Here is a 118,050-nt window from a genome sequence, read left to right on the forward strand (position 1 = left end):
AACTTTCTGATCTATTTATAAATTAGAGAATCTCTTTTGATTATCAATTGATAGGTTAGAAGCATGAAACATAGAAAGGAACACCATACATGAAAGATTTCAATTTACGTTAATGAATGAGTTTACAACAAATCAAAGAATCAAGTTTCAACAATCTAAATACAAAAATAGAAACAACATGTACAAGGGATAAGGAATAAGAGATAAAACCCAGAAGAACGGCGAAGGATCCACGGTGGTAGAAGCTTTCCCAAGCTTTCCATCGCCTCCGAGAGGTTGTCACAGTCCTTCGGCGGTCGCCGCCACGCTCTGGAGCTTCAATCCATCAATCCTAGACCCAAGGACCCTTACCCCATGAAGCCCAGCCTCCTCTGAATGTTTTAGGGAGGAAAAATGGTGAAGAATGGAAGAGATACCGAAACAATGAAGGTTCTGGCCATTTATAGAGTTCTGGTCGTCTTAATTTCGCTTGAGCGAGGTTCTGTTCGCTCGAGCGAGTACCTTTCTTAACACTGAAGGATTCAGGGCCTCCTTACTCGCTCGAGCGAGTCATATTTCGCTTGAGCGAAAACCTTACTTCAGCATTAGGAAACCTATTTCGCTTGAGCGAACCAACACTCGCTTGGGAGAGTTCTCCTGATCAAGAAACTTTTGCTTTCTGTTTTTAGCTCGCCAAACCTTAGCTCAAGCGAAGTTCTTCTTCACTGGATTATCGAGAACTGGCATTACTTCGGTCGAGCGAAATTAAGGTTCGCTTGAGCGAAACCTTTCCTTCAAAAGTAGGTTTTGTTTTGTGATTCTTCATGAAATCTATACCTACATCAAAATAAGACATTAACCACTAAAAACATAATATTTATACTATTTTTATGCTAAAACTAAATATTTTTTAAATAAACTACTTTGGAGGTAAAATGATCAACAATGCAAGCATACAAGTCAAATAAGTGCCTACAATGATAATGAAAAACACATAGATTTGACACTTATTAGGTCTCGCCCAGTCCACAAGACACCAAACTTGAAGCATGCAAGCGTAGTGCCTCTTTAAGATGAATATCTCTCTAGGTGGAACCCTTGTGATAATGAGGGGTCTCGCCTAGTCCACAAACTCTCGTCGTGCCAACATGTCGCAAGCTAGTCGCCTTTGCTACCTTCCACCTGGTGTTGCGCTCTTCGGCTGGCGGATTTGACCAATCGTGCAAGAATATATTCCCAAGTTTCAGATTACAGTGGCTTTTCCACTTAACAGGCTCACCCTCCTCGCCGCTTCACCTACTCCTTTCATTGTCTTTTCTCTCGCCACATGGTTACGTTTCATTCAATCACTTTCAAATTCGAGCATTAATTCTGGTTGTAACTAATCCTTGATTCTTTTTTCATGCCAAAAAAAATTATGTAAGTAAAATTCAAATTGTTTCACGAGTTTGGACGTTTGATATACTTTTTCCAGCTACGCTTCCTATTTCTGGCCGAACTACGAGCCCTTTCCATGCATATTTTCAATCAATCATCATGCTCGCATCTTCCCGAGATGCCCATCATTAACATTAAAGACATCGCTTGGCTCGAGTGAGTGGGTGCGTGTGATCCTTACTCGTGCCCTTTTCCACCTTCTTCAAACGTCCCACTTTCTGCTTCCCCCCTCTTCAACCTTATTTTACCTCCTATTAATACTCCCATACTGCTCCGCTCATCACTTTTCTCCCATTCGCCATCAAGTCAATATACCAAACCGCCAGAGGTTTTTGCCAATTGGGACATGACGAACACCTTCGTGTCGCCGCTTGTGCTGACAATGAATTGGTATGTTTGTCGCAAAAACACATAAAGATCAAATGACATTACATTAGCAAAGCTAAAAATGAAGTAAAAGTTTTATTCAGCACTGTAGATCAGACAATCAATTGGATGACATAATAACTAAACCATTGCAAAAAATGAAGTTTTTATATGTAAGGAATAAGATGGGATTGTGTAGAAAGCCAAACAAGGAGGAGTGTTAGACTTATGGTTTACCTTTGCTATTGTCAAAATCTTGTTTTGGTTATCTCAGTTTCTGACAGTTTAGTTGAGATATTTTGAGCAATATATATATATTTTTTTTGTAAATGTGTGGTTTTCCATTTTTGTGGAGATTAAGTATTGTGTATGAAGATTATGTATTACTTTGATGTTATGCTCTTGTATAAGACTTTTAATCTTTATCTGAAGTTATGAATGAAGCAATACCTCTCTTCTCTGATTTTTGTTTTCGCTGGTTTTGTTTCTCTCTTTCAAAAACCTCTCCTTTAAGATTTTTCCGGTTCTATATTACGATAAGAAGTGGAATAGAAAAATAACATCATCAGATAAACAAAATTCAAGCCAAAGTATGTCGTTCATTGAGGGATATCATTGTTCTTCGTATACGCTATGCATATGAGGGCAGCGTCATCCTTCCAGGTGATATACAAGACAACTTCTAGATTACGCATCACTACATCACATTAGTGAGCCAGCACCAGCTTGGAGGAAGTGATATTGAGGATCCACATGCTCACATGGATCGATTCACTACTATGAGTCTTTGAAAAGGCGAGATGTCAGCTTTGATACAATCTGCATGATGCTTTTCTAAAATAGAGAAAATCCCTCACTTTTCAACCCAAATCTCTTCCAAAGAAAGACGCTGGAGAGGAAGGCCTTGGGTTTGCATTGTAGAGAGGCTCACGGAAAAGACAACGACACTGGCGAGATGGAGGTCGCGTTAGCTCAATACTAGATATGTGACACAGCTCCCGGTGGTTGGTGGAGGAGGTGGTGGGAAAGGAAAAAAGGGGAAGAAATCAGAACAAAAACAAGAAAAAACTCACTTATTTAGGTAATAGATCCACCTAATATGAAAGAGAACTTAATTGTGGGAGAAACTACCTGGCAAATTGGAAAGGAAACTCCCTAAAAGAGGAGGAACCCTCCAAAGGGGAGGAGCCCCCAGGGGGAAAGTGTCTCCCTTTGGTTGTAATCCTAGCAGAACTCTCTAATCGCCCGCTGAGTGAATTGGATAACTAGGAGCCTAGCTAGGATCATCTATTCCTCAATACTCTCATGACTTGGGTTTTCCTCGCATTACGAGTAATGATATATACACACCTCATTTTTTTAAACACTCCATTTCCACTTCTTTTTATTTCTATCTCTCTCATCTTATCATCTATCACATTTCATATTTTCTCTCTCTTACTTTTTCTTTTCTTCCTATCTCTCTCACAATTCCACCTCTCCACCTCAAAAGAGAGGTATGGAAATGGAGTGTTTTACAAAAATGAGGTGCGTATATATCATTACTCCATTAACCTATGATTTGGGTACTTAGCTTAATATAAACCACTTGCGTTTTCAACACCTCATAGATAATAAAACACAAACATAAAATCCATGTCTAAAGAAATTACGTTACACATTCTTAAAATTTACTCAATTATCAACTTTAGGTTATATACTTTGTCGTCATCCTCATTGCACAACTAGAGTTTGATGAATATATTCAAATTATAACTTAAATCAAGCACTAATGAGCGAAAACTCAACTTAATTTGTAAAATAGGGTGCTGAATTTGACAGCTTGACCCTACTCAATAAATTATGCATAACTAAAGCCACATAAATCAAAATAACATCCTACCAAATGCCAAATGTTTGCTCACATTTAGGTGAACATATCATATGAAGGAAAGTTTTTGTAATTCCAACATTATGACTTCTAAATTAATCCATTATGACTTTTGAGACTTTTTTACATTCCTGGTATAGTTTTTAAATTTATTTACCAATTTAGTGCAAGTTTTAAATTATTTACGAATTTAGTATAAATCGCCACTAGCATTGACGATTTCATTATTTTGTTTCTTATGAAATCGCCACCCCCATTGGCGATACATGAATTTTAATTTATTTTTCAATTTTTTCTATTAGTGTCGCTATTGATATTGGAGATTTCTATTTTTTATGCTGGTATCGTCACTACCATTGAAGATTTCAATTTTTTATTTTGTTTTTCATAAAATCTACAATGACATTGGCGATTTCAATGAATTAGTATATGGCCACATGGCAAAAGACGAAAAAGACAGAAAAAAATTGAGAGAGTGCAAAAGAAAATATATTGAAAACATGATTTAGTATTTTTAAATAAGGAAAGGAAGTTTCAAGAAAAAAAATGAAAGGAAGAAAATTTTAAAAAAGGAACAGGCGAAATGAATGGTGATAAGATGACAAAAAGAAAGGAAAGGTGAGAAAGATGAGAAAGGAAGAACATATGAAAAAAAACTTCAGAACATTTGAAATCTCCAATGCCATTGTAGATTTCATGAAAAAAAATTGAAATCTTCAATAGTAGTGGCGATACCAGTAATAAAAAAATGAAATAAAATAAAATCTCCAATGTTAATGGCGACACTAGTTAAAAAAATAAAAAATTCAAGTGTAGCCAATGACAGTGGCGATTTCATAAGAATCAATTTTATTTTTAAGAAAATCGCCAACGCCAGTGACGATTTATACTAGATCCGTAAATAATTCAAAACTTGCACTAGATTGGTAAATAAGTTTGAAAACTACACCAATAATGTAAAAAAGTCGACTTTTGAGACCGACAGGCTTCATCTGTTCCAGCTTTGGAAGAAGGAGGATCCTGGGGAGTCATACTTGGCTATAGTTGGTTGTTGGGTGTCATACTTGCTTCAGCATCGAGGCCTTCTTATTACAATATTTGGTTTATTTCAAAAAAAACTTAATCCATTAAAAACTAATTTATTAACTCATATGATTTTTTTTTGAAGGGTATTAATTCACATGGTTGCTTGACCTACATTCACTATATTATTCATAATTCGAGATATACATATTTGAATCTGATGGAACCACCACAAAAATTTCAATAACATCTAGGGTTACATTTCTTATGAAGAAAATATTTTCAAATCATGTGATTTTATATGGAACAAAATGCTACCATATGAGCCCTTGTTTTCCATTTTAGCCAAGAGCATCTTCATCCCTAATTTTAGAAGTAAGTTCTTAGTCTATGAATTAAGAACAAAGTTCTTAAGCATTGGAGAGTGCTATTATTGAGTTCATAGTTCTTAAATATAAGAACCAGCTCTTATATAATTAATTTTGCTTCATGAGTTCTTAGCATACATTTTTCTTTTCTCTCACACATATTGTTTTATTGCTTTATGAGTTTTGTTTTATGTTGTATGAAAATAAAAAGTATAAATAATATGGTGTTGTGAGACCAGATGAATGGTGCTAAGAACTCCAAGTTAAGAACTTTGATTTGAGCAAAATCTACATCAGTTACGTATGAGTTGCTTAGAGCCTATGTGACATTTAAGACCCATATGAATAGTGCTAAGAACAAAAAAAAATGAAATATTTGAGAATAGAAGGGGTATTCTCAATTAATACATTAATTGAAGACTACTTAGTAAATAATGAAATATTTGAAGAAAAAAAATACTTAATTAATTACACTCTGGATTTATTTGATTGGTACACATCATCTCATGTATCATAGCAATCACAAAAGTTAAAAGTTAGAGATGGAAATGCTCTAAGAACTCATAATTCATCGTTTCCCTTGTTCAAGAATAATAATTTAAATTGACTCAATTTTAATTCTAAGATTTAAAGGAACCTAACCAAAAACCCTAAATCTATCAGATTTTACGTCCCACAAAAATCTCAAAAACCAAAACCTAACTCAAATCTCAACTTCCCTGGAAGCCTCTAAATCTCTATATCTGAATCCTCAAAAACAATAAGTCTAGTTAGCTTTAGATAACAAAACTTCTTATCAATGTCTTTACAGAAATTCGGTAACAATGGTGTGCAACTTTCATAATTCACTTGTGTCACTGGATTATCTTCACCTGTAAGTTTCAGTCTTCAAATTGATCATCCTATGTAGCAATTCCTGATGCAAAGATAGAAGTTTGTCAGCCTTGGCAGACCAAAGAGTTAAGTTTGTACTCAAAAAAATTATTGAATAATCAATCAACATATTTCAAGTAAATTGCATCAGTCTCAAATTTACTTCTATGTTCATTATTTCTGTATAATAAGAAGATTTACAAAGGAACATACAACAGATATAATACTAGTAAATTATACCTAAAACAACATTTAACTATACACTAACAAAAATTGAAAAATCCTTGTCATCAGTTCTAAACCAAATATCTTGGCAAACTTCATTACTACTTGGGAACAGAGGTGACATAATCCAAGGATAGTACTGTGATTTCATGGAAGAAGTATGTCATGGACATTCTTGAAAAAACCAGTTTATTGAGAAGCTTATAGAAATAAGCTCAAACTAAGTTATACGTAGGTCAAAACAACTTATAAGCGCTTATTCATAAGCTAATGTAAGCAACATATTAAAGTAAGGTCAAAACAACTTATAAGTACGTCATAAGCTACTTACATAAGCTCTCTCAAACACTTGAGTAAGCATTTAAACTCTTTAAACTGTATTAAAAGAATGCTACAGTGTAAATGTATTCATCAAAGATCAACTAACTAGGGATCTAAGATCTAATCAATTAAGTAGGGATCTAATATCTACTCATTAGTCATGCATATGATTGTTAGAGAGAATCATGTCAAGTAATCCCATCCTTTTATTTCAAGTATATAGTTGCACTTATACTGCTCCTACTTATACACAGCAAAGTCAATCAAAAGTTCAATGGGGAACAGATGAAACTAACAAAAAATTTGGGATGAAATATGACAGAGTTTGTTCTTACCCTTATTTGGCTGCCTCTTGTTGACTGTATAACTTCCAACATAACCTGGAGAACATTTGGCAGAAACATCTGAAGCTACGACGCCAAGTCCATAACCAAAGGGATCAAATCCATCTGGCTCAAAATTCGAAGACCGATAAATGGGGTCATCATTAACTGAACTGCTACTGTAAAATTCAGAAAAAGGTCCATCAAAACCACCATTTGGCGCAGAGTAAGATGATGTTAGGGGTATATCAGCATCACTGCTTCTTCGATACCCTCCAATCCCCAAACCACTATTGTTGTTTTCACCTCTAAAGCCGAGGTTGCCATTACTGAGTGATAGTGATACACCAACTCCAGTGTTGCTAATTGTGTTTCCTCTAACTGTCCCACCCCCTAATCCAATGTATGCAGTGGAATTGGCAGAACTTGTTCCATAACTTAGGCCACCACTCCCATACAAATTTTGAGTCCCAGAGCTGAAGAAAGAATTGCTTCTGCCATTACCACCATCATATCCAATAGAACTTGCAAATCTCTTTGAACTGTCAAAATAGTCAGGATTTAATCCTCGGCTTACGCTAAGATCACTATAGAAATTTTCATTTCCCCGGAATTCATGGTTCAAAACAGGCTCAAAATTTGGACTCATTCCATAACCAGAACCGAATAGAGGAAATCCAATTCGACCTCTAGCAATAGGACTAACTGTACCATCAACGCAAAGTCCGTACCCTCCAACATTACTAGGACAATATCCTTGAGTGAAGCCATTTATGAAGCTATTGACTCCGCTGAGATCATAGTTATATACACTAAGTGGGCTGTGGTTTGGTCCTGGTGATAGCTCCTTAGGAACTGCGCGCTTGACCTCAACCATTTTTCCATTCAATTCATGGAAACTCCTGAGAAAGACTGAGTCAACAGCTTCCTCAGAATCATAAGTGATAAATCCAAACCCTCTTGGCCTCTGAGTGTTGGGGTCACACATCACAACCAGATCTTTTATCGTCCCAAATTGATCAAAGTACTTTTTGAAATCACTCTCTGTAACTGTTGATGCTAAACCTCCAACAAATATCTTTGTCGAGCGGTATGGACCTGGAGAACCATTCTTAGGTGCAGCTTTCTTAACATCGACCTAAAGAAAGATGAATTGTATTAAACAGAAATCGGATTAAGAAAATCAAATATGATATTAAGATTTATCAATCCTTCCTTCAGGTGTATATATGTAGCAGGAAATAACAATTAAAGAAAACAGAAATAACATTAGAGAATATAACATGTAGAGAAAAGTTTTTTACTCTATCTCCAATCTAAGTCTAGCTAAATAGATGCACTATGCTGACCCTGAATTCAGCAATTTGAACCACAATTCAAAATCTTGAATTGCTGATATGGAATGAAGTATTGTGACTTCAAGTAATACCATGCTCAGAAACCATTATACAATTGATTCTAAAGCTAAAAACAATTTTGGGGAAAAGATTATGTGAGTAGCTTCTGGGTGCCCGAATTGATTCCGAGAAAAAATAAGTTGATTCAAACAAGCAGTAAATCAAATGTAAGAACAAGACTTGAAACTTAAAGAGGAATACAACAAGAAATTACCATCTTTCCATCAATCTTGTGCTTCTTTTTCAACACTTCTTCAGCAACAGCTGGGTCTGAAAAGGCAACAAAGCCAAATCCACGGGCTCTACGTGTTGTCCGATCCTTTATGATCACTGATTCCATGACTTTCCCATAAGCACTAAAATATTGCCTGAGTCGCCTTTGATTTGTATCCCATGATATTCCACCAATAAATATTTTGCAATTATCTGCTTCCATTTATCTATAAGCAGAAAATACTTAATCCATTAAGCTCAAAAACTCACAAATGCAAGTGGCAGCATCTTCAGAACTGAAAAGTGCCAAGCTTCCTAGGACAAACCAAGCACCTAAAAGTTGTAGAACAAAGCAAATGACAGGTTGATGGCCGAGGAATTTTCTTTCACTGCTAGAGTAGTTTGGTTGTATAGTTGTTTATTTCTATTTTAAATTTTGTTTTAAACAAAAATTGAAAATGATTGGCAATATATGAGAGTGAAAGCTCTAAAGCTTCAGTACTACATGAGTAATGGAAATTAGCTTCATGGCCTGTACAAAATTCATTGCACAATCCTATAGCATAATTATAAAAAAGACCCATAAAAAACAATATATAAACTTAAAAGCATAGTCTAGTTTTATATTTTTAGTCTTTCACGGGCCCGCGTTCTTTGAGAACAAGACTAATCCCATTTGGAAAACTGTGGCAATCTCTCTGAGATTTCCCAGGATTCAAACTTGTGTCTTCATTCTCACTGGAGTCTAGCTTTCTTACTACTAACACAAAACCTTCTTGGTAAAGCATAGTATTACATCAGATGAAGTAACAGAACAAATACCTTAGAATTTGGACCCTCAAACTAGCAATCAAGAAATCCTGAAAAAAATAAAATATGAATTGTTAATCAATAAGAAAATTCATCAAAGATCAAAAGGGACACCGAATTAAACAAAGATCAAAACTTTCAAACCAGTTGCCAAATCTTACAGGAAACTATGATCTAAGGGGAGGCACAATAAGACTAAGAACACGATACTGTTAGGTTCATCGTCTTCCTATTGAATTAATATTTGATATTTCAAACGTAAATTCTTTTACCAAATCGGTAGGAAAGATACAATTGCAATGGTTTTAGTTTTAGTAATATATATAGAGACCGAAAATGGAAGAATATCAAAATCTTTTTCCTTCTTGCTATTATACCCTTTTTAGAGAAATCAAATAAAATAGATTGATTAAAAATAAAGGATAATGGAAAGGAAAATCAAATTAGATTTGAAAAGAGAAGAAAAAAGAAAGAATCAAATCAAATATGTTTTTTCTTCTGGTCTGAAAAATGTAAATGATGGAGTGGTTTGCTTCCAATTCCTTTTATACCTAATGCTCAATCTCAACGTACTCAATGTAAGGAGAAAAAAAACCGTTGTGTGTATGTAACGGTAGACAGCTTTTGACTGGACGCCCAAATATGGAGGGGCCCTAAGCATAGTGATCCATCACCCTCTTCCCCATTGATTTTCATATTGAAACTTGTACTTCAACTAATTTAATTTTTTTGAACAAGTTTTTCCTTGTGTGTATATTAAAGGCCTCAAAAAAAATTATAAGCTTTAATAATGACATTTTCTCGCTTACTACTTTTAAAAAAATTATACTTAATTAAATGATTTTACTAGTTAAGCATTTGGATAGTCTTTATATTTTAAATAATTCTTTTTGTTTTATAATAGAATTTTGAATTTTTTATTAAAAAAAATTAAATAGTGAAATTCATATTCTCCTTAGCTAAATTGCAGGCATGAGCATTTAGGTACCTAGAGAGTATGAGGACGGGTATTCAAGTTGCTACCTACTTGGGTATATAAGGACGGGTATTAGTACTTTTTGTAAATAAGGGTACGAGGATGAGTACTATAGTACCTTACCTAGAGACCCTACCCATTGTCATCCATATGAGTTAGTTGAGTTAGTTGACTATCTTTTACCAGCCCAACACATGAGTTGTCATGAGTAAAAGAGGTGTTGACGGTTGACCCTCAAATTCTGGGTTCTAAAATGTGTTAATAAACCTTTTGTAAGTTGAGGATCAAGAAAAAGAACCTCACATGTAAAAAAACATAATTTTTATCATTCTGTTTGTGATGATGGCATTGGCAATTCCCACTTATATGGTGCTAGGAGCTTGGTGCAGCATACTTGTGATCTCTTCTTGGACTAGTTTCTTCTTCTGCATTGCAATTTCATCTAAATCATCACTAGACCTTGAAGCACAAGCACTTCTAGAAAGTGAGTGGTGGAGTGATTACACTAACCATGTTCCTACCCGTTGTAAGTGGCCAGGCATTACATGCAATGATGCTGGAAGCATCACAAACATTTCTTTGCCTACTGAAATCCAATTGGGAGACAAATTTGGCAGATTCAACTTCTCTTCCTTCCCAAACCTTGTTCACCTTGATCTTGCAGCACATGGAATCACAGGGAACATCCCACATGAGCTAGGTACTCTTTCAAAACTTGCTCATCTTGACCTCTCTTCTAATGATATTCATGGAGACATTCCATTAAATACTTGGAGTCTAAGGAATCTGGTGACCCTGAACCTGGCTAGAAATAGAGTTAATGGTTCAATTTCCCCTTTTGTGGGTCAGTTGACTAAGCTGAAATCACTTTCTCTTGGTGCCAATCTGATAAGTGGCTATATTCCTCCTGAGTTAGGAAGGCTTAAATATCTGATTCATTTGGATCTGAATAATAATTGCTTTATTGGTCCAATACCTGTGGAGATTGGTAGGTTGAACAGTTTGCAATATCTTTCTCTGGGCATGAACAAGTTGAATGGTTCCATACCTTTAGAAATAGGGAATTTGAACAACATTCTATATTTGGATCTTAATACCAACAATCTCAATGGGGTACTTTCAGTTTTGCATAGACTAACCAGTTTGATTGAACTAAACCTGTCCAACAATGAGATATTTGGTGATGTCCCACTAGAGATTACCCAATTGACCCAATTGGAGTATCTGATTATTTCAAGTAACAAAATTTTGGGTTCAATACCTCATGATATTGGGAAACTTTCCAAACTCTTGGTTCTGGACTTGTCTAGAAACAATTTGATTGGAAAAATCCCAGCCAGTCTTTCAACTTGCTCTAATCTGCAGGTGTTGACTTTGAGCTATAACAATATAACTGGAAGCATTCCCTCCCATATTGGTGATCTTGTTACACTTGATTTAATTGATTTGAGTCATAACTTAATAAGTGGAGAAATACCCTCTGATCTTGGGAAAGTGAAATACACAAGGGTCTTGGATCTCAACCATAATCAACTCACAGGAACCATTCCAAGTTCCCTAGAATCATTGCAGAGTATTAACTTGTCCTACAATTCTCTAGAGGGTGAGATCCCAGTTAGTCTCCACTATACGCCTAATGCATTCATTGGCAATGAGTATTTATGCCGCGGTCAAACTCATTGTTACTCCTCTTCCAGAACAAGTAGTAGATTAAGGACCCATATGAAGATTTTCCTTCCTCTCATAGCTGTTCTTGCTCTTCTATGCTGTGCATATGTGCTCCTCCGCCGCCGGTGGAGTTGTTGCTACTCAGAAACAGATGCAATAAAGAATGGTGACCTGTTTTCAGTATGGAACTATGATGGTAAAATTGCATATGAAGACATAATTGAAGCAACAGAAGGTTTTGACATCAAATATTGCCTAGGAACTGGTGGTTATGGTAGTGTCTACAAAGCACAGCTACCTAGTAGTGGTAGAGTAGTGGCTTTGAAGAAACTCCACAGTTTAGAAGCCAATGAACCGGAAATCCGCAGGATTTTCAAGAATGAAGTGAGAATGTTGACAAAGATAAGGCATCGAAATATCGCGAAGCTTTACGGATTCTGCTTGCACAACAGATGCATGTTTCTGGTTTTGGAATACATGGAAAGGGGGAGCTTATATTGTGTCTTACACAATGACATTGAAGCTGTTGAGTTAGACTGGACCAAGAGGATTAACATTGTGAAAGGCATAGCACATAGCTTATCATACCTTCATTATGATTGCAACCCAGCAATTATTCACAGAGATGTAACAACCAAGAACATTCTCTTGAATTCAGAAATGGAGGCTTGTCTCTCTGACTTTGGGATAGCTAGACTCCGAAATTCCACTTCCTCCATTCGAACAGTGCTCGCTGGAACTTACGGATATATTGCACCAGGTAAGCTTTTGTTATCTATCAGCATTTTTTCCCTGTGAATCAATTCTGACACTCAGAAGCTATTAGAAAATCTTCTTCCCATAATTGATTTTGGCTTTAGAATCAATCGTACTGGAATTTCCGATTTCAATTATTCTCAAAAGGGTGTGAGGTTTTTTTACTTACTTGGTTCACATTTTTATGCAGAACTTGCATATACAGATTCTGTGACTGAGAAATGTGATGTGTACAGTTTTGGAGTGGTTGCTCTTGAAATTATCATGGGAAAGCATCCTGGAGAACTTGTTTCCTCATTAAGATCTGCATCCACTCGAAGCATTCTCCTTAAAGATATGTTAGACCCAAGACTTATATCTACCATCAATCAGCAATCTGCTCAGAGTTTAGCTCTTGTAGCAACACTAGCATTTGCATGTCTTCACTCTCAGCCAAGGTGTAGGCCAACAATGCAAGAAGTGGCTAAAAAACTTGTGACAAGAAATTTCCCATCAACTAAACCTTTTGAAGAAGTTTCAGTAAGGGAGATGGTAAATCAGGAATTGTGATTCGTAACTAATTTCAATGCTGTGAAAGAAGACTTTTTCTATCGGTGCACGTCATCATTCGGTTCATTCCATTCATATATGTATATGCTTCACGTGGAATAGATTCTGTTAGAAATCTGATTGTGATAATCCTGGATAATGTCAAGAATCGTGAGCGTCCACTTTCCGAACAAATTATTTCGACCCTATAATTGTCTGGGTTCACGAAATCTTTGTTGGGATAATACTTGACAATCAATCTGTTTCTTGGCACAAGAGAACAGATAAAGAAAGTAGAGAGATATGTTTTCCGTAATTCTGTTTTCTGTATTCTGGTTTCTGTTTTCTGTACCAATTCCTTAGGCTGCAAGTAACCTTATATAAGAGGTTGCACGAATGATCACAACTGTTCGAAAATAAGTCACAATTTTTCAAACAATTTCAAACTAGGGTCACAACCGTTCAGAAAAAATTTCGAGCGGGACCCCAGCCAGGGGCTCCGCCCCTTGGACCCCGGTTCGTATTCGCAGTCAATTATGTGTTGGCTCACCGAGCGTGCACTCCGCACTAACCTGACTCGATTCCGAGCCTAACGCGTAATTGCATCAGCCTATAGTGGATCACATTACTACTAAAATACATTGATGATTCTAAAATCACCAACAAATCCCCCCATTTTAGTGTAATCCTTGATCTACTCAATTTGTATAAGAAAATATATACAAATTTATAACACACAGATATAACGATCAAACAAATGCATAAATGAAAATATCTTGCTATTGAATTTCCACTTTAGTACAAATACACATTCCAAATACTCGAGAATCGGGGTGTCTTTAAAGATTGAACCCGTCAACCCATTTGAATATCTAAAGATATTGTACACATATGTTTCTACAACACTCTACTATTCATACTTGACACTTTACAAGCCATGTGTCCTTATCCATTAATAAGCATATAGGAAGCCAAGTCCAAGCTTCTTGAAGCGGCAAAACTTCATGCTTACATAGGTGATCCTTTTAATCTTGCACCTGCATTTACAATTTTCCAAAAGAACCATTAAGAAGATATACTTCAACCTAGCCATCACTAGCAGGTCTGAGCACATACCTTGGGAAGATAAACACAAGTGCTCCAATCTCTAACTATGATCTCTCCACATTGAATTCAGCTTCTAACGTTGTATTAGAAGGGAATTGGGTATAACATAGCTAGTAGATTTAAATGGACTTTAATCCCATTCCAATTACCGACTTCTTCACTAAGTCTCTAGCTAACCCCTTCGTCAAGTGGTCAGCTAAGTTTTGTTGCGACCGAACAAACTCAATGGATATCACCCCATTCAAGATTAATTCCCTAATCATACTATGTCTAACACCCAAGTGTCTAGACTTTCCATTGTACATTTGACTATAAGCCTTGGCCAATGTGGCAGCACTATCACAACGGATAGAAATTGGTGATATCGGTTTAGGCCATAATGGAATCTCATATACCAAGTTTCTTAGCCATTCCGCTTCTTTACCAGCAGCAGCTAATGCTACAAACTCTGATTCCATTGTAGAACTAGTTATACATGTTTGCTTCTTGGAAGCCCAAGAGATGGCACCTCCCCCAAGCAAGAACACCCAACCACTTGTAGAGGATGAGTCTTCAACATTATTTATCCAACTAGCATCCGAATAACCCTCTAATACCGAAGGAAATCCCACATATGACAATCCATAATTCATAGTACCCTTCAAGTACTTGAATACCCTAGTTATCGCATGCCAATGATGTCTACTAGGATTACTAGTAAATCTGCTCAACTTTCCAACCGCAAAAGCAATATCCGGTCTAGTACTAATCATAGCATACATCAAAGAGCCTATAGCTCTTGAATATTCGAGCTGATCTACAGATTTACCTGTATTTGGCATAAGTTTTTCACTTGGATCCATGGGAGTACTAACCGGAGAACAACTTTCATGATTAAACTTCTTGAGTATTTTCTCAATGTAATGAGATTGCGTAATTACAATCCCCTTATTCTCCCGTTTAATCTTAATACCAAGAATAACGTCCGCTTCTCCCATATCCTTCATGGAGAACTTTGATGACAAGAAATTCTTTGTTTTATCAACTTGATTTTGGTCCGTGCCAAAGATCAACATGTCATCCACATATAGACAAATAATAACTCCTTTACCGGATGTATCAAATTTGCTATATACACATTTGTCAGCTTGGTTTAGAATAAAACCACTAGACAAAACAACCTCATCAAATTTTTGATGTCATTGCTTCGGAGCTTGTTTCAGCCCATACAACGACTTAACTAGCTTACACACCTTATGCTCATTACCAGGCATTACAAATCCTTCAGGTTGCTTCATATACACTTCTTCTTCCAAATCACCATTCAGGAATGCTGTTTTGACATCCATTTGATGGATCACTAGATTGTGAATAGCCGCTAAAGCAATCAACAATCTAATAGTAGTGATACGAGCAACTGGAGCATAGGTATCGAAGTAATCAATCCCTTCCTTCTGTCTAAAGCCTTGGATTACCAATCTAGCTTTAAACTTGTCAATTGTACCATCGACTTTCATCTTCTTTTTGAAGATCCATTTGCAACCCAATGGTTTACAACCTGGTGGTAAATCAGATAATACCCAAGTATTATTTTCCATGATAGAACTCATCTCTTCATCAATTGCTTCTTTCCAAAAAGCAGAATCTCGAGATTTCACAGCTTCATCATACGTTCTTGGATCCTCCTCTATACTATAGCAATAATAGTATTGATTATCAATCTGATCCTTTGATCCCTCAACTAAATATAATTGAAAATCAGAACCATAAGATTTAGGTTTTCTATTTCTTTTGCTTTTCCGAGGTTCGAGTGTCTTACTTGGTACATCCAGTGTTTTAAGACTCGGCTCGGACCGGCCGGTCCGACCGGGACTCGGTGACCTGACCGGTCCGAGCCACACTTCAGACCGGTTAAGCAAGCCACTCGGCTGGAACCGCTTTAAACCGGCCGGTTTAATGATCAAACCGGTGACTCGGCCGGTTTTTTGATTGAACCGGCGAGTCACCTTTTTTTTTTTGTCAATGCCAGTCCCCTTTTCATGTTTTTTTAATTTTTTTTTAAGTTTGTTGACGTTGGGCCATTCAAATTGTTTTTTTGGAAGCCCGTTTACCTAATTATTTAATATATTGGGCCATTCAAATTGTTTTTTTTATCCAGTTGCAAACATTATGTATGTAGTAGACAAAAAACGCAATATTATGTTTAAAACTGCTGCCAAGAGGATTCGAACTCAAGCCATAGAGGAGATATGGAGGAACCTAACCACTGCACCATCACTTTGTTATTGATTAGATACGCGTTTTATTAAATATATTATATATATATATATATTGCATTGGAAATTTTTTATTATTTTTTAATATACACCGAGTCAAGCAATCGAACCAGTGACCCACTGGTCCGACCAGTGACTCAGTGACTCAGTACCCCGACCGAGTCGATGACCGAGCCGAGTTTTAAAACACTGGGTACATCAGTTGAATGATCATCCTTTATAGGTTCATCCGACTTAGATATAAGGTCCTTTGGTCTAGGTATAGAAGAGAAACAATTCTCATCAAATATGGCATCTCTTGATTCTATAATTGTGTTAATAGAAACCGAGTCATTAGGTTCTATAACATAGAACCTATAGGCTTTGGAATGTTCAGCATTGTTAAGTTCAAACGTGTTACAACGTGTTTCAATCTTATTTTGATCCTAACAATTTTTATAAATACCTTTCTATACTAAAATCTAATTCCAGATGTTAATGACATTTTTCAGGAAATATATATTATAAGGTCGCATGCTTCAACGAATATGTCTAAGCCTTATAAGGAAAAAGAAGTTTACACAAGATATGACCGCATCGTTCAGTAAACAAGGAAAGATAGAAAGCCAACTGTATCGTACTTTCATCCATTTGGATGCAAGTGTTACATTCTCAACACCAAGGACAACATCGGAAAATTTGACAATAAGTCTGATCAAGGAATTCTCCTTGGATATTCTTCTCACTCCAAAGCCTATAGAGTTTACAACTCAAGAACAAAAGTTGTTGAAGAATCTATCAATGTCAAGTTCGATGATAGTTCAATCAAGGCCGTTGATCGTTTAGAAAGAGATTTTCTCAATCTAGACCTATCAGATCATGATGAAGCAGATGACGACACAACGAGAGCTCAACCATCAGAATCAGTTCATGAAGATCAATCTCCGTCACCTCCTGGTACTATTCCTGAACAGTCTGACCAAGTCATGACTTCAAGCGGAATCTCACTTCCAAAGGAGTGGAAGTACAGAAGTGATCATCCACCAGAGCAAATCATTGGAAGTGTATCAGAAAGAGTAAAGACCAGATCAGCATTCAGAGAAGAATCAAACAGTGCATTCATCTCAGAGGTTGAACCAAAGAACGTTGAAGAGGCTCTACAAGATGAAGGATGGATTCTGGCTATGCAAGAAGAACTAAATCAATTTGAAAGAAGTCAAGTATGGACCCTAGTTCCAAGACCAACTGGAAAATCTATCATTGGTACTAAATGGGTCTTCAGAAACAAGATGGATGAAAATGGGAAAGTCACTAGAAACAAAGCGAGACTAGTAGCACAAGGTTACAACCAACAAGAAGGAATTGACTACACTGAAACGTTCGCACCAGTTGCAAGAATTGAAGCAATAAGGATACTCCTAGCTTTTGCATGTCAACATTCCATCAAGCTATATCAAATGGATGTCAAAAGCGCCTTTCTGAACGGAGTAATTGAAGAGGAAGTCTATGTGAAGCAACCTCCAGGCTTTGAAGAACCATCCACTCCAGACTACGTGTACAGGTTGAAGAAAGCTCTGTACGGTTTAAAACAAGCCCCAAGGGCTTGGTATGATCGTCTAAGCAACTTTCTCATGAAGAATGGTTTTTCAAGAGGAAAGATTGACAACAACCTCTTCAGGAAGCAATTGAAGGACGACTACATCCTTGTACAATTGTATGTTGATGATATCATCTTCGGTGCAACTAGCGATAAACTGTGTAAAGAATTTTCTACTCTCATGCAAAGTGAATTTGAAATGAGTATGATGGGAGAACTGAAATTCTTTCTGGGACTTCAAATCAAGCAAGAGAAAGACAAGATCTTCATACATCAGTCCAAGTACATAAAGGATATGCTCAAGAAATACAACATGCACAAGTCAAATGAGATGAGTACTCCTATGTATCTCAACACTGTTCTGGACAAAAGTGATGAAAGCTCACCAGTTGATCCAACATCGTACAGAGGGATGATTGGCTCACTTCTTTATTTAACGTCCAGCAGACCAGACATAATGTTTAGTGTTTGTCTATGTGCAAGGTTTCAGGTAAACCCACAGCAATCTCATCTTAGTGCTGTTAAGCGAATCTTTAGATATTTAATTGGTACTGCTAATCTTGGTCTTTTATATGAGAAAGGTGAAGATTTCAGGTTGAAAGGATTTTGTGATGCGGATTATGCTGGTGATCGAGTTGAACGGAAAAGCACTAGTGGAGGATGTCACTTTCTGGGAAACTGTTTAGTATCATGGACAAGTAAACGTCAAAGCACTATTTCCTTATCCACTGCTGAAGCTGAATATGTGGCAGCAAGCTCTTGTTGTACACAACTCCTATGGATAAAGCATCAACTTGAGGATTACAACATTCATGAAAACAAGATACCTCTTTTATGTGATAACACAAGTGCCATCAATATTGCCAAGAATCCAGTTCAGCATTCAAGAACAAAGCACATTGAGATCAAACATCATTTCATTAGAGACCTTGTGGCAAAGGGAAACATTGATATATCTCATATACACACAGAAGATCAACTTGCTGACATACTCACAAAACCTCTTCTAGAAGGCAGATTCTCAGATCTAAGAACAAGGATAAATATGCACTCTGCTCAATAAAAGGTATGGAAACAAATGGTTCTATTTTGCAGGTTTCGTTCTTCGAAGAACATCCGCACTGTTCTGTCTCCTCACTGTTCAACCAGTAGATCAAATCGTTCAACAACTCTCCGTTCAATGAAGTTGCTCTCAGGAAATTTATATCGTTTGGTTAACAGCTGGCAAAAACATTGTTTAGTTCAATGCATCATTACTCTTGCACGTGCTACAACAGTGAACTTTGAAAGGTCCCATCACATTAAATGCGAAGCAGTTATCTCTCTTACTTTCAACGCGCGTGGTCTCAACTGCTCAATTGTTTAATAGTTTCTCACTCATGAAAAGAAAACCGCCATCTGCACACCATCCAAAACTGCCATTCCTTATTCCAAATCAAATATATCCAAAAGATTTCCTTCTCTCTCTTTCACCTCACTTCATTTGACACTTACTCTCTCTCTCTTCCAAGTAAAGAAACCCTAAGCCTTCTCTGAAACTTCCTCTCATTCCCAAATGGCCGGAGTTCTTGCTACCTCTTCCAAAGCCCCTTCCAAATCTAAGGCCCAATCCAAGAAAGGTGGTAAAACACCTTACTCTGCTGAAGAAATGGAGATCATCCAGAGGAGATCAGAGAGGATCAACCGCCAACGCTCTGTTCAACTCAAGGAGGTTGGAGCCGTGAAAACTGAGAAACTGGGTGACAACTCTCTTGTGTCCCCAAGGTACTTTGATCTGAAGGTGTTCGCCTTCGTGAAGATGGCTGGGCTTGCAGACTTACTTCATCAGGACTGGGAGACCGTGTACACCATGGCTCAGCGCGAAGTGTATGTGCCTTTGGTAAAGGAATTTTATGACTGTGCCGTTGTGATAAATCACAGACAAGTCATTAAGTCCAAAGTAAATGACAAGATCATCTTTGTGACTCTCAACGACATGGCTGAAGCACTGAATGTGAAGTTGGAAGTTGGTGAAAAATATTCCCCAAATTGGTTTGCAAAAGTTGATGACTGGAAGTGCATTTGGAAGAACCAAGAGGAACCACTGACTGTGGAAGTGGGCAATCTCATTGATGATGTCAAGTTCAACAATGCTGTGATTAGCAAGGTTGTCTTACCAAAGGATGGTGCAAGAAATTATGTAAATGCGCACGCAAGGTACGCATTGTACAAGATCTTGAAAAGAGTGAAAATTAACCCTGCACACTTGATGTGGAACTACTTGATCAACTATCTGGAGAAAAGCCAAGGATACCTTCCTTTTGGCTCGCTGCTGACCGTTATTTTCGAAAAGAAAGGTGTTATCAAAGAGTTTCTGGAATCAGAGGATCGCTTGAATGAAGATGTGATCTTTCCTTCACCAATCAGACTGGGAGATGTGAGCAAAATGCACATTCCCTTTGATGCCTCTGAAGTTCCTGAAGAATACTTGCCCAGAACAAGGAAAAACACCAAAGGAAAAGAAAAGGTATCTGCTGAACAGACTGTCCAGACAAGGAAGAAAAATCTGACAGAACTGTCCGATGTGTCAAAGAAGGAACCGTCCAAGAGAACTGTTCCTGCATCTCTCCGCATCGCACCGTTCCCTGAGGACGAGGTAGAACAGTCTGTTCGAATCAAGATTGTGAAGAGTGGTGAACCATTGCAGTCTCAATCCAACCCCATCGCTTCAAGAACCAGATCAGGAAAAGGTTCTCCGCCTGTCAAGAAGGCTGAACCCAAAAAGCTAAAGATATTGAGGAAGCAATTTGAAGAATCTCAAGTTACTGTTGAACCACAACCTGCATATCAGAAAAGGAAGATTCTCTCTGCTGAACCTGAGGAGCCCTTCTTTGATGAGGACTTTGTCCTTCACACAAGGTTAGCAAACTCTCTCTTACCTTATCAAGAAATTCCTTCTGAAATGTCCAACAAAGAATTTCTGGACTCACTGTTTGTTGACAATACTCAAACACCACACTCCTCTCCAACACACTCACAACACCACACTGAACCATTGCCAAAACTCCCACCAAACACAAACCTCAATGAACCCTTGACTGAAACAACAAATGAACCACTCACATCTCAACCAAACCCTACCATGAACACTGCTTTCATCACTGACCAAACTGTCGTTGCACAAGAGAATGCCTCTGCATTCCAACTTGCTCAATCTTTGCCTAAATCATTGATTGCTGATGAGCATATGACTTCTACTTTCAAACCGTTCACGGAAGCAAGCACTAAGAAGGCAAGCAGATCCGGTACTGTTCTCTATTTTTCTCAAGCAAGAAAGAGGCGCCTTCAGACGCTAGTGTCCTCTGCTATCCAACGCAGACGCACCTTGAGGACTACCAAGGGATCGTTCAAAAGCTACCTGAACCTTCTGGCAAGAAAGATTGACAAGTCTTCAAGCAATCAGCTCACCGCCACGTGGAAACGACAAGAGGGTGACAACTACTTGTTCCAACTTCAAGCTTGCAAAGTTCCTGATCCAGAGTTCTGGAAATTGAGTGTCTCTGAGGGATATGTTGGTACTCTGCCATATTCTCTCATGAATCGGACCTCCGCGCTCTCACTGAAATTTGGAACTTGGGTGTTTGTACTCCTACCCACTCACATTCCTGAAGTTGTTTCTCATTCTGAGAAAGCCAACACTGACAAAGGAAAGGGGAAGATGCTTGAAGAGGCAGATGATACAGAGTCACAACTGAACAGTTCTGCTGATGAAGATGAATCTGAGGGACTTCAAGCTGATTTCAAGACTGAAGCTGGAAGCTCAAGTGCTCAAGTCTTGGCGACTCAATTTGTCACCAGAGAAGACTTTGAAGACCACCGTGACCACATCAACCAGCAGTTCATGACTCTTGCTCAGAAAATCGATCAGCTGCTGACACGCTTTGGCTAATGGCCAACTCTCTATCCTGAACAATTCGCTTTTACTTTTATGTTTTCAGACAATTGTTCACTGATTATGCATATTTTTATCGTACCATCATGCTTATCGTTTTATAACTAACGTTTGCCATGTTTACTATGCATATTATACCTTTCTACTAAATTCTTTTCCCTTTCTTTTTAATAATGCCAAAGGGGGAGAAAATAGGAATTAGGAATTATAGAAAAGTTTAAGATCAAGTTCAAGGTTGTTTCCTTAACCTAACACCAAAGTTTTATACAACTCAGGGGGAGTAATATGTTTTGAATAAGTTTTTTTTTACATTTATCTTACCCAATTTAGGGGGAGCATAAATTCTTTTTACTCTTGATCATTATCCTTTTCAATAAAAATTGTCATTATCAAAAAGGGGGAGATTGTTAAGTTCAAACGTGTTACAACGTGTTTCAATCTTATTTTGATCCTAACAATTTTTATAAATACCTTTCTATACTAAAATCTAATTCCAAATGTTAATGACATTTTTCAGGAAATATATATTATAAGGTCGCATGCTTCAACGAATATGTCTAAGCCTTATAAGGAAAAAGAAGTTTACACAAGATATGACCGCATCGTTCAGTAAACAAGGAAGACACTTATTCTGTATCGTTTCATGCCACGTCATACCTCAGAATTTCAGAAGATGCCTTTGAGCGGGAAAGTCAAAATTGTATCTCAACTATTTGCCCCATGCTTTAGTCAGAAGGAAACTAATCTGGTCACGTGCAAACTGATTTACCTTTGAAGAGAGAAGTCTCGATGACCAATGAAGAGGAAAAAGGACAACACGTCAACATCACTTTTCCAAAATGTCTCTCTTCTGCAAAGTAGCCCAAAGCTATCACCACCTACTAGCTGACAAAGTACACCTTTTTGGCTAAAGGATAGTTTTGAACAGCAGCATGCATTTAATGAAGCTACCAACCGGAGATTTGAATCAATGGTTAGATGACACTCACAAAGGCTACAAACAACGGCCAGATTTTGTGTCTCAACGGCTACACAACTAGCAAGATCATATATAAAGGACATATCTGAAGATTGAAGATGAGAAGAGAAAAATTTATTGCAAGAAAAGAAAGAACTCAGAGCAGTTAATCAAAACATTCTTAAAAGCATTAAAAGCTCACAGCAGATTTCCTAAGAGTCAAATCCGATCTCATACCTCTGCTAAATCAAGAGAGAATACCAAACCTTAAAAGAGTCAAACCTCTTCTCTTACTTCTCTCTTAGATTCTGAACTCCTGTGTGTTCCAACGTCCTTTCAGAACCCAAAACACTTGAGAGTTCCAGTGCCATAAATTGTCTACACCAACTCTTTTGAGAAGAGATTTCTTGTAGAGCCAAACAATCCTGTTGATTGTAGGAGGAGTCTTGTACAATACTTGGAGAAGTCCGTGATAATACTAGGAGGAGTCCTGTACAATACTTGGAGAAGTCCGTGATAATACTTGGAGAAGTCCTGTCTAATACTTGTATTGGAGAAGTCCTTGATACTTGCTAGTGAAAATCTTGGTGGTGGCCAAGTGCTGGACGTAGCCCAATCGTTTAGGGTGAACCAGTATAAATCCCTGTGTGCTGATCGTTCTGCTTTATTTACTTACTTCCGCTGCACTAAACAGTTTTTGAAAAGTCACCAGAACAATTTTCTTAAGAACTTATCTTCTTTTCATAAACTAAAGTTTTAACAAGTAATTTTTAAGAACACAATTCAAACCCCCCCTTTCTTGTGTTACTTATTTACATATCAAGCATATCCAACGAAGATGCAAGCTACACCCTTTTGACCCAAAGTTTTCCTTTTAGGATCCGGGAGTCTAACCACGGCTCTACAACCCCAAACACGTAGAAATGTTAAGTTGGGTCGTTTCTTATACCAAAGTTCATATGGGGTAGTCTTGTTCCTTTTATTAGGAACCCTATTTAACAAATAGCAAGCCGTTAACATGGCTTCTCCCCAAAACCCTTCACTCAAACCAGAATAGGATAACATGGCGTTCACCATTTCTTTAAGAACTCTATTCTTCCTTTCAGCCACACCATTTTGTTGAGGTGTATAAGGTGTCGTAGTCTCATGAATGATTCCTACGGATTGGAAGAATTCAGGATCATAATATTCACCACCTCTATCCGTACGTAATGTTTTAATCATCACATTCTGTTGCAATTCAACTTCAGTTTTATAAACTCTAAATTTATCTAAGGCTTCATCTTTAGAATGCAACAAATAAACATAACAGAATCTAGAAATCATCTATGAAAGTGACAAGATACTTTTTATGTCCTAATGATGGAGTAGCATGCAAATCACATAAATCACTATGTATCAATTCAAGTATGACAGATTTCCTTGTTATGCTTTTAAAAGGTTGCCTAGTGATCTTTGTTAACATGCAAGTTTTACACTTTTCTACATTTCCATCAAGAACAGGAATTAAATCATCTTTAGACATTTCAAGCATTCTTTTATAATGTACATGTCCTAGACGAGCATGCCATAAAGAAGATTTAATAACATTCGAATTGGACATAAATATAGAACCAGAATCATTAGGAACTCCATTCAAATTCATCATGAACATACCATTATTATAATATCCAAATCCTACAAACACACCAGACTTCGATAATACATATTTATCGGATTCATACACTTGCTTGTATCCAAGCTTATTCAATACAGGACCAGAAACTAAGTTCTTACGTAGTTTAGGAACATACAAAACATTAAACAAAGTAATAGTTTTTCCAGAACTGAATTCTAACACCACGCTTCCTTTGCCTTCAACAGGATCAAAGTGATGATCTCCCATGTAGAGGACAGATCCATCTTCCACTGGAACAAAAGTCTTGAACCAGAAACGATCCTTGCAAACATGTGTTGTGGCGCCAGAATCAATCCACCACGCAATAGCATCATCCTGCACATAAAATGCTTCAGAAATTAATGAAACTGAATGTTTAATCAAAATATTCAAGTTATGAATTGATTTCTGACCTTGTTCTTGGGATTGGTCCTTAGACCCCTTTCCCGAACCACTTGCATTCGCGTTATCATGCTTCTTTCCAGAACGGCAATCCTTCTTGAAGTGGCCTGTCTTACCACACTTCCAGCATTCTAGTTTCGGTTTCTTGTTAGAACCGAAACTTCCTTTGTTGTTCTTGAAAGCACGCTTCTTTCCTTTGTTTTTGTTGTTATTGTTCTTACTACCCTCCTTGATCATATTAACCGAGGGACCAGCAACTTCTTTTCCTTTTCCCTTGTCACTCTCCTGCGCTCTTAGAGATTCTTCTATGCGCAAGTGACTTCCAAGTTGGACCAAAGACAGTTCGTCTTTTCCATGCTTCAAATTGTGTTTGAAATCCTTCCATGAAGGGGGCAACTTGTCTATGATACTTGAGACAGATATTGTTTCATCCATCTTCAATCCGTGCAGTGTGAATTGTCCAAGAATTTGTAGAAGTTCATTGTATTGTTCCATGACAGACCTTGATTCAACCATTTTGTAATTGTTGAAATCAGTCACCAAGAACTTCTTACTGGATGAGTCCTCTGCCATGTACTTGGCTTCAAGACAATCCCACAATTCCTTTACAGATTCCACATTTTGATAAATATCGAATAAAGGATCAGACATACCGTTAAGAATGTGTCCTCTGCATATGTAGTCGTCATTCTCCCACTTTGATCTGCTTCTTATATTTTCAACAGTTTCTTCCTCCAGAAGTTCAGGAATCGGTGTAGACAGGACGTATACCACCTTCAACGTTGTCAACAAGAAATGCATCTTCTTCTGCCAACGCCTGAAGTCTTGTCCTTAAAACTTGTCCAATTTCCTAAACTTAGTAGTCATCTCCTTGACAACGCCTTCTCCAGCCATGATTATCAGTAAATAATTTGTTCGTTTGTTAGAAATCTGGTTGTGATAATCCTGGATAATGTCAAGAATCGTGAGCGTCCACTTTCCGAACAAATTATTTCGACCCTATAATTGTCTGGGTTCACGAAATCTTTGTTGGGATAATACTTGACAATCAATCTGTTTCTTGGCACAAGAGAACAGATAAAGAAAGTAGAGAGATATGTTTTCCGTAATTCTGTTTTCTGTATTCTGGTTTCTGTTTTCTGTACCAATTCCTTAGGCTGCAAGTAACCTTATATAAGAGGTTGCACGAATGATCACAACTGTTCGAAAATAAGTCACAATTTTTCAAACAATTTCAAACTAGGGTCACAACCGTTCAGAAAAAATTTCGAACGGGACCCCAGCCAGGGGCTCCGCCCCTTGGACCCCGGTTCGTATTCGCAGTCAATTATGCGTTGGCTCACCGAGCGTGCACTCCGCACTAACCTGACTCGATTCCGAGCCTAACGCGTAATTGCATCAGCCTATAATGGATCACATTACTACTAAAATACATTGATGATTCTAAAATCACCAACAGATTCTTCTTTATCTTGTTTCATTTTCTCTTTAGAGCTGATTCAATTTAAACAGGTTAGTAAATATTGTTGTATACAAAAGAATCAGGTTTCTGGAAAAGTTAAAACTACACTTACCTTTCTTTCACTGTCTGAATTAGCTTGGTTGTGCAAGAAGACTACTGCATCAGAAAACATAAACTTTGGTGCTTGTTGTCTTGGTGCTGTTCTCTGCATAAAATAGAACCAATAAGTTTCAGCAGCTATCCGTGCATTGATGTTTTTCTCTGAATAAAATAGAACATGTGGCTACTTTTAGACTATATATGGCTTTGGCATTCTCTACAAAAACAGAATCAATACTCACCTAGTTATTAAACATGCTCTACTAGGTAATATCCTTATGACTTTATTATAGTTTAGCATTAATCATAATCTGTATTAGTCTTGCTGCCAATTTTTTTTTCTCTAAATGGCTAAGCAATGAACAAAGAGAAATACTGAATATTATTGGAAGCTAGATCTAAGAACTACACCAACTCCCTGGTAATCGAGAGACCATAACTCTCCCCAATTTTCCAATTACAAATTCAACTATTCTCCTCTTCCACTTATTTATAGTCCCTTTTCACTCTCTATAAACTCTAACCACATGATTTCCCTTAAATGACCACCTAACCAAAGTACTAAGTGGTGGGCATACGGTGCATCATTATAGCCTAACCCTAGAATATTTGACATGTTGACTTGTTAATTGGCCTTTCAAAAAAATGTTGTCTTGTTGACTGGATTATTTGATTTTGAAGAAGCTATCGTATTTATGCCGTGTTGTCATGCTACTGTGTGATGTCATGTTTTCGTTGAGTTGACCATTGCTTGTGTGTTGTGTGGGTGCTTCATGCCATGAATGAAGGAAGTCGACGTTGAGATGAAGTGTTGCGCCTTTGGGGATTTCTTGTTCGTGATGGACCTTTTCTTTGGGAGCGTTGTTGGAGACGACTGAGGGTGCGTTCGAGGGACGAGTAGATGTGCTCCTTCTTCGGAGCTTTTTGAGTGTCTTTAATCTCTAGTTGGCCCTATGAGCTTGAGTCTGTATCCTTATCGCTTATATCATTAGAGTCATCAACATTCCAAAGTTCTTCCTGCGCGTTGACTCGATGGGGATGTCGTAGTTTCTTTTATTTTCCCTTGAACTTGGGATAATTGCCTTTTTGGATCCCTTTTAATGGAAGTTTTTATTTATCAAGTTTTTTCCGATGCTTATATTGTCTTAAATATTGTTTCAATATTACGATTCTAACCCTCAAGAAATCAGGGCGCGTTACATCATGCTTCTTCATGACAATATTTCAAAGGATGATATTTTGGGGGACATATATTAACCGCAAATTTTTCCAAGACTTGGAATTAAGTCGAAGGTGAAACGTGAATTACAATCTCAAAGGTTGACTAGAGAATTTGAAACCTAAAGCTTTACAACTCTTATAGAAAAGGTGACAAACTTATCAGAGGGTTAATTTTGGCTAAGTTAAAAAGTGGTCATTCTTTAACCTGAGTTGATTGTGGAAAGAAATTATGAGTCGAAATTTACTTCATAAGACTTAGCGAAATTTGAAGCGCTACCCCAAAATACATGTTGTTTGATTGAAGAATTAAGCTTCAAATCAAGAATAAAAGCAGACTTGCGGTTAGAGGAGGTTACAAGAAGTCTCGTAATAAATCATCTCAAAATTTTATTTTTAATTTAATATATACTATTTATCCATTTTGATTAAATTTTCTATCACTATATTTGAATTAAAAAAATTAAATAATAATAATAATTCTCTTACAAAAAATATGAGTCAAAAAATGATACTAAAGTTATTTATCATTTTCTATTATTGACATTTTTTTCTTATTTTTTTAAAGCATTCAAAAATTATAAAATGAAGGATATCCTCCTCATGTTTTCTTGGTCAAATCAATGAAACACCCCTTCCTCCTCATGTTTTCTCACTGCTATGGAGATGATTTTATTGTGTGGATCCCACTTGATTTAACATTTTTTTCACCCATTTTCTCTTATTTTTTTAATATGCGCCATTTTTAGAGTGGTACAATTTTGGACAATGTACTTCGACCGATTATAGCAGGTAACACATCAATTTTGTTTATAAAAAAATTATCAAAAATTTGTTATATGTTAATTTTTTAAAAAAAGTATGTGTTGATCAGCTATGACCGGTCAAAGTATATGGTGCAAATTTACATCACTCTAAAAGTGGCATATTAGGGAGACCCTTTTTCTCTTGAACCAAATAAGAGAAAATACCTTAAAAAATGTGTTTTCTCATATAGTGGCGGATCCAGGACCCGGGGTCAGGGGTTCAAATTTTTCAAATGAACACATCGGTAAAAATATAATTAAAAACAACTTTAATATGTTTATAATCAGATATTATACAAGTCATAATTATCCAAATAGGTGGGTCTTTGGTGCAAATAGTTGCAAAACTTAGTCTACTAGTATAATTTAAAATTTTCCGGAGGTTCAAAAATAAAATTATATAGAAAATTAAGTGCAATTTTTTTGTTCAGGAGATTCATCTGAACCCTCTGCCTTAAAACTAGATCCGCCCCTGCCTGCATATATTAAAAAGAAGAGGACACATAAATCATTACATCATGATGAATATGGAAAAATCACATTTGGTTTCCTCTAATCTAACCCTAAAACAGGTAGATAAAGACAATTTTACCAAAAAAATGAATTATATACATGTGTAAATAAAATTAACATTTTTGGTATATTAATTTACATTTACCAATCGTTCAATGAAATGTTGGAATAGGCGTGTCTAGCACGACACAACACAATAAGATTTTCATTTGATTTTGAGTTCCCTCCAAATCCCCTGTCTTCCAAAACACGCTCTTTCATTCCCTCCATATTTTTCAAATCAAAATCAAAATCAAAATCAAAATCAAAATCAAAATCAAAATCAAAATCACACCGATTCATACCCACTCCCTCTCTTCCTATATATATATCCCTCAATCTTGTTTCCGATCTTCATCCATCCACCACAATCGCCTCCCTTGCTCTCCAATTTCAATGGCTTCTTCCTCCTCCACCTTATCTCACTCCTCTGGCGAGATCCATCTTTTCGTCGGTCCCATGTTCGCCGGTAAAACCACTTCCCTTCTCCGTCGCATCAAGTCTGAGGTTGACACTGGCAGGTGGGTAATTCACAACCTGATTGATTATAACTCAATGTTGTGATCATTTATTTTTTATTTTTTATTTTATTGTGAAGGAATGTGGTCATGTTAAAATCAAGCAAGGATACAAGGTATGCAATTGACTCTGTTGTATCTCATGATGGTGTCAAGTTTCCTTGCTGGGCATTGCCAGATCTTATGTCTTTCAAAGAAAAGTATGGTCATGAGGCTTATCAAAAGGTAACAATGTTCATGTGTGTGTTTGAATTTCAATTCATTCTCAGTATATATGTTTTACTTATTAGTCATTGGCTATACATGTCTTAAATGGTATAAATTTTAGGTTTTGATTGAAGGGTGGTGCTTTAATTTTGTAATTTATAATGTAATGATAGCTTTTGTAATTCATAATTTGTGTTTGCTGAATGTGTTGATGTGTTTTGGATGCAGTTGGATGTGATTGGTATAGACGAGGCTCAGTTTTTCGAGGATCTATATGATTTTTGCTGCAAGGCTGCTGATGTTGATGGTAAAATTGTTGTTGTAGCAGGCCTAGATGGTGATTACTTGAGGTACTGTTTGGAGATAACTCAGAATCAATTTTCAAATTCTGAAATTAAATTTGATTCTGGCTTTAGAGTAGATTTCCAGAAATGCTTAATTTTCTGACTTTGTCTTCTGATTGTAAATGTTTTATGTATTCTTCAGGAGAAGCTTTGGCTCAGTGCTTCACATAATACCACTTGCTGATACAGTGACCAAGTTAACAGCTCGTTGTGAACTATGTGGGAAACGTGCTTTCTTTACTTTGAGGAAAAAGATAGAAGAGACACAGACTGAACTAATTGGTGGTGCTGATCTCTACATGCCAGTTTGCCGCAATCATTACAAGAACAGTCAAGTTGTCATGGAAGCTGCAAGGAGTGTCCTTGATCTCAAAAAGTTATAAGTGATTCACTTCTTGAGGCAGCAGCTCCAGTTGTTTAGTAAACTATAGGATTTGCCTTGTAAGATGTGTGTTCATGTTTCTTTGAGCCTGATCAGCCTATTGTGCTGTCAACCGGTTTGTTCAACAAGCCCTGTTGAATTGAGCTTAACATAATTTACTTGTTATAGGATTCGGATCCTCGCATGATTATGTGTGTAATATATATAATACTGGGGCTTCTTTATGCTCCTTTTTCTTTGTTATTCGTTAGTTTTGTTGAATCAAGAAAGAATTCCCCTATTCATGTTATGAAAAAATGGTTTCTGGTCACTTGGAAACAATTTTAGCGGTTCAATATCAGATTTATCTTCTATCTTGTTTTGAGGTATCCATCCACTTTTTCAAGTAAGGAAATTGATATTGTATCAAATTTGAAAATATTTCTAGCACAGAAAATATGTGAGTACAATATTCTCATGTAATAATGTTTGATATAGATTATGAATACTTTTTTTATACTTTGGAAAACTAATAACATAACAAAGAATAACTAAGGATCCACAAGAGAATCCTTCAATAGGAAGGTCTCAAGCTCAATAGAAGGCGTATCAAACATCATAAGACTAGATGTAGGTGAGTGAGCCCCCTCTTAACAAGCCAATCCGCAGAATCATTCCTTCTGATGAATCCAAGCAAGGCTAACCCTCTAGCTCCTGTCTAGCATGTCTCTAATGTCACGAAGAATCCAACTCCTACACATGGAACCTCATACTCTCACTATCCTCAAGGGCTGATTATGAATACTTATCAAATACATTTATACAAGAATATCCAAGATTCGTTTAATGGATACCACCTGTACATGGCCAGTAGATGTTCATTCTAGCATATTTCACGCTTCAAAAGAGATTTCAAAACAAATTTATTGCAAGTGCTGATAGTCAGGCACAAAATAACAGTGAAATGGGGCGATAGACAAAGCAACGGTCAAGTTCCAATATAATATATAAACATATTACAAGACAAAAGGTTATCACACCGTCAACCATCTAACATAACTTACTAGTACCCACAAATTCTGCAACACTCAACATTTCCTTACAATCAAAGCATCCTAATGCTTACAACTAGTCTAGTTTCAAACAGATTTCTCTTCCATGTACAACAGCTGATAAATAAAACTGTCTCACAACTCCAATGGGATAGGCTGTCACTTCCTAAGTTGTTAAAGACATTGCCATAGTATGGAAAATGATTACAAACGATGAGCACTCAGGGATTTGTCCGGAAAGGGTGGCGTAAATTAGCTTGACTGTCAGCCTTAGGAGGAACATTGTACAGCAGATCATGAATTTTGGAATACATCAGTATTTGAGAGGGATCACCGCCGCTGCTACCACCACCACCACCACCACTATGTGAAACACGAGAACTCTCCTGCAATTTTATTTTCTCATACAGATATTGCTTCTCAGCCTCAGCCTCATTTAAACGTTGTTTCAGGTAGTTGCTGGTAAATTCTTCCTCTGACTTATCTTGCTTGGCAAGGGCGATCCTCTGAAGTCTCTCAGCTTCTCTTTTAGCCTCGTTAGCCTTCAATTGGAACATGTCAGCCTCTGCATTTTTAAGCCTCACAATTTTCTCGAGTTCTTCTACCTGCGACTTCTTTTTCTGCCTTTCCATCTTTAGTTCTGCCACTTCCCTGGCCTTGTCTGCTAGTTCACGATCACAAGCATCGAGAGCCAAGCGAGCCTTCTTGAACATTCTCATCTTCTCATCAGCTACCATTTCCATCTTTCTTATAGCCTCCTGAACCACTTCCGCAATTCTGTTGCAGGCATCCTGTGGAGCAACCACCCTTCCACTTTCTCCATTTTCAAGGCCTTTCGGAGAGTCCACCTCAAGCTCTTCATTTAGGGCAATAGATTAGTTAGAACAAGAGGAAGAACATATAATTATAATTATAGTCATGCATTCCCCCACATCAAATATTGCCTTGAACAAAAATAAGACAAGTATTAATTATAGCATTAACACTATCAATGATGCCTGATTTTCAAATGTCAATTTGCCATGGCCACCCATTTGTTTAAATTCAGGTTTCAAAGAAGAGACAATCAGGTCAGGTGGCGCCGAAATCATTCATAGAACCAAGAAAACATACAATGCATTAGAGTCTAAAAGCACTCTTTAGCATTGCTATCTCCAGTTTTGGAGTTTTAGACATAATCAAATTCAAAAAGTAATTTAGTGAAGGAAACATAAAAATGCAAAGCATGGTATTGCCTTATTATATAACAAAGCAGAAATTGAAGAAAAACTATATTTCTAGTACCTTGGAAAAGCATCAATATTGCCCTGCAAGCGGCCTTTGAGTCCATTTTTCTGCTTCTTAATTTCTCCTTGAGATCGTCACACTTCCAATATAGCTTCCTCCCTCGGGGGTCTTTACTAACATGGAAGATCTTACTTACATAATCAAGTTCCCTCACGAAGGCCTCTCCATCCCAAGATGGCGCACAATGCTGGAAGACGTCTTTAACCCAACCTAACAGTTCCGACGTCCTATTGCATGCTTGACACCTAAAAACCATTTCACTCGGTCCTGCTCCGCTCTTCACGGAAGGGCCCATGCAAATAAGTTGCTCACGAATGGCACAATCTGTGTGAGTCCAATGAGAACACAAATCACATCCAATCCAGCGGCATGTATTCACTTCAAAGTCAAACTTGTTGCAGACCACACACATGCAAAGATTGCAGAAACCATTGTTGTTGGTGCATATTTCACAGGTACAATCATCGGCCGGAAGCTGGTTTTGGCATGCTATGTTTCTGCATCTCTTATACCCAAAGATTTCTATCAGGGAAGTCTGTGATAGACTGATGCTAGGATGCAGAAAACCCTGAATTCCAGTATTTATTGCAGCAAGGATTTCAATCTGCACACGATGGGCTCTAACCAGTGTCCTGGGTGTCAAATCAGTTCTACTCTGCACAAGTTTCTGCAAAATGAAAAATTCCTCTCTATGTTGTGAACCATTACCTCCCTCAAGGATAAGACGAAGTCCATTTTTCATCTCTTCTAGAAATTCCTCAGGAAGGCGATGCATTTTTTCACAGATTATATCAACACTTTCTCTTGCAATGTCCTGGAGAGTAATTTTGTCTGCGCTAGAAACACGACGAATAACTGACTGTTCAATGCAATTAATCTCTGCTTTTCCATTCTCCACCTTCTTCGCTGCAGGGGCATCAGCTGTAGGCCAAGTTTCTTGAGAACTGGCACTTTCAGTCGGTGATTCACGGTCAGAGTTTGATCTAGGTTCATCAGGAGAGAGGTGAGGATCCGAAGGAACTAGAGACAGTGATGTCTGTAGCCCTCCAACCTGTGACTGTTGACGCATAGGGAGCATTTTGGAAAAGACCCCTGGTTGATGCTAAAGAAGATGAAAGTATCGATTACAAGTTTCACTCCGTTACCTGTAGCTGGCAAAACCTGCATGATAGTAAACCACAAAGCATGATTACTACAAATTATTGTTATCATTTAACTAACATATGCTGACAGCAAGAGCAAATAATTACAATTGAGGTTGAAAAAAAAACATTAAGCTATCAATCTACCTACGTCAAATAAGATAAAGCACTTAATCTAGATGAGCAGCTAACAAAGGGAAGATGAACAACCCATTTGGATATATACTAAAGAGCACTTATTAGAGCTTCTTCACTAGAAATGACACTAGATAAGCGGGTTTTAAATCAACTTCGACATCAATTATAACAATTATCTATCGGTCCCCTTCCAAGAAAACCAGTTGAGTGAGTCACACATTAGCAATTGCAAAAGAGAAATGTGAAAATAAGTTTATGGCATTCACAAGTAAATCAGGTTTATCTATCATAAAGCATATATTTACCAGATCTTCAATTGGGTTTCAATATATATTTATTCACTTCAAATATCATAATTAAACTCAACAGAAACCTCCAGTGAACAAGAAATTCAAGCAGAGATTAACACTAGCGATTAACCTAATCATATTTTTTTTGCAAAATCTTCAAATTTTGGTTCTGATTTAGTTGATAACACTAGACAACAGCTGATATTTAAAACAAGTGAAATTTCAAATGGGAGAAGCTTACTCGTGAACAGAAATGGCAGATCGAATGAAAATCAACACAGAGATTGAACCAGCACGACACGACACAAACATGGATTTGAGGAAGACACAAGATAGAACAGGAGACGATGGTCGATAGGGAAAATGGGAATGTAGTAAAGCAAGCAGCGCGTGGTTTTCAATGCCTGGGGTGACCGGTGCAGCCGGTTGACCTGTGTAACACGTCACCGTCATCTAGCCTGCGCTTGCACTCTGTTTGTTTAATCCCTTAAACAAGAAAAGTTTGTGATTTCTCTCCAAATCATTCGTCTCATTTTCTTCCCATGATGTAACCAGCTTTGGTGCTATTTAATCAAACTTCAGATTTACCTTTAAAAAAAAGTAATAAGTTAAAATTGTGATTTTAAAAATTGTACCGCTCAAAACTAGGGAAATGACAGTTTTACGGAAATCTCTATCTTCAGGTGGAAATTGTCATTTCTACTCAAAACCAATAAATATATTGTCTTATTGTGATTGAATCGATGATAATCATATATATATTGTTATTATTACTGTACAATGTTAATAAGTCAAATTTAATTTTAAATTGGTATAAAATAATCATATGTATATTTTATAAGAAAAACAATGATAATTTGTGTATGTAGGCATTCTAACTTGGTTTCAAAAAAAAAGGTATTCTAACTTGACATAAGACTTTCATTTGAAAAAAATGTATTTTTATAAAAAGAGTTTTTTTTTATTGTGATAAAAAGAGAGTATTTGCTAACGCTCCTCTTCCTCTTTTATTATTATTGAAATTTTGTTTCAAAATTAGAAATTTACAAGGGCTGTGAATCGCAGCGGTGGCTAAGCTAGTTACAAAATAGAGCAAAACATTCATAGGAAATATCTTTCGGTCAACTTTTTAAGTTTCAGGTTCTACTATCACCAATCATAAGCAACACCTTTTCCTTGAGTTTCTCTATTGTCTGCAGAAAATAAGAAACAAAATGTCAGGGTAAGAAATTAGAGCAAGTAGTTTTGATATGGTAGAGTTCCATGATGCGTACCAAGCTAGAATTGCTTGCCCATGCTCTGACGGAGCTGGCAGCGTTTCTGAGGTGAGAACAGTAAGGGGAATCAAAATTCAAATAATAGGTCGAGCTTTCAGTAGCATCAGCAACCCAGACATGGTTCGTGTGGTCCTTTTCCTTTTTAATAAGATTACAGAAACCAACCTGCATATAATGAAGCTCCAGGTTTCATCTAATGTCTAAAGTAATGCAACATATGAGACAAATTTCATACACAAGACAACCTGAAGATGCAAGGCTAACATTTTATTTGTGTAGTAATAATAATTGTTTTATTGAAACCACTTAGAATTTGGATTAGACTTAACTTTACCCCAAAGCTAGCGGTAAGGCACATTGTCAAAGCCTTTGTTAGCTCCATGTTGACCTTATCCCTAGTCGACGTGGGATCTCTACACACCTCACTCACGCCCAAGAATTGACATATGGAGCATGCACATTATAGAATATTTTTTGTTGCATTGGAAATCCATGGGTCCAGGTTCTACGAGCAACCTATATTGCACTAGGAAATCCATGAGGCCAGATAGATTGCAAAGGGAAAGCCACGAGCCCAAGTTGATCTTCTTGAACAATGGTGGGTAGCACAGATCTTTTTGATCTTTAAGATATGATTTTAAAATTTGATTTAGGCCTAACTCTACCCTAAAAGTTAGCTAGCAAGATGAGGATTGTCAAAGCCTTCATTAGTTCTATGTCGGCTTTATCTCTAATTGACTGGGATCTCAACAAACCTAATCTGAAATATCTACCAGTATACCCTAGCCTGCAACCCAATGCCAAAAATCATTAGAGATCACATTTTAATTTGGTAAGGAAGGTATGAAGGATCAAGTTGCAAACAAGCTGTAAATGCCCTTATACAAGATAAACGAAGATATAAAAAGTTCATAGTTAAGTAGTTGAAACGAATCATCACCCATAATGGATAGTCTAAAATAACAGTAACTAAAAATAAAATACATTGTAATTACCGTGGATCCAGCAAGGTTATAGTTGATTGGTGGAAATGAATCATGATCAATCAATGGAGAGCAAAAGCAGATGGCAAGCAAAGTGTTGGTTAACTTTTCTGATTGCAAACCATACATGGATCCATCAGACACAAAAATCCATTGCTTCTTTTGCTGACTTGATTGATAAACCTCTCCCACATGCACAACATACGCAGCAACGTCGAACTCACTGTACAAGAATAATATCATAGCTGAGTCAAATATTTTCTGCTATTCTTTTCACTGAGCAGAAAGATGAATATGAAAGGACTATGGTGACAAGATACTTAGAAAGAGGGATGTCAGTCAAACTTGACAATGGGATTGATTGTCGATTACTGAAAAATGGCCTGCAAATGACAACAATAAGATGGATTTAGAATTTGATGCCTCGCCCTCCAGTAAGAAATTCAGTTTTTTTGTTTTCCATCCTATTCTGATTGTTTGATACCTACTTAAACTGTTCCCTTGAATTAGAAGATAAAGGCAACCACTTGGTAGAAGATCCTTTAGTCTGCAATTGAAGGTTATCCAAATCAGAACCTGATGGTATGAGTCCTGAAATTACATATGCTTCTCCCTCTATCAGTTCCTGACGCTATCACATTGGTAACACAAAATAAAGATAGTGAGATATCTCCTGAAGTCAATGATAAACGTTTATAATAGGATCGTCAAAAGAAGGAAAGGAAGTGATCTTAGGCATGCCTAAGAAAACCATTTACATAAAAAACTACAATCACAGAAATGCTCAAAAGTTATTAAATACACAAAGAAATGTGACTAGTCTTTGCAATTGGCTCATCATCCTCACCTGCTTCTCTGTTGGGTTCCAGATTGTTACTATACCTTCTTTAGGCTTATCTTGTCCATTTTTATAAGTTAATCCAACTATCCGCAACCTCATAAATTGTGTGACTTCTCTATGTCTCAAGCCAGCATCTTGCAAAGATTTCTCAATTGAGTTTTCCATTTTTGACTGTCTGATTGCCTGAAGATAGAAGTGAAATCATAAATACCTTTCCGCATATAGACTTCTTATTAATGTAGGAATATAACCTCACATTTAATTTGGCCTTATAAGCAGAAAAAGAACTAAGCTGCTCTGGACTCATATCTGCCATTAGGAATTCTGGTTCTTCAGCTGTCTCCAGCATTTTATAAATCTTAGCCCCTTCACTTTCACTGTCATCATAAATATGTGAACCTCTTCTTTCCTTCTGATGCTCCGAAACTATGCTATCTATGACAGCAGAGCGCCTAGACCATACCGATGATCAGCACAGGACAAAACAAAGTTCACATTAATGGGACGTAAAATCAGCAATCACACCCATATGGTAATATCACATGATAATTTTTTCTGGCTTTCCTAAATGCACAGGTCACAGAATAATGAAAAGTTTCTGCGTTAAGTTATTCAGATGCACTTCATGATGCTGCTAAACAAATTTAAATTTACAGTGGCAAGAGAAGTTATATTTCTTAGAAAGTAAAGACTGGTAAAATACTTTTTAGAATAACTTCTTATATTTCTTCTATTTATGAATCATTATTGAAGCTTTTTTTAATTAGAAAAACTTGTTAGATTTTTAACTTACTCCTTCTAAAAAATAAGTAGGAATAAGTTAGTAAGCGCATTTTATTATTATTATTATTATCAAATAAATTCTTCTCTATAATATTTTTAGTTTAATTTTTTATATATCTTATAATTTTTACCAAAATGCAAGCACAAAAGCTCATGGATTATAAGAGGGAATATTCAAATCAGATGAAGATAAAGGAAATAGATTGGGAATAATAGGGTAGTGGGACACAGTGATTTCTGCTAATGGAAAACAAGAGAGAGAGAGAGAGAGATATGATAATTTAAGAAATCACCTCTGATTGTACAGCTCCATCATTTTATTCTCCATCCTCTCTGATATGACAACAGACCGCCCACTACTTAACCTAATGAGGTAAGCAGATGCTAACTTTCTTGATTGCATAATAAGAAAATATTTCTGAAAAGTAATTTACTGTCCATACTATAAAGGAAACTGCAGGACATATTCGGTTAAAGTTACCTTTCCTTGTAAAGAATAGGATATATGCGGGTAATTCCAGCCAAAGTTTGAGGTATTAGACCACCATTGCTTTTTATGCATCTGAAAGCCAAAGGCGGACCAGCAACCTTACCTGTGGATTAGGTCAGAGATAAATGCTCAAGAAAATAATGCAATTTTTTCTCTAAACTTGAAAAGAATGAGAGGTCCACAAAGTAAAAGATGCTTACAAAACCCTAACCGTTCTGCCCAATGAGCTCTATATGTTCCATTTATGTGTAGCGATAACCTAACTGTTGATGATACCTGAAATTAGAACAAATCTGAGGAGATCATCAGGCAGAAACACACATACACACACACATAAAATCATAATTGCAAACCTCAAGGGGTGAAACTGGCTCATTCCAACCACATAATCCTGCTCCCCATATCTGCATAAGGCATGAGTAAACAGAACTCAACATTATGTTTTATAACTGAAGGTAAGATAAACAACAAATACTGACCAACACATTACCCGAAGCTTCTGCCCTACAAACAATCTTCCAGCAGCTCGTTGTTTTGACAATGGAATGTCTAAAATGGCATTTATTGAATACCTGCAAGGGAAAATCATTATACATGGGAGGGAACCTCATTAATTTGCAATCAGATAGCATGTAAGTTGAAATTCTTACCATCCATCAGTAAGTTCAATTTCTACTGTCTCTTTCCTCTGATCCCCAGTTCTTGTCTCAAATAAAGACCCACTTTCCGGCACATGATCAGAGTGAATTCTAGAAATGCAGAGAATCATCATTGCAGAAGGCAATGCATCCCCTTCAAGAATTTTCTTGATGGTAGATCGGTGGCCATGATTCACTTCTCTTTCATATCTATGCACCAAATGTTGTCATCAGTTTTATAGATTCAAAAGATGTTGTCTAAAATGCAATTACATACCTGTACTTAAGTTCCTCAAGCACATTTGATACGGTCAAAAATTTCCCAGCATGTTTAGCCGGATTGCATCTCTCATAGCATGCCAGTTTCCAGACAATCCACTTGTAATGATTCAAGACCCACCTAGAGAGATGTTCGATTGAAGCGTCAAACTACGCCAATTAAGGCTAGGCAAAAGAACACTGTTTAAGTGTAAAGATTTCAAAGAGAACTATGATACAAAACTGAGTCAAACATTACAAATTAAAACAGAAAAACAAACAGAGACATTGAAAGGGAAACAATATTTGTATTATTGAAATAATAAGACTGTGAAAGGGATACCCACTACTGCTCAGAGCCAAGCTCCTCCTACAAAGAGCTGTTGCTCTCCATTCACAAAACAGAAAATGATTCGTCAATGATACCTCTCTCTCCACTAACCAAAACCTCTATGGACACGCACTCCCCCTCCCTCAGTAACTCATTTTCATTCGGATAAAGTTTCACTCATACTCCCTCTGGAGTGTGAAATGAGGTTTTGAAAAGAGAGAGTAGGAGATGTGATTGATGATATGATTGAAAGAGAAGAGAGATAGAAAGTAGAGGTATGAATGAATCATAGAAGAGAGAGGAGCTACTGGATTTTGAGTCACGTGAGTAGATTCCGGTTGGGCTGGTATCCGGTGATGGCGATACCATATTAAATATAGTAAACAAGAGAAAAACAGAGAGAGAGAGAGAGAGAGAGAGAGAATGATTTCATTGATTGATGTTGATGCTGACTTATATAGAGTCAGAAGTACATCAGAGTTAACTACTAACAAGATAACAGAATAACAAACTAGCAACAGAATTAGTTATTACTAACTACTAGCTAACTATGTACTCTATTAACTAGCAATTACTTTCTGACACAGTTCAACTAACTAACTGACCAAAATTGTATTGTATAAATTATAAAATAAAAGTGCTCAACAAAGTTATTTCCTAACAGTTCCCATAGATACTAGACGCAAAATTACAGGATAGAAGCAATTTACTCTTTAGAAGCAAAATGCAGTGAAGTTCCATGTTGAGCCAATAGATTGACAAAGGCTTCCGCTCCCATACCATTGTTACCAGACCCATCACAGAACATGTACTTTTCTGCATTACCTGATGTCACCTGTCCAACTGGATTGGGAAAATGCTGCAACAAAATTCATTTTGGTGCACCAAGAGTAGTCAATAAAGAGACCCTAGAGAATGAGGTCCTAGGAGAATATAATAATCAACATCGATATACAGATTACACTCACCACTTCCTGCTGTAATGGAGGCACTGCAAAATAATCCTTGATGTGCATCCTCGGATACTGAAATGGATATCGGGTAGAAACCTTTTTTTTGCATTCAGAAGCACCTGAGGCTAATTGAGACAAATCTTAAGATCACACACCTCAAAATGAGTATAATAGACCTTGCAACTAATAAAAGTGAATGGAAGTGTTACACACTATTAAGCTATGGTTACCATTAGGAAAATTTTCAACTTCTTGGTCAGCAAAGACTTGAGAATTACGAGGCTTTTTGAAGGGAGAAGCAATTACACGTAATCCTAATCTCCTTTTTCCACTTGCAGGCAGCCTATTGTTTGGATGAGCTGTGTTAATAGTGTTGGAAATATCAACCAATGGCCTTCCTCCTACTGGTACTCCACATGAATCGATTTTTGAAGAAAAACCAGTCAATGAAGAATGGTATGCTGCTTGGTCAGCCCTTTCATTCCTGTCATGTAAGGGTTTCTGACCACAAACATTGCTACTTTTCCGGCTAGAAACATTTTCGTTCCCAACAGCATCAAATTTCATGATTAAGTTATCCCCATTACCTTCACAAAGAAACTTGGTTGAGAATTCCGTTTGTTGTCTAGAAGACTGCAAAGGGTATGTGAAACTTTTCATCTTATCATTGTTCCCTGACGTTACATGATGGATCAAAGGAGTACTAAACGCACTCCTTTCACAAGGTGAAGCCGCATTAGTCTGTCTCGTATCCGGAAACGAGAAAATCGAACCACCAACATCCCCTCCATCAAAAAAATCCCCCAGGTCCGGATCACCAAGAAGGCTCCTAGCACGTCGCAGGGCATCATTAGAAATAGATAAAGACCGTCCGCCTGCAGTTTGGAACTTAATCGGAGCTGGCTTAACCGCTGCACCACATGTATCTGGCTCAAAACCATTCTCTAAAGTGCTACTACCTCTACCACTAACTAAAGGACTTTGAAATGGCACAGCACTCATAATCTTACAACTCTCCTTAACTCCATGTAGCGGCTGCGGCAAATTAGGCCGCGGCAATTGTTGTTTCCCGTCATGTGCTTCGCCAATTCGATGCTGAGGGCTCAGGACAGTACTGCCAACCGCGTCTTCTTTCAAGCCGAGTAACGTCTTTGCTCGAACCAAACCAGTAGAAGATATGGTAACTCTTTTCCCGGAGCCGGTCTTAAAAAGCGAATTACCGAATCCGCAACTACTACTATTATCACCTATTCCAAGCTCTTGTTCACCTGCAAAATTGTATGAATTCAAAAATAACTGTCATCCTATTCACTGTTAAATTCAAAATTGACCTAGGGAAAGTGAAATTGGGAGAGGAAAGTAAGTTTCTACAACCTAAAAAATTGAAGCAGTGAAGTGAAGAGTTAGAGAGAGAGAGAGACCTTGATGGGTGAAAAGTTGCAGAGTTGAAGGTTGGAGGAGAAGATCGGACATGGAAGGGAGAGGAGAGGTGGAGGGAGAGAGAAGAGGGGGCGGAACATTGGAAGCGGCGTCTTTAGAGATTTGCCACCGGAAATTGGTTCCGGCGTCGGAAAATATCTTCCAGGTCGACATTTTGTTGTTCGCATCGAGTGGTGGGTAAGCAAGCAAATTAGCAAATTAGGGATCGATTATTCTTCTTTCAATTTTCTTTTTTTGGGTTTGAGGGTGGCGGGAAATGTTTTCTCAAGGAGAGAGGGAAGTAGAAACGCTATATGGCACTGTTTGGTTTTAATCACATAATAAATGTTGAAAAATTGGAAATCAAAACATAAAATGTTTTCTCAAACCAAACAGGCCCTAAATTTACCAATTTTTTTGTTGTCATTTTCTTGGATATTCCAAAAAATTTATATTATTTAATAGCGATATGTTAATTTTCAAAAAAAAAAAAATAATAATAGTGATATGTTCAACTCATCCAACCCGAACATCGTCGATTTGATTTGATTCAAGTTAGAAGGTAAAATACTTGAAATCCGATCCAAACTAACCCGACCAATTTTAATTGGTTCAGATTCTATTTAGGCCAAAATCTCATCCAATTCAATTTGTGTGCACCTCTAAATGGTACTATTTTACGCTATTTTGGTACAATTTTTGTGTGTTACTAAATAACTCATTTACCAAATTTTTTTGTGGTTTTTTTTTTCTAAGTTCTATCTTATTTTGAAATGTACTTAAGTTTATCACTTAAAAAGGTATAAATGGCTAAAAGGCATAATTTTATGTTTACGATTATTACTCAACCATAGTATTCTAGCTGTAGTTTGTTCATGCAAACCACGAAAATATGTTAACTAACCTTACTTTATTTTAAAGTTGTTATTGCGCTTAAAATTTAAAATTAAAGTGAGAATTTTGTACGGCATTTGCAAATGGCATAATATCTCATCATATAAATATGTATATGAAATTTTTTTGGTACATCAGAAAATTAAAAGCAAAAACAAAGCACTAAAGGTCTAACAAATCCCTAGCCAAGCTGGAATTAAGCTGGGGAGGAGGGTCCTCCAAGCGAGTATAGGGACACAGCTGAAGCACTCCTAGACCCGCAAGACAATCAACAGCTTCATTGGCACTCCTGGGATATGATGAAGCTGGATACTCCAATCACGATTAAATATGTATATGATTAAATAGATAGGGTGTTATAATAAAACCATTTACAAAATTCGACTTATATCTTAAGTAAGTGGGAACCTGTATTTACACTTCAAATACATGGAACTCCCAAGTGACATGACTTACAAATATAAAACTATTCACTAGCGCCACCTATTAATTTGAGGTTTTAGGAAAATCCTTCCTCATAATTACCAATGAGTAATTTTCCCACCAAAAGCACTACTAGTAATTCTAGTCTCGTTCTAGCAGTCAAAGACTAAAAGTAGTGAAATCAGAATGCTAAGTGATCCAAACTAGAGCATGAGATCAAAGAATCTTAATCGTTAAAGTACAAAATAGGGTGAGGAAATTACTAATTAAAAACTAGTCTATGCATAAACTAGGCTAGAATACTAAGGTGAAATATTTACCATGATTGATGTCCCAAAATGGCAAACCTTAGCAATAACATGTTGATCACGAAGATCCAAGCCCACTGATCTCTATAAAAAAACAACTTAGGGTTGGTATTTTGCATGTTTAGCAACTATACATGCCAGAGATATTTACACTTCCACCGGTTAATCAAAATGAATTTACTAGGAGCAATCTGCACCCTACACCTCAGCAGAAGAACATGGTACTCTTGACATTGCTATGCAACCTTGGTAGCTCGGGAATGGAGACGACTCCCTCTGAATCAAGATTTGAAGATGTTTCTGATAAATTATCAAAATTCAAAACTTGTCTCATCTGAGCTGCAGCGTGGTGGGCATAGTGTATAGGTGCCACTGAAGAAAAAGAAAGAGAGATTTATTATAACATAGAATTTTGACTCTGTTTTACATGCAAAAGACAATCGTTATGACATATAGTAAGGTACTCAAAGGCAAAATTACCAATTGAGGTTGCAATGGAGCTCCTTTGGTTTCTGAAATAAGTAAAAAAATATATAGTAAGCAAAATAATTTGGAGGCAGGTCAAACAAGCTATAGAGAAAAGGAGGCAGAATGCATACGCATAAGACAGTGAATGGATTAAATTTTGCAAGCTATCCGGAGAGAAACCAATCTCATCGAGCAACACATTATAATGTACAGGCCGAGATGTGCCCTATTATTTAGAGAGGAAAAGGAAAAAATAAGGCACATGAAAACATATGAAACATCAACACTTTAAGTGGCAGTGAAACATTTCACTGAAATGCTTGTAAATGAATATAAGTGAAAAAAATAAGGTGAGGAATTCAGATTGGGGTCAACTTACAATCATCCCAGCATGAGCACACAAGTAGAAATCGTAATTTCTTGGATGCACGATTTTTGTGTCGACAACCGTTCCTGAAGAAGAAAGTTTATATTACAATATCCTAAGTTGTTGCCTCATATGAACAAAATGTGAAAGTAGCATACCAGGAGGAACATTATCCACAGAATTAGCTTGAAAAAGCTTTATATGATGATTCTTCTGCGCCACAATTACTGTGAACTTGGGAACATCAACCTCTCCAAGATGTTGATAGGCCTGTCATTAGAATAGTTTATCATAATGTAGAATCAGTAACGAAAATAGCATCATTTACTCGGGTTGGTTTTTGGATTACAACAATAACCAAGCCATTCCCCACTATGTGGGTTGGCTACATAAATCAGTTGATGTGATAATTATCCTTCATGTATTAAGATAACAAATAAACCATTTACCTCGATATCTCTTAACGACTGGGCCTACAGTTTTCCTTGGTTTCTATTTACCTCTAACTACTGAATTCTCCTTCATCCAGTTAATCATCTCTATCAGTGCTTCTTCATGTCTTCTTCCTCCTAAGATAGATTATACCATCTTTACAATCGAAGCTACCACAACAGTCTCTCGAATAATTCTATTTCTAGTTCTATATTATCATGTGTAACTGCAAGGCTGTGTCGAGTTAGTTACTGGTGGAGGGCATTTCAGGAATAGATAGATGAAACTCAGCTACTAGAATTTTGTTTGGATGGGGGGAATATTCATGTGAGATAGGTTACATTTTCCAATTCCATTGTGGAGGTAGTAACAGAGGACTATCTTCCTCTGAGGAGGAGCCATGGGCTCTGGAATGTTGTAGATTCCTTTAGATGCTCAATACTATTTAGTATTTACAGCATACTTATTCCATTCATTGGACCTATTAATGATCTTCTCCTATTTTCGTTTATGCTAACCTAGTATCTACATTCTCAAATCTGCAATACTGAGTTACTTTCTTATTAGCTGCTCTTTACTATCCATAATGTAGTCCCATACAGCATTAAAAGTCTTATAGTTGTGCGGTAATATTTCCTTTTAAGCTTGAGTGTTACTCTTTTATCACATATCACACTTGAAGCAGTCCTCCAATTCATCCACTTTACTTGGATCCTATGATTGATGTGGTCGTCAATCACTCCATCATTTCATCGACAGATCCTAGGTACTTCCCAAACCATATGATGTGTGAAATAGTGTATCCTCCACTTTTCACCTCAGGCCTACGATTTGTGTCTCTTACTAAACTTGCATTCCAAGACCATGTGTTCCAAGACTTGTCTCGATATCTATTAGCTTCCATGGTTGATATCCCCAACATAATACCAAATTAATTTTGCGACGCGTTCTCTTAATCTCCGCCGGATTAGTTTCTCCCTATCCCAAAGCTTCTTAGTATATTCATGAGTTTGGATTAGCTTTTTTTGGGGGGTGAATTTTGAATTAGCTTATTTTGTTTCAAGAAAAGATTGTTACAAAAAAAAACTTTACTAGTTTTTTTTTTCGAAGTTCAAAAAATTGAATTTGAAGATGCACTAGGGACAGTGAGTAACTAAGTATAAGGATTCTGGAAACTAATCAAATTGAACAATGAAAGGGTTGCACAGTAACCTTTATAATCTGGTTAACCTCAATATCCAGAACCTGATTAAACTGTGATTCACTGACTCCATCCCTGAACATGAAAAGACAGATCAGAAAATGAATAAAACATTTAACATGTGACAAAGGGATTTGAGGCAACCAAAAGTGAGTACAATTTTTTTAACTTGATAATCACTCATCAAATACTAGCACAATCTATAATAATATTTACATATCATTTGTTGAATGTCATTAGTTTTCTAGAGCTAGACATTTACTGTATATAGTTTAGTTGTGTATGATTTTAGTGAGTTCAAATCCCTATAATCACGGTAAAGGATGTATTTATTCATTTATAGACAAATTCATTCAGTTCAGGTGATCTCTAAAGGAATTAGGCAAAAACAGCTTTTGTTCTTTATTATCAAGTTAATTCTTCAGATACACAGAACTGAAAGTATATAGTAGTAGTACAATTTAGACCAGATTGAATTACATTGCAAATGTGAAAACGTAAAATTCTTCCAATTACATGTTGGTTAACGGCAATACAGAAAATCACAAGCATATGGAAGTAGAGTTATTCATTGTCAGAGAAAAAGTTCCCAATAAGTCCCTGACTTTGCAACACATTCCAGCAATATCCACCTGGTGTGAACTCTCATAAGATCTCACGGAGTCTCTCACTCTCAGTTTCTCGAGCTCAAATCCAAGCTCAATGTCCAGGAATATCCACCTGGTGTGAACTCTCCTTGAGTGTGAGGGGGGTGTGACAGAGTAATCTACGGTTAGAGTAGTTCGAGCTCCAATAGACAGCATAGTTGACAGTTACAGTGTCTAACTAACTTCAGTTAGATTCAGTTAGACACTTAGACTCCTAAGTGTATCTCTGTATATAAAGGATTAGACTGTGTTCTGCTTCAGTTAATCAATGATAATCACTCTTCAATTCATTCATTTTCTCTCAAAGTGTTCTCTTACATTATACTTCCAAACAATCAAAAATCACTTTTCTAATTATAACCAAATTGTGAAATAGCTTCTTCCTTCTGTACAATTTTTAGAAACTAAATCGTTTTTTTTAACAAGCTTCAAATCACTTTTTTCAATAGTACATAAACGTGCTCAATAATAAATTTAGAATATGCATAGGAATATCATCCATCTCATAATTAACCTAATACTAATATTCTTAAATAAAAAAGTGGAGAGTAAGTAGTGCATCACACATTAATGATTACTTGGTAGAGTTGATATTATAACAGCAACGATCAAAACCTTCCTGGTAAGTGGTAATATAACATTTAACCAACGAACAGTCTAAAGAACATATACAACTATTATCTATGATGTAATAGTTAAAGAATGACACCTGAACACGATAATTTGAGCTGGTTTGCGACCATTACTTGATTCATAGAAATCTAGAAGCAATTCTCTGCGAGGAAATATCAATCAAATTTTAATCAATATAATGAATTTATGTCACCATACATGTGCAAGTCACAATTAAGAAAAACAATATTGATATCTTATCATGTCTTGTGCATAAACTCTCGAAGCATAAACAAAATAGATGGTGTCAATTATACTGTTTATATAGACCCAGTTGGAGCTATAGTTAGTCCAGCTAATTAGATAGGGCATTGATAGAATTTTGTCTGTACAAATTCAATCCAAGTCATATGATGAATAAATAGGAAACCCAATGCTATAAAGCTCCTTCATGGCAAGGTCTAAAAAAAGGGCCAGGCCCATTGCAGGTCTATTGTAGGCAGCCTTACCTTGTAATTACAAGAGACTGATTCCACAATTCGAACCTATGTCTGATCTAGGCACATGACGAATAGTTTTCGTTTAACTTGTGTATTGAGTGGTTTGTTTACAAGTTTTAATAAGTGTGAGTCTTTCATCTAGATTGGAAAGTTCATAGTGGCTATAAAGATGAGATAAATTTTAGGGTGTTTTTATGTATTTTTCCATCATATATACAAAACAGCAACAACCCAGTATATGTTTTTACTCAAACCTGATAATACCATCATCTTTCCCACCATCCAAAGGCTTGTAAAGAGCATCAATTATCTCCACTTTAGATGATTGCGTTCTCACAGATGCTCTATACCTTGAAATCAGAGGCCAAAGACGAGATCCAACAACCTACAATCCAACATTATACACTTAGAATAATATGCAGCAGAGACAGTACAAAGCAATATGAGTTTTAATAGAGGAAAACGCAAAACAAAATAAAAATAGCCTTACCGCTGCTATTGATGGAACATCTGACTGACCAGGGGAACTATGAGACACATCCATCCCCAAAATCATTGTTGGAGTATCTTCAATTAGGGGAAGATTCCCGGAAAGCTCTATTGTCAGTAAAGAGTTTATTCCTCCAAGCTACGTTGACAATAGGCATACAAAATTAACAAATTATGCATAATACTATTCAGTTAAATAAGTTAAGTTTTTACATATATCATTGTTATAAAGTAGTCATTTACCTTAGAATTGATTTTAAGTAGTACATTAGTAAGGTATTGATCAGTGATCTTCAGAGGGGAAATACACTGTGTGACAACACCAAATTCACTCAGACACTTCTTTTTCCAAGGCCCTAAAATTTGACAAAAGAAGATAAGGTGAATTATAAAAATGCGATGCAAATGGAAAGCCTGGAAAATCTTCCCAAGAGACATACCGTAAATGTCACAATTTTTCTTCTCTGGCAAAACACAGAGAATCAGCTTTGGTTCTCTAATAAGTTTTGATGTAAGTAGGTCAAACATCTTTTCAACCCTTGCAACAGGATTAGATTTTTTCATGGGTGCGTCTTCCTCTATTAAAGTATATGGCCGTTCAATGTTCTGTGTAAATATTCAAGTACGTTTGAGACAGAGGTAATCAAAACAACAATAAGATTGCAGATAAATATAGGATGACATATTAGAATAATCTATGGTGACATACAATGCCTTTGCTCATTCCACATTTGATCAGCTCCCTTGTTATGTAACTAGTATCACAACGGGCAGAAAAATTAACAACAGCCCAAAAATCAATACGTGATGGTTGTAGAAATGTCTGTGAAAAAGGACATAGCATAATCAATTATTAAACTAGTGAATGAAATTTTAAGATAAGTTGGAAAAAGGCAGCCTTAAACACTTTTTGAATTTGAATATCAATTAATGCAATACCTTCTTATTAAAGTTCCACCTTCCATTTTGGGGAATGCAGTCATCATTCTTACCGACCTTCAACTGAGTGTTTCAAATAGAACTGTGTTAGAGAGTGTAATTAGTTCTCAAAATTAATTAAAAGAAACCAACTCGTATACACCACTTTCTCGTTAATCTATATCTGACTTTCTCTCATGTAACCTGTTCACACAAAAAATGTGAAATATATTGTAGGTCAATGCTTACCTTTGGTGTCTCAAGTACCCGAGCTTCAACCTGAGTCAATTGTTTATCAATAGAAATGCCACATGCAGCAAGAACAGGGTCATCATCGTAGTGATAATCTTCAACAGCCTATAAATTTTGAATGAGTTTTAGCATATTATCAATAAAACAGAGACGGCGTGCCAATAACGATAAACTTACATTTCTCAGAGACTTGATTCTATCTTGCGGCTTTTGGCGTGATTTTTCAATCAAAGATGCTCTTTGCACGGGAGATAATGCCTTTTTATATCGTTGGAGGGGAACAAGTGAACAAAGCTACTCCACCAAAAGGATAAAGGAGGAAGAAAATAATAATCAGATACCATTGATGCAAGGGGTAAAACTCCTACAGAAAAATGATACAATTGGTATACAATAGGAACCAGAACAAGGTCCACTCAAGCATAAATTAGGCAAACCTCCAAGGGCAAATAGATGGGACGATTTGGCTTCCCCACATCAAGACATGGAAGATAAGCAGAAGAAGTCAGCTCTATGCCACAGTGTTCAGCAAAATACTCATATACAGTAATATCTACTGTCTGTTCTCCGTCATTGTTGTCTCCATTTTTCACCTTCATACTAAAACTGGCGTAGAAATCAGACTCAGTTTTTTGTTTTATTAATCAAGAGACCCCTAAGTTTTTGTAATCCCATTTTTTAAGATTAGAAGGAAAAAGAATAAACACTTGACTATCAAAAAACAATTACTTACAGTTGCTGAATGCAGGGCTTCTCACTCAAGCCAGAAATTTTAAATTCCCATTTACGATGTGTTGCAAGCACCCTTAAATTTTTAAGCACTTTTTTGGCCTACAGATTACCAAGAAATAAAATCATTCATGTAATTACTAATGCTGAATCACGAGTGTTGTGTAGAAGCTTCTCACCTTTGCCCAGTCAATATAACGGGGTTCTTTCACATTCTGGTTGGATAGGAGAAAATCAATTACAGGTCCAGGTTTTAAGATGACCGTGGTGGACACATCTAGAAATAATAAATGAAGAATGTAAAGGGGAAAATACAATGTTATGATGATGAGATTTCAAGATACGTATGAGAGCAGTCCTACCCATATTAAGAGATAATCCTCCCTGTTTAAGATTAAAACTGGAGTGAAACCCTCGAACTCCTGTTACTCCACCTCCAACATCAGAGAAATTCCTCGAGTCGTCATGATAAAAAGATTGTCTTACCAAGAGACACCCTCTTTAAATTCAGAGAGAAATGGTTCAAATGAGTTAGACCACGCAGGTAACTATTTAATTCCATTCATGAAAAGTTCAAAAATACTTCCTTGAATTTATATTTACAATTTATGAGTACCTGTTAGCTGCTTGTTGCCTCAGCACAGTGTCTAGCACTCTCAAAGCATCCTGACAATTAGCATCTGTCCCCATCCCTTCAAGGGAAAGAGCAACAGACTGCAGGGGTATTTTGGCAGTAAAACTTATATCCACCATGAAAGCCTTTGACTGAAACGAACATTTTGACCTTTTAGTTTCCCCACGAGGGCTTCCATTAGCATCAGGACACTCAGCACTACTGCTAGAGTTGGAAAACAGTATAAGCTTTAAGACAACAAAAATGCAACTTAGACAGACATATTAAGACTTACGATTTTGCAAACGATTCCTCAAGCAATACTTTGAACTCGAATTTATTCTGTGGCAGAGGACCCACTGTGTATAAAGTTCTATCACCATCATATGCAAACCTCTTGCCACCAAGTTCAGAAGAGTATGTTTGGTAAAGCCTATCAATCAGTTTTCTCCCAATGCCCTTGCTTTCGATGACTCTTTTGTCTTCCGTAGCAATAGTAACCTGGATGGAAATCCTCCAGTAAGTAAAAAAATTACGATAATATATAAGAAATTTCAAAGACAGATACTTGACTTACACTATACTGGAAGAAAATCGCATCCGGAGCATTAACGGAAACTTTGAAGAGATTGGTAAGCACGGGTATGCGTTTTCCAGCAGTCCCAACCCCTTGCCTACTGATGATAGAAAACTTTATAGGATCGGCTTCTACTGTTTCTATACTAGGCGACACATCAGGACTTGACGGAGATAAAGGTGGTGGCTCGGCATCAGCAGGATCTTCAATCTCAGGTACTTTCTCCATCTTTTCTCCTTGTAACATAAATACAATCGAAACTTTAACATCAACCAGGAAAAGAAAAGACTGTATTCAAGAGTCGAAATACAAAAATACACAATTATAAATCACAGGAGATTCTTTAATGATTTCTTCCAGTATAGTGTAAGGGTAATCGTAGGTGAACGGTCAGGGTTCGAACCCTGAGGAGGGATAATTTGTACTAATTAAACAACTAACATTTGCCTATAAAAAAATACACATATAAAAGCTACTAAAGTAAATGGATGCTGAAGAATGTGAGATGAAAAACAGCATAAAATATTCAAAATTGAACAAATGGCATTTGATTAGATAGACAACATAATAATTGAAGAAAAAGAGAGCAATGAAAACCCCAAAATTGGGAGCTGAGTGAAAACAACAGCATGCAAGTACAAACCCAGTGAGTAAAATGTGCAGCATTTGAAAGGAAAACAAATTGAAGCTGAAATTACAGAGAGAAAGGTAATGCATGCTAAAATAAGATTACAGATCAACCGAGACGGAGAAATGGGTATCATACCGAAATGAAGTTGCGTTCTGAGTGTGTAGGGTTTTAGGTGGGTGGAGCGATTGTCTAATTTCAGTGCGAAATGTATGTAGGTGACCGTGACTCTTCGTTGCCCAGCGACAGAATTGTGAAAGAGAGGGAAAGGAAAACAAATGTAAAGGGGAATGGGATGATTTATATTTTTCTATGTCAAAACATTACTTTCACTTGCTTTTACACCATATATTTAGCTAGCTAACTTTCACATTTGCTTTTTAATGTTTTACTTTAGGGGGTGAATTGAAGATGGAAACTTATGATCTTATTGATTATGAATGCATTGTTAGTGTTGATTTTTAAGTAGTTGAGAAAGAACCACATTCTAGAGTTGATACTAATCAGATTGAGCGTGAAACCGACATTTATCAATAAAATGGAATTTTGATAATTGGTGGATCAAGAGAAGTTTCATGTTAATAATTATTGTTATTAAATTTGTTTTGATTTTTGTTGTTTTATTTAAGAGGTGAAATTTTGTTTAATTTTCCACTTTTCATGTTAGTTAATTTGGTGGGAAAGAAGTTGACATTTCATAGCACCTTGTGTTGGATTCAATTGATCTTTGAATTTGGGTTGATCATGTTGTTGGAAGTAGTGCAAATGCCAGCACATCACCGTTTGATGGATATAATTTTCCTCTTAATCATGATTATTTCTTATGACGCTTGTTGTGTTGTTAGATTTAAACTTTTGTTGTGTGTTATATTTGATTTAAATTTTGGTAGTTCGTAATGATTATAGTTTGTTGTTGAGCACTTTAACCTATGGTTATTGTTTATTGGGATTGAAAAAAGGCTAATAGTATGGTCAGGGGCAGATTCACCGCCTGACTAGCCTGGGCCATTGCCCAAGTTTTGGGAAGAAAAAAAACCTTCTCTGATGTATCAAATGTGGGTAGAGTACCTTGGCCTTTTCTGTAATTTTGCCTATATCAGCGATATATTAGTGTTTTGAATATGGAACCATGAAAGCAGAGGACAAGGATGTGTGTAGACGCCATAGAAATGGTCTGCAAAAACTATCTGTAGCAAGCTAGACGAAAAGGAAAAGGTTGAAGGCAGAGAGGTGTTGTGCGGCGCTTCAAGGCAACATGATGATGAGTAGTTAGGTTTTAGAGTTTCAATTTTAAATCCACTTTAAATGGGCCAGCCATTCAAGTGTTTAATCATTTTTTTAACTCTTTTTGTTTAAATGAGTCATCCGTTCGCGTGAAAATGTTCTTGACATGCATATCTTGTGTCTTGTTGGCATGCCTTTTTTTTATTCTATTCCTTTTTTCTTATTGTTTGTATGTATTGAGCTATGCCCATTTGCAAATGATCAACCTTTGACCTAAAAAAATATATAAATGAAAATGATATGTAACTTTTAATGGAAATGAAATTATTTATGATAAATAAATAATAAAATAAATATTATAAGTAAGTATTCTAGTATCTACAAGATAAGAAAGAAGTGCTCTGTCATGTCATCTTTCCCACAATACAAGCCAAGCCAAGCCAAGCCAATCCACCGTTGTTGTTGTCACCGTCTCCACAAGAAATGCCTCTATTTTCTCTAGTTCAATTCACTTGTTGCGTTCACCAATCCACCACCACCACCCTTTTCAACTTCGATTCTTCTTCAACCTCAACGATCTTCCCCAGAACCCTTTTCCCTCCTTTCAGAACCACACCACCACCAACCTTTACCAGTAGTACAACTTCACTGCGCACAACACGCACCCGTGCCTCTTTGCTTGAAGCTCCTGTTCTCTGGGCTGGCAGGCTCTGCATCTTCTATGCTCTCCTCAAAGCTGGCTTGGCTGGATCTCCAGCTAACCCACTTGTCTCAGGTTAGTTTGCATTTCCACTCTTGCTTTGTGTTGTGTAAATGTAATGAAGATTTATTTTAGTTTGCATTTTTTCAAGTTAGTGCTTTGCTTCAGATTTGGAAGTTGGTGATGGTGGCATAGCTGAATCTGCTGACTTGGGCTTCTCTAAATGGACCCAGGCCATACTAGGAAAACCAGGTTTGCCAATTATGTTTTTCTTCTAACTTGTTTAGTAAAGTATGTGTTTTTGTCTGTTTCTGTATCCATTAGTCTATTCCCCTCGTATGCTACAAATTAAATTTGCTCCATAATGCTTCTTCAGTCGGTCAATTATGCTTCGCAGTGGAGCTGGAATATGCTATATATACATATTTGTTGGTCATCTGAGTGAGTGGTAATGGTGGATGGCATGGTCTGTGATCCCTTCTTGAAGATACTCAAATCAGATATAATCTGACAAGATTAAAACTTTATTTGCTCGAGTCAGTGCATAATCTGCATGGGTTGGAAGAGCTAGTTGGTAGTGGCGTAAATTCCGGGAGGTTTTAGGCGCGAGAGAGTGTGGGGGAGCGAGGAGTCAGGTATGTGGTTTAGGTAGAGATGCTTGGTTGCCTGCAATGATTTCTTGGCTGTAGTAGTCATTAATCTGGCTTGATTCGATAAATAAAGACTATCAGTTTCAGGTGTTTAATATATGGTTCCTGGCAAACTGAAAGTTAGAAGATCCTTAAATTGTGGGGTGCAATGGAAAATGACTATCAGTGGTATTGCTTGATTGTGGGGCTTCAAGCAACTCTGAAGCTGCTGATTTGGTGCAATAATTGACTGTAGCCTATATTGGAAACTCCTGCCTATTATTTTGAAGTTGGAGATAGGAGTAAGTTAAAAAGTATGGGAGTTTGCCAAGGAATAGATTTGCATCAAGTATGGAAATTCAACAGAGTTCTTCTTTTAATTTAGATGGGGCTGACTTAGTGTTATGAATTGATTCGCTGCCAAGCTTGGTGGAGATAAGGGTGGGAGTATAGGAGAAGATGCTAAGAGGTAAACCTCCATTGTCCAGATCTGTGGCAACCTTCAAATTAGTGATGAAGGCTTTTTAAGAGGAAGGGCAAGGTTTCTGTGTTGGCTGCACTGCCATAAATAGTTTTTCTGCTTAGATTGGATTGATTTCAAAGGCTGTTAAGAGGCAATGGAAAATTTGAAGATTTTTAATAAATTCTGAACATTTGTTCCTTTTACACTAAAAGACAGGATAAAATCATTGATACTTGTACTAGCCTCTTGATTAAATACAGTGACAAAACATGAGGTATTGGAAGATATAGAAACTAATGTGCCATCTAAGATACCCTAAAATATGAAGGTAATGTCAATGTGTTTTGTTTGTTACAATGTCTATTGTTTATTTCTGTTTGTTTTACTTGGGCAGCAAAGGAGGTAGCTAATGGAGGTAAATTTGTGAGCAAATGGCATCCTACAACAAAGGGTACACTTAGAAGGAACTACAGAGTCCGATCCAAGTCTGAGGGGCGACGTCTTCTTAAAGCCATTGCATCTCTACTGTCAGATGATGACCACTTTGTTGATGCTACCTCTCACAAGGTTTGCGTTTTTCCTTTCAAATATCTGTTTTTTTATTTCATTTATGCTCTTTTCCAGGGGAGCCTTGGCGCAACGGTAAAAGTTGTTTCTATGTGACTGAGGTCATGGGGTTCAAGTTTTGGAAACAACCTGTTATGTTAAAAACAGGATATGGCTGTGTACAATAGATCAAGTGGTTGGACCCCTTCCCCGGACCCTGCACATAGCTGGAGCTTTAATTTATGCTCTTTCCCCATAATTTGAGACCACTTTAGTCTTTTTTCTCCATGATTTGATGATATTTTCTTTTATTCTTTTTTTCCCCATGATTTGATTTAGTTTGATGCAAGAAATGGTTGACATTTATGCTGCTAAGTATCCATTGTAGGGTTGCCAAATCCGGAGGGAAAGTGCTCATGGAGAAAGTGTGTGTTGCAATAACGTGAGAGCTCTTTTCGATGAGCTCCCAACTCCTCATCTCACTGTGGAAATCACACCTTTTCCTGCTGGACCTCTTACTGATAAGGATTACACTAAAGCTGAGAAGCTTGAGAGGGTTCTCAGATCTAGTCCTTCTGTTTGAGCTGGCTATGGTGTCTAATGCTTTCATGTACATATTTATGCTAGATTGTAAATATTGGCATGATGACATGAGTTTGTATTTCTTCAACTAACCTTTTTCATTTGAGTTGAATCATAATTTCACCTTTCAAAGACATTGCCTCTTCCCTTATTTTGAAAGAAACAGTAAACATTGGACATTAGATCATATCCGTTGTTACCCTTCATTTGAATTATCTCTAACTATCTTTTTTTTTCTTTTACTTTGTTATATATGATTTCTGACATATCAATTAGCCCAACAAGGACTGTTTCCTTAAGGAAAATTCTTACTAGACAATTTTATTTTTAAAATCTCAAAAAATATATTATATATATTTTTTTGTCTTGACTAAGGTATCCCCACAGCTGGTGGCTGTGAGGTTAATCTTTCTCTCACGGTCAGCGCACTAAGTGGTAGGGGCTGACCAATGAGTTTTTCCATTCACAAGAGTTTGGAATCAAAGCCCCTTAAATGATGGAATACTGAACCATTACGTCAACCATATAGGTTGGGAAATCAGCTTTTCTTGTTTGGTCTTCTATATATTTTTGTAATAAACTCAATTATGAAGTGAGAGGTAGGCAAGGAATAAACTGATACTAGTCATTCCTAACCAGTCCACATGATCATGGGTACTAATTTTCAACTTTCAACCCGGATTGCCATTCAGCAAGTTCTCTTTTAAAATATAATTTGTTTGTTCCGCTTCTTTTTAAAAAAGAAAAATGAGAGGTTTTATTCATTGAAAACAATTAAAATAAAAGATGTAAATTTTAAGAAATGATATTTTAGCTTTTTGAATATCTACACTTCTATCACGGAAGAAAATTCTCAGTATTCTTTTGACAACTCCACAATTCATATTTTCACTCACTATCTTTCATTCACTATTCACTCAATTTTTCGTCATATTATGCAATTGTAATTAACGATATTAAGTTATCAATATTATGATGTCAGTATCCAATATTAATGGGGGTGGCTATGAGGTGAAACAACGTGTAGACGTGGGTAGACAACACCCAGTAATAGGAAAATGAGAAACAAGAGGAGAGAGAATGTGACATTAGCACAGGGTTTCAGCAATTGGAATTTACTCACGTAAATAGAAACATTGTTATGGACTATGGTAGAATTCTAGATTCTATGGACCTGAACAGCTGATAGGGGACAAGTCACAGTGGATAGTATTGCTTTGATACTATGTTGAACTTATAGTTATAGGAATTTAGGTAGGGAATGAATAAAGAGATAACAAACTTCAAGACAATAATAGAATATAATATTGATAAAGTGAAGCTCGAGCTTTTATGGATCTGAACAACTTGAATAGTTAAAAAACAGGTCATGGAAGATGATACCTCTAATACCATGTCGAAATTATTAGGAGGACAAAAAGAGAGAATAAAGACACTAAATAACATTCTCTTATGTATAGTGCTGTGGCTAGATGTGATATAATGCGGTAAAAAGTATAAAACATTATATTAATTTTTGGAATCCTAAGCCTTATCATAATCAAATAAGTAAACTAATCAGGAAGCATAATGATATATGGAAACCACTCCTAAGAGATCATTAAAGATAATCTAAATATTCTAAGATACAGAAATAATATTCTAAGATATTTTATAGATATTTCAACTTTGCTCTTCTCATGGGCTTGAGTTGTCAAGCCCACATTCAGGTAGTAATCACAATGTCAAGATTATGTAGAAATTATTGAAAAGAAATTTAAGAATCAATGAATGCTCGAGTAACTAAAGTTACAAAAACCCAACTTAAGCACTCCAAGCAACCTAACTCAGCATTCAGCTACCTATAAATTACAACCATGATGACATACAAAATCTATACAATAATATCTTTTTTTTTTAATTTATCAGTAAAGAAAAAATGATCAGAAATCTACAATTCTTTTTGTTCACCTGAAATTAGAGTGGTGATTGAGGAGATAGCCAAGGGTGTGAGTTATTAATACCATCTGGATCAGCATTCTCTGATGATTTTTCTTGCTCTGCAACAAGCATAAGCATTTCTAGGCGCTTGTCAAATTGCAAAGCACTCTCATCTCTCTTGTCAAGCTCAGCAGCTTCAATTTCAAGCCATTTCTCACGTAAATCATCAAGAAGATTTCCTTGATCAGTATTTAGAGCAGATCCAGGAATGCTTGGAACAGTGGTACGAAGAGATGAGTCGCCTGATGGTGGAGGCAGAGTCAACAGCATTGCCCGGAATTCTTTAGTATCAGCAAATGTTTCAAAATTACAAGCAACGGTGTCTAAACAATATTCCCGAATCTTGAAAACACCATACCTGGATATGAACAAATTTTAAATAGAAATACAGATAAAACAAGAATATAATCTGGTACCATATTAGATGAACTAATGAGAACAAAGACCAATCATCATGCCGGAAAATAAGGAACATATGTAATTCACCACAACAGGATCTACAATACTTTGCAGGTAGGAGTTGGGAATCATTGAACAAAAACATTATCGCCTTGTCCAACACTTTGTTAATGTCAATTTGAGCAGTGATGAGAGAATTAAGGGTAAGCCAAAAAAATCCTCTATAACTATTCAGTTCTTTTGGAAGAGTGATATTCTTCCTAAAACTTGTGCATTAATTATTTCCAAAGAATATTGATGATCTTTCTTGCATCCTCCTTGGTCTTCTCTTTTAAATTTCTCATCCAACTAATTGTGCATCTGAATTCTAGATCAAATAGGAAATACTAAAGTCTTCTTGAGATCAATTACCAGTAGACATTCGAGTAACCTCTTTGGATAAACACCTTAAATAAGTACTTACTCAAGTAGTAAGCTCGACTAACATAGTGTAGTCTATACAAGTTTAAACACAATCATTAAAGCATGAGTATTAAAAAGCATTGAGACAACTATATAAACATAATAAGAAAACAAAATAAACATGTGAAGGAAGAATCCGTTCCCTATCCCTCCCCAAGAGTACAGAAAGAAACAACATTAATTGCAGCCATCAATGTAAAATGAAGGAGGGAGACAAGCAGAAAAGAAAAATACATGTCCGCTAGCATTAACCAGTGGCAAAGCTCCTCAGGCGACACCATTTCCAAGTGTGGCAACAAGACATCAGCTACCGCACGCTTAAGAGGAAACAGTAAGTATCTAGAAGCAACATCCAACATCTCCTCAGCCTGTTAACAATATATAAATCAAATGTTTGACAACAGAAAGAAAACCATTTTTACAGAAATCTATATAGAGATATAAAAAACCTGATCTGGATTTATATCCTGTAAAGCATCGGTGTACCTGAACCAACAAAGGAGGCAGAATAAAATTCACGAAAATCATATTTGCAGCAGAAAATTGATGAACAGGTACACTTATATTATCCCAGAAACTTCATCATGCTGAAGGCATTATGACAGGAACATGCTACAGAAACTAAAAATGGGCAAAAAAGTATAAAACAACAGGAAAAATCACCTACTACAAAAACAATCATGCATAAACAGGCAATTTAAATAGGTTTTACTCAATCTTGCAAATTGGAACCACACAAACAGAAAAGTACTCAAGAATGTATCAATTTGAAAAGAATTTTACTACCATGGAACAATTAGCTGAGTTTCGTCAACCTGACATAGACAATCATTAATACTAAAAAAGAATCACCAAATCATGCTTAAGCACCCTTGCACTGCACGAGTATAACTACTAGTACAGTAAATAGGCAAAGCTTTTCCCCCAAATATAAACACATATCTGAAGGGTAAGAAAGAATATCTTCATTGCAATCATTACAAATAAGGTCTGTCAGAATCTACAGAATAACACAGAGATGCTGATTAGCCAAATGGTCTCAAGTTCACTAGTTAATTAATGTCATATAAAATCCCTGCAATATTTTCAATTTCTAAATTTCGCCGTCAAGAGAAGAGACTTACATATATTCAATCATTTTCTCAAATGCTTCCGTGCTCAAGTCATGTTCCTCAATACAAGGAAGGAAGTCAACAGATAAGGCATCTTTCCCTTCATGGAAATCCTCCATACGAGACAGCCTTGCTTTAAAATATTCTGACCTTGAAGCTAGAATAACTTTATGGCAACGGAAAATTTTCCTGTCGACTCTCACACAAACATCAGCAAGATCATCATCCATCTGCATGGCACCCATCCTAGATACCGCATTATCAATTCCATCATCTTGACCATTTTCATGGCTGGAATTTGAAAGGGCGGTCAGAAGGATTCGACGCAAGGCTGCAGGAAGCCTGTCTTCTTCAGGAAGGGACAGGCCCTGCAAAATATACCGTTTCTGAGAATTGTCCACATCTCGCAGAGCTTTATAATCCGCATACTTTTGATGAACTATTTCTTTCTCAAGAACACTCCTTAGTGATTCGCATTTGCACACTTTGCATATTCTCACAAGATCTTCCATGTCATCCACAGCAATCTCCAACCTGTCTGAATAGAAGAAGTGTACGAGGCTATAAAGCGCGGGATATGACAACTTCTCCCGCGAGAATCTAACCTCGCTGCGCTCTTTCCAATCAGTCTCGAACTTTTTCTTGAAATATGGTGACCTTGCACTTAATATGACTCTGTGAGCTTCAATAGGTTCTCCTTGCACGGTGAAAACCACATCAGGAGGAAAGTGGCTGCAGCCACTTGACCCTTGAGTGGATGAAATACCTGTAAATATAATACTCAATTCAATTATTATTATCATTGGGAGAAAATGAAATTATGTTTCATTCATTTACTTTGTCTTATATACAATATATGTGACGAACCAATAGCTTAAAGACATGTGAATGATTTTATATTATAGTTTTAACACACCCCTCACATAAGATCCATTGGTCTTAGAGCATCTCCAATGCAGTACCTTAGGGCTGGATCTTATCTTCAGATCCCATATCTTAAATTTCCTTGCGTTGGAGCAAAATGTGCATCAGTGCCTTATGGGTACCTAATATCCTATGTGGCATTTCAGGCCCACAAAAAGAGTGATAAGATACCAACAAAGGTACCAAGCATTGGAGATTCTCTTAGTATGTTTGGAAGCCTTAGTACAAGCTTCGTCACTAGATGCCAAATTGGCTCTTGCAAGGACAATGCACGCCCTCACCTACTCGTGCTAAAAATTTAACTATTTACAAGACTAATCAAGGCAATGATCGAACTCTAGACTACCAGTCATGGAAACTCTGATACCATACCATATCATGAACTAACTATCCTGAAAGCTCAATCCCTTGGGTCTACACGTGAACGATTTCATATTATATTTCTAACACGCTTCTCACAAGATCCCATTGGTCTTAGTACGTATGGAAGCCCTAGTACAAGCTTCGTCACTAAATGCCAAATTGGCTCTAGAAAGGACAATGCCCATCTGAAATTTAACTATTTACAAGAGTAATTTAGGCCATGATCGAACTCCAGACCGCCAATCATGGAGACACTGATACCATATCATGAACTAAGAGCCTGTTTGGTTTTCAATTGGGTGAATGTGAAAGCACATTCACTCAACCCAACAAGTGCATTCCGTTGGTTGAATGTGCATTGGAAATCGCGATTTCGAATTCCAATGCTTCAAACAGACTTCCTAACTGAAAACCAAACAGACACTTACTATCCTGAAAACTTAATCACATGAATGGTTTAACAATGAAAAAGATAAACAAAACTGAAAAGCAGAATGTAATTTAACTAACTAACTAACAGAAACTAAACTGCGATAAACAAAACTGAAAAACAGAATGTAACGAAATCATAACTGTCATAACTGAAAACTCAACAGTAATAACTAACTAACTAACCGAAAGAGTTAGGATCATACTGGGAAATGGAGAGGCAGAGGAGTTAGCGGGGCAGGACAAGAAGGTGAGACGCAAGGAGGAGGGCAAGGGGTCCAAGGGAGGAGGGCGAGCTTCAAAGGCCTTGAGGAGTTTACGGACCTTCAAGTTGAGAGCGGCGTAGTGGCAACGGTCACCGTCGAAAGTGTGTTCGGAGCAGATGGCGCCGCTCTCGAGGAGCATGCGGGCGGCGTCGAGGTGGCCGGCGAGGCAAGCGTAGTAGAGGGCGACGGAGTCCCACTGGTCGCGGGCGTTGACGTCGACGCCGGACTCGAGAAGGTACCGGAGGCGGTCCACGTCACCCGCACGGGACGCGGAGAAGATGTCGCCGTTAGGGACCTTCTTGAGCGGCACCGACGAACCGAAATCAGAGAGGTCAAGGTCCAGGTCCAGGTCGAGGTCCATGCCGTGGTCGATGAACCGCATTTTGGTTTGGATTCCGATTGAGGAATTGGAAGGGAAAAGGGAATTTAGTTTGAGCTGAGCTGAGTGGTGTAAGAACTTGTGTTCTCCTCTCGCACCGCCGTTACACTCTTTTTTTTATACATCGAAAAGATAAATTACACATAAATCCTTGAATCTCTACACTCTTTTTTTTATACATCGAAAAGATAAATTACATATAAATCCTTGAATCTCCTCTACCTAACTCATGTCTCCAACTCGGTTATTCTAAGCGATACCGCCACTAGACTCTGCTCGTAGCGAGATCGACATAGCTTTATTTTATAATTTATATAATAAACTGAAAAATACAAGAACTCATACAATTTGGGTGATCAATGAAAACTGCACCCAAAAGAGAATATGATACGACACATACAATATTTAAGGACTAGGGAGGCTAACTCATTTATAAATGTTATTTTATTGGTGTTTTTAATTTGGTTTTCTTCTAAAAATATAGTTTTATGGTTATGACATAGGCGCATGCTAAAATAAATAGGCGCATATGCTAAAATATATTACTTTTGTCCTTTTTTTTTTTATAAAATCTCCTTTAGGCCCAACACCTTTTTGTTTTTATATTTTTATATGATACGAAATTTTCCATCAGAGTCGGGATCAGGCTTAGAGTTACTGCATGTTCAAGTTTGATTGTCATATCTAGGCACCAGCAATGGTGAAGCACCACTTGTGACAGGCAGAACTTTTAATGAAGGAAATTTCAAAAGTAGTGTGTCTCTCCGGCGCTACCTGGACAAGAGTATGGGGAGGGGAGAAGAGCAATGGCAAAGAGATCTTTCCCACCGTCGATAAGTGCAGCCAAATGCCACAATCTGTCTTGTAAAAAAATGTGATTTCTCAAATGCCAACCGTTAACATAACAGGCACTAAAGCAGTTCATGTGTTATTTATTAACTAGTTTATTCACAATCACCAAAAGACAAGAGAATGACATCTAGCATTGTACAATGAGCAACTGTTATATTTCCACATCAGATGTAGTCCTTTTGCTTCCCCAAAAATATTTCTATGTTGAATACCACCTATTTGGCACGTAAATGACAATACAAAATGTTCTTTCCTCAACGCATACACATACAATGGACATCTATATACAGTATACTTCCACATATAATATTGCTTTGTCTTTCAGAACTGTTTTCGGAGCTACCAAGTTCAGCTTGATTCAAGGGTGGACTTAGCTAGCCACAATAAGCCAGGATCATTCCGCTTCAGCACCAAGTATGCTTCTGCCTTCCCAAGATTGTCAAATATAACATCTTCGCTGAAGCCGACCACCGTGAGAAATTCCAAGGCAGCTGTAGCAGTAAAATTTGAAGTTTGAGCACATATACATCAAGTATTAGGGGACATTGAAACAAAACTAATATCCAATTCTTCCCAAAAAATTGCACATAGGAAACTTGATATTCTAGATGGCAGTTCTATCTAAGAAGCTTAACTAAAATTTAAATCCAAATGTCAGAAGATGCAGACCTTTATTATTTACAATATCCCTCTCAATGACTGGATTAGTCTGCAAAAAGAATGTATATTATATAAAAATGTAAGAATTTTAAGGGAACTCTTCGGATAAAGTATCAGGCAACATGGCAAGAGGTAATATTGATTATATACCTTCCGCAATCTCTTGTACTTTTCCAGCTCAGGGTATTCAATCACATTCCTGCAATCAGACAGCAATATTAATACAGGGAGAACGAATGCTTAAAGTGATAAGTGATAACCACACATGGAATTAATAAAATTATTTTTCATAACTTTTTAAATCTAAAGCTATAAAGCAAGATCATAAAAGGTATCCAACATCCATGATCACTCAAATTCAATTTTCTTGTGAGTAAACGTACCTAATAACTTTTAAGAGAGTTTGGAGAATTGAAGCAGTTTGCATAGGACTAACTTCACTTTTCAGCACTTCCAGGGCCTTCAACAAACGATTACAAACAGCAGTCATAGTGCCATTGATCCTCTGGAGTTCTTCGTCATCAGGATCTGGCTCATCAGACTGCGGTGTAGATAATTTTGGAGTGGGAACAAGATTATCAGGATCTGGTTCTACCATCACATTTATTTCTGCATACGATTCATCATGATCAGGTTTTTTACAAAAATGGCTTTGATTAACTTAATGTCCAAGGACAGTATGGAACACAACCTGAATGAATCAATCAATAATCACGACAGAAGAATAGTTTCTTAGAAGAAATAAAGGAAGAGAAAGTAGTTTGTTTAGTCAGTTGAAACAGTTAGTTTGAGAGAATTAGCTAGATAAATAAATATATAAGTGGAAAGTAATGGTAAAGAGGGGATTCAGATAAAGGTATTTTGAGAAGACCTAGCAAGTGTTCCGTTATGAAAGGGAAAACCCTCGCAACTCTCCCCAATCTGTTCAGTTCATTTTCAACCAAGTATAATCATATTTTTTCTTTTCTTTATTTCCAAGGTGAGTTTCTTAAAGCAACAGATATTCTGAGTTTTAACTTCAAAAATTTTATTTTCTGCCTCCAAGTAGTCATTCGGAGGTTTATGAATGCCCATCCTTGGCAGGATATGCTAACTAGACTACGTGTGTTCGGATTTCTATGGAACTCAATGTGGCAAAATCTTACTTCTTTGATCCACGTTAAACTCGGGGTGGCAAATTCTAGTTATCCATTAATATTGAGATACATGAAATCACGTTTGCGTTTGCCCCAACGCCAAACCGAACATACAATACAAATTTCTGGAAAACAATTACCTGCAGCTGGAACAATAGACTTCAATGACGTCTCTGAATTGTTTGGATCAGGATCTTTAGATGCGTATATTGCAGCTGAATTCACGGCACTTTTTTGAGAATGCACTGCTTCACAAAAATCAATAGGTTTTGGTTCAAATACAGTTCTACTATCAGTAATTCCCGAACAAACAGCAAAAACAACAGCTTTACCGTGACAAGAATCATCTGGGTCAGGCTCATGTTCCATTCCTTTGATAATATGATCATCAGGGTCAGGCTCATTAAGTCCTTTCTCAACAATGATGGGCATGTCGATATCTTTGGAGGCAGATTTCAAATAATCAGGTTCTTCATTCATATTAAAACCAGAATAATCAAGATCCAGCTCTTGATTTACTTCAGATTCTCCCGACTTGTCAGAAGAAACATTAGCCACCCGATGGTAAGCAGCAGCAACTGAAGATTCACGAGCACTTAGCTGATCTGTCCTGTTACCTCCAAGCTTCTGAGGAACATTGCTACTTTTAGGTATGAAATCATCATCATAGATATCAGAAATCCTTACTCCACCCAAAGTGTGGCCTGTAGATCTAGTCCAATCTAAACTAGCAGCTTCTTCATTTAACTGCCAAAGAAATAAATTAAATCAACTTACAGGACTAAATCAAAACTTAATAATGAACTGAAAGCCAAACACTTCAGCATGTTCACGCACCTGCTTATCCAGAGCATAAAAGTTTGCATCATGTGCAGAGTGTACCATGTGAGCCTGAAATAAAAGGTAAATTAATTTAATGACTTTATTTATCAAATAGACAAAACTTCATATTTTCCACTTCTTTATATTTAAAATTAAAATAGTATGGACCAAGAAAAAACCATATGATACTTGTTCAGGTTATAGCTTACAAGTTCATGCAGTAGAGTTTTCTTGATGCTTTGATATTTCCTAAAACCTTTGAGGTCATCTGTTCGAAGACGCAATGATATTTCCTCCCCTTGATTCTGTCAATAAGAATTAAAGGAAAAAACTCAACAAAACTATAAATATGGATTCCTAAAATGTCATGCTGCATAATCCTGAAGTATCCAATACCTTGTTAAAACCAAGAAGGCATTTTGGGCTCACACCAACATAACCAATGGGAGGCAACTCAGTCATAATCCCTACAGACCAACGATGCTATAAGATCCAAATTGAACATTTGTCAGAACATGCACCACACTGTCTTTCTGACAGTCATAATTACCTATGTCAAAATTCATGTGTATACCTTGTTCATGATAGCAACGATCCCCGGATCTGCAGCAAGCAGGTGCATTCTTTTCAGTGCCTCAGAAGGAGGAGGATTCAGCTGAAGGCAATGGAAAGCAAAAAAATGTTGCCCATCATCAGTGAAGAAAACTCCATAAAACTTTACATCATGAGATGGGTGGCAAAGAATGTGATGGAAAATCATTAACACATTAAGTTATCCAGGAAAAATATCATATCAGAGGCTACACTTTCCATTTCAAAAGCAAATGCATGATGCTTTATACCAAAACATGATATTACTATTCCCTAGTAATTTATACCGAAACACTATATTACTGTTCCTTAGTAATAGAGTAAATGTAGCATAAGAAGCTATTATGATAAATATGAGAGATGCATGATTCTTTAATTCAGCACAACTTTAGTAATCAAAGACCATATATAGTAAAATAGTACCTCTACTCCTGGAAGTTCAAGTGTGCGAAATTCACGAAATATATAAGGCCCTTGAGGAAGTTTCAATGAAAGACGAGATCCATGTGAAATTCGCTGTTTTAGTCTCTTTTCCTCATCCTCAAATCCAGCTATTCTTAAATTTGCTTTTGCATTTTGAAGAACTTCTTCAACCTCATTTGTTGACACACCCATCATTATAATTGACCTGGCCTGAAGAGAGAATAATAGCAACTTAGAGTAACAATACAACAACTGAAGCTACTTCCCACCAAGTCGGGTTAGCTATATGCACCAAATGATGCCACCAATCAAGTCCCGAAGACCATTTAAATCCAACTTAGGGAAACAACAGGCCAAACGATTTAGTAAACATACCATTTCCAATGGTACTATAGTGCTATGTGTAAGCATAAATTGAATAAACAAGAACTTTATATTTGAAAAAAACAATTCAATGACTCCGCATATATGCAGAAAATGAATTAGGATAATAACAAAAGGACCATTGTTGTTTGACACTTCCACTCCAAAGTAACTCCTTGCTCATCATCAAAAGGGCTAATTAGAAGAGTTCACAATATTTGATCATTGATTCAAATATCCTAACAAGAGATACCAAGATATGGTTTTCTCATTCCAGATTTTATTAATGGAGTCCAAAGTGGTCCAAAAAGGAAGGAATAAACATGATAGAGCTGATAAAATAGCATATAAAGATAACCACAGCCACTCAAGTCTGCTGAAGAATGTGTCTCCACTCTCTAGCAACCAGGCACATATCAATGATATCATGGGATTAGAGGTTGCTTACAAAGCATTCAATGATAGTTAGTTGAAATAAGACCAACATTTAAACTTGTATTTTAGATATTAAGTGCAACAGAATTATAAAATCACTAGGAAAGACAAACTAACATAATGCAAAGTTTAATGTAACAATAAAACCTAAGTTAATGTGAATCACACTAAGAACCATATTTTTCATGTTTCTAAACCTTAATCCAGATGGCAAAGTATATGTAAATGACAGTACCTCAGCAATGAAAGTTTCCTGCAAACTTAAAAGTGCATGCTCTGTTGAAAAGGGAGCCAGCAGTTTTGACGTTCTTCCAGAAATCTTTGGAACAATGAACCGCATGGTATCTTCTTTAATATTTGTTAATTTTTGCAATTCATGTCCAAGATCCTTCACAGAGGCGCCTGCATTCGTCTGCACAACAAACTTCTTTCCTCTCCACGTAACAGAGATGTCGAGCAGGCTTGATTCTGGCTGCATATTTGATCTATAAGAATCAAAACACATCTAGTCATTGGCCACAGATTACATTATTGGTGGTACTAAGTACTAATAGTATCCTAAAAGGAAAATCAAAGACACCAAACATAGATGTGGCTATGTGTTTGTGTGTGTGTGTATGGGATGACCCCTTATAGAGAATTTTTCATGTAAACTAACTCCAATCAAAAGCTATAAACTTTTCAACATCCCATTTCCAATATTCCTTCCTGCGTTTCCAATTACAAAGATTCTTTTAAGGGCACTTGCAAAACCCTACCCATGAAAATTCTCACAAATTCAACCACAATCCATAATCAAGCTAAATTAATAATTCCATACAGACATACATACACAATCAAATTCGACAAAACGATTCTGGTTGCATATTTGATCTATAAGAATCAAAACGCATCTAGTCATTAGCCACATATTACATTATTGGTGGTACTAACGAGACTTGTCAATAGCGCGCTATAGCAGCGCAATAGCGCTATAACGGAGCACCCTGGACCTGGGGGTTCACCGCTACTCCAATATTTGACGCTATTTGCTGCAATAGCGCTTGAAATAACGTTTTTTGGGCTTGACGCTATGCTACCCGCAATTAACAACCCTGACTACTAACATTATCCTAAAAGGAAAATCAAAAGATACCAAACATTATTGGTGGTACTAACAGTAACACCCCTTATAGAGAATTGTGCATGTAAACTAACTCCAATCAAAAGATTTAAACATTTCAACATCCCATTTCCAATATTCTTACAAAAAGACAAGAAAATTCTCAACTCTCACAACTCCACAAAACCAATTGGAGAAAATCTGTAATTCAAAACCATCCTTAAACCACAAAAGATAAAGAAATTCAAAAGAAAATCAGCAGAAACTGAAAGATACATAGTTTTTGGGCATCATCGAATTATGAAGAAGAGGGTTGGAATAATTACCTGAAAGATTGAATGAATGGGGAAATTGAAGCAAGGTCGTTGAGATAATATGAGATGGAACTGGAAAATGAAATAAACGTGTGTGCTGACGCATCAACACACGCGATCTCGAATATTCTAGAGAAATTCATCCAGAGTAAAAGGTGTGTTATTCGTTGGTACACGTATGAAATAAATGGCTTATACATGTATTGTTATAGGAAAATAGGAAATAAACAAAGATAATACAACAAGGTGATTGAATTGCATTTTTAAAATGAGCAGTGCTATTTGGTACGACAGGGTTTGGCACGAGAGTGCACAAGGAGCAGTTAGTGGCCGTTTGAAACCGCCACTAAATTTCGGTGCCAAGAAAAAACCCAAGGTTTACACATTTCTGGCGGTTATAAACCGCCACTAATTTGTTATGCCAGAAAAAACAGCAAGCTTTACACATTTCTAGCGGTTTAAAACCGCCAGAAATGGCCTCGTGCTCCCATCGTGCATAGGTCCTCGTGCACTCTATATTCTCTTCAAATTAGTTTTTTTTTACAAAGTATATTAATTGAAGGGTTAATGGTTAAATTAGTCGCTAATTTTGTAAGCGAGTTTGACTTTAGTCTCTCAGCGGAAAAATGACGTCTATCTAGTGAAAGTCATTTTTACAATTATTTGCAGTTTTTAACAGCTATTAAACGTCATTTTATTGTCGAGTGACTAAAGTCAAACTCGCTTACAAAATTATGGACTAATTTGACAATTATTCCTTTATTGAATAATTAATGTGTTGAGATACAAGTCATTTTCGTAAAAGATCTCAAAACTCATAAAAGAGGCAAACCCAGGTAAGCTTCCGTCAAAATAAAAACGATACAATAAAAGTAAACAAACATTCAAAAGAGACAAACCCAAGAGTCTGCCTATGCATGGACAAAAAACACAAAGGCACATATCTCAACCACGGGAGAATGCCTCCATTTGGGTAACGGAACCCAGATCTCTACAATTTAGTTAGCATTTTGTTTGGGCCTTTGCTGCCTTGTACTTGCCCTCTTGGGCCGGGCCTGGTGCCCTCTTTCATCAATGAATTCCACAACTTTGACAAAAAAAAGGTAACATAACCAAACATGACAGAAAAGAATGGAACAAAAGCTTCCAAGGAAGCTAAGTAGGACATGGAAAGCATTCATAGGCATAACATCACACAAAACCTCATCATGGTATCTCCCTATGGACAAGGAATGGTGGTTTTTTTTGTTAACAACTAGCTCCCCATGATCTAAAAGCCATCCAAGCTTGTAAGGCTTGGAATGAGAAGGTGTGCCAAGACTAAGATTCTCAACTATCCTAGTTCTAGAATCATTGGTACAACTCCCAAGGGAAGCGAGTGTGTCCCCAAATGAGGCACTTAGAGTGAAAAATATTTTCCTTTTGTATTGTGTCACCTTCTTTAAGTCTTTAACCACACTACCTAGGAGTCTCCTAAGGAAAAGTAAGTCCTCTTCTAGAGCATATTAAAGGTGCTCTTAATCACTAGAGGAAGAGGGTGAATGAGAGTAATGAGGCTTCTCACTAGCAATTTTCCATTGTGAATTAAGCACCATTGTTTTCCTTGTCGGGCATTGAGAGGCAATGTGATCTCTCCTTATGGTCTCTAAACTTGTCGTCCTTGAAGTCCTTAGATGTAAACTTGGAACTCTCACTCTCTATGGAACTTTTCTACTTGGAAGTAAAAGCATATTTTGAAGTTTTGTTATCCTTTCAAGTAGAAAATTTTCTTTTCCCTTAAGTTGTTGCTCCACCTTAGATATTTGAAGAACAAGCTCTTGAAGGTCTAAATACTCGTAGAGCTCAACAACATCTCTAATGTCATAGTTTAACCCTTGAAGAAACCTAACTATTAATGCTTCCTTACTCTCATGTAGGATGGATCTAATTAGGTACATTTATTGTCTTTTGTGGTATTTATCAACACTCATTGGCTCTTGGGTTAACTTTGAAGGTTTTGAAGAAGCTCACTATGATAATAAGAAGGAACATTTCTTTTCCTCATAATAACTTTGAGCTCCTCCCATGAGGAGATGAGTGTCTTCCCATAAATCCTCTTTTTCTTTTACTAGCCTATCCCCCAATAAAGTGCATAGTTTAACACGTTTTTATTCCCTAATTCCATGGAAAATGAAAAATTGTTCAACCTTAAGCTCCCACTCTAAGTAAGCTTCTACGCCGGGGGTCGAGTCCATTTCATGCCCTAAATTGTTGGTTCTAGGATCCATGGTTCAAGGGCTTTGTGGAGGAAACTTGGCAGAGAATTCAGGTACAAGGTGGGGGAGCCTCTATGCTAAATATTATGAAGTCAAATTGAAACAGTGAAATCAAGAGGTTATTTTGGGATTTGAACAACAAACGAAAGGAAGTGGTTGCAAAATTAAATGATTTATACAAGAACACTCCAATCAAACATATATCACCTAAAAGACTCTAAGATTGAAGTGCCTTCACCTTGGCTGCTTCCCTTCCCAAGCTCGTGGCCTAGTCCTTCACGACCTTTGCTAATTAACCAAACCTTGACATAAAAGTAACCAAGTTTATAACTAGGATCATAAGGAAGCACTAGAGAAAGGAACTCACACGTCTTGAAAACAACCCCTCAACTCTTATTAGTCTGATTTAAGTCCCTAAAAAATTTCTAATTTAAAAAGGTCACCCAACTTATTGATAATTGCAAAACAACCCTTATAATTCTTAATAATGGTAAAAAGTTCCCTAACTTTCTAAAACTCCCAACTTTCAACCCAAACACAAAAACATTGATTAAAGTGAACCCAAATAAGTTTCAAAAACAAGAAAGCATCCCCCAAAACACCCTTAGTCGCGGCCTCAATCCCCTATTTTATGGTAAATCCTTATTTTTTCAAAAATGTTGTATGAACCCAAGTACCCCAAAAACATGATTAACACTCTTTTGTTTGAAAACAAGACAACAACAACATGAGAAGTTTTCCCAAAACCCCAAACTTTCAAAAGAACTCACTTTCCAACCAAGACAAACCATTTTCTAAACAGTTTTCATCAAAAGAAAAGAAATAGAGAAGAGTGATGAAGAGAGATAATAAAAAACTCTAACATAGACATGTATAGTATGCACCACAAGGGCGGCTAACGCGACCTGATTCACAAACGTACCACCTCAGCTCAACTGGCAAAGTGCTCGAGCAACCTTACAAAGAGTTGAGATAAATACATAAGCTTGCTTTTATCTACCATGATTTTACTTCATCAACGAGAGTTTCCAAACCTGTGTTGCGGTGGATCAAAGTTTATAGCTTGATCCTTAAAATGTTATATATTATATATATATAGAGATATATCTTATAATAAATATCTTCTTTTGTGAGAATAAATCGTGATTGTTAGATCTAATAATGAAGGATCATGATTAAAATATTAAATTAATCATTTTATAGGGATGTATCTTATGAGAATGATCATTTTATATGAGAATATAAGAATAAATCATGACTGTTAAATTTAATCATGAATAATCAAGATCAACAGATGAAGACATGTGACTTTATAAAAAATTCACATGACATTTTAAAGTGGTCATGTGACCATCATATGGCTATTTCATTGTTTTAATCTTGATCATTCATGAGTAGATCTAACAGTCATGATTTATTCTTATGTTCGCATATTAATTTATCATATATTTTTTTTTTTTCGGAAATGAAATATATATATATATATATATATATATATATATGTATATAAAGTTGAGAAACATCACCTCTCAACATGGGTACAGGAACAAAACCCACATTAAAACAAAAATCCTCCAAAACCTTAAAAAAGTCCTAAAGCATACACAACAACCCATAATATTAGCACCATTAGGAAATACCCCCTATTTGAAATTGAAAGCAGCGACATGTTCAACCGAACGGGATCCTATCAAGCCGCAAGACACCTGCGAAACAGAGATCCAACCCAACCATGCAAACCAAAAGACCCAACCAATGTTGTATTGTTGAGACCCAAAGCCTAAAGAACTAGGAAAAAAACAACCACTAGGAGAGACAAAAGGACCGGATGAGAAAACTAAAGACAACAACACCAGCACTGCCTCCAGATCTCCCCCTTACCCGCTGCAGCAACCGTCAAGGATAACCGCTAAATTATTATGCATATATATATATATATATATATATAAATTAATATCTGAACCTTGCCTTTTTTAATTTTTTATAATATTGCTAAGGGGCTATTTAGTTTGTCCTTTTACTATTTTAATTTTTTTAAAAAGAAAATAAACTTGAAAACATGTGTTTCTTTAGTACATCAGATTTGAATTGCTTTATTTTAGTTGCTGTACTTTTCCTTTGTTTCCTTCTGTTTCTTAACTGGGAGGGTTGTTCCCAGGACCTTTCTATCATATATTAAATAATTTCTTTTGCTGTAAAAAAAATACTTAAAAGCATGTTTGGTTCATATTTTAAATAAAAATATGATGAAATAAGAGAAAAAATTCTTTTTCGTTTTTTGTGAAAATGAAATCTACTAATGAGACTAGTGAGATGAAAGGGTGATGGAGTTTGGTACTGACATCGACAATAATAATGATAGAGATGGATGTGACAATGGTGGTGGTGGTGGTGGTGGAGGTAGTAGTGACGGTAGTGATAGCAGTGACAATGGTGGTTGCACCAGTTATGGAATGGTAACAATGGTAGTGGTAGGCGACGATGGTGATGACAACAACGGTAGTGGTGGGTACGGTGTTGTGATATAGCGGTGATGGTGGCGGTGATCTGATAGTGGAGAAAATAAAAACAAAAGGTCCAAACAAACATATTTTCTACATTTTGATTTTTTTTTAAATAAAACCCAAAAAATGTTTTCTAAAACAAACAAAGCTCTAATTATATATACAAACACATATGGTTTTTGAGTCCTTACAAAGTGTCGACATTCACAGTTTTAACAGTAAAAATGGTCAATAATGTGTAAAATTAAAAAAAAAAAAAAACTATTGGAATACAATCAATACATCACTAACATTAAAACCACCAGAAAATATGTCCATTGAATATAATGTCAGAGGGGTACAAATATCGTGACCGTTACCCAAAACTTATCATTTATACCGCATGTACTTAAAGTTACATCATTTATTTACAGTGGATGCATTGGTTGGTGGTGTGGTACTCTTTTGTCAAGTTACACAGTTTCAATTATATATAAAGTATATCTATCTACTCTAGCTCTTGCACTAAATTTTCTTTAACATCTCACACTATTGAATCCAAAAAGCTACAGCAGCACAGAGCCACTCTCCAAATCTGTTTTTATCATTAAAGGAACTCCCGCTTTATCCTCACACCATATATATGCAAACTTCACAATCACACCCAAAAAGTATGCATGCCCAACACACGTAAAAAGCATATTAAGACTCAAACATTATGAACCCCAACAACTCATTCACCTAAAAATCAAAGTCTCTTTAATATTCCAAACCAATATTTATTCCCTCACATGTTCACTACTCTTTGCACACTAAACAAACACACAAACAAGTACGTGAAACATGGAAGGGCAGAGAAAGAAGCTGTTGTTGTGCACTACCCTTTTGCTTCAGTTGCTTTGCCTGGTGGTTGCCGGCGGCAAGGTTCCGGCGATCATTGTCTTTGGTGACTCGTCGGTGGATGCCGGGAACAACAATTTCATAGAGACGGTTGCAAGGAGCAATTTCCAGCCTTATGGACGTGACTTTCAGGGTGGTAAGCCAACTGGGAGATTCAGCAATGGCAGAATAGCGACGGATTTCATATCCGAGGCGTTTGGAATCAAGCCATATGTGCCAGCTTACTTGGATCCTAGTTATAATATTTCACACTTTGCTACCGGGGTTGCTTTTGCTTCTGCTGCTACCGGTTATGACAATGCAACTTCAGATGTTCTGGTAACTTATTGTATTTTGTTTTTTGTTTTCTAGAGATACAATCGAATAACAAATTTAAGATATATTAAAATTAGGCTTAAATATGTTTAGTCCCGGTAGAATTAGAGTGAATTGGATTTGTTTTTTTTTTTTTAAAAAAAAAAGTTCATAACTTTTCCAACATTAATAAAATGGGTGAAATTAGTCTCTCGGTCAATTTTGTAGCGGTTTTTAAACCGTCACTAAAACTAAGAATAAGCAATTTGTAACGGTTTAAAATTGTCTCTAATACACAAAAACCAGCTTAAAAGTATGACGAGGACTAACTTCACCTATTTCAATAATGCTATGGACTTAAGAAATTATTTTAGAGAAACCAAATTCAATTCACTCTTATTTTACGGGATTAAAAACACCCTTAAAATCATTATTAAAAGGGGTTGTCTAAATGACCCATGGTTAAATTTGTGTTTAATAACCCATAGTCTAGGTGGACCAATCACATTTAAGATAAATTGATTGAATTTTTTATATTTTCTTTATTAATTTATTTAGGATTAAATATGTGTTTAGTCCCTCACTTATATGCATGAATCTAAAATGATACCTGGACAAAAAATGCAAAGGTTTTAATCCTTGAAATTCTATTTGATCTAAAATGGTTTTACATAGATTTATCACATCTATTTTAGTTCCTCCAAAATTTCTTCCATCAAATTAAGTCCTTCTCCCCTCATAATTATTTCAAAACCTAGAAATTCAATCTTCCTCCAAAAACTTAGAAATTAAAATTATTGTCGTAGTGGTGGTTGAATAAGAAATTAAAATTACTGTGTTTGATGAATAATTAATTATTGTCGTAGATGAGGATGTATGATTGGAAGGATTTGGATATTTTGCCCATGAACGGTACTTGTTGCCGAGGACCATGGATAGCAATTGTTGCTGCTGCTAATTGGTTCGGGGGGGGGTTTGGGTGGTGATGATGGTTTTGGGTGGGGGAGGAAGGACGAGGAGGAAGAAGATGAAGAAAATTTATGGGTTATGAAGATGAAGAAGATGGAGGGATTTCTAAGATGAATTTCTGAGTTTTGTGATGATGATATGAATTTCTAGGTTTTGAAATAATTATGAGGGAAGAAGGATTTAATTTGATGGAAGAAATTTTGGAGGAATTAAAATACATGTGAAAAATTCATATATGGAATCATTTTAGATCAAATAGAATTCAAGGACTAAAACTTTTGTATTTTTTGTTCAGGTATCATTTTAGATTCATGCGTATAAGTGAGGGACCAAACACATATTTAACCCTAAATAAATTAATAAATAAAATATAAAAAATCAATCAATTTATCTTAATTGTGATTGGTCCACCTAGTCTATGGGTTATTAAACCCAAATTTCATCATGGGTTATTTAGACAACCCCTTATTAAAATAACACAATCCCTGTTATTCCAAACAAAACTCAATAGACTAAAATTAAGTTTGCATTTATTTACGATATACAACTGCTAAAATTATTTTGCAAAATAAGTTTTATAAATTGTGAACCGGACTTTTCTTGATCCACAATAAATAATAGATAAAGTCATGTAAAGACTAGATCAAAATCTTCTCTCCCCATATAATGTTTCATTCTCTATCCAACAATATAATTATGTTATATATATATATATATATATATCAATTAAAAAAGACACGACTATGACATTTATTACATGTGTGATTTTTAAATGATCTGACAAGTTTTATTACTGTGATTTGATAGTGAATGAGAGGACATAAGATCTTGATTGGTAAAGAATAGCATGTTTTAATGCTTGGTAGTTGTCTACTTATGTGTAGTATGCAAATACTATACCGGCCCGCAAAACAAACATTAAAAAATCATTTAAATTTTGCAGTCTGTGATACCATTATGGAAGCAGTTGGAGTACTACAAGGCATACCAAAAGAAACTGAGTACCTATCTTGGAGAAAAAAAGGCACATGACACAATTACCAAATCACTGCACATAATAAGTCTTGGTACAAATGACTTCCTAGAGAACTACTATGCAATGCCTGGGAGGGCATCACAGTACACACCAAGTGAGTATCAGAATTTTCTGGCTAAGATAGCTGAAAACTTCATCCACAAACTCTATGGTCTTGGTGCTAGGAAGATATCCCTAGGAGGTGTACCTCCCATGGGGTGCTTGCCCTTGGAGAGAACCACAAATTTCGCTGGTGGAAATGACTGTATGTCCAGATACAATAACATTGCATTGGAGTTCAATGATAAACTCAATAAGTTGACCACAAAGCTGAACAAAGAACTTCCTGGGGTCAGATTGGTATTTTCAAGTCCGTATGATATTTTGTTGAATGTTGTTAAAAAGCCTGCCCAATACGGTAAGTTTTAATTTGCACAAAAATCTTATTACTAGATCGAAAATAATGGGGGGACACAGCAATTGGTTTCTTCTGAACACCCGTCAATATCCATAGTTTATAGTAGAATCTCACTGTCACAAATTGTTGAATTTATAAAAATAAAATAAATTCTACAATTTGCTTAAGTTAGAAACTGACATAAATTACAGGTGTTGATAGGTGACCCACCTCACAAATTCTAACTAATATTATGTTTTCTTTTGTCCTTTTACTTAGCAACTAGCCAACTAGCATACATATATAGCACTACATATATATAAGTTTGCTAGCAATGGTAAAGTTTTTCTATTTAATTTATATGCGCAGTGGGAGAAAAGAGTTTTATACACACATTAAATTATTTTTTGTTATGTTTTAATTTTCTAATTTATTTATGATTTTGTTAAATAGTCAATTCTAATTGAATGTTTGTACAAAGCTTTTTGCCCTGTCTAAATTTTTTTGGATGCATGTTCAGGGTTTCAAGTGGCATCGATGGCATGTTGTGCAACTGGAATGTTTGAGATGGGATACGCATGCAGCAGAGCCAGCCTTTTCAGCTGCATGGATGCTTCCAAATATGTATTTTGGGACTCTTTCCACACAACAGAGAAAACCAATGGAATCATTGCAAACTACCTCGTCAAAAACGCACTGGCTCAATTTTTGCATTAAACAAATGTTGTCTGAATTTTATATATGTAATGTAATGTTAGAGTGCATGCATAAAAGAAAAAAGATGTTGCAATTTCATTTTAATTAGGGAGTATCAAGTGTCTGAAACTTGCTCGCATAACTTTTGGCAACTGAAGTGCATGCCATCATAATTTTGTTTTGCCAAACAAACCGTGATGATGAAAATAAACCTTCTCAGTTGACGGCTATCTCCTCCACATCAATTACTTATGTCCTCACCGTAATGAGCTTTTGGCTCCAAATCAATGAATTGGTTTGATTTACTAGCTAAGTGGGAAATATGATATTAAATTAAGAGTGTGTTTGAATTAGATTTTTTTTGGGGGTCTATCTTGAAATACATTGTATTTTTAGAAATTCAAATATATTAATAATTGAATTGTGTAGAACATATGTCATACGAGTGCTTAGACATCGTGTAGAACATCTGTCCTACGAGTGCCAGAATTTCAAGGGGGAAGCTTCACGGTACAAGTCATTCCGCACCTCCCACACACAGTAAGGGATGGAAAACAAAATACCAACTACAGTAGCTAGCTTCTACATCAGCCAGAAAGGAGAGCATAAAGTCATATATAACAAAACCTAGACCCACACGCAGCCCAAGCGAGGACGCGAACCAGACTTGCCGGATCTCCAAGCACAAAAGGAGAGCATGTTGATCCCTAGCTCCGATGAACACCTAGGACAAGAAGGATCAACCACAGCGCCACGATGAAACAGGGCAGCACGCATGGGAAGCAGTGGTAGAGCCAGGAATTTTGCAGAGCATGGCCAAGGTTGTTAAAAGAATATTTAGATATCTTGCTGGTAATGCTAATCTGGTCTTATCTATGAGAAAGATGAAGATTTCAGGTTAAGAGAATTTTGTGATGCGGGCTATGTTAGTGATAGAGTAGAAAGAAAGAGTACTAGTGAATGATGTCATTTTCTTGGACAATGATCAATTTCTTGGACTAGTAGAAGACAAAGCATGATCTTACTATCCACTGCTCAGGCATAATACATGTATGCACTCAACTCCTCGGGTGAAACATCGATTGAAGGACTACAACATCTTTGAGAAAAATATTATTCCTCCATATTGTGACAACACAAGTGCAATAAATGTCTCAAAAATCCAATCTTGCATTCAAGAACAAAGCATAATGAGATCAAACATCATTTCATCAGATATCATGTATCTAAAGGAAACATTGACATGTCCCATGTCAAAACTGATGATTAACTTGTTGATATCTTCACAAAGCCTTTGATAAAAAACCTCCATCATTTGAGATCCAAACGTCTCATATTTCGACGTCTGCTCCTACATTGTCTGATCCTGTTGTGGTAAGAGTTACGAGGACAATAATTGCTAGAAATTAAAGGTTTTAACTGGTGCTTCGTCTGCCACAACATCTACACTTGCTGGCAAGAGAAAGGCTCCATATGTTCTCCTCATATGACACCACCAAAAGCTTCGCTCACCTCTCAAGGCACTCTTGTGTACACAAAGAGAAAGTTGAATTTTCTGTCTCCTGTAGCGGAAGAACATAAAGATGATGAAATTGCTCCAGAATTTCCACACCAAACTGAGGTAACTTCTGTATCATCTCCACAATCACCTTTACCACCTCACATTCTACATAATAAAATATGGTAACTGACAATGATGTCGTTGCAAGCTCCCAACTTGAAAATCCAACAAACATGCCCTCTGTAGAACCAGTGGTCACTTTTCCCCATCACCACCGGCCTCCATCCACGATCTTACCTCCTCCACCACCATCACCCATGGCTGTGTTTTCCTCACCTCAAGAGGATTCTCCTCCTACCTCAACTCTTATTTCCTTCGAGGAAAAGAAAAAAAGGTTGCAGGATGTTTTTCGTACATCCTTATTGAGGAAGAAAAGATCTTTCAGAAGTCCACAAGAGCTTTTTTTGAAGACTATTGATCACGAGATCAAGGCCTCGGACTTTGGCTTTGTTGTTCGATCATGGAAACTGTCATCTGAAGATTCTGAAAGCTATACCTTGTATGCTAGAAAAGATGAAGTTCCTCATCCTCCTCCAAAGTTTTATGATCCTGTTGTCTGGTCCTTGTAGGCTGATATCACTACACCAAAAATAGCCTTTTACAGCGCTTAAATTTGCCCTTTTACAGCGGTTTTGACTGTTCCGAACCGTTGTAGATCTCGCCGCTGTAAATGAGTTTACAGCGGTTCGAACCGCTGTAAAAGATTCCTTAATTACAGCGGTTCCTATACTTAAACCGCTGTAAATACATACGTACAATAGCGGTTACTCCATAATAACCGTTGTACTTGAGCAATCTTTTACAGCGGTTTCCTAACACCAACCGCTGTAAACCGCTGTAATTGAGTCCTCCATTTTAATTTTTTTTGGTTGCCCATGAATGGTACCTATTCAGCCAAAAGATCATCATTTACTAAACACAGCATATTGAAACTTCTGCATATCAAAACCAATATATATATAATGACTACCAGCTATATCACAAGGCAAAAGGTACTTAGCAGCTACAATATCACAAAGATTACCTTGTACTTACATATTAAAATGACTAGAGTATACAATGTAAAGTCAAAAAAATAAAAAACAGAGACACGTGAGTAATTTGTCAGTGCAACAGTTCTGCAAACAATGTCTTTCTACTACAAAAGCACTACAATTTTCATGTATCTAAGGTACACTACTACAGAAAACCTCATATGAAGTCAACTCTAACTCGACACTGTTTCAGAGCTAACATGTTTTGAAGCATAATCCAAAGGTGCACCACCATCTATAGCATCCTCCATTTTCCATATCCTAGAAGAAAATCAAAGGAATTTGACAATTTTAGCATGCAGATAGTTGTAATTCTCAACTATCTAGTACAAAGAAAGTAGCAAATATTAAAGTTCAATCCTAGCATGTAGTTCTTTTCAGCTTCCATTAAACATAACTGCAAATCATGGTTGAAGGGATTCACCAATGAAATGCAAATGAGCAACAAATTGTTTCACATATCCAATTACTAACTTACCTTCTCAAATGGCACTAGCTCAAGCTCATAATTACAGTGGAGTTAGGAGGAACCACTAGCTAACCTTCCCAACTAGTTTCACTGCAAAGATAAAAATGAGGTTGAAAAAAAAATCAGAAGTTGTGCACTATCTCCATTAACAAATGAAAAATCATCATTCAAGGTAATGAGAAATCACATTTCACAACAGCTCCCTCATTTGGACACTCAAATCCTTCCCTTTCCTCCACAAAAGTTCATGCTGAAGTGATTTTATCTAAAACACAAGTAACCATAAAGTTTACAAAACAAATGCTTGTTCAAAACCAAGTAACTAGACATGCTGCAAAGTGTAAAGGAATGAACTTAACTAACCCTTTTCCTCCCCAAGTTAAGCTCCTGGAAAATTAACCACAAACACAACCACTATCAATATCATAACACCCAATTCATCATGTACAATTCTGCAGTTGCAGCTTCTTGATATTGGCTCGTAGCTTCGGCACCTCCACTCCATTCATTTAAATTATTTTTCTGTTCAATTTTTACTCTGAATCAAGGAAAATAAAAAACAAGTCGTGAGGCCAATACTTTGAAACAACATGTCAAACTGTGATATAATGTGAAAATATATGAAATCAAGAAAACTTCTATGTAGATACTAGTTCTTTTTTACTTACCTTGGGTAGGGGTTCAATATAGCTTTCAGGGATCTCCATCTCCAATAGGGTTTGTGCATTTATGGCCATCGCTGCTTTAAGTACTTGATTCATAAAATCTTTTTGATACAACAGAAACCTTCTCACCGCATCAGATAAACCCTCTTCAGGAACCTTAGGTGTAGGTAACCACCACTTGTCATCATTTTTTCTCTTTGAACTATCTTTATCTGCATCTTTTGATACATAGTAGAACTCATTCTGGTCTTTGAAGTTATCTAGACAATCATGCTCATCATCAACAATTTGTTTTAGGAGCTAACAACCGATTAAGACATATCTATAGAAAAATAATGATCATTTTGGTTAGTGATCTTACAATAAGCATGTTGTCAAGCTTTCTTAAGGCAGGGATATTCATATGGAGATCCGTTTGTTGTCGCGTAGTCTTAATCTATTCATTCAAAGATGATGATCAATCATATAGCAACTATCATAGGGACAATAAGGAAAATTGGAAAAGTAGGGTGAGTGAGGAGGGTTACCTCCATGCTGGATCCATCTTTTGATTTTTGTTGAGTATGAACCATCTCAACAACATAATCTGTCACTGATAGAAGCCAATCGATTTCCTTTCTCCATCTGGCTTTCCTCTCGGGAAGCATCGGCTCTTGGCACTTTTGTTCACAAAAAACAGCAGCTGCATTCTCAGCAAGAAAACAATGAGAAACTGACAAGAGCTATTTGAAACATTTCTTCTATCAAGAGCTCATGAAAATGGAAGTAACATCATAATGTTTATCCATCATGATTCAAGCAGAAGTCAACATACCAGCAAGGTTTGGGAATGCACTTGACAGTGCCAGAGCTGATGAAACACCCTTTCCTCCACTAGACATATCCTCCCCCACTAGCAATTTAACAAATATCTCCTTCATTTGTTCCATTTCTGAATTGTTGAAGCTTAGTTATATTTATAGACACGAACTGCAAACACCAATTAAAAACTAAACCCAAAACTCATACTTCTCTATGCAATCTTGCGGTTCAGTATTTCAAACATTAATAGTGAGGTATAGAGATAGTGCACGCTAAAATGACAAAACTAATATAGAGTTAGACATATCTCTAATAATGCACGCTAAAATGACAAAACTGCAGATAAACATATAAAGAAACAGAACATTTAAGCGTAAGATATAGAGATAGAGCAAGAAGATGCATACCTAACATGACTCAACAATCGATGAAGGACGGTAACGACGCGGCAGAGAGAGCGTGACAGAGAACAGCGACTTCGACGAAGAACGACGACTTTGTCGGAGTGGGTGACGAAGTTGCAAGGTGCGCTGCGACTTCGATGGAAGAGAAGGCCTGGGTGAGGAAGCAAAAGCATCGAGAGGGACTGCGACCTTGGGTGAACGGCGTGGAGCTTAAAATCAAAAATAGATATATCCTAAATTAAACCTAACTATTCAAATCTGCCTAAAATCAGCATCCATATCAGTCCGATCTGCAGAACCGTCGAGGAAGAAGCGTGAACCGTGGCCACGCAGTTGCAGTTGCGGCCTCCTCCTTTCTCCACGAAGCTTCCTCTGCGGCTCGCTCCGTCTCAGAATTCTCCGCACTAAATTCGCTGGTGGGAGAGAGGGACATGTTGATGAAGAGTGGGAGGGAAGGACAGGGAAACAAGAGAGGGACGAGAACAGATCGGAGCTTCGACAGCAGGTCGATGGAGTGTGGAGAGTGGGATAGAGCGTGGGAGGGAGAGCGGCTCAGCAGGGGACGGTGGTTGCACGATGGGCTGCAGCGGTTGGGAGAAGGAGCACAGCGGTTGAGAGATTGAGGTAGCAGATCGAGAGTGGTAGTGGAACAAAAATAAGGGTTTTACGAGATTTGGGTTAAGTGAGTGATTCTAGTGGAAAGTAAATAGCAATAAATCGAAGACAAAACATAAATCTAACCTGAGCCTAGTGGAAAGTAATTTTGAAATAGCTTAAGGTACCTGGGTTCGAATCTCATGTGGAACAATCACTAAATCTAGAATTAATTTTTCACTAAATCTTTACAACGGTTTGATCATAAACGCTGTAAATAGTGGAACAAAACATAACCGCTGTTAATAGTAATAGCTTTTACAGCGGTTCATATATCGACCGCTGTAAAAGCCTATAATCCGCTTCGTGTTTCCGTCTTTACAGCGGCTACAAAACTTAACCGCTGTTAATAGTAATGGCTTTTACAGCGGTTTATATATCAACCACTGTAAAAGCCTATAATATGCTTCGTGTTTCCGTTTTTACAGCGGCTGCGAACTCAACCGCTGTAATTGGGGCGCTATAAAAGCCATTTTCTGGTGTAGTGTATGGTTCATGTTGGAACCTAATCCTTATACTTGTTGATTGGACCTGGTCCACTCATCGTCTTCTTCTATTCCTCCATCTTGATCTTGTTTCATAAATATGTTTTCTCAACATATGAGGTCTCTGAAAGTCCCCTTATCTTCCGATAGCAATCATTTCAATCCTTGTTCCTTTCATGAACTTGGAAGCAAGTTTTTTTCCTCATGATCAACCTAAGAAAGCTCTGACGGAAAAATGTCCATCAATCTCTGGCTCCACACATGATGTATCTTTTCCAGAATTTGCTACCAGAGACTATGTGGATCAACGCCTTTCAGTTATTGCTATTGCTCTGATACCACCTTTGCTAGATCAAGCGTTATGTTTTTGCTAATGCCAAAGACGCAGGGGGGGGGGGGAGAAAAGGAGAAAGGCTTAAAGAAACCTAGATAATCATGTGAGGGGGGGGGGGGAGCCAAGTTTTCTCACATATGCATAAACTTATAAGACTTAGAGGGAGCTCTTAGTAAGTGTCTTTATGAGAAGAAATTTGAATTTACCCTTTTTCTTAAAGAAGTTGTCATTATAAAAAAGGAGGAGAAAGAGGAGATTGTAAAGTTCAAACGTAGACTCATAAATTAACTTATATTTACTTGAAAAGTTTCAAAAGGTTGTTTTTCCAAGACACAATTCAAAACCTCCATTTCTTGTGTCATTTCTTTATTTATCAATTATAACTTTTAAAATTATATAATTTTTAACTTTAATATCGTTAAAAATTATTCAGCAAATTTTAATTTATTCAACTTTGGTTTGTTATAATTATTTTCCATGTTATGCTTCTTCAAGTTATTTTCGATAATATATAATAGATCCAACATCATATTTATATAATGTTTTTCAAACAACACACACATCTAATATAGTTAATAGTAAGTACCTTATAGCGACATTTTGATCTATTGAAGTTCCTTTTTGTTTTCATTCTTGTATTATGTCAGACGTTTTTTTGCTTTCCTATCGGAATTATTTTTTGAGCTGTTGCTCTTTTGTTTTTCCGTGGATATTTGGTCGTCTATGTTTGGTTTGTCGGGGTTCTCTCTTTTAGGGCCTATTTATAGTGTCGTACTTTTGATGATTAGCTTTTTGTATCACTAATCATATTTTCCCCCCTTTGTTTTCATTTCCCCCCTTTGTTTTCATTCGGTCTCAAATCATTTGTTATATATATATATATATATAGTTATCCTTTTACTTTCCAAAAAAATATTTACAAAAAAGTACCTTATAGCGACATTTATTAATATTTAAACTACTTTTTTAGAAACTAATTATTAATAAAAAACATTATATTATTAGTTAATTTAAATTCTTAACATTATTATATATTACTTAGTTTTATTTTCATTTTTTTCTCAATTTAAGATTGATAATTAATATTCTAACTACTTTAAGTTTTTTTTTTGAAATTTACTTTAAGTTATTACTTAATAAATTTTATATAAGAAAATGAAAACTTGATTTTGAATTGTTAATAGAATTGACTAGTATCAATCTCGCGCCATGCACGAATGGAATAAGAGTACTTTGTCAACATATATCAGTCATTTTCCTATTTTCTCTCTTGTTTTTTTTTTTAAATATGTGCATCACCTATTTAAGCTTTTTTTGTAATCCAAGTTTTTTTTTCCTTCGGAAAAAATAATTCTTTTTTTTTTTTAGATTATTATGATTTGAATCAATATACCAAAACTAATTTAATCTTTCAGATGTATATATGAGACCATAAAATTAATTTCCAAATCAATCATTTAAAACTATTTGATATCAATTTTGTTATGACATATTTGATTTTTTTTTTTGTGTAAGACAGAAGTCCTCATTCGAATGCAATCATGTTTGAGCCGGGAACATACACATCATGGTGAAGATATATTTGATATCATTTTGAACGTAAGATATTGTATTCATTTTTGTTGTAATATAAAATATAACCAAATCATTAAAAAAATACCTTGTCATGCAGCATATATCTTAATGGTAAAAAAAGTCACAATTGACTTTTAATAATTATTCAAATGTCATTAAAAATCATTAAATGTCAAATGTATACAGTAATTATTTTTTGAAAAAGTCACAATTGACTTTTGTTAATTATTTTAATATCATTTCTAACAAATGAGAAATTAATTTTGTTAGAAATTTTTACATTTAATTAACAATATTAAATTAATTTAATTTAATATATAATAAATGATAAATTTTTACATTTAATTAACAATATTAAATAATAATAATAACTAATTAATATAGTTACTAATGTAAAAGTAGTCAATTTTAATTATTATTGTTATTTTTTAGAAATTTCCTCAAATTGTGATTAATAATTAAAATATTAATAATATTAAAATTTAATTTTAAATATAATAATTTGAAAATATTTATAATTAGTAATTAATAGAATGAATAATATAGTTGTGAGTTTAGGTCTTTCAATTGTGAAACTGACGAGTTCACTCATTTAATTTATAAACATTAAATTCATTCAAAGGCTAGATGCATGCCTCGAACAATGTCCTGGTTGATATTAACTATGTTGACCCCACTTGTTTAATTTTCTTCCATGATAAGATCTTTCTTTCTGTATCAACCTCGATCGTGATTAGCAATCAAATTAATTGGATGAATTAATTCATTATCTTTTGTTATTCTTATCCTTCCTCTGCCAGCTTGGAAAGTTTGAACTTTGAACCAACACAATCAATCAATATAAATTAAAAAATAACTTAAAATTAATTAATATACTTCACTTGTTTCTACTACAATAAAATCATCATGCTAAACTAAGAGATTAAACCAAATAAAAATTTACAATGTCCTCTAAGTATTTCCCATCCCTCCTGCTACTGCTAGCGTTTCTATTGTTTGTTGCATCTTCCGGAGCAACCAAAGTAGTGGAAGTGGGTGAGATTTGCAAGAAATCCACAAACCCTTCATTTTGTTTGGCTGTTCTAAACTCCAACCCAGGTGGGAAAGATCTTATTAGCCTTGCTCAATACACAATTGACATAGATCGTGCCAACCTGACTAACACAATTACTCTAATCAAATCGTTGATTGCAAACAGTAGTGGCGATCCAAAGGCAAATGCCCATTACAAAAATTGCTTGTCATATTTTGTGGTCGATGGCGGTGCTTTTGGTGCCATTGAGGCCACTCAACAATATTTAAACAAGAGAGATTATGTTGGTGTGAATATGCGTGCAACTGATGTCCACTACTTTGTTGATTATTGTATTTCAGGAGATGATTCACCTGGCCCGAACCCACCTCCTTTTCCTGATACCTCGTTGCTTCCAAAATATGCTCAAGTTATTCAGGATATTACCGAAATTATTCTTATCATATCAAATTTATTGGAAGGAACTTGATCAGATGTTGTTCAATTTGGATAAAGTAGCAATAAAATGAGTTTTGATTTTAGTTGGTTTTGAGAAAATATTGTACATGCTATTAGGTTTTTTATAAATTTGAATTAAAGAGTTTCATAAACACTTTTTTACAACTATATTAGATATAATATCCTTGCTTGCCGCAATATGGTTGGATCCCTGTGCGTTTCGGTTGGTTAATTTCCTACGAGTTACTTAGAAATTTGTTTATGGGGTTCCAGTACTAAAAACAAGTTAGGGTAAATGGTTAATTTGGTCCCTGAAAGTGGGGCTCACTAATTGGTTGGTCCCTAAACTTTAAAAAAACGTTGGTCAAATTAATCCCTGATGTTAAAAAACTTGATAGCCGTTTATGGAGAGGGTGACTTGGCATGTTAAGTGTCATTTTTGCAATCTTTTAACCGTCAATTTGATCCTCTGTTGAAAAGTCTATATTATCTATTTAATTTCCCATCACTTTGGAGTTTGGTCCCTTCTCCCTCTGTTGAACCATCAACTGTGTTTATAAGATTGGTAGTTGATGCTTGAAAAACGCATTGTCATGATGCGTGACACAGTAATTCTGCTCTTAGAATGCAGTACAAGGTGACCAAGATCATTCTCACAAGGGTTCGGTGAAATATCGATTAAAAAAGAGAGTAAAACAAAAGTGAATAAAAGGGGGGTTAATTTGATTGCAAAGTAAGTAAGCAAAAATTAAAAGAGATTTAATTCAGATATGAGAAAGCGTTAGTTCTCGGACTATATATAACTTTCAAGTGCAACAAACTATCCTTGGTCACAAAAGAATAATTTTACTTTTTATCAAGTCTTTGAGTCGAACCACAACTCACAATCATGAGATGGAAATCCTAATTCTCCTGTTTTCCTTTTGCAATCAATTAGTACCTTCTTTCACTTAATAACTTTTCTCCTTTTACATATTTTTTTCAGCTGCTCTTTTTTTTATAACAACAAAAAGGTACTCTTTTTTAGTGATTACAAAAAATGTAAGACTTGGCTTAGGGCATACCAATTAAATAATAATAATAATAATAATAATAATAATAATAATAATAATTATTATTATTATTATTATTATTATTATTATTATTATTATTATTCAGTGAATTGTTTGTGCTTATGTGTGAAATAATGCCTTTAAGCGGGCTAGTATTTGATAGAGGCAATATTAAGCCTTAATAATGTCTGGACGTAGATTTACGCAATATTACGAGCATTTTGACTATAATAGTGATAGGGCAATATTACAACAACTTTTTAGGTCAAAAATGCCCCGATAGTGGCGATGAAATGGCAATTTTTGGCGACAATGACGATTTCATTGGCCACACCACATGGGGAGGTGTTGGGCGTGAAGTCAAGAATATTCCATATTTTCCTTTGGGAGGATTTTATTTAAATAATAAAATGTATTTAATTATTTTTAAATTGTGGTTTATTAAATAAATGATTGAGAAATTATTTTTGGGAATTTTAAAGGGGTGTGGTCCAAATTATTGGTGGGAGAAGGATGAAGAAGTTTTTGAATTTGAAATCACAAAGTCAATGTGCATTAAGGTGGAAAACATGGAGGTTAATGCAATGAAGTACATGTTCTTTGACTTTCTTTATGAAAAAGGCCTAGTTTTGAATGCATGGGTTTTGTAAGGACCTTTTTGAAAATAAAATTCCCCTCATTTAAGTCATAAAGGGCTTGTTTTTGAATCTCTAAAAGTGGAGGTTTTAATTGGATTTTAATGGAGGATTAAAGCATAAAATAAATGAGATTTTGGGCAAGAAATAGAAGAAGAAAATAATTGCAAGATGACCCTTGGTTTGAATTTTTGTGACTGAATATTTCAAACCATTTGGGAGGGAAAATATTTTTAAGACTCACTTGAATGCATGTCCCCAAACCTCTACAATAAATAGAGAGCTTTGACACTTGCATTATTCACACTTGAGCTTTCTTGCCTCTCTTATCCTAGTCTTGAGCTCTCTCTCCCTCTCTTGCTTTTCATTTTGTTTTTCTTGATTTGTTTTATTCCTTTATCAAGGTGATGTTGGCCATTTTTAGTATGCTATATGGTGGCAGTATAAACTGATCTTCCACATCCAGAAAAGAATGATCATTTGATTGAGTAATCAAGGAAACGTTTGTGAACAACAATTTTAATTAGAATCAAGTCAAGTTCTGTAGTGCATATAAACATGAGAAAATCATACAAGAAAAAGGAGAATCATGGCAAAGATATAATTATTCAAGTGTTTGGTCCAAAATCTCACAAAATAGTCTCACATGGTAAGCATATCTCACAATGAATCCAACAAATCAATTCTCAATGCAAATCTTGACGAACACAAAATACAAGCAACTTCATCCAAAAGAGTCATGAAACTTAACAGAGTGGTTATATTGCTCACTAACTCAGAATCTCTATAACTCATTGAAAAAGTGTATACTATTTTATTGAAAACAAGAAGAAAAAAATAAATTAAAATTGCAAACTATCCTAACTAAGGTTCCACTACTCTTAACTAAGATTCACACCCCACACTTAAATCACACATTGTCATCAACGTGAGGCACAAATCATCAAATAAGTTAGACAAATGTAATACAAGAGAATGAATAGGAAAAAATAGGGATCAAAGGAGGATGACTTCATTGTGGTAGAGGGTATTTGACAAGGTCACTCACTTCCTCTACCGTAATCACTGCAGGGTCATAGAATCATTTGAGGCGATGCCCATTCACTTTGAAGCTAGTATCCTCTCCTTCCTTCTCTATTTCTATTGCACCATGTGAGAAAATATTTGTAATAACAAAAGGACCTTCCCACCTGGAACGAAGCTTACCTAGCATAAGTTTGAGGTGGGAGTTAAAGAGCAAGACTTTTTGACCCACAACGAAATCCTTCCTAGAGATCATTTTATCCTGGAAAACTTTGTCTTCTCTTTGTAAATCTTTGAACTCTTATAAGCCTCCAAACGAAGCTCCTCAAGTTGCTGCAACTCAAGCTTCCTCTTCATTCCAGATTCTACAAAAGACAAGTTGCAACACTTTGCTGCCAAATAAGAACGATTCTCAACCTCCACCAGACGGTGGCATGCTCTACAAAAAACAAGTCTAAAATGGGGCATGCCAATGAGAGCTTTGTATGTTGTTCTGTAGGCCGATAGAGCATCAACAAGACGTTTGTCCCACTCTTTCTTGTTGGGTTGTACCATCTTTCCCAAAATTTTCTTAATCTCCCTATTGGACACTTGAGCTTGTCCATTTGTTTGAGGGTGGTATGCTATAGAAAATTTGTGAACCACACCATGATTTTCCGCCTCCGAGTCGCTTTCTAATGAAAAAAATATGGTATTTCGATCCTCATGCTTGAGCCAAGTGGCTCGAGATCTCTGACTCCACCAAATCTCTTGTTGTTCTAGCATGACATCAAGCTCATGTTCTACCTCCTGGATTTGGAGCAAGACTTGATCTGTTTGCACCTAACATTGAAGTTGTTGAAGTTGGACCTTCAAATTAGAAATTTTCTTTGGCGTATCCCTAAAACTCTCTCTTCCCTAACTTTCCAACGCTCCCCCGCCTCCTCTAGCTTAGTTGTGAAATTTAAACGAGATCGACTACACGCTTCAGCTACCACTTAACAACACTCCTCTCCTCAAACAGAAAGAGTTTATCCCACCTTAATTCTTTATGCCCCCTGCAAGAAGCACAACTTAACAAAATTGAGTTATGATCAGACCTATGTTTAGGAAACCGGGTTAATTTCATAACAGGCCAATTGCTTCCCAAGCTTCATTGGAAAGAGCATAGTCTAACCGCTCCTTAAAAGAATGCAGTGCTCCCCCTCTTGTTTGACCATGTAAACATGTATGCAGAAAATCCAATATCATGAAGATCATAATCTGAGCAAGCCTAATTTACCTCATGCAAATGTCTCATATCGAGAATGTTTCCCCCAAGCTTATCAGCAAGGGAAATAATGTCATTAAAATCACATATACACAGCCATGGCGTAGAAACTGTTGGCTTTGCATTTCAAACAAGGTTCCAAGTCTGCGACTTGTTATGTTCCTCAGGGAATCTATAAATGGCCAAAACATGCATCATAACAGAATGATCAGAATGATTGTTATTCAAAAAAAATATGGTTCAACGAGGCCTCAAATACCTCTACTAGCACCTCTTCTCTCCAAAGCAAACACAATCCTCCTGACCGAGACCTACCCCGACAAGCACATTGAACATGAAAAATATTTGAAAACCACATCAGGAATGTTGTTCCTTTTGTTGTCATGCATTTTGCTAAAAACAACCTGATGTCGAAGCAGATGTCCTGACACCTGATTCTGTAAAGCCAGGACATTCATTCACTGGCTAGCACGCGTTGTGGGTCCCTTCTGTTATCTGTTAAAGATTTGGTTGTTGTTACTTGAGGTTCAAGTAACTGATTAAAGGGAGTTCTTTGCGGGTTGTTTATTGTTGAAACAAATCTATGATTGAAGATTTGTTTCTATCTTACTCGGTTGTTAGGCAAATCATATCTTGGAGGATTGCGTTTGAAGTTGTGTGGATCAATTCTGTTCTTCAGCCCAGCTAACCCTAGTGTCGCCGCTGCTAAAGTATAAATAGAACAAATACCTAAAATGTGAAGTCACCAGAGCTAAGTTCTTTAGGATTGCGAGTTGTGCTTTGTTCTTGTTATTTGTGAACTGTTCTTGCTCCCTAATTCTATAAAGCAAGTTCCAGTTCTGTGTTGAGTTTGATTGTTCAAACAATTTTGTTATTTGTTTTCACCAATCACTGTGGCAGTGATTGAGAGAAAGTGAGAGGGGCTCTCATACTTAGGTTGAGATACTAAGTAGAAATACACTGGGTAGATTAGGAAAAAAACAATGAACTGGTTGTGTTCATGTGTGTTTGTAGTTCCTGAATCTTGAGATAGTGGATTTCCTTTCTTTGGGCTTAGCCCTTCAGACGTAGGTGAAGTTTCACTGAATTGGGTTACCAATTCTTGTGTCTTGTTACTTTTGTGTTTAAATTTTACTGATACTGTGTGATTGTTGTCATAATCGATTGTCCTGACATCGCATACGACATTGTTCTAAGGGAATTAGAATTTCAATTGGCATCAGAGCAGGCACCCCTGTTCTGTTGGGTGAGCTCCAGGGAGACTTTGTCTGGTTCTCATGGACAATAAGGAGGGAGGATCGGTTAACAGGCCACCAATTCTGGATGGGACCAATTATGATTACTGGAAGGTCCGCATGACTGTGTTTCTTAAGTCTATTGATAACAAGACTTGGAAGACCATTGTCAAAGGATGGAGTCATCCCACCAAAGTGCAAGCTGAGGGAAGTACTTCAAAAGCAGAAGAGAAACCTGAAGAAGAATGGACAAAGGATGAAGATGAAGCTGCTCTGGGAAACTCTAAGGCGCTGAATGCTATCTTTAATGGAGTGGACAAAAACATGTTCAGGTTGATCAACACATGCATTGTGGCAAAGGATGCCTGGGAAATTTTGAAGACTGCACATAAAGGCACGACCAAAGTAAGAATGTCAAGGCTCCAGATGCTTACTACTCAGTTTGAGAACTTAATGATGAATGAGGATGAGACTATTTCTGAATTTCACATGCGTGTGCGTGATTTGTCCAATGCCTCATTTGCTCTGGGAGAACCTATGTCTGATGAGAAGCTTATAAGGAAAATCTTGAGGTCTGTTACCAGCAAATTTGCTATGAAAGTCACTGCTATTGAAGAAGCTCAGGATATCAGTAACATGAAGGTTGATGAACTCTGGCTCTCTGCAGACTTATGAGTTGAAGATTGGTGAGAAGTCTGAGAAAAAGAGTAAAAGCATAGCTTTTGTCTCCAACACTGATGATGAAGATGATGCTGACTGTGAAGGTGAGAATTTATCTGAAGCTCTGGCTCTACTGGCAAAGAAATTTAATAGAGCTCTGAGAAAAATAGATAGAAGAAACAGGTCAAATGTCCAGGACATTAAGACTGACAATTTCAAGCCCTTCAATTCTCAGAAAAAGACCAAAAGAAGAAGACAAATCTGGTCAGAATAAAGGTGTTCAGTGTCATGAATGTGAAGGATATGGGCATATTAGAACTGAGTGTGCTACTTACTTGAAGAAGCAAAAGAAAGGCATGGTTGAGACATGGTCAGATGAGGACACAGAGGATGAGGAAGAACTCTCTGCAAACCGATTTAATGCCTTCTCAGGAACTGTTGATGCTTCAGAATCTAGCGATGAAGAAATAACAGATGAAGAGTTGGAGGAGACTTATAGGCTCTTGCACACTAAATGGGAAGAAGCATGCAAACTTCTGAAAGAGCAAGAAGATAATATAGAGCAGCTCAAGTTAGAAAATGAAAAGCTGAGAGGGACTATTGATAAGCTGCAGGATGATCTTGATGAATGGAACACAAAGCTTAAGGATGTTGATACTGTAGAAAAGGCTAAGCTGATGGTGATTAATGCAGAACTTCAGGATAAAGTGGTCACTCTGACAAATAAACTTGAAGCTACTCATAAATCTGTGCGTATGCTGAATAGTGGATCTGACATGCTGGATGAGATTCTAAAGGAAACAAGCAAACATGGGAGGAGCGTGAAAGGAATTGGCTTCAAATACAATACTTCCAACAAAGAAAATCAAAAGCAACCAAAGAAATTTGTTGGTGCTAAAATGAAATATGAATTCAATAATTCCATCAACCATCAGATGTCCAACCCGATGTCTCAACATGTGCCTCAACATAGGGGTTCTCAGCTGAAAAATGATAAGTCTAATCCTTGGAGATGCCACTACTGTGGAAGAAATGGCCACATAAAGCCTTATTGTTTCAAACTCTATGGCTATCCTCAGAGACAGAATGTGTTGAAGGATTCAAAGGAGAAACAGATCAAGAAGACTTGGAAACCCAAAGACCAAGTGACATGCCTCATAGCTCACACATATTTTAGAGCCTCATCAAGTGAAGACTGGTACTTTGACAGTGGTTGTTCAAGACATATGACTGGAAACAAGGAATATCTTGAAAATATCAAAGGATACGCCAGCAATTTTGTCACCTTTGGAGATGGAGCAAAAGGAAAGATCAAGGGAATAGGAAAACTGGTAAATCCTGGATCCCCAGATTTGGATGATGTGTTGCTTGTTAAAGGACTGACTGCCAATCTTATCAGCATCAGTCAACTATGTGATCAAGGTCTTGATGTGTTATTCAGTAAGGCAGTATGTGTTGTAACAACAAATGATCATAAAGTAATGATGCAAGGAATCAGATCCAAAGACAACTGCTACATGTGGGTCTCACCAGAAAAGGCACAAGTCTCTAGATGCTTGATATCAAAAGTTGATGAGCTGAATCTATGGCACTAGAGATTGGGTCATATCAATCTTAAGAGCATGCAGAAGATCATTTCTGAAGAAGCCATTCGTGGTTTACCAAAGTTAACAATTGATGAGAGAAGAATATGTGGAGAGTGCAAAATTGGAAAGCAAACCAAGATGTCCCATGCAAAGCTCCAACATCCAACCACGACATAGGTCCTTGAACTGCTACACATGGATCTAATGGGACCCATGCAAGTTGAAAGTTTGGGAGGTAAAAAATATGTTTTTGTGTGTGTTGATGATTTTTCCAGGTACACTTGGATTGATTTCATGAAAGAAAAATCAGAGACATTTGAGATTTTCAAGAGACTTTGCCTGAAGCTTCAAACTGAGAAAAGCAGTACTGTAGTAAGAATCAGAAGTGATCATGGAAGAGAGTTTGAGAACTCAAAATTCTCTGATTTCTGTGGCTCAGAAGGAATAAGTCATGAGTTTTCTTCTCCCATCACTCCTCAGCAGAATGGTATTGTGGAAAGGAAAAATAGAACTCTTCAAGAATCCACCAGGGTGATGCTTCATGCAAGAAAGATTCCAAAGAAATTCTGGGCTGAAGCAATGAGTACTGCATGCTATGTCCACAACAGAGTAACGATTAGAGCAGGAACTTCATTTACTCAGTATGAAATCTGGAAAGGAAGGAAGCCTACTATGAAACATTTTCATATTTTTGGGAGTAAATGTTTATTCTGGCTGATCGTGAACCAAGAAGGAAGCTTGATCCCAAGAGTGATGAAGGCATATTTATGGGATACTCAACAAACAGTAAAGCTTATAGGGTGTATAACTCTCGTACAAAGGTTATAATGGAATCTGTCAATGTTATTATAGATGATGTACCAAGCAAAATGTCTAAGACAACTGTAAGTGAAGATGATGATGCTGATGTCCCAGCCGATGTCCCAACGATTGACCTCGACAATGAGTCTGTGACTAGTGCAGATGAACAAGAAGGAAAAATGATTGAGTCAAACAAAGCCCCATCCATCAGAATTCAGAAGAATCACCCTCAAGAAAATATTATTGGTGATCCTAAGGAAGGAGTAACTACCAGATCTAAAAGTTTCATTGATCATGGTTGTTTCATCTCTAAAATAGAACCCAAAAATGTCAAGGAAGCACTGACTGATGAATACTGGATAAATGCAATGCAGGAAGAGCTTGATCAGCTCAGAAGGAATGAAGTTTGGGACCTCATCTCACGTCCTGAAGGAGTGAACATTATTTGTACTAAATGGATTTTCAAGAACAAGTCAGATGAGAATGGAGTAGTCACTAGAAACAAAGCGAGATTGGTTGCTCAAGGCTATACTCAGATAGAAGGAGTGGATTTTGATGAAACTTTTGCTCTAGTGGCTAGACTGGAATATATAAGGCTATTACTGGGAGTTGCTTGTTTGTTAAAGTTTAGACTCTATCAAATGGATGTAAAGAGTGCTTTTATGAATGGGTACTTGAGTGAAGAAGTATATGTTGAACAACCCAAAGGATTCATAGATCTTTATCATCCAGACCATGTGTACAAGCTGAAGAAGGCCCTGTATGGATTGAAACAGGCTCCAAGAGCATGATATGAAAGACTCACTGAATTTCTTGTTAGCAATGTCTATTGCAAGGGAGGAATAGACAAGACCCTGTTTGTAAAGAATGACAAAGGCAAGCTCATGATAGCACAGATATATGTAGATGATATAGTATTTGGAGGAATGTCGAACACGATGGTGGAGCATTTCGTTCAACAAATTAAATCTGAATTTGAAATGAGTTTGGTAGGTGAGTTGAATTATTTCTTGGGTCTTCAGGTTAAGCAAATGGAAGATTCTCTGTTCATTTCACAAAGCAAGTATGCTAGGAGTATTGTTAAGAAGTTTGGACTAGAAAAGGCAGGTCACAAAAGAACTCATGCTGCTACACATATCAAGTTATAAGCAAATGGAAGATTCTCTGTTCATTTCACAAAGCAAGTATGCTAGGAGTATTGTTAAGAAGTTTGGACTAGAAAAGGCAAGTCACAAAAGAACTCCTGCTGCTACACATATCAAGTTATCTAAGGATGAACAAGAAGAAGATGTTGATCAAAGCTTGTATAGGAGCATGATTGGTAGTCTTCTGTATCTTACTGCTAGCAGGCCAGACATCACCTTTGCTGTAGGTGCTTGTGCTAGATATCAAGCTGCTCCTAAGACTAGTCATCTCTTGCAAGTGAAGAGAATAATCAAATACGTTAATGGTACATGTGATTATGGTATTCTCTATACACACGATACGAATCCTACTCTTGTTGGTTATTATGATGCAGATTGGGCAGAAAGTGCTGATGATAGGAAAAGCACATCTGGAGGTTGTTTCTACTTGGGGAACAACTTGATCTCTTGGTTCAGCAAGAAGCAAAATTGTGTCTCCTTGTCAACTGCTGAAGCTGAATATATTGCTGCTGGGAGTAGCTGCACTCAACTCATATGGATGAAACAAATGTTGAAGGAGTATGAAGTCGAGCAGGATGTTATGACATTGTACTGTGACAATCTTAGTGCTATTAATATTTCCAAAAATCCTACTCAACATAGCAGGATGATGACCCGGGTTTAGTAGTGTTTTTAGGGTCATTTCGTAGTTTATTTTGAGTCTTTTTCTTGTGTCTCATGTAGTGTTTCATGCATTATCATGCATTGTTACTTTTATTCGTGTTTTGGCTTCATTTAAGTAATTACATAGTTCTATAGGGGTCTTTCTTGCATTCTTATAGAGTTTAGGACTTGCATTAGTTTTTCCATTGTTTTGTGAGGACTAAGGTGATTAAAAACCCTTTGAATTTCTTGGTTTTATTGCTTGTCTTGGTCCTTTAGTGCTTCAGCAGGTTGCTCATGAAGAGGGAAAGCCAAATGCTTGAAGAATTGATGGAATCATTCAAAGGGGGGGGGGGTTACAAAAGCTAAAAAGTCACCAAAACCGAATGTCTGGGGCAGGGAGGCAGAAGCAAAAAAGCTGAAAAATTAGGCCTGGCGCTTGAGCGCCCGGCACAGCAAAAAACACGTTTTTTTTTGCCTATAAATAGGATTCTAGTCATTTTCTCTGGAATCTTTGATATACTTTGTAAAATTCAGAGGTAGAGGATCATCTAGGAGAGTGAGAGAAGGCTTCCAAGCTTGTGTTCAAGTTTCTTGCCATGCTTGGCTAATCTCTCTTCTATTGCTTTGGTTTTCATGTAAGACTTTTCATGTTTAAGTTATAATCTTAAGTTCTTTCCCATATGTTCTTCTTCTCTCTTTGAATTCCATATTCTGAATTTCTATCTAAGCTTGTATCAATGCTTGCTTTTTGCTTTTCTATAATCAGAACGGAAGTTTGTTATAGATTAGGGAACCGATTTGGGATTACCCCTTCTTTGCTTGCTACTAGGAATAGAGGAAGGGTTGGGTTTGTTGGCCTGAAATTGCATGATCTAAAACCTCATATAAATGACTAAGTACACAAGGAATTGGGCTTAGCTTTTAGTATGAGAGAATTGCTTATGTGAGGAATCAATAAGTGAGTAATTAGGCTATAGCATCAAGGAGAGATCCATGAGAACATGTGCTTAGAATGATGTTCTTGAATTGACTAGTTGAGCAAGAACCCAAAGCATGTTCTTTTCTGAGTTTTTGTTTATTTTATCTTTGCTACTTCGACATATCTTTGATTCAATAAAACAAACCTTCATACTCAAGACTTGAACTGAATTTAGTCACTCACAATCCCTGTGGTTCGATAATTAAAACCGGGTGGATTCGTACACTTGCGGATTTACCAACACAGGACCAAGCACATTGATATCAGACACCACTTCATTAGAGACTTGGTTGAAGATAAAATTATCACTCTAGAGCATGTTCCTACTGAAAATCAATTGGCGGATATATTTACTAAACCACTTGATTCTATCACGTTTGAGAAATTGAGAGGAAATCTTGGGATTTGCCTCTTTCAAGAAGCATAGCAATTACCGCATCACTTTGCTCTAACGGCTAGTTTTCTCGTAACTACCAATAACTGCCGTTATGACATCATCATCATGATTGCTTCTCATCCACTCAACTGCTATATAATCATCACCAACGACCATGTTTCTATCTTACAGCTGATTGAGTTTTTTTTAATTGTGTAATTCTGATTCATCTTTGCCCTCAATTTTTCTTTGATCCTCTGAATCTGCATACTCTGTCATATTTCACCATGTCTCAAGTCTCAGGAAAGCAAGACTCCATCAAAGGCAAGATTGAGAAGACATCTTCTGGAGTCAAGGTTATGGGATTGAATGCGCAATCCTCTGCTCAATCCAAGAAGGATTCTAGAAGAAAGAATTCAAGAACTCCTGCCAGAAAGTGCTACAAGTCGAGTACGAGATCTCAGGGCACTCGTGACTCACCTGTGTTTGAGGATGTTTCTCATGAAATTTCCTCTACGGATGAAGAGGCAGATGTTGAGGCTTCTGCTCCTCAAACTGAAGTTCTTGTATCCAATGTGCCTGATAAGGAGAATTCACCATCTCTGGATTCATCCTCTGAGTCCAAGAACTCAGAACCAGAGAATGAAGCCCACGAGGCGGTCTCTTCTGAGGAGTCTACCAAACCTCCTCCATCTGTTCATGAAATTTCAGATGCTGATGACTCAGATGATGTTCCTCTGGCAAGTGTTGCTGCCAGGATGAAGAAGAGAAGAAGGGTTCCTGTTGAAGACCCCCCCTCTGGTTCACAAAAGAAGACCAAATCCACTATGGATGTGAAGAGCAAAGGTAAACAAAAGGTTGTGGATTCCTCACACAAGAAGGTAAAGAAAACTGCTGAGAAGAAGAAAATTCCAAGGATTGATTTGGAATCTGAGTCTGATGTTGAAGTCGATGTTCAGGACATTCGGACTTCTGAAAAGAAGAAATTCTCTGGTAAGCGAATTCCTTCAGATGTTCCTTCTTTCCCTATTGATAATGTTCCCTTTCATGCTGCTGAGAATGTTCTCAAGTGGAAATATGTTTGCAACCGCCGGATTGCAAAAGAAAGGGAGATTGGCAAGGATGTGCTTGAGTGTAAGATGATTGTTGCTCTCATTGACCGGGCTGGTCTAAGGAAGACAGTCATGGATATTGGAAAATGTTATGAGAAGCTAGTGAAAGAGTTCCTAGTTAATTTGAAAGATGATGTTGGCATTCCTGGAAGTGCTGAATTCAGGAAAGTTTATGTGCGAGGGAAATGTGTAACTTTTTCTCCTGCTGTGATCAACCAAGCCCTTGGAAGAATTGTCTTTGGACAAGGTTGCCAAGGAACTCACTGCTGGACAAGTGAAGAAGTAGCCTGCTAAGAAGCTTTTATCTACAGGGTTATTGAGTGTGAAGTATGCTATTCTGAATAGGATAGGAGTGGTGAATTGGATCCCTTCTCATCATACCTCTGCTGTCTCTGCGATTTTAGCCAAACTGATCTACAGAATTGGGACTGAAGTGCCTTTTGATTTTGGCTCTTTGGTGTTTGCTCAAACTTTGAAACATGCAGAAACTTGTGTTGTAAAGCTGCCTATTTCTTTCCCTTCACTCTTGACTACTATCATCCTGAAGCAGCATCCTGATATACTCAGAATGGATGATGTGGCTTTTCCTAAGGGTACTCCCATCACTTTGGATCATCGCCTGTTCCTGGATCCCCATGTCCTGGATATTGATATGCCATCTCGCAGGACATCAATTCCTGTTTCAATGTCTGCTTCTGGAACTCAGAGTGTTATTGCTGAATTGGAGGATCTTTCAAAGGAGTTGCAGGTTTCTATCAAGGTTGCTACTGAGAGGAAGCTGAAGGTGGATACTTTGATTGCTAAGCTTAAAGAGGAGGCAGGTCACGAGGGTGAGTCTAGAAGTGATGCTGCAGAGGAGGAAGGATCTGAGGAAGAGGAGTCTTCATCTGAAGCTTAAATTGTAGTTTTAGTGCTCTTTTGTTTGTCAGTTGGCTTTATTTCACTTACAACCTTTGCCAAATTTATGCTAAAAAAGGGGAGTAGTTAGCAGATCCATGTTGAAGACATTAGTTAGAAGATTCATGTTGAAGACTGTGTTTTGTTTTCTGTTTCTGCTTCTGGTTTCTATTATTTAGCAGGTTTATGTCAAGACAATGTGGCAATGCTATGTTTGTTCAAGTTCTGCTGGTGTGCTTGTCTAACTTGGAGGTTAATAATTATGTGCTGCTATGGTTATGATTTATGTACTTCAAGCAGTTTATATGTGTTCTGTTGGATGCTTCATTTGAGGGGGAGTTCCTCTATGTCTGCATATGAAGAAGCATTGTTTTGAGGGGGAGTGAGTGTTGTTTTTTTTTTTCCTTTTGTTGTCATGCATTTTGCTAAAAACAACCTGATGTCGAAGCAGATGTCCTGACATCTGATTCTGTAAAGCCAGGACATTCATTCACTAGCTGGCACGCGTTGTGGGTCCCTTCTGTTATCTGTTAAAGATTTGGTTATTGTTACTTGAGGTTCAAGTAACTGATTAAAGGGAGTTCTTTGCGGGTTGTTTATTGTTGAAACAAATCTATGATTTAAGATTTGTTTCTATCTTACTCGGTTGTTACACAAATCATATCTTGGAGGATTGCGTTTGAAGTTGTGTGGATCAATTCTGTTCTTCAGCCCAGCTAACCCTAGTGCCGCCTCTGCTGAAGTATAAATAGAACAAAGACCTAAAACGTGAAGTTACCAGAGCTAAGATTGAAGATCAAGTGTTTTAGGATTGTGAGTTGTGCTTTGTTCTTGTTATTTGTGAACTGTTCTTGCTCCCTGATTCTATAAAGCGAGTTTCAGTTCTGTGTTGAGTTTGATTGTTCAAACACTTTTGTTATTTGTTTTCACCAATCACTGTGGCAGTGATTGAGAGAAAGTGAGAGGGGCTCTCATACTTAGGTTGAGATACTAAGTAAAAATACACTGGGTAGATTAGGAAAAGAACAATGAACTGGTTGTGTTCATGTGTGTCTGTAGTTCCTGAATCTTGAGATAGTGGATTTCCTTTCTTTGGGCTTAGCCCTCCAGACGTAGGTGAAGTTTCACTGAACTGGGTTACCAATTCTTGTGTCTTGTTACTTTTGTGTTTAACTTTTACTGATACTGTGTGATTGTTGTCATAATCGATTGTCCTGACATCGCATACAACATTGTTCTAAGGGAATTAGAATTTCAAGGAACTTTTGAATGAATGAGCCCCTGCAAGGCCTGAATCGTTGGATGGTTCCCAAGCCCCCAACTGTTCCAAGATAAGATCCTCATTAAGGTGGGCGGGACATTTGAGCAGTCGTCGCTAAGTCCAATCCAGATTAAGAATTTGCCTTTTCTAGTGGAGGTGACACCCCGGTACTAAGCCCACCCAATGCTGAAGATGGCACGTTTGGGCGCTTTCGGAATTGATTATGCACCTATGTGGAGCCCCCTTGTTTGCCAATGTTCTTTGAGAACTTGTTGTTAAGTTCAAACACTAGCTATATCGTTTATCATATTTTGAATGATAACAATTTTCAAGAGTATAAGTGAACTGGTTAAATATTTCATATAAATTATATTTCAAAAAATAACCTCTATGCTTCACATCCTCATCGTCTGATGATAAAGTACAAGACTATGCCAGCAAGGCAAAACATGAAGACGCTGAATGTAACGCCCGAATTTCACAACTGAGGAATCACATTAGTAACCTAACAAAGTCTAAGGACTATTCCACAATCCTAAAATCCAAGGGTTTTTTTTTTTTTGAAAGTGACTAAATACCAAAGGGTTGGAAATACATCATAACTTTATTTAAATAACCTGTTTCTCGATATACTGTAATAATGGTTTACAATACCATAAGTAAGGTTCAAAATAAGTATGCGCACTTTAACAATGGCGGAAGCAAGACTTTAATAACAGAGTTCTCATATAGAAAAGGAGACTCAAACATAGTCCACAATAAGAGAAGCAAAACTGCTTCTTACACCTCTACTCCACCGCCTACAACCCGATCTCCAACTCGAGCAGCTAAGCTTCGGCGGAAGGATCTCTATCGCCTAATAGCGTTAAGCGCCCAAACAACAAGTAGCAAACAGAAAGGGTTAACTTCATGCAATTACCACGTATATAAGGGAAAAGCATGCTATTCAGATTTAAGTGCATATCATGGCACATAAACTAGCAACTTATTTCAAGATAGATGACGACATATATCCAACAACATAAAATCAACTCAGATATCAACAACCTCACCAATATAACATCAAATCAGATTTCAACAACCTCAACAATTCAGATCAGATGTCGACAATATAAGATCAAATGTTAGTGCTCTATAATGCAACTATATGCTGCTATCAAAATGGATCGATCAATATCGTCTCTCAAGACGGGACAATGATAGGACCACACCTCCTCATCGCCTCTTATAGTGTCCCACAAGACGGGACAATCATAAGACCACACCCCCTGATCGCCACTTATAGCGTCTCACAAGACGGGACAATGATAGGATCACACCTCCTGATCGCCACTTATAGCGTCTCACAAGACGGGACAATCATAGGACCACACCTCCTGATCGCCACTTAGCGTCACATTGGACGGGACAATGATAGGACCACACCTCCTCATCGCCTCTTATATCACCACACAGGGCGAGACAATGATAGGACCACACCTCCTCATCGCCACTTTCACCTTAAGCCTTATATGCTAAGTCAGACAAAAACTCCCAATCCAATAGTCAATTCAGAGTAACCACATGTTATTCATAATCAGAACATTCGCACAAACACATCAAGCTCTATCGAGCGATGAAACAACAATTCAGTGCTCTAAAACATAGTCGTGTCCTATCCACTAGAAAACAGTAATGACAGAAACCAGTAAACGACCGAAGCCTCTCAGAAAACGGAGACACACGTCTCAATAAGTTCACTCGGCCGAAGCCTCCAGAAAACATTTTGCCAGTTCAGCACAATAATCAGAATCAATGCCAATCAAATTTAAACATCTTCATCTCAAACGCATGCAGTGCGATAAAAGCATGCAAGACTCAAAGACGCGCTAAAACCGAGTTACCCTTACCTTCGTGAGTAGAAGTTGTGCATGGAAGTTGCGAACCTAGAACAAGGAAACACAATCATCAACACATGCCCTACTAGAAGTAACACTATCTAACAACACTAATCGAAACCGGAAAGAAAGCTTTTAAAGCCTCAGAGTTCCTATTTAGGCACGAATGGACAACAAAGACTTCATTCGCTAAAACGTGCATAACTCGAGCTACATAACTCGGAATGACACGAAACCAAAGCCAAAATTTTGACAATCGAAAGAGCTACGCTATAGCTCAGGCCATGCAGACCCAAAAACTATTTTTGGACACGGTACCATAACAAACAGGTTTCGGCCACTTCTAAAAATAGGGTTTCCCGAACTTTTTCTTCGATCTAATTTAATTCCTAGGTATTCTTAGGCGATATCTAGGCCATGGAAACTCTCAGAAAAAATTTAGAATTCGAAACGCGACTAGGGGTATTTTGGTCAAGATTTTTAGCTTAGAAACTCAAAGTCGGAATTTCAAAAAATAAATTGGATGAGGTTGATACCAACAACATTTATGACAACTAATCCTACTGACGCTAAGCTCAGTCGAGAGTTTTCGATCCAAAAAGCGGAACCTCAGCACAAAAATGGGTATTTGAGCAGTTTTTGAATTCCTACGACGATTCGGCGAGAATCGGCGAATAACAACCGAATATTCATGCTCTTGGGTTAGTAGAGAAGAGGTTTTGATAGAGAAATCAAGTTATTCGGACAGTTTTACAAAAAACTCAAAACTTTGAGCATAGAAAGACATAGAGAAAAACGACAGAATTTATGATCAGAGGTAAGGAATAGCATCAGTACCTCGAGGCCTACGCGTAGCAATGAATAGAGCGACGATCAGACAAGAATCAGCGAAAATCAATTATCCCCTCCTTCTTCCTCAAGCTCTTGGCCGTGTGTGTGTGTTGGTGGTGATGTTATTTTTATTTTTTTGATTTTTCAAGCTAATTATAGAAAAGGGCAAACGCGGGAAAATAAAAAATATCGCGATTCCGATTTTTTCTGCACATTCCTCTGTGAATTATGAGATAGAATCCGGCGACAGGATTCCAGAACTGGAAGCAGGTTTCTTGAAATTTAAACAAACGATTCACTAACGGTGTTAGTCGATTTAACCCGAAAAGTTACTTTTTGCAGTTGATGTCGGAAGAGAAAACTTCCTTCTGAAGAAAGGTCGAAAACATCGAAAGAAATGGGTGTATGCGTGTGGAATCTTCGTTTGAAGCTTCGAATAGAAAAATTCTTCATCTACAGTTCGTTTCAAGGTTCTTGAGTTATCAGGAACTCGGTTTCGGCAAACTTCCGAGAATTGAAATCGATCGTTCATACAGTCCAGGGTTTCTTGTCGAAACACTTGTCAGGAAATGAATAAGAGAAATTCTTATATTCCTCTGAATATTTTTGGAATTCCGCTTCTACAGTGCTTTAAGAGCATATTAGCCCTTTACTAACGTTTTCGCCCTAAGGCGGAAGCGAATAAGACTTGTGCTATAACCTATAGCGACTGTAGAACTATTCTTAGTCATTCCCTGAACTTTCTTCTTCATAACACTAATCAAGTATCAAACACAAGTCAAGATCCTCTCACGCTTACACATAATCCTATGCGTGAGCTGGAAATTAATTATTTATTTTAATTCTAAAATCCTGGGTCCTACAATATCCTGTGACGCCCGAGGCCGACGAGGGCGGGGAGTGATCGCCGGTGCAGTGAGGCACGGACAAGGAGCAGCTCCTGGCAGGCTTCTAGGCGGAGGGGCACATGAATGAACCGATCTCACACCCGAACAAGAGGTATTCCGAGACTGTATATGGATGGACTATACAGTTGAGGAGGGCATACACGATTTGATTGGTACTACTCATGACAACAAGTTGCAACTTATTTTCGGGAGCCCAACTCATAAGAACTCCATGGTTAAGTGTGCTAGCCTTGGAGTAATATTGGGATGGGTGACCTCCTGGGAAGTTTTTCCGGGAAGCGCGCGAGTGAGGACAAAGCGCGCTGAAAAGACTCGCGTTGTTACCGTGAGGCCAGTCGTCAAGTCAGGATGTTACACTGAAGGCATACTACACAAGCAAAGAAAGTCAAACTAGCCAGATCGTTTAAACAAGAGAAGAAAAGATCAATCAAGATAATAGACAGTCCAAACAAGATAAGAAATGTCAAAGCTACAATGCAGACTACTCAAGCAATGGAAAGTCAAATATGCTAAGTCGTCTGAACAAGAGAAGAGAAGAATGACCGAAGAAAGAAGAAGAGTCAAAGCTTTAGGAAAAACTATGCAAGAACCATCCAAGCGATTTGATCGTTCGTCAGAAGAGAAGACCATATTTATGAAGACATTCATCGTTTATCTCCAAGTCTGACCAATGGAAGTAAGTCTAAAGAAAGAGCGGCATATTCAAATTTAAAGCTCTGTGACATTGTTGAAAGAGAAAGTCAAGTGCAAAGGATCACGTGATATCTCACAAAGCACATTGCACAAGGAAACAAGTACAATGCTGTCACCATCAGAGTTTCTTCTTTCTCTCACTAAAGGACTGGAACGCTACTGCTTATGCTACCAACCAACTGACAATATACACTTAGTAGCATTTTGCCTCAACAAATGACACAATGCATTTAATGCACCTGTCAAGAAGATTGTTTGATCCATCAGCTAGTACTCAAGAGGTTCTACACGCTTCAACGGCTCTCAACAAACCTGGAAGTTCTTATAGTATAAAAGGAGGACTTGAAGATTTTCATAAGTAAGAAACTGAGCTAGAAATTTTATCTGAGTCGAAAATCTTCTTCAAGCAAGAAAGAAGCAATTTCTAAAGAAAAGCTTAAGAGTCAAAACCTTTAGACATCGTCTGCTTCAAAGAAAGAAATACCTAAGAGTCAAATCTTTAGATCCTACTCTCTCTAGATCAAGAACACAAAGTATTTCTTGGAGTCAAGTTCACTCAAACACTTTGTAGTTTGATGACCCGAGGTTTATTCTATGTTTATCGAGTCCTTCTTGTTTCTTTCTTTTCCTTTTTGAGTCATTTATTGAGTTTTAAGTCAAGTTGAGTCCCTTTTTATTTCATAATTGCATTTTCATTAGTTTAGGTGTTTTTAATCAATTTATTTAGTCTTTTTATTAGTTTAGTTAGAGAGTAATTCCTATGGTCAGTTTTGAGCTGAAATCGTTTGAATTCATGAGTGTTGATTGCACATTGGGGTTTTTATTTGCTGAATTGAATGAAAGGATGGTGAATTATCATGATTAATGACATGTTCCAATGAGTTACATTGTTGTTTTGATGGTTTCTTGAGATTCTTTTCAAGTTTGATAGGTTTTTGATGGTTAATGATGATGGTTGAAAGCTAAGTTAAGAGCCATGATGATAGGAGAAGTGGGAGTTACAAAATTGAAGAAAAACCAAATGAGCCACGCATGTGCGCCATGTATCCCACGCACATGCGTGGAGCTCCTGTTGGAAAAACCTGATGCCCACGCATGTGCGCCGCCTGATCCACGCACATGCGTGGTGGCAAAACCTGATGCTGCGATTTTTGTGTTTTGAGCGTTTTTACCCACGCATGTGCGTGGAGAAGGCCACGCACATGCGTGGATGATCGATGGAAACTCTATAAATAGGGCTTTTGTTATTTCTTTTAGGTATCTTGTAACTTTTTGAACAAAACTTGGAGTTTTAGTTTCTTGGAGCTTGTGGGAGGCTTCTTGGCACTCTTAATTCAGGTTTTTGTTCTTTTGATTTGCATTATGAGTTCTCTAGCCATATTTGGCTAGTTTACCTTTGTACTTTGGGGATTGTGGATCCTAGTTTAAGTTATGTTATGAACTTCTGAGTTTCTTATATGAATAAAGTTTCTTTTCTATGTATCTTTTCTCTGTTTCAATACTCTCTTGAATGCATGCAAGTGTTTGGCTTTCTTTTTGCACGACGGCAGTTGGTAAGGATTAAGGGACTTGGGATTAGATTGATTTGTTTGCTATCACTTAGGTATAAGGGTGGGAACTTATTGTGTTGGCCTGAACATACAAGCTTCATTCTTCAATTGAATTGACTAGGTACTAAGGCATTAGGCTTAGCAACTGAAATTGAATGATTTACTTGATTAAGGTATTAACAAGTGAAGGTAAAGGCTACATCACCATAGAAATGTTCCTAAGAGTTCATATATGAATTAGATTGTGAGTAACACAATTGAATTAGGTGAAACTTGACTCAGGGTACTGTTTTCTCATAAGTTTTACAAGATTCTTGTTTATGCTTTTGTTACAATTGCTTCCATCACAACAAACTTTAATCTATATTTCTTTTTCTTTTCCATTCTAAACATTAATCTCCAAGATCAAATCAACAAACAACTATCCCTGTGGTTCGACAATCTTTTGTATTACTTCGATCAATTCGTACACTTGCGGAATTGCTATCATAGTTCCTGAGCTTTGTAATTTCTATTATCCCTCTTGTGAGAAGAGAACCTTGTAGAGTCAAACGATCTTGGACCTAGGAGAAGTCATGAACAATACTTGTTAGGAGAAGTCCTGTAGAATACTCGTTGGGTGGAGTCCTGTCAAATACTTGTTTGGGAGAAGTCTTATCTAATACTTGTTTGGGAGACGTCTTGTCTAATACTTGTAGTAGGAGAAGTCCTTGATACTTGTTAGTGAAATCTTGGTTAAGCCAAGAACTGGACGTAACCCTATCGTTTGTAGATGAACCAGAATATATTGTTGTGTGCTCATCGTCTACTCTCTTACTTTTTATATCCGCTGCATCAAACGATTGCGAAAATATTTTCATAAACTTATAATTGTTTGAAAAACTCAAGTTTTAACTGAACACAATTCAAACCCCGCTTTTCTTGTGTTACTTTTTTCAATGCATTTGTCACACCTCGCCTCACTTGAGAATTTGAAATCAACACTAGAAGGAGCATTCTCGGTCCCATCCTTTCATGGCACAGTAACACGTGATTTTGCCACCAAGTTTGCAGCTTCCAACACATGGTCCTCCCCCCTCGGAACATCCTCAAAGCCCTCATCGATAGAACCTGGCCTAGGCTTTGACGTTGAATCCTCCTCATCTTCGTCGTGCTCATCTCCCTCGTTTGTAACTCTAGTCTCACCAGCACCCGCATTTCGCTGGTCACGTCGCCCAACACCCCTCCCTGGCCCTCTATTTCTTCCACCTGGAAGACATTCACCTTCAGCTCGAAACCACAGCCCATACAGTAGCGACGGTGCCATCTCCACCTCTCCACAAAATCGGAGAACATGATTGAGCAAGCTACAACGGTAGCGAAAATTAAGCAGCTTCTCATACTTGAAAGTGACTTTGAAGGGACCCTCTCCCCCGCGCAGCAAGCACCTTCCTCCTCTTTAAAGGCTCATCAACCTACACCCAAGCCGGAATTCTAAAAAATTCCCAACAGCAAGGACTGCATTCTCATCTCCCTCTAGCACTATCTCGTGGTCAATCAAAGCAAACAACAACAAAAGACCAGTCGAAAAAAACAACCAGAGACCAGAACGAACCAGTCGAAGCTAAACGAACCAGATGAAAACAAACAGAAGCTAATTGCTGTCAACGTACAAGACAAGTGTATGTGTAAATCGTGAATCAAAAGCTGATACCCAATAGGAGAAAGGCAGTCCACTTAGGTCAAAAGACGGCGCAAGGCAGCGGCAACTGTTTGACCAACAATCTCAACCCCTAGCGGAGCCATCGCGGCACTAGCTTCGTTCTGGTCTTGGGTTATAAGCTCAAGTGCTACCTGAAGCAGCGTTTCAAAAAAATATTATAGATGAGTGAGATAAGCTCATTTTCCAAACATCTGGTAAAAGCGGAGTATAAACTAGTAATCAACTAAACTTAAACCAATTAAATAAACTTTAGCTAGCTCAAATAATTTACCAAACACAGTCTAACTTGGCTACTAACCCACTCTGAATTACTTAGATCATTTAAGAACATGGTGAACCGTATACTTAAATTGCATAAAAAAATATATAATTTTATTAAGGCTTAATAGCACTTTTGGTCTCCCACGGTTCAAAAATGTGCAATATTAATCCCCCACGTTTGAAAATAGCATAATGGTACCTCAACGTTTATCTCCGTTAGCAGTTTTGGTCCCTCAACTAATTTGCCATTAGAAACTTAACGTTTTTGTGTGACCAAAAGTGCTATTAAGCCAGAAATAAAAAAATAAAACTTCATCCTCCAACAGCAACCGAATCCAGATCTTTTAATTCATCATCTTCATCATTCTTCCATCAAAACCACAAACTTCAAGCACCATAACCACAAAACCACCAAATATCTCATTTATATCACTTTTCCCTTTCTCTTTCCTTTAAAATCCCTAATCTGAAGAAAGCTTTCAATACACCATAACCACAAATCGTTCTCATTCCCTAACCCTTCTTCTACTAGAGCCACCACCACTACCACACCGCTGTCACCTCCAAACAACAAGCCGTTGCAGCCATCGACCACCACCGCTCCTCACCATCGAGTCATTAGCTCACCACCAACATTTCGAAGCTTCTCAAAACAACGGAGTCACCGCCTCTTCGAACCCAGATCTGAAGAAAGCTTTGATTTTTCTTTTCTTTTCTTTTCTTCACGTTGTAGATCTGATTGGGTTGCAGTGGGCGGGGGGTTCTGGGTTAGGGAGATGGCTTGATGGGTGGTGTTGTCTGTGTGGAATGGAAACGGGCTTGGGTGATATTGTTGGTGAAGAAGATATGATGTTAGAGGATGACTTGATGAAGATGATTTGCTGGAATGGGAAGGCATGTTAGAGGATTTGATATTGTTGGTGAAGAAGATATTTAACACATATTTGGTGTTAGATTCCATGTTTTTTGTTTTATTTTTGGGTTTCTGGAACTGAGTTTTGAGTTGAAAAAAATTCATGCTTTTATTCATGATTTATGTGTTGGGAAAAATTAATTTATTCATGATTTATGGTTTGGGTGGTGCCTGGGGAGGTTGGAGGTGAAGAAGAAGATAAAGATGATGAAGGGGAAGATTTTAATTAATTTCATAATATTTTCCATTTTTTGTTTAATTTTTAATTAGATTTTTGACGGAAAACGTTAAAATGTTAACGGTGGGACCAAAAATGCGTCAAACGTGTGGGACTAATTTTATTATTTTCAAACGTGGGGGATTAATATTGCACATTTTTTAAACGTGGGGACCAAAAGCGTTATTAAGCCTTTTATTAAACTCCGAGACAACAATACCAAAGGAATAGTAGGCCATTACAGTAAAGTAGTATGAAATTTGAAACAATACACTAATTAAATTTTCCACAAACAAGGTGATAGTTCTAGTCACCATTCTCTCCCTTAAAAGTTGTCTATCGAAATTTAAATTGCTTTCTGACTTTAATTCTTTACCTGTAAATTTTGGCCAGAACTCTGGTTACAGCAGTAGATCCAATGTCAATCTGGCCTTGACCACTTACAAAGGTTACAAGAGGACTTTGGTGAACAAGCAATCAGTAGATCTTAAATTCTATGATACCAAATAAAATTTTACTCTCTTAAAAAGTCAGTAATTAATATTCATTGGACTCCGCTATGTGTGCATAGTGTGCAGTTAAATCTAAAACATTGTTGGAAGAAGAATGATAATAAGTTTCCAAATAATTGTTTCAACCAATGTCTATGAAATGTTTGCTTCAGTAGCAGCTTGAAGGAGCTCATCTGGAGTTGCAGCAGGATCAAGGTCCCAACACCTTTCCGGCAAATTGCAAGCCTCTTCCCCCTTCAGCAGCCATGAAGGTACTTGGTGTGAAAAGCACAACATTTCTCTTCTTGGGATCCATCGAATCACACATTTGTCAGTGTTCCTCTTATATACTGTTTTGAACCCATCCAACTTAATAAGGGGACTAACACAAACACCGAGCTCCTCAGAGTAATCATCCAGCACCTCCACCATGTCATATTGATGCCTCACTTCATCTGGTGTAGATCTGTTCCATTCTGTTGACCAATTTCTGTAAATAGCCCAAATATCTCCACAGCTGGGATACATGCGAATACAACCACCTCGACCAACCTTCGTGCGGCTTAGAACATGAGAGAAAATGTTAACTTGATTAACAACATCAGAGTGCAGGGCCCTAAAATTTCCACATGATTTTGTGAAACCTGAATCAATCCAGTTCACTGAGCCAAACTCACTATCTGTTTTTGAACCCAAGTAACTAATATGAACTTTAAATGGATTGAAAGAGATAACCTCACGGATAAGACAATACAAGCGAGGCATGCCATCTTCCTCATCATACAAGGCCCATATTTGCTTAGGCCTGAAGCATTCTTCTGACCTATCTTTGTCAAAGTCATGAAAGTCAGGATCTGGGACAGTCATTGAGACTGGACCAATTTTCCCATGCTCGAAATGATTACCAGAAACATCCAGAACTGTGTTTGTATGTGAACCGCTTTTGACTTGACCAGCTTCAGCTTGTGATTTTTCTCTCTCATTAACAGCAGCAACAGTTTTAGATGCCAACTTCATCTCTTCCAGTTTCTTTCTTATTTCTGTCCTGGCCTTCTCAATCAATAATTTTCTTGCATCAAAAGCTGGTGCCATGGAATACGGCTTGGTTGGCACTTCACTTTTGCAGGAGAGCCTCTGTCCATGTCCAGTGCTTTCATTTCCATTAGCCAATGTTGATCCTGAAGCACATTTTGACGCCTTTTCTTCATGGCCATTTCTGCAACTAGCTCCCACAACTTTCCTTTTCTTCTCAGGTCTACTAAGCTTAACTTCCTGTGGTTCATTAAAAGAGGGTGATACATCAGAATTTGTATTTACCGGATTCTGTGTCCTGTAATGCTTCCTACCAGCTCCTGTTTTAACTTTCGGTCTTCCCATCTTTACATTCCCATTGGCCTGCTGAACGGAATTAGCACTTAAGGTAGTTAATCCATTTTGATTGACAAATCCAGAAGAGCTTCCCTGATATGGAACATTTGAAACATACTCATATCCATGTCCTGAATGGTATCCCGTGACCCGTTTGCCAGAGAAGTAGGCGCCACTAGTTGGAACATATGTAACTCTATCAAATGAATGGCTTCCATGCCCTTTGCCAGGCATATATGACCAAGGACTATACGGGTATGAACCATTTGGCGGTCCTGCTCCTGTTTCAAAAGCAGTGAAAGTGCCTCGGCAATTCTTACAAGAAAGTTTTTTATTTACATACTTTCGCAGATACTCATACTGAACCTTACAAGTGTTGCAAACTGTCCAGAATGTATCTCGATTACCACCAGAGGTTGACAAATTGGAACGTTTTCTAATCGCAGCACCCAATCTTGCATTTCTCTTGAGATCACAAGAACCGGTCACAGAACTTCCTGAAAGCGAGACCCATGACTCAGAAACAAGACTAAATGCCCCATCAGCTCCAACACATTTATTCTTATCTGGGTGAAGCGACGCAGCCATCTTATTGTATTGTTTCTTGACAGGTTCAATATATATCTGCTGAAGGTTTCAAACTAAGAATAGCATAAAAATCTAGTTCACCGTTACCGGCGACTTGAGCAGCAATGTAAACCTCAAAAGTAGTCACCATTTGAGATACACCCTCTAAATTAACAACTCTGAATCAACTTTAAACATAACTACCAAGTACCAATCATGTCATGCAGTTGAATTGTTTGCACTAAAATCATCATTTCAAGCAAACACATAAAAAGTAAAAAAATCTGATGCAATTGTAATATCAAACTTGACTACCTAAATTTTCCAACAAAACCCACAATTCCAATTGTAATATCAAAATAAAAATAAATATAAATCTTGAAACCCACAAGAAAATTCATCCATAAAACCCTAAATTTAAGCAGAGATCCAAAATCTTCAACAAAAATCCTCTACATAAAAATTCACAATTTATTCAAAATAAAAAATGATAACAAAAAAAGGAAGTAGCCATTATGAAAAAAAAAATTAGAATAATTAGAATTATATTCTTAAAAAAAAAAAAAACAGAGACTGGAGCTAAAATTGAAGGATGTAGAAGACGAGCAAAATTGAACTTACACAGTGACTGTGAATCTTCGAGCAGCGAACCAAATTTTGATGGAGCCGGTTGCATATGAAATCGGGTCCGGGTTGAGATATCAAAACGGATCCAATTTCGTGGATGAATAGGAGCTTTCTGACAATGGTAGATGGGAATTTGATGGTAACAGTGAAATCATAATGTTTAATTATATTTTATCAAAAATGTAACCTTCCACTTATGTAATAAATTATTCTTTATTACATAGTTTAATTGTTTACTTTTTTTTTTAAAAAAAGTTTTATTTAGGATTTAATTTATATGCATTCAATAGTGTAAAAATCTATCCACTTGTATCCAATCACATCAGTTCTTTTCATTTTCATTTTTTTTGCATCATCGGAAAATTAATATTTCATTTTAAATGTTTTTAAATTCATATTTAATTATGATACAATAATTAATAGTTTCTAAGTGGATGATCTTGTAAAACTCTTTTTTTTTTTTTTTTTTTTTTTTTTTTTGAAACTTTGTAAAACTTTGTTACATTATCAATGACAATGCATAATAATTAAAGCTGTGTCATGACAGACACTACCAGTAGATTTTTTTTAAAAGGCCAAATAATGTTAATAATAATAAGGCACTAACATGTTAGTGTTACAATAACACTAAACTCATACTAACAAGGCGACTATGAGCAAACTTACAAAGATACCCAACACCAACAAACCTAATACAATAAAATGCCCCCCCCCCCAACCAAACCAGACATTAGAAGAAAAAGAATTCAATAGGGAGCAACAAGCCACACATTCAGCTCACCATACCAAGTTTGCACAAGAGAATCCTATAACCCTCTCACTAATCCATATAAGTTAGTATCCATCGGTACCCAAGAATCCTTAAACTGTCATTAGTCCCCATTTTGATTCCAATTTTAATAAATTCTCTATAACCTTCGTCAACGATATAGGAACCCATATTGATTACATGATTGAAATAGTTGTTCTTATTCATGATTGAGACAAGGTTTATCTATATAGTTGTTCATGATGGATACAATCACCATCACTACCTAAAGTATCATTTAAATTGAATAAAAGACTTGCAAATTAATTCGAGTTACATGAATGAGTTGAATCAAGTTGGACAATGAAGTAGTGAAGATGAAACAAAGACGATGAAGCGACAATGATGTAGCAGCGGCGACGAACCACCAAGCGTTGATGAAGCAGCAATGATGAAGCACCTCCTCTTAGCGTTGTCATTCAAACAGTATAGATGTGCTCAACAATTGAAACCTATGAACCCTAATCTTGAAAACTTCAAATACTTAAACTAAAATTGAGTATTTACTAATTTACGGTAACTATTACACTTTTTTATTTTATTAAGGTCCCTGACCTTTTAACTATTTCACCAAAAATTCCTTGCGTTTTTTTTTTCTTCAGAAAAATGTGTAAATTATAAATTAAACTACTGATACAGCGGAAGTCGTACTAGGATTGCAAGCGCAAATCCTAAGGAAAAGGTTTCTGGAATCCACCAGAAAGGAAATTAGCAAGCGCTAAAACCCTAGAAAATACACTGGAATCCACCAGAGAAGAAGAGAAAACTCTTAAATTTTATTATCAATCAAAAACTCAATAGGCTATTGCCTTACACGTGCTTAAATAGAGAAATAGGAAAACCCTAATGAAACTAAAAATAATGAAAATCCTAACTAAAAGATCCTAAACTCAATTAGAAAGTAATTAAAAATAACAAATCCAAACAAATTGATCCTAAACTTAATTAAAAACAGAATAGATTCGGAATGATCCTAAATATATTTAAAAATACTAAAAATAATAAATTCATAATTAATTTGCTCCTGCATCAGGCTCCTCTTCTTGTGAAGAACTCGACCCCGAGTTCTAACGTAACAAAAAAAAACAAAGGAGGCCTCTGTTCGGAACTCATGAACGACATTAAGAATGCCAGGGTCAAATACCCAAATTTGTGTAGAACTATCTGATGTCCGCATGAATGCGTCACAACCAAGTGCCTCTGATGTCTTTACATTCTCCTCTTCTTCCAAAGAACTTGACCACAAGTTCTCTTCTAAATAAAAGGCTTCAATATGCAAACCAACCAAACGAACAACACCATTACTACAACTTCGAACTATTTTTTCATCATCTCCTTCAACAAATATCTCATGAGCACCATCACTATCTTTAAGCAATTCTAACCTCTCCAGTTTCTCCAAAATAACATTGGGGGCTTTTGAATTATAGGGGATAATACTTTGTACTCCTGTAGGAAGCGGAGTTGAAGATTTGAATGTAAGAAACTCTGAGGACTTCATGTGGCCAAAGTTTTCATCTTTTGTAACGTCTACTTCCCTTGGTTTCTGCGCAGATGGTACCAAATCATCCACCAACATTTTTGCCTCATCTTCCATGTCAACAATAGAGGATGGCGCAAATGAAATTTGAGAATCTGATTCCGAAGAAGTTGCGTACATAGGTCTTGCAGATGGACATGAATTTGAAATAGGTTTTGGTAGGGGTTGTGGCAAGGAAATTGGATTTGCAGTCGGTGATATGTTGGGGTAAGGATTGATAAGGTTGGATGTAGCAGGTTGGGGGTGTGGAGTTTCGGTGGTTTTAGAGGTTGGGTACTGAACTTGGTAATAAGGATGAGATACGGATGGTGAATGCAAAGATTGGGAAGGTAAAGATATAGCGGAACGATTGTTGTTGTTGTCGCGCGGAAACCTATGTGGTTTCCCTCTCCTGTCTCGTCCCCGGTTACCGTTGTTGGTATTGTTGATCTGCGCCGTTAAAGCCGCCGTGAACGTCGCCATATGTTGTATCATCTGTTGTGTCATATGTTGCGTAATAGCAGTTAGGGCCGCGGTAAGAGCCACGGTAACATCCTTCAGGTCTGCTTTGGTCATTGGTTGATCTTCCATGGTTGATCAAGCAAAGAAAAGAGACAGGAGAAAGCCTGCTCTGATACCACTTGATGCAGCGGAAGTCGTACTAGGATTGCAAGCGCAAATCCTAAGGAAAAGGTTTCTGGAATCCACCAGAAAGGAAATTAGCAAGCGCTAAAACCCTAGAAAATACACTGGAATCCACCAGAGAAGAAGAGAAAACTCTTAAATTTTATTATCAATCAAAAACTCAATAGGCTATTGCCTTACACGTGCTTAAATAGAGAAATAGGAAAACCCTAATGAAACTAAAAATAATGAAAATCCTAACTAAAAGATCCTAAACTCAATTAGAAAGTAATT

General features: G+C 36.8%; 14 protein-coding genes and 1 long non-coding RNA gene across 26 annotated transcripts; 6 read left to right on the forward strand and 9 right to left on the reverse strand.

The window, feature by feature from the left end:
- Window positions 1-5,601: 5,601 nt before the first annotated feature.
- Window positions 5,602-9,521, reverse strand: LOC130723698 (heterogeneous nuclear ribonucleoprotein 1-like). Of its 2 annotated transcripts, XM_057574815.1 has the most exons (4): window positions 9,218-9,521; window positions 8,397-8,622; window positions 6,798-7,923; window positions 5,602-5,959 (listed from the first exon to the last, which is right to left on the reverse strand). In XM_057574815.1, the coding sequence occupies exons 2-4, from the start codon at window positions 8,616-8,618 to the stop codon at window positions 5,946-5,948; spliced, it is 1,362 nt and encodes a 453-aa protein (XP_057430798.1). In that variant the 5' UTR covers window positions 8,619-8,622; window positions 9,218-9,521; the 3' UTR covers window positions 5,602-5,945. The 2 variants fall into 2 exon arrangements, with proteins under 2 accessions (XP_057430798.1, XP_057430799.1); XM_057574816.1 differs by lacking the exon at window positions 9,218-9,521 and having other exon boundaries at window positions 8,397-8,756.
- Window positions 9,522-10,494: 973 nt separating this feature from the next.
- Window positions 10,495-13,449, forward strand: LOC130721990 (MDIS1-interacting receptor like kinase 2-like). Its single transcript, XM_057572580.1, has 2 exons — window positions 10,495-12,609; window positions 12,796-13,449. Exons 1-2 carry the CDS (start codon window positions 10,521-10,523, stop codon window positions 13,152-13,154), a joined length of 2,448 nt encoding a protein of 815 aa, XP_057428563.1. The 5' UTR covers window positions 10,495-10,520; the 3' UTR covers window positions 13,155-13,449.
- Window positions 13,450-29,462: 16,013 nt separating this feature from the next.
- LOC130726652 (thymidine kinase a-like) lies at window positions 29,463-30,850 on the forward strand. Its single transcript, XM_057577957.1, has 4 exons — window positions 29,463-29,677; window positions 29,755-29,899; window positions 30,110-30,231; window positions 30,368-30,850. Exons 1-4 carry the CDS (start codon window positions 29,553-29,555, stop codon window positions 30,606-30,608), a joined length of 633 nt encoding a protein of 210 aa, XP_057433940.1. The 5' UTR covers window positions 29,463-29,552; the 3' UTR covers window positions 30,609-30,850.
- A 711-nt stretch (window positions 30,851-31,561) lies between these two features.
- On the reverse strand, window positions 31,562-34,889 carry LOC130721979 (OBERON-like protein). Its single transcript, XM_057572569.1, has 3 exons — window positions 34,737-34,889; window positions 32,923-34,086; window positions 31,562-32,494 (listed from the first exon to the last, which is right to left on the reverse strand). Exons 2-3 carry the CDS (start codon window positions 34,001-34,003, stop codon window positions 31,860-31,862), a joined length of 1,716 nt encoding a protein of 571 aa, XP_057428552.1. The 5' UTR covers window positions 34,004-34,086; window positions 34,737-34,889; the 3' UTR covers window positions 31,562-31,859.
- A 587-nt stretch (window positions 34,890-35,476) lies between these two features.
- Window positions 35,477-42,763, reverse strand: LOC130721978 (protein BREAST CANCER SUSCEPTIBILITY 2 homolog B-like). Of its 5 annotated transcripts, none has more exons than XM_057572567.1 (18): window positions 42,471-42,761; window positions 41,280-42,317; window positions 41,065-41,168; window positions 40,807-40,955; window positions 39,785-39,907; window positions 39,520-39,717; window positions 39,360-39,441; window positions 39,223-39,273; window positions 39,070-39,145; window positions 38,861-38,972; window positions 38,673-38,744; window positions 37,853-38,048; window positions 37,603-37,779; window positions 37,244-37,386; window positions 37,076-37,138; window positions 36,768-36,978; window positions 35,770-35,937; window positions 35,477-35,688 (listed from the first exon to the last, which is right to left on the reverse strand). In XM_057572567.1, the coding sequence occupies exons 1-18, from the start codon at window positions 42,640-42,642 to the stop codon at window positions 35,632-35,634; spliced, it is 3,192 nt and encodes a 1,063-aa protein (XP_057428550.1). In that variant the 5' UTR covers window positions 42,643-42,761; the 3' UTR covers window positions 35,477-35,631. The 5 variants fall into 5 exon arrangements, 3 of the variants coding, with proteins under 3 accessions (XP_057428550.1, XP_057428549.1, XP_057428551.1); XM_057572566.1 differs by having other exon boundaries at window positions 41,065-41,174; XM_057572568.1 differs by lacking the exons at window positions 35,477-35,688; window positions 35,770-35,937 and having other exon boundaries at window positions 36,861-37,000; window positions 41,065-41,174; window positions 42,471-42,763.
- A 1,361-nt stretch (window positions 42,764-44,124) lies between these two features.
- LOC130724014 (protein argonaute 16) lies at window positions 44,125-52,821 on the reverse strand. Of its 2 annotated transcripts, none has more exons than XM_057575173.1 (23): window positions 52,665-52,821; window positions 51,899-52,134; window positions 51,617-51,822; window positions 51,325-51,543; window positions 51,071-51,207; window positions 50,888-50,985; window positions 50,713-50,810; window positions 50,417-50,585; window positions 50,157-50,273; window positions 49,977-50,084; window positions 49,749-49,811; window positions 49,519-49,632; window positions 49,250-49,415; window positions 49,053-49,165; window positions 48,811-48,948; window positions 48,575-48,705; window positions 47,918-47,983; window positions 46,573-46,636; window positions 45,087-45,198; window positions 44,941-45,014; window positions 44,693-44,787; window positions 44,574-44,605; window positions 44,125-44,465 (listed from the first exon to the last, which is right to left on the reverse strand). In XM_057575173.1, exons 2-23 carry the CDS (start codon window positions 52,124-52,126, stop codon window positions 44,299-44,301), a joined length of 2,715 nt encoding a protein of 904 aa, XP_057431156.1. In that variant the 5' UTR covers window positions 52,127-52,134; window positions 52,665-52,821; the 3' UTR covers window positions 44,125-44,298. The 2 variants fall into 2 exon arrangements, with proteins under 2 accessions (XP_057431156.1, XP_057431155.1); XM_057575172.1 differs by having other exon boundaries at window positions 51,325-51,546.
- A 1,324-nt stretch (window positions 52,822-54,145) lies between these two features.
- LOC130725882 (uncharacterized) lies at window positions 54,146-56,802 on the forward strand. 2 transcript variants are annotated; one of them, XM_057577071.1, is made up of 4 exons: window positions 54,146-54,525; window positions 54,619-54,702; window positions 55,937-56,109; window positions 56,477-56,802. In XM_057577071.1, exons 1-4 carry the CDS (start codon window positions 54,234-54,236, stop codon window positions 56,669-56,671), a joined length of 744 nt encoding a protein of 247 aa, XP_057433054.1. In that variant the 5' UTR covers window positions 54,146-54,233; the 3' UTR covers window positions 56,672-56,802. The 2 variants fall into 2 exon arrangements, with proteins under 2 accessions (XP_057433054.1, XP_057433055.1); XM_057577072.1 differs by having other exon boundaries at window positions 54,162-54,525; window positions 54,606-54,702.
- Window positions 56,803-58,296: 1,494 nt separating this feature from the next.
- On the reverse strand, window positions 58,297-63,338 carry LOC130724624 (BTB/POZ domain-containing protein At2g04740). The gene is given in 6 exon segments (XM_057575899.1): window positions 58,297-58,665; window positions 58,668-59,008; window positions 59,746-59,879; window positions 59,961-59,997; window positions 60,636-61,389; window positions 62,546-63,338. Coding segments are annotated over 6 exon segments (1,773 nt in total). The 5' UTR covers window positions 62,988-63,338; the 3' UTR covers window positions 58,297-58,600.
- Window positions 63,339-63,880: 542 nt separating this feature from the next.
- On the reverse strand, window positions 63,881-69,853 carry LOC130723212 (uncharacterized). 3 transcript variants are annotated; one of them, XM_057574179.1, is made up of 13 exons: window positions 69,695-69,853; window positions 68,502-68,751; window positions 67,469-67,678; window positions 67,029-67,109; window positions 66,851-66,937; window positions 66,664-66,759; window positions 66,470-66,523; window positions 65,965-66,379; window positions 65,773-65,877; window positions 64,880-65,105; window positions 64,647-64,695; window positions 64,506-64,545; window positions 63,881-64,327 (listed from the first exon to the last, which is right to left on the reverse strand). In XM_057574179.1, exons 1-13 carry the CDS (start codon window positions 69,823-69,825, stop codon window positions 64,185-64,187), a joined length of 1,887 nt encoding a protein of 628 aa, XP_057430162.1. In that variant the 5' UTR covers window positions 69,826-69,853; the 3' UTR covers window positions 63,881-64,184. The 3 variants fall into 3 exon arrangements, with proteins under 3 accessions (XP_057430162.1, XP_057430161.1, XP_057430160.1); XM_057574178.1 differs by having other exon boundaries at window positions 65,773-65,880; XM_057574177.1 differs by having other exon boundaries at window positions 65,773-66,379.
- A 5,362-nt stretch (window positions 69,854-75,215) lies between these two features.
- Window positions 75,216-78,999, forward strand: LOC130726279 (GDSL esterase/lipase At2g04570-like). Its single transcript, XM_057577524.1, has 3 exons — window positions 75,216-75,638; window positions 77,527-78,016; window positions 78,516-78,999. Exons 1-3 carry the CDS (start codon window positions 75,264-75,266, stop codon window positions 78,710-78,712), a joined length of 1,062 nt encoding a protein of 353 aa, XP_057433507.1. The 5' UTR covers window positions 75,216-75,263; the 3' UTR covers window positions 78,713-78,999.
- Window positions 79,000-81,460: 2,461 nt separating this feature from the next.
- LOC130725955 (uncharacterized) lies at window positions 81,461-82,253 on the reverse strand. The gene is made up of 4 exons (XR_009014655.1): window positions 82,119-82,253; window positions 81,943-82,020; window positions 81,765-81,836; window positions 81,461-81,547 (listed from the first exon to the last, which is right to left on the reverse strand). It is a non-coding gene; the product is annotated as an uncharacterized LOC130725955 (long non-coding RNA).
- A 5,308-nt stretch (window positions 82,254-87,561) lies between these two features.
- Window positions 87,562-88,198, forward strand: LOC130726285 (pectinesterase inhibitor-like). Its single transcript, XM_057577528.1, has one exon. It carries the CDS (start codon window positions 87,618-87,620, stop codon window positions 88,173-88,175), a length of 558 nt encoding a protein of 185 aa, XP_057433511.1. The 5' UTR covers window positions 87,562-87,617; the 3' UTR covers window positions 88,176-88,198.
- A 2,908-nt stretch (window positions 88,199-91,106) lies between these two features.
- LOC130724743 (uncharacterized) lies at window positions 91,107-91,619 on the reverse strand. The gene has a single exon (XM_057576031.1). The coding sequence runs from the start codon at window positions 91,617-91,619 to the stop codon at window positions 91,107-91,109; it is 513 nt and encodes a 170-aa protein (XP_057432014.1).
- An 8,198-nt stretch (window positions 91,620-99,817) lies between these two features.
- Window positions 99,818-101,540, forward strand: LOC130724744 (uncharacterized). Its single transcript, XM_057576032.1, has 2 exons — window positions 99,818-100,889; window positions 100,993-101,540. The coding sequence occupies exons 1-2, from the start codon at window positions 99,818-99,820 to the stop codon at window positions 101,538-101,540; spliced, it is 1,620 nt and encodes a 539-aa protein (XP_057432015.1).
- A 10,452-nt stretch (window positions 101,541-111,992) lies between these two features.
- On the reverse strand, window positions 111,993-114,962 carry LOC130723972 (uncharacterized). Of its 3 annotated transcripts, none has more exons than XM_057575122.1 (2): window positions 114,800-114,962; window positions 111,993-114,238 (listed from the first exon to the last, which is right to left on the reverse strand). In XM_057575122.1, the coding sequence occupies exon 2, from the start codon at window positions 114,197-114,199 to the stop codon at window positions 112,397-112,399; it is 1,803 nt and encodes a 600-aa protein (XP_057431105.1). In that variant the 5' UTR covers window positions 114,200-114,238; window positions 114,800-114,962; the 3' UTR covers window positions 111,993-112,396. The 3 variants fall into 3 exon arrangements, with proteins under 3 accessions (XP_057431105.1, XP_057431104.1, XP_057431106.1); XM_057575121.1 differs by having other exon boundaries at window positions 111,994-114,235; XM_057575123.1 differs by having other exon boundaries at window positions 111,998-114,252; window positions 114,800-114,952.
- Between the last annotated feature and the right edge of the window lie 3,088 nt (window positions 114,963-118,050).

This window comes from Lotus japonicus, chromosome 6 (genome assembly GCF_012489685.1).
Source record: "Lotus japonicus ecotype B-129 chromosome 6, LjGifu_v1.2".
In the NCBI taxonomy this organism is placed as follows: Eukaryota; Viridiplantae; Streptophyta; class Magnoliopsida; order Fabales; family Fabaceae; genus Lotus; species Lotus japonicus.

Excerpts from the sequence above, each read along its gene's own strand:
- LOC130724014 (XM_057575172.1), bottom strand. The coding sequence starts at position 52,126 with ATGGAGAAAGTACCTGAGATTGAAGATCCTGCTGATGCCGAGCCACCA. Across the intron at positions 50,274-50,416 it reads CCATCTATTTGCCCTTGGAG|CTTTGTTCACTTGTTCCCCT; the intron begins GTTTGCCTAATT and ends TTGGTGGAGTAG. Across the intron at positions 49,416-49,518 it reads GTGGAATGAGCAAAGGCATT|AACATTGAACGGCCATATAC; the intron begins GTATGTCACCAT and ends ATATTTACACAG.
- LOC130721990 (XM_057572580.1), top strand. The coding sequence starts at position 10,521 with ATGATGGCATTGGCAATTCCCACTTATATGGTGCTAGGAGCTTGGTGC. Across the intron at positions 12,610-12,795 it reads TTACGGATATATTGCACCAG|AACTTGCATATACAGATTCT; the intron begins GTAAGCTTTTGT and ends ATTTTTATGCAG.
- LOC130724743 (XM_057576031.1), bottom strand. The coding sequence starts at position 91,619 with ATGCTAGAACAACAAGAGATTTGGTGGAGTCAGAGATCTCGAGCCACT.
- LOC130723698 (XM_057574815.1), bottom strand. The coding sequence starts at position 8,618 with ATGGAAGCAGATAATTGCAAAATATTTATTGGTGGAATATCATGGGAT. Across the intron at positions 7,924-8,396 it reads ACAAGATTGATGGAAAGATG|GTCGATGTTAAGAAAGCTGC; the intron begins GTAATTTCTTGT and ends ATCTTTCTTTAG.
- LOC130723212 (XM_057574177.1), bottom strand. The coding sequence starts at position 69,825 with ATGAATTTCTCTAGAATATTCGAGATCGCGTGTGTTGATGCGTCAGCA. Across the intron at positions 67,679-68,501 it reads AGGAAACTTTCATTGCTGAG|GCCAGGTCAATTATAATGAT; the intron begins GTACTGTCATTT and ends TTCTCTCTTCAG. Across the intron at positions 66,524-66,663 it reads AAACTCTACTGCATGAACTT|GCTCACATGGTACACTCTGC; the intron begins GTAAGCTATAAC and ends CTTTTATTTCAG.
- LOC130721978 (XM_057572566.1), bottom strand. The coding sequence starts at position 42,642 with ATGTCGACCTGGAAGATATTTTCCGACGCCGGAACCAATTTCCGGTGG. Across the intron at positions 38,973-39,069 it reads GGCAGAACGGTTAGGGTTTT|GTAAGGTTGCTGGTCCGCCT; the intron begins GTAAGCATCTTT and ends CCTAATCCACAG. Across the intron at positions 35,938-36,767 it reads ATAACCTTGCTGGATCCACG|GTTGGTTTCTGTAATCTTAT; the intron begins GTAATTACAATG and ends CATTATATGCAG.
- LOC130726279 (XM_057577524.1), top strand. The coding sequence starts at position 75,264 with ATGGAAGGGCAGAGAAAGAAGCTGTTGTTGTGCACTACCCTTTTGCTT. Across the intron at positions 75,639-77,526 it reads ATGCAACTTCAGATGTTCTG|TCTGTGATACCATTATGGAA; the intron begins GTAACTTATTGT and ends TAAATTTTGCAG. Across the intron at positions 78,017-78,515 it reads TAAAAAGCCTGCCCAATACG|GGTTTCAAGTGGCATCGATG; the intron begins GTAAGTTTTAAT and ends ATGCATGTTCAG.
- LOC130725882 (XM_057577071.1), top strand. The coding sequence starts at position 54,234 with ATGCCTCTATTTTCTCTAGTTCAATTCACTTGTTGCGTTCACCAATCC. Across the intron at positions 54,526-54,618 it reads AGCTAACCCACTTGTCTCAG|ATTTGGAAGTTGGTGATGGT; the intron begins GTTAGTTTGCAT and ends GCTTTGCTTCAG. Across the intron at positions 56,110-56,476 it reads TTGATGCTACCTCTCACAAG|GGTTGCCAAATCCGGAGGGA; the intron begins GTTTGCGTTTTT and ends TATCCATTGTAG.
- LOC130726285 (XM_057577528.1), top strand. The coding sequence starts at position 87,618 with ATGTCCTCTAAGTATTTCCCATCCCTCCTGCTACTGCTAGCGTTTCTA.
- LOC130721979 (XM_057572569.1), bottom strand. The coding sequence starts at position 34,003 with ATGCTCCCTATGCGTCAACAGTCACAGGTTGGAGGGCTACAGACATCA. Across the intron at positions 32,495-32,922 it reads AATATTGATGCTTTTCCAAG|AGCTTGAGGTGGACTCTCCG; the intron begins GTACTAGAAATA and ends CCCTAAATGAAG.
- LOC130726652 (XM_057577957.1), top strand. The coding sequence starts at position 29,553 with ATGGCTTCTTCCTCCTCCACCTTATCTCACTCCTCTGGCGAGATCCAT. Across the intron at positions 29,678-29,754 it reads TCTGAGGTTGACACTGGCAG|GAATGTGGTCATGTTAAAAT; the intron begins GTGGGTAATTCA and ends TTTATTGTGAAG. Across the intron at positions 30,232-30,367 it reads CTAGATGGTGATTACTTGAG|GAGAAGCTTTGGCTCAGTGC; the intron begins GTACTGTTTGGA and ends TGTATTCTTCAG.
- LOC130724744 (XM_057576032.1), top strand. The coding sequence starts at position 99,818 with ATGTCTCAAGTCTCAGGAAAGCAAGACTCCATCAAAGGCAAGATTGAG. Across the intron at positions 100,890-100,992 it reads AAGAATTGTCTTTGGACAAG|GAGTGGTGAATTGGATCCCT; the intron begins GTTGCCAAGGAA and ends TGAATAGGATAG.
- LOC130723972 (XM_057575122.1), bottom strand. The coding sequence starts at position 114,199 with ATGGCTGCGTCGCTTCACCCAGATAAGAATAAATGTGTTGGAGCTGAT.